The sequence below is a fragment of the Hemibagrus wyckioides genome, linkage group LG08 (assembly GCF_019097595.1).
Source record: "Hemibagrus wyckioides isolate EC202008001 linkage group LG08, SWU_Hwy_1.0, whole genome shotgun sequence".
In the NCBI taxonomy this organism is placed as follows: domain Eukaryota; kingdom Metazoa; phylum Chordata; class Actinopteri; order Siluriformes; family Bagridae; genus Hemibagrus; species Hemibagrus wyckioides.
In genome coordinates this window covers 9,736,699-9,869,835 of record NC_080717.1, presented here as the reverse complement: position 1 = coordinate 9,869,835, position 133,137 = coordinate 9,736,699, and the positions used below count along the sequence as shown (strand labels likewise).

At 40.6% G+C, this 133,137-nt stretch overlaps 7 protein-coding genes, 2 long non-coding RNA genes, 4 other non-coding genes and 2 pseudogenes across 15 annotated transcripts in view; 13 read left to right on the top strand and 2 right to left on the bottom strand.

The window, feature by feature from the left end:
• Positions 1 to 10,754, top strand: part of fhdc2 (FH2 domain containing 2) — a 15,546-nt gene extending 4,792 nt beyond the window's left edge. Inside the window, exons 4-12 of the mRNA XM_058396181.1 lie at positions 1,847 to 1,949; positions 2,563 to 2,648; positions 2,879 to 2,979; positions 3,396 to 3,466; positions 3,625 to 3,732; positions 5,805 to 5,875; positions 6,009 to 6,126; positions 6,237 to 6,401; positions 8,181 to 10,754. Coding sequence (XP_058252164.1) covers positions 1,847 to 1,949; positions 2,563 to 2,648; positions 2,879 to 2,979; positions 3,396 to 3,466; positions 3,625 to 3,732; positions 5,805 to 5,875; positions 6,009 to 6,126; positions 6,237 to 6,401; positions 8,181 to 9,656 — 2,299 coding nt within the window. The 3' untranslated portion in view covers positions 9,657 to 10,754. The remainder of the gene's footprint in view (positions 1 to 1,846; positions 1,950 to 2,562; positions 2,649 to 2,878; positions 2,980 to 3,395; positions 3,467 to 3,624; positions 3,733 to 5,804; positions 5,876 to 6,008; positions 6,127 to 6,236; positions 6,402 to 8,180) is intronic.
• Positions 10,755 to 14,538: 3,784 nt separating this feature from the next.
• On the top strand, positions 14,539 to 16,608 carry LOC131357393 (uncharacterized). Its single transcript, XR_009205260.1, has 6 exons — positions 14,539 to 14,685; positions 15,465 to 15,518; positions 15,823 to 15,871; positions 15,950 to 15,986; positions 16,164 to 16,190; positions 16,427 to 16,608. It is a non-coding gene; the product is annotated as an uncharacterized LOC131357393 (long non-coding RNA).
• Positions 15,558 to 15,760, top strand: LOC131358761 (small nucleolar RNA SNORA74). The gene has a single exon (XR_009205681.1). It is a non-coding gene; the product is annotated as a small nucleolar RNA SNORA74 (small nucleolar RNA).
• LOC131358762 (small nucleolar RNA SNORD63) lies at positions 16,023 to 16,099 on the top strand. The gene has a single exon (XR_009205682.1). It is a non-coding gene; the product is annotated as a small nucleolar RNA SNORD63 (small nucleolar RNA).
• A 2,351-nt stretch (positions 16,609 to 18,959) lies between the features above and the next one.
• LOC131358429 (5S ribosomal RNA) lies at positions 18,960 to 19,078 on the top strand. The gene has a single exon (XR_009205430.1). It is a non-coding gene; the product is annotated as a 5S ribosomal RNA (ribosomal RNA).
• A 42,065-nt stretch (positions 19,079 to 61,143) lies between these two features.
• Positions 61,144 to 62,882, top strand: LOC131358185 (serine/threonine-protein kinase pim-1-like). The gene is made up of 5 exons (XM_058397751.1): positions 61,144 to 61,461; positions 61,897 to 62,053; positions 62,141 to 62,317; positions 62,435 to 62,544; positions 62,745 to 62,882. The coding sequence occupies exons 1-5, from the start codon at positions 61,279 to 61,281 to the stop codon at positions 62,793 to 62,795; spliced, it is 678 nt and encodes a 225-aa protein (XP_058253734.1). The 5' UTR covers positions 61,144 to 61,278; the 3' UTR covers positions 62,796 to 62,882.
• Positions 62,883 to 74,536: 11,654 nt separating this feature from the next.
• Positions 74,537 to 75,864, top strand: LOC131357986 (serine/threonine-protein kinase pim-1-like). Its single transcript, XM_058397417.1, has 3 exons — positions 74,537 to 74,898; positions 74,990 to 75,166; positions 75,848 to 75,864. The coding sequence occupies exons 1-3, from the start codon at positions 74,559 to 74,561 to the stop codon at positions 75,862 to 75,864; spliced, it is 534 nt and encodes a 177-aa protein (XP_058253400.1). The 5' UTR covers positions 74,537 to 74,558.
• Positions 75,865 to 76,305: 441 nt separating this feature from the next.
• Positions 76,306 to 79,387, bottom strand: LOC131357984 (uncharacterized). Its single transcript, XM_058397416.1, has 3 exons — positions 79,331 to 79,387; positions 78,485 to 79,001; positions 76,306 to 76,411 (listed from the first exon to the last, which is right to left on the bottom strand). Exons 1-3 carry the CDS (start codon positions 79,332 to 79,334, stop codon positions 76,306 to 76,308), a joined length of 627 nt encoding a protein of 208 aa, XP_058253399.1. The 5' UTR covers positions 79,335 to 79,387.
• Positions 79,388 to 80,728: 1,341 nt separating this feature from the next.
• LOC131358224 (uncharacterized) lies at positions 80,729 to 84,408 on the top strand. The gene is made up of 5 exons (XR_009205361.1): positions 80,729 to 81,090; positions 81,468 to 81,518; positions 83,245 to 83,349; positions 83,431 to 83,512; positions 83,636 to 84,408. It is a non-coding gene; the product is annotated as an uncharacterized LOC131358224 (long non-coding RNA).
• Positions 84,409 to 84,726: 318 nt separating this feature from the next.
• LOC131357983 (condensin complex subunit 1-like) lies at positions 84,727 to 89,926 on the top strand. Its single transcript, XM_058397415.1, has 6 exons — positions 84,727 to 84,897; positions 84,983 to 85,077; positions 85,176 to 85,256; positions 85,451 to 85,634; positions 89,660 to 89,801; positions 89,874 to 89,926. Exons 1-6 carry the CDS (start codon positions 84,793 to 84,795, stop codon positions 89,924 to 89,926), a joined length of 660 nt encoding a protein of 219 aa, XP_058253398.1. The 5' UTR covers positions 84,727 to 84,792.
• Positions 89,927 to 96,073: 6,147 nt separating this feature from the next.
• Positions 96,074 to 96,192, top strand: LOC131358492 (5S ribosomal RNA; annotated as a pseudogene).
• A 14,862-nt stretch (positions 96,193 to 111,054) lies between these two features.
• On the bottom strand, positions 111,055 to 111,173 carry LOC131358506 (5S ribosomal RNA; annotated as a pseudogene).
• Positions 111,174 to 116,014: 4,841 nt separating this feature from the next.
• LOC131357484 (uncharacterized) lies at positions 116,015 to 126,552 on the top strand. 3 transcript variants are annotated; one of them, XM_058396464.1, is made up of 3 exons: positions 116,015 to 117,014; positions 123,759 to 123,809; positions 124,433 to 126,552. In XM_058396464.1, the coding sequence occupies exon 3, from the start codon at positions 124,498 to 124,500 to the stop codon at positions 125,149 to 125,151; it is 654 nt and encodes a 217-aa protein (XP_058252447.1). In that variant the 5' UTR covers positions 116,015 to 117,014; positions 123,759 to 123,809; positions 124,433 to 124,497; the 3' UTR covers positions 125,152 to 126,552. The 3 variants fall into 3 exon arrangements, with proteins under 3 accessions (XP_058252447.1, XP_058252448.1, XP_058252446.1); XM_058396465.1 differs by lacking the exon at positions 116,015 to 117,014 and adding an exon at positions 123,298 to 123,488; XM_058396463.1 differs by lacking the exon at positions 116,015 to 117,014 and adding an exon at positions 123,299 to 123,488.
• On the top strand, positions 122,393 to 122,511 carry LOC131358428 (5S ribosomal RNA). Its single transcript, XR_009205429.1, has one exon. It is a non-coding gene; the product is annotated as a 5S ribosomal RNA (ribosomal RNA).
• Positions 126,553 to 127,291: 739 nt separating the features above from the next.
• On the top strand, positions 127,292 to 131,108 carry LOC131357982 (serine/threonine-protein kinase pim-1-like). Its single transcript, XM_058397414.1, has 4 exons — positions 127,292 to 127,457; positions 127,545 to 127,721; positions 127,846 to 127,955; positions 131,022 to 131,108. The coding sequence occupies exons 1-4, from the start codon at positions 127,292 to 127,294 to the stop codon at positions 131,106 to 131,108; spliced, it is 540 nt and encodes a 179-aa protein (XP_058253397.1).
• The last annotated feature ends 2,029 nt before the right edge of the window (positions 131,109 to 133,137 follow it).

Below are 133,137 nucleotides of genomic sequence, written 5' to 3'. Positions count from 1 at the left end.
CTCTGCCTATTTATCTGCTCTGACCACACAAGCTTTTGGGTAGCGAGTCATTTTCTAAGGATTATGGATCATTATGAATTATGTTTCCCCACATGGCCAGTGAGAGGGTCTTTGTGTTAGACTCTTGTACCTTTTCATTATGTCATGTTCCCGACTCCTGGGGCTCACCAGTATTCTCTTACATAAACAATTACAGACTGGAAGGTACAAAAAGATGAGCTAATGCTTTTGCAAGGCTCTTGGGAGCAAAGTCAAAGAGCCACCTGCGTGCACTGTCGCACGCAAGAGAGCAAATTGTCTTTACTGAGTAAGTTGCAAATTGTTCAGTGTTTAGTGGTACTCCTTTTTGACTGATAAGATGAAAAGGTTGAACCTCAGACAACAGTTTTTATCATCCAAAGTCAAATCCAATGGTTATGCAACTGGCATGTCTTTCTTGCTTTTGCGTGTATATTGAATGTGTATGTATGTAGGGCAAATTCTTTTAGCAAACCTTTTTTGTTTGTTTGTTTGTTTTTTATTGTGACAAAGTGATGCCACCCAGTGGCCTTGACATGTCTAGTTCATGGTTTCAGCAACTTTTTGTTGCTTAAACTAAGCCAGTTTTAACAGGATTAAGCATTATCTGCTTCCAGATTAAGTTCAGATTCACATAGCACCAAACTTGTGAAAAGTATTGGGGGTTGCTTATATAACAGCTCACAAATTCATAACCATACTCCTTGCGCAAATGTGTTTCAGCTCACTGTATCAGAGTCTGAAGATAACAGCAATCACCGCTGACAAGGAGTGGTGAAAACACTGCCACTGTTCAGGAATTTTCCGGGGTTTTCATTGATCACTTCCCCTCACGATGGAGGCTGCAGTTGTAACTGCATCCCAGTGTTGTGAAAGAATCATATGGATATTACATAAACCACTTACTTTTTTACCATACTATGTTGTATGCTAGTATGTTGCTTGGGACATAGCATATACACTATATATGGCAAAATGTTTGCAGACTCCTTACTATCACAGCAATGCGGAGACATTCCCCAAACTGTTGCCACGTAGCTGTATAGGATATCTTGTAATATATCATTAGCATAAAATTTCCCTTCACTAGAACTAAGAGGCTAGTCCAAACATGTTCCAGTCTGACAATGTCCCTGTACACAAATTGAGGACTGTAAAGACGTTTGAGTGGAAGAAGCTACTGACCATGTCTGAATCATTTGGAACCTAGTACACCGAGGCCTCCTCACCCAACATCAGTGCCTGACCTCACTAATGTGCTTGTGGATGAATTGGCAAATCCACCACAAACTATTAACCGTATAGTGTATATTTACCTTTATTTAAAGGGTATAACGTCTTGAATAAATATAGGACGGATTAAATCAGAAATAATGAGGTTCCTTAAGCTGTTGTAATGTACCCAGATATGCTGACTAGCTTGTGCACGCATTTTTGGTGTTTGTCCTTTTCTTTGGAACTAAGGACATTGGGTTACATTGATGGAGCATTGTATGTTTGTATAGTCCCTTTATCTGTTTTTTCTGTCGCCATTGTGACGACCAAGAGGTTTATTTTCTATCTGCCACCCTGATAAGTTTGATAAGCCTGCCCAAGTTCAAAAGAGACTAAAACAGGTGAAATGTAAATGGAGTTCACGTCTTTGTGTTTTCCTCCTTGCCATACTTCCTGGCTTTTCTTGTTTAAAAAAAGCTGAGGTAGTGTTGTGTCCCCAGGGTAGAGTGTTTGTCTCCTGCTCTAGTACTTTAGCTACACACAAGATAATGTGTATCAGCGATGCTGTGAAAAGTGATGTCATTTTCACTCGAGCTGTTTTCTTTCTCTGCAGCGCAGCAAAGGAGATTGTGGAGGATGTGAGGCAGGGGGCCGGGGAGCGTTACGGGGCAGAGAAACTATCCGAGCTCTGCAAACTGCTGCCTGATGCTGAAGAGGTACTTGAAGAGATGCTTTCTGCCCTATGGCAAGATGTCTGTACATCCTCAGCTCTGTCTGGAATACACTAGATTGAGCGTAGATTTGCTGCTATTTCACTAAAATCTCACATGCAGCTATCCCACTTTCTTCCACACGTTATTATTAATGCTGACTAGCCTGGTAGTGGCTGATGAATGCACTGTTGATGTATTTGTACATTTAGGTATAAGAATGGTTTGCAGATTCATAACAAAGTAACTCCCCAGTATCATATTTTTTGGTATATCACAGGATCTACTTACAAACTTCATCAGCATTAACAATATTACCTTTGGTTCAACTGTTTTCTTATGACAAAATCACACTGGATATTTACATGCTGCATATTTTAAGTATTGTGCACATGAAAATACTTTCTAGATTTTAGTACAAAATACATTATGCAGTCATAGTGCCACTGGCATTAATGTAGTTAAAAGTACTGAATTATTTTACATATGTTTCGTTTCCCTTAGAGGTAATGGTAATTATTTCTTCATTTAGATGTAAATTAGTGGAATGTTACTTGACCTTATGGGTACAGTATTGCTAGCTGTTGATTGTTTTCATTATCTGTTCTGTCTTTTACAGGAAGCACGGCTGAAAATATTTAACCAAGACCATAGTTTGCTAAGAGAGCCAGATCTCTTCATGCTCTTACTCATTGAAGTACGAAAGTAAGTAGTTACTCATCCAACCATTTCATTACCACTTCTTTACTAAACTGGAAAGCGTTAACACATTTTCAATTTCCTTAGTAACAGTTTACCCCTCCCAGTAAATACAGTGCACCCTATCAGCACTTAGTGTCTTATCACCACCCCCACCTACGTAAAGACAAAGCAGAGGCAGTGTTTAATTGCTGTTGATTGATCAGTCATGTTTTCCTCCCATTCTTCCTGGCCAGTGTTCGCCTGCGCCTGGATGCCATGATCCTCCAGCAGGAGTTCGACCCCGCAGTGACCTCTCTGTGTGTGGCGGCCAGATGTCTGAGGGAGGCAGCTCGAGGTAAGGCATCAGCAGGGGGGCTTTGGCTCTTTCCTTTCAGCACACTTCATCCACATTCATTTCGAGTCACTTTACTCAGCCTTGTAAATCACCTTCATGTGTTGCTCCCCCAGTACAAAACATTCTCCTTTGCAGCTCTGGTGTTTCAAGATGGAATGATTAATAGACTATGTAAAACCTTATGAAGGAACAATGAACAAAATGTGCACTGATTTATATCAAACCAAACCAAGCACACAAAAAGAGCAGTGCTGAACATCATGTTATGTAAGGCATAGATGATCAGTGCTTCTATTACCCAACACCTTCCAAAAACTATCTAAGGCATGCTTGTACTCTAATATAATTTAAAAAGAAGCATGAGAGAGGATTTTAATGTGACCTGCATGGTACTAAATCAACTTCTGTTGTTGCAGAGCTGCTGAGTTGCCACAAACTTCACTCCATCCTGCGTCTGGTGCTGAGGGCAGGGAACTACATGAATGCTGTAAGTGTTCACTTCAAAGGTGCTTAAAAGCCTCTGGTGTGACTATGTCTTTGTTGGGGGTGTCCTTGCTGTGAGCCCACTGGCTCTGATATGCTCTGTTTGTTTAAGAAGTCACGCAACATGGAACACAATCACACTGACCTCACTTTTGCCCACAGGGAGGTTACGCAGGGAACGCTGCCGGCTTTAGGATCGCCTCACTGCTCAAACTGGCCGACACCAAAGCCAACAAACCAGGCGTGGACCTCCTACATTTTGTTGCCATGGTGTGTATTAAGTCAATTTCTATTGTCATCTTATCCATTGACATGTATACAGTGGGATAAAAGAGAAACAGCTTTCGAAAAGAACCGTTTTGCATAATTCCGTCACATAAGAGCCTGGGGCTTGGAGATGACCATTTGAGTTGTCAAAGTTCATGAGTAGCTTAAAAACATGACAGGGAAAAAAATATATATCACAACCATTCACCAATAATTTGAGGAGGAATCATCCCTTTTACTGGTGATTGTGAATAACTAATTGCAGCTATTACTAATACTAATATTACCAAATGGCTATCACTAATAACATTTTTTACAATTTTAAAGAATTAAAACCAGTATCTCTTATCTTATCGTAATCATGACCATGTCTTTGTGGTTCAAATGCTGAGGGACTTGATCTTCTTGCTGCTATTTTCACACCAATAAATTGTAAAATCCAACATTGGAGCACATAAAGATACAGACGTTACGCTGGTAAAACTGCGGCTTGCTTGTGAATGGAATTTTTGCTGTTACTGAGAGGTGTGTGTCAGAATTGGAAACCCACTGGAACCATCAAAAGTGCGGACATTTTGACTTTGAGAGTTCAGATCTGAAGCTTGCTGGATGGAGAAAGGCTGTGTTGATTAACTTAGGAGGACACTGGATGTTGTGCAGTGCTTGTAAGACAACAGTTGGTACATACCGTGTCTGGTGTAAATTGTGCTGTACACCATTTATTCATACGTCTTCAGTAATACAGCTTTATCTTGGTCAGAGTCACTGTGGTTTAAATGTCCACCTAGGGTCAAAGGAGAATATCACTGGAAAAAGAAAAAATAACTGCGGGAAGAAATAGTGTTCTAAGGAATTCCCTCAGAAAGAGAGATTTGTCTGAGATTTCATCTGTCATGCACAACTCTGATGCAGCCCTGACTCCAGCGGGAGCAAGGAATTACATCACTGCTAGAATTGTCTGCACTCAGCTCAGACACTGTGTTGTGATTGAGACTGTAGAGGATGATTTCATTGTGTTTCTCTCTTTGCACTTTGTTTCTGAATGAGGCTGAGGGGTTCGTGTTACAGTGGTGACGTAAGAGCCGAGATAGTCGTGTGAATAGCGTGCCATTGTCTAGCATATGTTTGTAAGTGTCCTGGATACTCTTAGCTAGGTAACACAAAAGAAAAGTAAAAACAATTCCTGTCCTGATTCTTGGTTCGTGCTGCATCGTTGAAACGTTTCATAAGTAGAGATGAATCTATCTGATCCTGAATATTGGAACTGGAGCTGATGCAGCCATGAAATATGAGAATCAGATCAGATTTGTTTTCAGTACTTTCCAAGCTGCAAATGAGTGTAATGTTTACTGATTGAGCACAAAGGCTCAAAACACACCACTGTTGCAACTCTGTGTTTCGACTTGGATGTTGGAATTAGATCAATGTAGTGTAGTGTAAATATACATGTTATTATGAAACATCCTCATATTAGGCCTTAACTGTTTTTGTATTGACAATAAAGGCAGCAATTTATCTTTGCAATATCAGTCAGTCAATACCAATATCAATACTCTATATGGCAGGTTAATCTTGCTAACACATGTAAGGACATGCAGTTTTTTGCCTTGGTTTTTGATTGATGTGTTATGGGATATGCCCACATTTATGAACATTTATACTCGAAGTGTAACTGAACACATTATTTAGAATGAACAGATAATGTGTTCTAGTTGTGTGCCGATACAATCAGGAGACGCCTTTTTTTTATCCATATGTTTTTTAAGAAAGATTCACACAGCATCATAAATGTTAACTTGGCATCTACTTAAGAATAACCTGTGTTTAATGGGACAGGATTGAAAATTGCACAAGTTTTTTTTTTTTTTTCTCAGTGTTTGGTTATAACCTTTTCTTTCCTGTTTAGGTCATGCACACTTTACAGATCTGAATATTTGGAGCATTAAGAGCAGGGACTGATGGTGTCATTGCATTATAACCCAAATTTACACCATTTTGGATTTTTGCACTCAACACCGATTGAGTAATTAGACGCTTGTATGTAATGGATCATTGTGATTTGTTTTCTGCTGCAGGAGGCTGTGAAGAAAGACGAGGATCTACTGACGTTTCCCACCCAGCTGAGTCATGTCAGTACAGCATCAAGGTAAGTTATTTAAGCAACCTGTAAACCTGTTGCAGGTTTACTATTCATATTTATGGGAGTGCTGAGGTAAAGTGAGGAAATTTTAGTAGAAATATTTTGCATTCAAATTAAAATGTGACCCGTTCTGCGTTAGGCTGTCAGAGGAGACCGTGCTGGAGGATCTGTCCCGCTTACACAGTAGAGTAGAGACGCTGCAAATCAGTGTGCAGACAGATTCAGAGATCGAACAGCAAATGAGACCGTTCCTCAAGGTACAGTCATACTGCGATTTGAATTATCTTAATTCTGCACAGTGTGTGTGAATGTTCAGTTGTATCCAGGTAGCAACTCACTGTCTTTTTTATTTGTTTGTTTTTTTAAGACTGCAAAGGTGAAGCTGATGGAAGCTGAGGACCAGGTGGAAAGCTTGCGTAAGACCAGCCAGGCCTTGGTGGAATTCTTCTGTGAAGATGAGAGCTCCTTCAAACTGGAGGAGGCCTGTCATGTCTTTCACTGCTTTAGCCTTCGCTTCCAAAGAGCTGTGCGGGTAAATACACCACCTGTGCTAGATACATGCATGACATTGTACTGCGTTTGTGGAATATGTGAGATTATCTAATATTTATTCACACCGACCAGGCATAACCGTATGACCACCTGCCTAATATTGTGTTGGTTCCCCTTTTGCTGCCAAAACAGCCCTGACCCGTCCTGCATTGTTTATTCTGACATCTTTCTATCAGAACCAGCAACTTTTTCAGCGGTGTGAACAACAGTAGCTTGTCTGTTGGATCAGACCACACGGGCCAGCCTTCACTCCCCATGTGAATCAATACCACCCACTAACAAGTGCCATGAGGAGGAGATAATCAGTGTTAATCACGTCGCCTGTCAGTGGTCATAATGTTATGGCTGATCAGTCTATTTTCATTTTATGTGTGTGTGTGTGTGTGTGTGTGTGTGTATATATATATATATATATATATATATATATATATATATATATATATATATATATATATATATATATATATATATATATATATATATATATATATATATATATATATATATATATATATAAAAAAATACACATATATGTATGTGTGTGTATTCCACAACACAAGAATAAAAATGAGCCTTACTCACTGCAGACACTGTAACCATAACAACACTCTTCTACACTCTTGGCAAGTATTAGCTTGCTGTTAGTCAGCTTGATGACTAGATTAGATTCATTAAAAGTAATAAGATTTAATACAAGATTGGTTTGCCCTTGTTTGCCTTCACTGTGGTTTTGGAGGGAAGCCGTGTATTTATAACAAGGGATGAATATTTATTAGCTGTCCATCAAACAAAGATATGATCTGTGAAAGGGCATTACAGTGAAATTCAATGGCTGCACATAAATGTGAACATGACTGTTTGCTGTGGCCTCATGTTAGAAGGATCATGCATCACTGCATTGTCTAATGGAAAATGTTTACCTTAATTTTTGGATTTTATTTCCCAGCTTCTTTAAAGCTCTTCTTTAGAGCTCCTTTGTTTTGTTTGCTAATTTTTTTTTTGCATTAGTTCAAAAACATGTCTGATATGTTGAGCAAATAGTGTTTGTCTCCGCTGCTTGGTTTGTTCAAATATTCTCAGTATTTACGATTTTATTTTTCGGTTTTGGGGGCAAATGTATTGTTGCACTACACCGTATTCAGAACATTTTTGGAAGGAAGTGTAAATCAGACTTGTGGGATGAGAGACATGAAAATGTTTGACTAAAGCTGGTTTTGTTTAATGTCATACACTGTAGTAATAATTCAGTTTACTTTTACTTTAGATAAGCTAGCTATCCATGGTTATATGCGCCATTAGACCACTATTATTTAAAAAATTGGATATAATACTTCACTTTCAAACTCTGTTGACTGATGAATTCATAAACTTGTTTTTATGGAATACAACAATTGCTCCTAGGTGTCTGTTCTAAGGGAGTTTTGTGTGAATTAACAGGTTTTTCCTCTGTATAGAAAAACATGAATTCTTGTCAGCAAAATTTGCATGGGCTCTTCCAATGCAATGGACAACAATTAGTCTCAATATTTTGTGCTGGAATTAAAAATGCTTGGCGGTCTGTTTGGGCTAGCTAATGCCTCATTCAATAATTACTTTAAATTATTGGTCTAAAACAACATACAGAGGGCTGAGGGTCTTGTTTACATTTATGTTCTATGGGAGAAGATATGTTTTAAAGATATGTATTTAGAAACCGAATTCAATTGTTTTTGTTCTTTTATACATTCTCTTATTTACTCTTTCACATGTTGTGTCTCAGGAAAACGCTGAGCGTGAGCTGCAGGAGCAGAGGCGTGCCGAACGGCAGCGGGAGAACCTGGAGAAAAGGCGTTCACTGGCAGTCTGTAGTGGCTCTGAGCTCGATGACCTGGAGCGCACTCTTGAGAGAAACCTGAGCTACACCTGGAGCCGCCGCAGCCTCCGCCGACAGCCGCAACGCTTTCATAGCTTTCAGGACAAGAGCTTGGACCACAGTACCCTTCAGAGTGAAGACCTCCAACAGCCATTAAAGTCAGAGGGCAACAGTAAAAATTCCCAGCTTAGGAGACATTCGTGGAAGGAATGTGTTAAAACACCAAATGGTTCGAATGGAATTAAAATGGACTCTGAATTGTTAGAGGAATGTGTGTTGCAAACAGACCTTGATGGAAATGCGGCAGCTACACCCGAAACAACTGTTACAATACAGCAAGAGAGGGAGATGAACACATCACCAGTTATGGGATTAAACTCTAACAAGGTAATGAAAGTTGAAACGCAGGTTAACAAAACCTCTGAAAGAGTAAAGCATGTAAAGACGGTCCCAGATTCAGAAACGGACTGTATTAAAGCTAGCACCCTGGAACTGCTATCTGACAGAGTGGCTGTACAGGCTAATGCCAAGATCTCGCAGGGATCCTGCCATCTAGAAATCTCGCCTCAGTTGGCGCAGGAAGCTGGGCCAGTCAGCCCAGAGAGAGAACGACTGTACACACGGGTGGGTGAGACCTTGGAATGCCACACTCTAGTGAAGGGTCTGCACTCATACGAAGCTCTTTCGCCCACTGGACAACGGGCAGCACCGAGCCACTGCTCAAAATGGAAAAAAGAGCTGGAGGCTGAAGAGAAAGATGGTGCAAGCTTGCCCCAATGCAGGGAAACTCCCAAAATGCCTAACAAAAGTCCCTCTAAAAGAGGACTGGCCTCACAAATTGGGCCTGGTAACAGCTCCGGCATTCCGAGAGCACGTCCCAAGCCAGAGCCAAGTTCGGCTGAGGGACCAGCAACCCCTCGTGGATCGCGTTCAACCCCTTTACGTTCCGTCTCCATGCGCTCGTCAGCAGTCACACGGCCCCGCATTATCCAGGTTGAGTTGAAGCGCAGCATCAGCACAAGGGATAAAGCAAGTGCCCAGTCTGACAGAGTGGTGAAGCAGAACTGCCAACCTACTGAAAAACCCAGCCCAGAGCAAAACAAGACACTTCCCAGCAGTCACCAGCAATTAGTTAGGGGTTCACCCTTGCGTGTTTCAAAGTGGTTCACGCCCCATTCAGAGTCCCAGAGCCCATGTCAGACTCGCACCCTCCATAGTCCAACTGCAGCTACAAACACAAAGGCCGTCCGGACTGCAGTTATCAATGCAGCCAAAGCCAGATCAGCCAAGAATGCAGACACAGCGTCCTCTAAGGCAACAGCAGGCTCACGGACTGCTGGCCCTAAAATCCCACGACCTGCCACTCAGCCCATGTGGCGATGAAGTTTGACCTCTGAATATTTTCAGTTAGTGCTGACTGATGGACCTCTGGACGTGTCTGTGTCTGTTTGTGTCTTTAAGGTGATTTTAAGGTCATTGTGTATGCAGGTATTTGTACTAAAAGCAAGAGGGATTGAATGAACCTGTGTTCTGGGTTGGACTGAAGTGACTCCAATGTTTTTTTTTTTTCCCTGCTAAACCGTCAATTCAGTCCTTTCCCCTAGCTCTGTCTGTCCAAAATGCCATTCAATAAAGGAACCATTCATTCTGTTTGCTCGGTAGGGCCTGAGACCAGGGCAGGGAAAAGGATCCTTACGAGGATAGTCACTCCTCTCAGAGTCTTCCACTGAATCAGGTGTCCCTATGTGATTTGTCCTCACTTTTCAGCAGGGTGACTGTTAATGATGGAGAAACAATCCACAGAGCTGGATGCAGAAGTGCCTTTAGCTCACCCACTACCTCTGAACACTAGCATGCTCTGTGCAGGCTACAGAGCACCTCTGGAGAGAAGTCAAAAAGGAGTTTCTGATGGAACATTGCTGTAAAGGCTATTATTTTTTGGACCAGGACATATTTGTTGTTCTTAGCTTTGTCTGTCTTCATGTTATACCTTAGATTTCAGTGCATCACGTGGCATTAAGTGTAAATGCTGAACAGGTAGAATGAGACATTTGCACTGTGGTATAAGGACCTTAATCTAATAATGCTATTTTTTTTTTTATACTAGTCTACCTAAATAGGTAGAGTCCACATTCTACCCAACAGTCCTTACACCAGGTCAGAGCAACTTTAGTTCAAATTAGGTACAAAGTCATTCATTGTAGGCTATGTGAAGGTAATTGGGTCTTAAGTCAGTCCAAAAAAGCTACATGAGAGATGGTGCCTTTTATGTTGTATTGCCTCTGTTGGATAGAGGTCTGTGCAATGCTGCCTATTGGTATGGGGCTTGTCCCCCCCTTTTTTTACCTTTTCTCAACCTGATGCACTTTATGAGACCTGAGAGATTAATAATGAAGTTTGTGTTTTGTGTTGAAGAAACATTTGAAAATATCTATTGTAATATTTGCATTTGTAAATAAAAACTATTAAATAAAGACGAAAATGTCCATTTTGACTTGGTATAAGAGAGAAGTGAAGCCATAACATGATTTTTCTGGTCACTAGGAATAAATCAGTCCATCATAATCATCTGCAGTTATTGTGGTGTGCTTCATGGTGCATCCAGAGCCTGTCTTCAACACTGTGATGCTAGTCCATCTCGTGGCACCATGCACACACTTTCCACTCACAATCACACCTAGGGGCAGTTTGGATTGTCTGATCGATTTACTGGCATGTTTTTAGCAGGTGGAAGGAAACCCATGTGGACATGTGAAAAAACATGCAGAACTCCACACACAGGGGACCCTGGATATTTGGTATGGGCTTGATACTGCAATAAAAACATTAGATCATATCTCCTGGCATATTTAAATACTTTTAATCCTGAAACACTGGTAATCCCCCCAAATCTTCTACATGAACACAGACCATGCTATTTTAAAATGTAACACAGTTTAGAGCATTTATATATGAGATGCATTATATCAATTTGGAATTGTTATATCCACAAAAACACCAGTAAGGAGTTTCCCCATTGATCCAGTAGATGGTCATGAAATCATCTTTATCAGATGTTGGCATTTAGTTGAAAGGGTGGGAACAAATGAACATACAGACTCATTTTCAAGGTCTCAATACTTCCCCTTCCATAGTTATGCTCTTTATCAGCCTTTGCGCCCTGCCCTTCAGCTCTGCTCAGTGTCTCTTTTTGCTCTCCCCCTCCATCTCTTGACACACTCACCCTCAAGCTTTTAAACGTTGCCATGGAGATGCCGGGGCTGTTCTGGAGAATTCCACCCCACCAAAAGAGGGGACAAGCATCCGTCTGGGGGTCTCGGTGGGAAAGTTCCTGTGATGAGACAGAATGACGCCAGCTCTCTGGGGGAAAAGCAATAAAACTTGGTGTCTCTTCGTGTGTAAAAGCCTGATCATCAGTCAGGATGTCTTCACAGGGTTGACTGGTCTGTATGACATCAGAAGCTGAAAGGATGAGGAGGTGAATGATGGGCTAGGAAACATTTGTATTGTTTTCAATTTATAGAACGTTAAAGCCTGGGCCTTGTCACTTGGAAAACAGTAATAAATTTAGCATAATAAAAGTCTTTAATTTTTTAGAATGTTATATGTTGTTAAGTGGATCACTCTAATTCATCAAATGCCCATAGAAATACAATTGTTTCTGATTTTTACATCAAGTATTTGTTGAAAATTTTGTAACATTTCAAAAGATGCGCTACATACACTATATTTGCAAAGGTTTTGGGACACCCCTCCAAATCATTGAATTCGGCTGTTGTTTTTCAGGGACTGGGCTTGACCCCTAAGTTCCAGTGAAAGGAACTCTTAATGCTTCAGCATACCAAGACATTTTGGACAATTTTATGCTCCCAACTTTGTGGGAACAGTTTGGAGATGACCGCTTCCTGTTCCAACATGACTGCGCACCAGTGCAAAAGCAAGGTTCATAAAGGCATGGATGAGCGAGTTTGGTGTGAAGGAACTTGACTGACCTGCACAGAGTCCAGACCGATAAAACACCTTTGGGATGAATTAGAGTGGAGACTCTGAGCCATTCTAAGACTGGGACGTCTGCCTTTACATGCACATTAATGTAATATGGAGTTGGCCCACACTCTGCAGCGATAACAGCTTCAACTTTCAGACTTTCCACAAGGTTTAGGAGTGTGTTTATGGGAATTTTTGACCATTTTATTAGAAGCACATTTGTGAGGTCAGACACTGATGTTGGATGAGAAGGCCTGGCTCACAGTCTCTGCTCTAATTCATTCCAAAGGTGTTCTATTGGGTTGATTTCCTAAAACATTAGGACATATTGCATTGTTAAAGTATAATACATTGTGGATCTCTTTTGCTAGCTGCTAAAATACAAGTCAAGCTCCTGAAGGTAAAAGAATGGTGAATCTTTGCCAACTGTTATTCCGAATCCATAATACTGCAAATTGTCCACAATGTAGACAAAGAATGGTATTTTAATACAGTAGTTCTCCCAGCTTCACCAGGAGATTTCAGCAGTGATTTTTATTTTTCCATTTATGTTTATTATTAAAAAAAAATAACTGATAAGCAAAACTGTTCGTTCAGTGCAAAATAATCTGAGCTTTTTGGGTTATTCATACCACTTTGTCAGGTTTATACTGCCATCTAGTGTACAGTTGGAGAATCGCTCTGAATTTGATCTTACTTTATTTTCTTGGAACAAGGTTTATGAACGAGGTTGAAAAGCCCAATTAGACTCATAGAAACATTGATATGTATGATTAGGTAAAGGCTGGGATTTAAAAGAAACAAAACAAAAAAAAAAACAGGAAGACTTGCATGAAATCACTCTTGTAAAATCTTTTTGGAAAGACCCTTATTAAGTTAAGTAGCCTTTATTTTTCACATGTACATTATGTATATTACTGCACAGTGAAATTCTTTCTTCACATATCCCATCCTTGGAGGGTTGGGGTCAGAGTGCAGGGTCAGCCATGATGCAAAGCCCTTACAGCACAGGGGTGGGGGTGGTTGAGGGCCTTGCTCAAGGGCCCAGCAGTGGCAGCTTGGCAGTACTGGGGCTTGAAGCCAGATCTTCCGATCACAATCCCAGAGCCTTAATAACTTGAGCCACCACTGCCACCTATTAGAGATTTACTGGCTAACATAGAAAAAGGAAAGTGGGCATGGTGGTTTACTGGTCAGCATGTTTGCCTCGTGCCTCTGCCCTGTGCTTCAGAAATTTCCTCCAGGTGCATCAGTTTCCTCTCCCAGTCCAAAAATATCTGTGGTATTGGCATCTCTGAATAGTTTGAGGTGTATGTGTTTGTGCCCTGTGATTGGCAGCCCATCCAGTGTAACCCTTGCCTTGTCCCCAGAGTCTCCTGGGATAGACTCTAGGGTCCCTGTGATGACACTGTTTAGGATAAACACTACAGAAAATGGAGAAATTTTTAAAAGATTACTTATTTATTTATTTATTTATTAACTGGAAGTTATGCTTAAAGTTTCAGAAAACCAAATGGAAAAAAAAAACCCATTATTTTTTATTATCATATTTATACTTTAACAGCTTTTTTTGTGTAAAAGCTGCAGTTTTGTTTAAGTCGTTTTTAGCTATGCATATTTATTTGTTTTATTTTTAAGTGCATTTGAAACAAATTTTAAAACCTAGCAGATTTAAAAAGAAAACTCTATCGGATTGGCTGGTTTTTGAATCAGAATCAGTATCAACATTTAAGAAGCATGGTGTTGTTCCATATCTAAGCCTTATATGAAATTATTCTTTCTTTCTGTCTTTCTTTCTTTCTTTCACATTCCAGCTAAATGGTATAAAAAAAGTAAATAAAGAGATCCAGCAAAATTAAAATATCCTGAAAGATTAATGAAATGACTAAATATGACAAACAGAATACAGTGATTTTCAATTGTAAGGCAATTCAAGAATTCAGTAATAACTGTTACGTTACTATTTAATTTACTTCAGTAATGAACATTTAACTGAATTTGGTCTTTGCTCTTTAATTGTTAGAGAATTTTAATACATGCCCAAAAAAATCTGTTATTTTTTCTGCGCATGTGCTGAAACTCAGGTTTCGTGCTGCGCATGCACGAAATTGCTACCAACAACACATTATAACATTACATTATTAATAGTATTATTACAACAGTATTATAAATACCTGACGTATAAATAAACTGACGTAATCGTTTCGTCATACTTCAGACAAGAAGTAGACGCATGCGCAGTAACACGGTTTAGCCTTCGCGAGGTTTCTATCCAAGCAAGCCACGCCCTTCTACGGTGTTGTATAAATCCGGTGCGCGAGGGCGCGCGTTCTTTCCGGTTCGCCATGGCGGTGTTGTATTCCTGTACATTGCACGAGAGCTTTGCTTTGCCTTTTAAGGATTTTTCTTGCTTGAGAGTGCCGTGGTGAGTTTATTAGCACATTATTCTTTATGATGTTTATGTTGCATCGTAATCATGTCCAATTTAGCACATAAGGCGCATTAAAAGCGGGTTTCTCCGGAGTACCCAAGTCATGTATTGTGTGAACTTTTTTCTGGGTTTCTCCTTTCCTGTTTGTTTCCATGTGTATTTCATTGCATTTGCAAAATGTGTAAAACTAGATCAGTGAGTTTTTATGGAAGTCTGGAGCAGGTTCCTGTTAACACCACGTGTTCGTGTCGGTGCATGTTCCTGATCATCAGGTCGCCGTTTCCCAGATCCTCCCGAATAAAAAATAAAGATGGCAAAAAAGAACGCAAACAAACCCTGCGATAAACCCAGAATTGTGCTTTTATTTTTGCCAGAATAACTAAGAATTTACGCCCAGACGAATCGAGTGATGTCATCACAAAGCGCGTTCTGCCCAGGCCTTTTTTTTGCCTCACGTGCGTTGGTCACGAGTACAACTATCACCCAAAAGTAATTACATGCATCTTTAAATAGTAGTACAAAAATTGTGCTTGCAGTTTCACCCAATCGAGTGGTTTTCCTGGGGGGAAGGCATCACAAATTTGAAAAAGCTGCTGCAAACTCGTGCATGTTTGCCTGCAATAAAGGCAAAACTCTCCAAAGTCATGGAGGGACTGTTCTTTCAGATAGTGACTATTTGAGACTTGAAACAGTATAAAATGTTTGTTCAGCTTTTTATACATTTTAATATTCGTCCTCCGGATTGGTCAAACACAATTTCTTTGTATTTACAGATGGCTCACTTGTCCAGCACTTCTCCAGGCTGACTTCGCTGCATCACTGTGCTGGTAAGCTGAACTTTCCATTAGCGATGAATAAACGTTTTATCCAGCGGCAGTCAGCTGTGCAGGCCTTTACCGTGCTTGATCTAGTGTTACTCTGCTGGAAAAGAAAGGCACTGCTGTTTAGGCTGTGCTCAGGGCTTGCTGTTTTAGCAGTCTTGTAGCAAGGCCATGGTGGTGTCTTGCCCACTTGAGAGTGGGCTGGTCACTAATCCCGTGTGGACAGCCCTAGTCTGTGAGCAAACATTGATGTATTGAAAAATGCTTGTTTTGGTGAATGAAATGGTTTTAATTGAGTTGTCTCTTGCAGATGTTTGACATTCGAAGACCCGTGCTGCCATGGCCTGTTGACTTGAGTGGTGAGGGGAATTTTGTTTAGATGAATGTTATGATGCACAACATCTACAAATTTTAATTCAATGACTGTTTTCTTATAGGCTGAAGGCATTCCTCAGGAACTGTGGCCTTAGTATGGTAAGTGTTAGTGCATTTGTTGTTGTGATACAAATAATGCTGTGATGTACTTAATTCAACACATCATTCTTACTGTGAAGTGAAGAAATTTTCCACTTATAATACTGAGCATAATTCATACTTCTGTGCTACTGGACATGTTGATGGGTTTCCTCCAACTCTTCTCTTCCTTCACAGGTGGTGTGCAGTAGGTGTAATAGCAAGGTCAGGCAATCCTTCCTGTTCGCTTGAAGCATAAACACCAAGTTGATACCATCATGACAAACTGTGTGTTTTCATGATGTCTTTTGTACCTTGGGAAAGCATATGCAGGGCTGGCACAGGTTTTGGCTATTTGTAGTCTAAAAGCACCTGACAAGAAGACCTGCTACAACTGTATACTTAATGCCATTTTAAATGTTCAGTTATATAAATGTCTGACTTGTATGTTTGTCTTGTAGGTTCATGTTTGAAAAGGGCTGACTAACCATACAAGACTGATCACTTGTGCAAGATCAAGGAAGTCTGGCTTGATGGTTTCCATATTTTTGTGAAATGTATGGATTCTTGTGTGGGTTTTTCTTTTATTTTTTTAATTGAGTCCTGAACACTGAAGAAATAAAGTGGAATTTGTGTCCATGAATTTTTCAAATTTCTTTAGTTAAAAAATATTCACCATTATGCTATGGTGTTTACCCAACCTGGGTTCTGCAGTATCCTTCCCTCCCTTGAGCATGTTGGAGCAGGGTAAATTACATCACTGTGGGCAATAAAGTATTAATGTTTCTCAGACACTTCAATACAATTTACCATGATTTATTTGGGTGTGGGAGGTGTAATTAAAGTGAAGTTTGATTTTCATTTAGAAACTTGAGTATAAACTGATTCTGATCAGCTGACTCCAGTCACTTTGTCTCGCTATAAAGGTATGGTATTTTGGATAATAATGGACTTTATTGAGGAATCGCATAAGCTTAAGATGTGGTGTAGGGGCGTTTCAGGACCAGGGCTGAGAAACACTTAGTTGTACTACTATATTGTTCCAAGTGATTAGAGAAAGTGTGAAGTACTATCTGCACCCAGAAAGTTGCAACATCACAAAATGGTAAAGCTTTACTTGAATAGTAAATGACCCATACATTTTATACTTGGACATAGGTCATTAAGGTATGTTTATTTGGAGCAGTTATGTTGATGATATGCTGCATTTAGATAGATGAACTTGTGTGCACAATTAAATTGCCATTAACAATCCTGGAGTGGCTGGACTAAAGCTGATAATGTTTGGGGGGTTTGTAAATATTTCATGGTTAAAAGTTCTTCAGTAATACATTTTTTTAATCTGATCAATATGTTCAACAACCTAGATTATAACACCTTTGGTGGCAGATCCAGGCCATCCTATTTTCAAGTGAGCAAAAGTATAGGAGAAAATGAAAATATCCCTGGCTCCCAATAACTGCATAAAACCAGTGACCCACTACCATCAGTAAAAGTAAAGTGGTACCAACAACAGCTTGATGGTTTATCTTCAAATTTGTTTTATCTCCTAAGAGATAAGGGTCTCAGAGATTTCTTGTCTTGCCCCATCAATAAGGATTGGGGATACATGGCCCCCTATGTTTTAAATTGTGTAGTGTGATGATTTGTATGGTGGTTTGTTCTATATGAGTTTGTAAGGCCGAGACCAAGAGACCAGACCAAGAGCGCACGCACTCACGCTCTCTCTCACTCGCTCGCGTTGGAAGCCGGCCCCACTTTCCAGAGATTTTTTTTTTTGTTTCCAGAATGGACGGACTTCACGTAGCAGATATCATAGTCACTTTTTTTTACATAAAGTTATTTATTTCGGAGGGTGTATGTTTCTAGAATGGACGGACTTCACGTAGCAGATATCATAGTCACTTTTTTTTACATAAAGTTATTTATTTCGGAGGGTGTATGTTTCTAGAATGGACGGACTTCACGTAGCAGATATCATAGTCACTTTTTTTTACATAAAGTTATTTATTTCGGAGGGTGTATGTTTCTAGAATGGACGGACTTCACGTAGCAGATATCATAGTCACATTTCTTGATGATACCAATCTCGTGATTATTCTTTTATTCGTGTATTTCGTTATTATTTTTAATTATTTTTCTTACTACTGCTACTTCTTCTACTATGATTCCTGTCCGTAACAGTCGTAGTAGTAGCATTTGCACTTATAACATGAGCGTCTTAGATGCTCCAACAAACAATTGGATGTTGCAGGTTTGTTCAGATTGTGTACAGTGTTCTTTATTTCTAGATATGTTCTGAAGTTTCCAATTCAAGCACTTGTGTAAAATCCCCTATGATAGACTCGTCTAGCAAATGCTGTAAACGCAGAGAGAGAGAGAGAGAGAGAGAGAGAGTGAGAGAGAAAAGAGAGCGCACGCACTCACGCGCTCTCTCACTCGCTCGCGTTGGAAGCCGGCCCCTCTCTCCAGTTCAGCTGGTGGCGGTAATGCGTCCAACTCCTGAAAAAAGAAGAAGAGAGCAGACATGTGGCTCTTGTAGTTGTTGCGGCATTTAAGTTGTTGCTCTGAATTGTTTTTAACGAAGTAATAATTGAAGCAAGAAAAGTATTTGTGGATGAAGTGGTAATAGCCTGTTCAAAAACACCTTACTTTCTCTCGCAGCAATCTGCTGTCTTATGTCAAGTGTTTTATTGATGTGGCATGAAAATAAAGCAAGAAGCTAAGATGCAGCGTGCAACGTGCCTGTTTAAATATTTTGTCAAATTAAGCAGAGTAAGATGTCATTAAGTGTTAGTAATCCCAAGAGGTGGAGAGGCGCGTGTGGGTTGCAGGTGGTGAGACAGAAAGTTTGATATGGATGAAGCGGTTGTTCTCTCCACCCAACAGCAAAGTGAGACGCGAATGAGTGACTTTAAAATAAATAAAAGAAAAAAAGAAAAGAAGTCATCTACATCGTACACTATAAAGAGCCCTTATTGAAACTGCTCTTTCGCTTACGGCCATACCACCCTGAGAACGCCCGATCTCGTCCGATCTCGGAAGCTAAGCAGGGTCGGGCCTGGTTAGTACTTGCATGGGAGACCGCCTGGGAATACCAGGTGCTGTAAGCTTTTTCACCGTCAAAAGTCTCTACTGCAACTTTTCAAACTCAAAAACACCTTCAACTTGCATTCATTTATTACTACACAGAGATCACACACAGAGACACATGTGACAAAATCAACAAGCAATCAATCACCTCGACACAAATTCATGCTCAAATCACAGAATTATCCTTACCTTATTTATTTTGCACTTCATTCATTCATTCATTCATTCAAACACTCACTCGCATATTCCTTTAAAATACAATTATTACTCTATTTTATTATTAAGAAACTTTTTTTTACATAAGGTTATTTATTTCGGAGGGTGTATGTTTCCAGAATGGACGGACTTGACGTAGCAGATACACTATTTTGCCAAAAGTATTCGCTCATCCATCCAAATAATCAGAATCAGGTGTTCCAATCACTTCCATGGCCACAGGTGTATAAAATCAAGCACCTAGGCATGCAGACTGTTTTTACAAACATTTGTGAAAGAATGGGTCGCTCTCAGGAGCAAAGTGAATTCCAGCGTGGAACTGTGATAGGATGCCACCTGTGCAACAAATCCAGTCATGAAATTTCCTCGCTCCTAAATATTCCACAGTCAACTGTCAGCTGTATTATAAGAACGTGGAAGTGTTTGGGAACGACAGCAACCCAGCCACGAAGTGGTAGGCCATGTAAACTGACGGAGCGGGGTCAGCGGATGCTGAGGCGCATAGTGCGAAGAGGTCGCCAACTTTCTGCAGAGTCAATCGCTACAGACCTCCAAACTTCATGTGGCCTTCAGATTAGCTCAAGAACAGTGCGCAGAGAGCTTCATGGAATGGGTTTCCATGGCCGAGCAGCTGCATCCAAGCCATACATCACCAAGTGCAATGCAAAGCGTCGGATGCAGTGGTGTAAAGCACGCCGCCACTGGACTCTAGAGCAGTGGAGACGCGTTCTCTGGAGTGACGAATTGCGCTTCTCCATCTGGCAATCTGATGGATGAGTCTGGGTTTGGCGGTTGGGTCTGACTGCATTGTGCCAAGTGTAAAGTTTGGTGGAGGGGGGATTATGGTGTGGGGTTGTTTTTCAGGAGCTGGGCTTGGCCCCTTAGTTCCAGTGAAAGGAACTCTGAATGCTTCAGCATACCAAGACATTTTGGACAATTCCATGCTCCCAACTTTGTGGGAACAGTTTGGAGCTGGCCCCTTCCTCTTCCAACATGACTGTGCACCAGTGCACAAAGCAAGGTCCATAAAGACATGGATGACAGAGTCTGGTGTGGATGAACTTCACTGGCCTGCACAGAGTCCTGACCTCAACCCGATAGAACACCTTTGGGATGAATTAGAGCGGAGACTGAGAGGCAGGCCTTCTCGTCCAACATCAGTGTGTGACCTCACAAATGCGCTTCTGGAAGAATGGTCAAAAATTCCCATAAACACACTCCTAAACCTTGTGGACAGCCTTCCCAGAAGAGTTGAAGCTGTTATAGCTGCAAAGGGTGGACCGACGTCATATTGAACCCTATGGATTAGGAATGGGATGTCACTTAAGTTCATATGCGACAATACTGCACTTGACAATACTGTTCTTGCAAGAAGTATTCCAGAACACCTGACCTTCGTGTCTTAAAATAACAACTGACTGTTTTTTGTTGTCATTACATATGGATTACTTAAGTCCATGTGTGTTATTTCATAGTTTTGAAATCTCCAGTATTGTTCTAGAATGTAGAAAATAAATCCCTAAACAAAAAACATTGAATTAAAAGGTGTGTCCAAACTTTTGACTGGTAGTGTATATACATATAATAATATATATATATATATATATATATATATATATATATATATATATATATATATATACACACACACACATATACACATGTGAATAATACAAAAAATTCTCAATTATCAGAAATACTGACAGAAATAATCCATCAACTCAATTATCATGAAGTCCAATTAAGCTGTTTTTTTTTTTTTTTTTATCAAAAATTGCTAATTTTTTCCCCCTTTCTCAAACCTTCAAAAAATTAGACACTTAATCAGGCGTTGTTTGACCACAAGAAACACCGGTCCCGTTGCCTTATGGGATAGTATTTCTGTCGTGCAGCATCACGGTGGCAGAGCAGTAGGTCATCCTCTACTGCTGTATTTCTCGTCTACTGATTTAATAATACTGATCAAATCCACACTACACTGCTATACAGGCTTTGGTCTACTTTATAGCAGGGGAGGAGAGATTTGCTTTCACATGAAATTTGAAAAGTCTTGCGAGAGTCTCGTGTCATTTATACACGATTTTGGATTCTCACTGAACCTCAGCACCTTAAAGGAGATAAATAAATAAACAAACAAGATAAAGTAAAGGGCATGGAAAAAGCTAAAAGCCACAACTGCTATCTATCTGAAAGCACTGTTAAACTAGCCGCACATAGATTGTAGGGGTGCAGCTTTTACATACAAAAGGCTTTTAGGCCAAATAATTAAAAATCTGATCATTTGTGTTTTCTAATACCAGACTGTTCAATATTCAGTAATTTTGCATGTTTAAAGCTTTTCACTTGATCACCTGCACAACAGGCAGGCAGGCCTCACTGGTGATGGAGGAATCCAAATATAAAGCTGGATGAACCTTCTGTGTTTGAAGCATGCTTATATATTAGCATTATAACAGACAATTTAAGAGTACGTAATGATAGGCTGATGTTCACTGCCTTTTAAATAGCTGATAGAATAGCTAAATATTTCTAAATTAGCTAAAGTTATAGTGTTTATTTTTTTAAGTGTGTGGAATGTTTAATTTCTGTTCACCCAAGTTGCATAAAAACCAAACCATTTCTGGTATTCTTCACAAGGTATTTTTATTAGTCATTATTCCAAATGATGTAATAATGATATAGTCTAGGACAGATATGTTACAAACTTGTTGTTTTAACCTGTTTAGAAACATTGTATAAAGGGATAAAATGTATAGTATTAGAAAAAAAATAAATAAGAAAAAGCATAAAAATAGTGCCTTCAGAATGGACAGAATAAACATACACATAGAAATATAAAAACAGGGGAAAGGGTAGCAGAGACCTGGGTGATGGAACCAAAAGAAAGGCTAGTGGTGTAGATGAGTGCGTCGGGTACGTGAGATGGGGGTGGTGACCTTTGGAGTCTCACTCTCTGCCATGACAGTGTCTTAAAAAAAAAGAAAAAAGAAAGAAGCACAATTATGAATTTAGCTGTATGTGTCACAGATCATACACCCAGTTAACACAATATAAAACATTATACAATTATCCCACAAACAGATATAGTGACAAAAAAATAAGTCAGAATATTTCATTTTGATATAGAAAGTCAGTTCTCCCTCTGTAGCAGCTCTCTGAGTAAGGTAATATCAGATGCATGCCACTGCTATGCTGAGGACACTCAACTCATCCTCTCCTTTGCTCTCTGCTGTTCATCCATGGAGATCCATACGTTAGGATTTTGTGATCTCCCTGGACAACTCTCAGATCACAATCTGTTCACCCACCCCTGGGGTAGACCCAGACAACTAAACAGTCTTCTCACGTCACATTCCTAAACCAGTCCCTTGTTGCTTTGAGATCCAATTACTTCAACTAAAACTGAGTCACTTTCTTCAGAACAAGATTGCAGGTCTTTCTCATCACAAACCACTTTTCATTATTCCGTTTTTATATTTTTAAACATCCAGGTCTTGTTTTATTTTCATATTCTATAAACCTCAACAAGAGAGTTTTCAGTTGACCGTACACTCAGCCTGTGATGGAGAACTAGCAATAGAATATGGTTGTGATAAAAACCATAGAACTAGACCAATTCTGGTGTACAGGTTTTCTCAAATTATTAAAGACTGGAGCTTTGCACTGCCATCTCACCTTCTTCCTCCTCTTCTTCGTCACTGCTAAAGGTGATGTTTTGGGGCGAGCATGGGAGGTTTTGGGGGTCACCAAGTCACTGTCATCCATCTGGGATTTCCCACGACCTGCAAGATGTTATTTTCAAGATGTTATGGTGGCATGCAGAATGTGTCACATTAATTATTTGCCCTGGATGCACATTAAAGAATGTAGATAATATAAAGAATATACATATTTAAAAGAAGGGATAACCCCTGCCTTGTGTAGAATGTTAGTCAGGCATTCAGACGGTACCAAGAGGTGCGAAAATAAGCTGCAGTTGATGTGTCTATAAATAAACCAGGCACACAGAAAGTGTGTGAGGGAAATCATTTTGAGAAACAGCAATGTGTCATCTTACCTCGTGTTGGTCTGCGAGCACTCTTGGGCACAGGAGTGTTTTTCTGCTTTTCCAGCTGCTGCTCTCGCTCTTCATTTTCCACATCTTCCAGACCTTTTGTATGCACTGCTATTAACTTCTTCTCAAACTCTTCTAACTGAGCCTCTGGCATTAGAGGACAGCAATAAGACATTCAATTAAATTGGAGCATAAACAGTTTAGCAAACATTTATAATCAAAATGACACTTTACATATAGTTTGAAAGGTAAAGATAATTGTAAATAGAGTGCTATGAAAATGTATTTTAAAGGTTTTTCATTATTTTGTGGTTTCCATTTTGCATTTAAACCTTTGTTTTTTAATATATGGTTTTAACAAAATCTATTCATTTTAATGGAATCACCAACATCTTGCAATCACCTCAATAACAGCATCAGCTGAAGATTATATCAGAGGTATTCAAATGTGGGTGTGTGCAGGGGAGTACAGTTAAAGACGTTAAAGAATAAATAGAATTTACCATCAGACTTATTTATTTTGCCAAAGAGCTCTAAATTTTAACTCTAGAGTACACTGGAACTCAAAAATATCCACCCCCACCGACGCAAAAACAAAATCCATCAATGTGTTCATCTTATCCTTCAATAAAAGCGTTTAGTTATTGTTAAACAAAATTAATTGGGGAAAACGAGTGTCAAATCTAACTTAAATAATTTTAATGGTAATGATTTTTGGATAGTGCTTTAAAATGTGCAGCCTATATGCGTTGATCTCCTTATCTAGCCATGGGGTCACAGTCCAGTGACTTCTGTGCCGGTGCCAAGCCCGGATAAATAGAGAGGGTTGCATCAGGAAGGGCATCCGGCGTAAAACATTGCCAAATTTAACCATGCGAATCGTCAGGACTCTAAATTTCATACCGGATCGGTCGAGGCCCGGCTTAACAACGACCGCCATCGGCACCGTTGACCTACAGGGCGCTCGTGGAAATTGGGCTACTGTTGGTAAAAGAAGTAGAGGAGGGAGGAGAGTGTGCAGACAGAGAAAGAAGAGGAAAGGTAAGAGTGTAGGACTGAGAATAGGAACTCTGAATGTTGGTGTTGTGACAGGGAAAGGTAGAGAGCTGGCTGATATGATGGAGAGAAGGAAGGTGGATATACTGTGTGTACAGGAGACCAGGTGGAAGGGTAGCAAGGCTCGTAGTATAGCAGCAGGATTCAAGCTGTTTTATTATGGTGTGGATAGTAAGAGAAATGGGGTAGGTGTGGTCCTGAAGGAGGAGTTTGTGAGGAATGTTCTGGAGGTGATGAGAGTGTCAGACAGGGTGATGAGTCTGAAGTTTGAGATTGAAGGGGTGATGCTGAATGTTGTTGGTGGTTATTTCCCACAGGTAGGTTGTGAGTTTGAGGAGAAAGAGAGATTCTGGAGTGAATTAGATGAGGTGATAGAGACTATTCCAACAGGTGAGAGAGTGGTGATAGGAGCAGATTTTAATGGACATGTTAGTGAGGGGAACACAGGTGATGAGGAGGTGATGCAAGTTTGGAGTTAAGGAAAGGAACCTTGAAGGACAGATGGTAGTGGACTTTGCTAGGAGGATGGACATGGCTGTGGTTAACACCTATTTTCAGAAGAGGGAGGAGCATAGAGTGACTTACAGGAGTGGAGGTAGGAGCACACAGGTAGACTACATCCTATGTAGAAGAAGCAATCTGAAAGAGATTAGTGACTGTAAAGTGGTAGTGGGAGAGAGTGTAGCCAGACAGCATAGGATGGTGGTGTGTAGGATGACTTTGATGGTCCGTAAGCAGTGGTCAAAGATAGAGATGGAGAAGAAAACCAAGTGGTGGAAGCTGAAAAAGGAGGAATGTTGTGAGGAATTTAGACAGAAGTTGAGGCAGGCTCTGGGTGGTCAGGTAGTGCTGCCAGATGACTGGGAAACTACAGCAGAAGTGATCAGGGAGGCAGGAAGAAAGGTGCTGGGTGTGTCATCTGGAAGGAGGAAAGAAGATAAGGAGACTTGGTGGTGGAATGAGGAAGTTCAGGATAGTATTCAAAGGAAGAGGTTAGCCAAGAAGAAGTGGGACATGGACAGGACTGAAGAGAATAGACAGGAATACAAGGAGTTACAGCACAGAGTGAAGAGGGAGGTGTCTAAGGCCAAGCAGAAGGCGTATGATGAGTTGTACACTAGGTTAGACACTAGGGATGGAGAGAAGGACTTGTATAGGTTAGCTAGGCTAAGGATGTGCGGCAAGTTAGAGTTATTAAGGATAGAGATGGAAAGGTGCTCACAAGTGAGGAGAGTGTACAGAGGAGATGGAAGGAGTAGCCTGCTTTGAAGAGCTGATGAATGAGGAAAATGAGAGGGAACAAAGAGTAGAAGGGGTGAACTCTGTGGAACAGAAAGTAGATAAGATTAGAAAGGATGAAGTCAGGAAGGCTTTGAAGAGGATGAAAAGTGGAAAGGCAGTTGGTCCTGACGACATCCCGGTGGAGGTCTGGAAGTGTCTAGGAGAGGCGGCAGTGGAATTTTTAACTAGTCTGTTTAACAGGGTTTTAGAGAGTGAGAAGATGCCTGAGGAATGGAGAAGAAGTGTATTAGTGCCGATCTTTAAGAATAAGGGTGACATGCAGAGTTGCAGCAACTATAGGGGGATAAAGTTGATGAGCCATACAATGAAGCTATGGGAAAGAGTAGTGGAAGCTAGGTTAAGGAAGGTAGTGGAAATTTGTGAGCAGCAGTATGGCTTCATGCCCAGAAAGAGCACAACAGATGCAATTTTTGCTCTGAGAATGCTGATGGAGAAGTATAGGGATGGTCAGAGAGAGTTGCACTGTGTGTTTGTAGACTTGGAGAAAGCGTATGACAGGGTGCCAAGAAAAGAGCTGTGGTACTGTATGAGGAAGTCAGGAGTAGCAGAGAAGTATGTCAGAGTGGTGCAGGACATGTAAGAGAGGAGCAGGACAGTGGTGAGGTGTGCTGTAGGGCAGACAGAGGAGTTCAGAGTGGAGGTGGGACTGCATCAGGGATCGGCTCTGAGCCCCTTCCTGTTTGCTATGGTGATGTCAGAGGAGGTGAGACAGGAGTTGTCAGAGGAGGTCAGACAGGAGTCTCCTTGGACAATGATGTTTGCAGATGACATTGTGATCTGTAGTGAGAGCAGGGAGCAGGTGGAGGAAAACCTGGAGAGGTGGAGGTTTGCGCTGGAGAGAAGAGGATTGAAAGTCAGTCGTAGTAAGACTGAGTACATGTGTGTGAATGACAGGGAGGGAAGTGGAACAGTAAGATTACAGGGTGAAGAGGTGAAGAAGGTACAGGAGTTTAAGTACTTGGGGTCAACAGTCCAGAGTAATGAAGAGTGTGGGAAAGAGGTAAAGAAGCGAGTGCAGGCAGGTTGGAATGGGTGGAGAAAGGTGTTGGGAGTTCTGTGTCTGTTTCAGCGAGAATCAAGGGGAAGGTGTACAGGACAGTGGTGAGACCGGCCATGCTGTATGGTTTAGAGACAGTATCACTGAGACATAGACAGGAGTCAGAGCTGGAGGTAGCAGAGCTGAAGATGTTGAGGTTCTCTTTGGGAGTGACACGGTTGGACAGGATTAGGAATGAGTACTTCAGAGGGACGGCTCATGTTGGACGTTTGGGGGACAAAGTTAGAGAGGCCAGGTTAAGATGGTTTGGACATGTCCAGAGGAGGGAGAGTGAGTATATTGGTAGGAGAATGTTGGACATGGAGCTGCCAGGCAGGAGGAAAAGAGGAAGGCCAAAGAGGAGGTATATGGATGTAATAAATGAGGATATGGAGCTAGTGGGTGTAAGTGTTGAGGATGCAGAAGATAGGGATAGGTAGAGAGAGATGATTCGCTGTGGCCACCCCTGAAGGGAAAAACTGAAAGCAGAAGGAGATATGCGTTGATCTCCTGTGGTCAGCTCAGATGCAAACAAATACAAAATACTGCAGGAGATAAACAGTAAAAGTGTCAGCAGTGTGGAACCATCTTAAAGTTTCTAACAAGCAATTAGCAATAAGACAAGCAATTTTTAAAAGCATATGTTGAAAATATACTGCATTATATTTTTAACTGTTCAGTGTTTCCACTTCTCACCCTGCAGTACTTGAGTACCAAAGTTAGGGATTTTTGGGAGGGCATGAGAAAAGTTATGAATATGCCTACATCCTTGTGTGGAGTGTAACGTACTTTAAACTGGGGCTCGGCTCTGTGGCGGAGTTTGGCCAAGATGGAGAGCAGAGGTTGGTAAACCGCATCCTCTGTAAGTTTATCACTGTAACACTCCCAGCACTCTTGTAGCTTCTTGAAGCCTCGCTCACACATGGAGAGCAGCGACAGAGATACAGCAATATCTGCCCACTGCCGCTCGGTCCTGAACAAAAACACAAACAGACAAGTGTTTATATTTTCTAACTTTAGTGAACCATTGCACCAAAGCATTATAGCTCCTGGATAAAACATTCACATCACTACTCTACTAAATGATAACAAACTATGTACATATATTCTTTGTAATAAAGTTTTTTAGTAGAAAGGGAAATGAAAACACTGATTTTTGCTACTCACTTTGCAGTTCTGAAACGCTGACAGAGCTTCTCCACCAAGCTCTCCGTCTGCCTCTCCTTAGTTATATAGGAAAACCGTTGCCTATGACAAAATGAGTACAATTAATCAATTACATATTTACAAATATATTAACCAACCAAATACCAAATTAATTTTTTACTTCATAACAGTGCTGAAGTCCTCCTCTTTCATTCCTCTCTCTGGATCGGACAGCCTACTTATAATGTCTGGCAGCAGATTATAGATGGCATTATCCTGAGAGAGGAAACCAACAATGACTAAACAAAGAAAGAGAAATAAAAAGTACATCAAGACGTACAACTCACAAATAAGTGCCTACCTTTGCAGCGAGTTCATTGAAAAAGTTGACTGCAAGGTTGTCAATATGTGGCTCAGGGTCAAGCAGGAGTGCAGCAACCTCGCTGACCTGACCTTTGACCTTCATCACATCCTTTAGCACCAACTGAGTCAGAACCGTGATGGCAGTCAGGCGCACCGACACGTTTTCGTCACACAACCTTCACAGACACATCCAATATAGAATGATAAACGACTCGTCACAAAACAACTTGCTGTGTAGTGTGCCAGAGTGCAGACTAGAATTTAAGTTCAATTTGTTTGTGTAGCGCTTTTAACAATGGATATTGTCTGTCTGTGGGAACAATAGTCTGTTTCGGGTGGGGAAGAAAGGGAAAAAATGGGGAAGAAGGGGAAGGAAGAAAAAAGCACACACCTAAATATGCAGTAACCTCCTAAAACTTATAAATAATGATTAAACAAAGAACACATTCAAATCAAGTCAAGTCCAGAAGCTTTTATTGTCCTTTGACCACATATGGCTGATGCAGTACACAGTGAAATGAGACAACGTTTCTCCAGGACCCTGGTGCTACATAAACAACACAACAACATATAATTACAAAACAACACAGAGAGCTAAGGACAGAAAGTAAGCTGTCCTAGCTACATAAAGTACATCGTGTGCAACTTGGTGCAAACAGTGCAAAACAAAAGACAGTGCAAAGAGACAATACAGTACGTATAGCAGCAGTTGAATAATGTGCAAATACAATTCAAATAATAGATGACATGTACCCTAACAAAAAATACAGGAACAAATTATAAAATAGCAATATATTAAACTATAAACAAAAGAGAAAAATAATATTTAAACATCAAATATTTCAATATAAAATATACATATAACTTTGTAAGAATACAAGCGCTATATGCAACATATCTATATTTTTTTAATATTTTTGAGCAACTGCTTTTGTCATCGTCTCTGTCAATGGACAATAAATTCTGGCCTTGTCCTGGCTATGTCCAGCTGCTGATGTCCACACTTTCTGCAAGTCTTGGCCTTCCACTCACCTAATGTATGCACGTAGTTGACGTGGCACAGGTGGTTGAATGCTGTTGGAGGAACACGTCTCGGCTGATGGACCATCACGTAGGGTGGAGTGTTGCTGGGCTGGGGAGTGCTGGTTGCCGAGGGTCCAGGGTCCATGTCCAGAGTCCGAATGTGGGTTCGGTGTGGGGACCGTGCTTGATAGAAGTGCTGGGCTCGATGGGAACAGCACCAGGTTGCGCCGGTATGCCTAAAACAACATGATGAAAAAAATATACATTAACAGTCTACATATATGGCAGTAAAATTTAAGCAATGGGTAAAGAGTTTAGGAGAGATATTTCAGATATAATATACTGAGATATTTACATACCAATTTCTCCTCCATAACTTGAGTGGGAGAATCTGAAAAAAGTGATGAGTGTCCACAGGCCTGCACTGGACATTTACTTATCTGTAACATTAAAAAAACACTGTCAGTTGACACGCAACCTATAGATTACATGGTATGGCTTTATGTCTTTTCTATACATACCCTCTGTTGAGGAGCAGGTCTGTCCCCAGCTGCAGAGGGACACACACCTGTGCTGGAAAACTGCCATGGCCTTACAAGATTTTTGAGGCTTCAGTAGTCGAAAATCTGTGAAAGTTAAATTCAGCAAGCTAAACTGAATAATAATTAAATCATAATGTACAATAATTCAAAAAATTGAAATGAATTAAAATGAACAACATGCAATTCTGTACAATTACCAGCCCTCTTAGATTGTAAATCGTAAATAATAACACTATAATAACAGTGCACTGTGATGTATAATAACAGTAAACTATGATGTAAAAAAAGCAAATATTGGAATATTAAATTTTTATTTGGAGAAAAGGGATATAGTTCATTAACAAAAGCATTCCGGATTATAGTATTGGACAAATTTATGTTAGTAATAGAAACTCCATTCACCAATAGCCGAGGAAGATGAGGTGTTACATTATTTTGAGATAAACTCCAAGATATCTATATAACTATAGACTGTGGGATAGCTTTGATGATGTTATCATATTGTTTTCTGTCAAATAAATTAAATTTGGAACTAAAAGTTTCAAAAGACCTTTGCATGACAGACCATATTCCTTTCTCCCACCAGTTTTTGTAGAATATAGATTTGCTCCTAAACACAACATACTATATTGCCAAAAGTATTCGCTCACCCATCCAAATAATCAGAATCAGGTGTTCCAATCACTTCCATGGCCACAGGTATATAAAATCAAGCACCTAGGCATGCAGACTGTTTTTACAAACATTTGTGAAAGAACGGGTCGCTCTCAGGAGCTCAGTGAATTCCAGCGTGGAACTGTGATAGGATGCCACCTGTGCAACAAATCCAGTCGTGAAATTTCCTTGCTCCTAAATATTCCACAGTCAACTGTCAGCTGTATTATAAGAACGTGGAAGTGTTTGGGAACGACAGCAACTCAGCCATCGAAGTGGTAGGCCACGTAAACTGACGGAGCAGGGTCAGCGGATGCTGAGGCGCATAGTGCGAAGAGGTCGCCAACTTTCTGCAGAGTCAATCGCTACAGACCTCCAAACTTCATGTGGCCTTCAGATTAGCTCAAGAACAGTGCGCAGAGAGCTTCATGGAATGGGTTTCCATGGCCGAGCAGCTGCATCCAAGCCATACATCACCAAGTGCAATGCAAAGCGCCGGATGCAGTGGTGTAAAGCACACCGCCACTGGACTCTAGAGCACTGGAGACGCGTTCTCTGGAGTGACGAATCGCGCTTCTCCATCTGGCAATCTGATGGACGAGTCTGGGTTTGGCGGTTGCCAGGAGAACGGTACTTGTCTGACTGCATTGTGCCAAGTGTAAAGTTTGGTGGAGGGGGGATTATGGTGTGGGGTTGTTTTTCAGGAGCTGGGCTTGGCCCCTTAGTTCCAGTGAAAGGAACTCTGAATGCTTCAGCATACCAAGACATTTTGGACAATTCCATGCTCCCAACTTTGTGGGAACAGTTTGGAGCTGGCCCCTTCCTCTTCCAACATGACTGTGCACCAGTGCACAAAGCAAGGTCCATAAAGACATGGATGACAGAGTCTGGTGTGGATGAACTTGACTGGCCTGCACAGAGTCCTGACCTCAACCCGATAGAACACCTTTGGGATGAATTAGAGTGGAGACTGAGAGCCAGGCCTTCTCGTCCAACATCAGTGTGTGACCTCACAAATGCGCTTCTGGAAGAACGGTCAAAAATTCCCATAAACACACTCCTAAACCTTGTGGACAGCTTCCCAGAAGAGTTGAAGCTATTATAGCTGCAAAGGGTGGACCGACGTCATATTGAACCCTATGGATTAGGAATGGGATGTCACTTAAGTTCATATGCGAGTCAAGGCAGGTGAGCGAATACTTTTGGCAATATAGTGTATCTACTGTTCCATAGAGGGACATTATGGGGACTGAAATTATGCTTATAGATCATTTTCCAATAAAGTAAGACCTGTTGATGAAACCCTGATAACTTAACAGGGAGTTTTTTAAGGTCATAATCACATCTAAGGAAAAAATGGATACCTCCAACTTTCATAAATATTTTGGCTAGGGATATGAAACCAAAAACTATTTTCATTTTTCAAAAAGGATTTTTGCCAGTTTGTCTTAATCATACCATTAATACACTCAATGTCAAGGGCTTTTAGTCCTCCTAACCGTGCTATTTGTGTCTTTATAAATTAATTTAACTAGATTAATAAAGTTTTCTCCAAAACCAAATAATTCTAAAGTACGAAACATACATTTGTGGTCAATCATGTCAAAAGCCTTAAAAAATCTAGAAATAAAATGAAACAATCTTCAATTAAATAATTATAATCCAGTAAGTCAAGCACAAGTCGTATATTATTGTGAATTGAGTGGCCTTTCAAAAAACCTGACTGTGTCTCTGAAATAATCTGTGAAACTCCAATTTTTAATATGTTAGCATAAATATGAGTTAAAACTTTTATAGTCATTATTAAGCAGAGTTATGGGCCTTGTTTGAGATTGTCTATTAATTTTGGATTTTTTCCAGGTTTAGGGATGAGAGTGATAATCCCTTGGTTCATAGTAGTTGGAAGAATATGGGATTCAGATATTTCTTTCAACATATGAAAAACAAGGTCTTTAATAAATATCCAAAAATGCCTATAGAAGTTACTCGTCAATCCATCTGAACCAGGCGATTTGTGTAATGATAAATAATTCATTGCTTTTTCAAGAAGCGTTTCTTCATCTCAATCTCAGTTCTTCACTGATGTATGTGATATTCCGGAGGTCATGTGATGTCCAGTAAGATGTGTTACCATGGTGAAATTATGTTACTTGATCAATTTATAATGAATATGTTGTTGCTTATATGTGATTTGATGTAATCTAGTTATTGACCCTAACTATCTGATTGGGGTGGGGGTGTTGACTTATGAAAGTAGTCAGGAACAGTAACTAATGCAGCACCTAGGATTCTTATACTGGAAAATGACAGCAAGGTGTATTAGTTTTGCATAGTTTTGGTCTTTAAATCAATTGTAAACAGGACTTTATTGCTACTATCACAGCAGTCAAGTAAGGTTACTTACAACGGTGATGTACAGGTCCGAGCCGTCCTTACGGAGGTGTTTAATGGCAACCTACAAACAAAACAAAAACAAAACACCCCTGTGAAGTGTAGCAGTGGACAGATGGAAAACTTTCAAAAAGGTGAGGGCGTAAGGTGCGAACAGAACAGTGAAAAAGGTGGGACAAATAACACGTGGGGAAAACAGAAACGAGATCACGTGACCCAGAAATCATAAACACAAGCTTAAAACTAGTGCCGGGATTAATGAAGTTTTATCTAATCTTATTTTAGGGATGCCCTACAATGAAATGACAACCAGAGAAAGTTTTTGGAGAAAGTGCACATGCAAAAATCTGGACAATGCTCATGTCATTAACCTCATTACGCTCTACAGTTCATGTATTGTGTTGACCAGTGCAATCTGCAGGATTTGCACAGGCATTTACCTGCTGTCCATCTTTCCTACGAACACCTTCGTACACTGATCCAAAGCCTCCACTCCCCAGCAGATTTCTGATGGTGTACAGATTGAGATATCTCTGTGCTAAAGAAAACAAATAAAAAAAGACAAAATGAGCCTCGTGTTTGTTGTCCTCTTCTGTGTGTATGTAACGCGCTGAGTTAGCATTAACGTAAGGGATCGCTCGCCTAACTCAAGTTGCAGCAGAAATCACACGAAGCTCACACAGGTCGCATTTCACATCTCGAGGGGTTTTTATTTTTTACTAGCAATAGTGTTATTTATTTAAAGAAGACAAATTAAATGAGCAACAGGAATGAAAATAAAAACATCGGAGCCGCACACATGCTGTACTCGCGGCTCACGTGACTGCAGACTGACCACAACACAAAAAAACAAAATGGCGCCCTGCTCTTAAAGGAGCCACAGCTTATTTCACTCGTTACAGGTGAAATGGTCAGTAATAAATCAGTGGTTTATTTCGTGTATGTGTTTTTTATTTCTTTTTATACAACAGCACAATCTTATCACAGCATTCTGATCATAGGTAGAAAAGCCAGTTGTTACTTATATAAAAAACAGCTTTCGTATCTATCTCAGATATACACTGCGGTCAAAAGAATTGCCCGCAACATTAACATCCCAGAGTTTCCATCATTTTCTTTTTTATTTTTCTTTTCAAGCAAAAGCCATTTGCTGTTACTGCTTAACTAGCCTGAAATAGTGAATACTTAAGCATCGGCTAGTCACGTGACTGTCACATGATCGTACTGCACTGAGAGAGTTGTTGTGGTCAGTCAGTATCGTCAGAATTGCCTGAAATCTCCGCTGTTTCTTGGGCAGTTTGCCAGAGCTGTGCTCCAATTTTGTGGCGTTATGTTTGTTTTGTATTCCTTTGCATTTTGATTCAAGTTACCTACTGATGTCCTGATTATGTTTTGCTTAATTTTTGTTATAATAAATATTATGTTTAAAGTTATTCCGCCGTGTCATCTCCCTTAATGCTGCATCTTTGCATCTTGGTGTAACAAATAAATATATATAACAAAAGCAACAAAAGTGAGTACACCCTAAGTGATAACAGCTGTACATCATTTAAGCATGCAAAGTCACATGTCCTATTCATCATGTTCATGTGTTTGTCAGCTTGATAGGACCATACAAATTTGTGTATCTTATATTACAGCATTTAGAATTTAATGCTTTGAGTACAATTCACTCACCTGTTAGTGGGTGGGATATATTAGGCAGTAAGTGAACATTTTGTCCTCAAAGTTGATGTGTTACAAGCAGGAAAAATGGACCTGTGTAAGGATTTGAGGCAGTGTCATGCTTTGGGCAATGTTCTGCTGGGAAACCTTGGGTCCTGCCATCCATGTGGATGTTGACACGTTCCACCTACCTAAGCATTGTTGCAGATCATGTACACCCTTTCATGGAAACGGTATTCCCTGATGACCGTGGCCTCTTTCAGCAGGGTAATTGTCGGAACTCAAAGCCCCCTCCGAGTGGACATATCACCGGGTGGAATTTTTAGATTGTGTCTATTTCTCTTAGCTTTCCATAATCTTACCCAATGAACTCAATAAACTATAAAAACTTAGCCAAAATAAAGGAGATCTCAGTCAGCAGATGAGAAGAAGCAGGTTTCTTTATTCAGCCATGCAGTCAACAACATGCATTTATGAAGAGAGCAGCTGGTTTTTAAAATCCCTGAGAAATTCCCCTCTACTTATACCCCAGGCGCCCCTATGGTGCCTCCGTTTCTCTAATTTAAATATTTCCAGCAATTTCCCATTATATTCAATGTATGGCTACTTTAGTCCCGCCTTCCTTAATTTACATACTTTTGCCATTTCCTATTATTTTCCTACTTGAACCGATACCGCCCCTAAATTCTCCCCTTGATGACGTCAATTTTTCCTCCTCTCAAGTTTCCCTTGTTTTCAGGCTAAGTCAGCAGTTTTCAAGAAAAAATAGCGCTTACTTATAAGCGTTGCTTCCTTATCAACTTCATTTGACCACAGCCTCCCAAGCTGCTTCCTCGGATCATCCCGACCTCACACGCTGCCTTCCACAACTATGTGTAAGTACCCTGACCTCTTCCTCTGTGTCATATTGACATTTCTTTATCTGCTTGATCTAAGTTAGATGCGTTTCTATTTTTTAAGTAAGCCTTGCCATTATGCTGTCTCATTTCCTTCCCGCCAATGCTCTTCACTACCATAGACCAAGTCACACTGCCCTAACAGCCTACCACTGCCCTGTCACAGTAACCTGGCTCACTGCACACACTGTTTCCTCTTGCCTTAGTGCATATCCTGGGCCTTGAGCTTTTAAGCGTTTCACTCTTATTGTCTGCTAAGCTTTATTTAAGATTACATAGTCACACGATATGCACCTCACTCATCCCTATTTTTCCTTCTAGCTCAGTCAGCCCGCCGTGCTATCTTCCGAAGAAGTCCCAGGGGTGCTCTGCGACGCTGTCGCCAGTATCAGCTGTCTTGCCTGGCTATTGAGCTTACTGGTTTCCTGGAACACCTATCTGACACCTCCATCCCCGAGTCCCCTCACCTTACTCACCATATCGTGAGAGATGCCGTCTGTCTCGATCAGAGCACCCAATTTCACCCCAAAACCTGTGATCAGTCTACTCAGACCCTCTACTGGCATTGGACACGCACTACCTCTCAAGGCGTCCAGACTGAGGACTTTCCTATTGAGATCTCTTCTGATGATTCTTCCTCTGACTCTTCTTCACCTCCTAACTCTCCTGACGTTCCCCAACGTTCTCCTGGCTTTGTGCCTTTGCCTTACAGTATTCACAATATTCCCCAATCTTCTCCTGTCTATTCGCCTCCAGTTTCTCCCACTGATTACTCTCCCACTTCTCCTCAGGAACCTGAGGTCCCTTCTTCTACAGCTGACCCTCCGGTCCCACTGATCCCACTGGATAGGCTGACTGACTGAGCTGTAACTCCTAATGTTTCAATAAATTTCTCTTTCCTTCTTCCTGTCTCAGTGTGGCTATTACACCAGTATACTAATATTAATGGTTTTGCATGATTATTATAAAGGTTATACATGATTATTATAAATTTGCATTAATCAAAGCCAGCTACTAGTCAATAGCTAAATATTTTGGATAGGTAAACACTACTGATAAGCAGGGTATTGCTATCTTAAAGCTAGGCATATAATTTTCTCCGACATAATGCACCATGCCACAAAGCCCAAATGGTTCAGGAATGGTTTGATGAGCACAACAATGAGTTTGAGGTGTTGACCTGGCCTCCAAATTCCCCAGATCTCAATCCAATCCAGCATCTGTGGGAAGTGCTGCACAAACAAGTCCCATCCATGGAGGCCTGACCTTGCAACTTACAGGACTTTAAGGATCTGCTGCTAACATCTTGGTGCCAGATACCACAGCATACCTTCAGGGATCTAGTGGAGTCCATGCCTCGATAGGTCAGGGCTGTTTTGGTAGCAAAAGGGGGACCAACACAACATTAAGCAGGTGGTCATAATGTTATGCCTGATCAGTGTATATGATATATAATGAAACGTATACAATTGTATAATATAAACAGTTCTACGTATATTTAAAAGGATTTGCAGTATGAGTATATTGTGAATAAGAATCTCAGGATGAGCTCAGTTTTCATGATTACAACAGAAGGTTTTAAATTCAAGTCTACATTATATTCATATAAGATCATCGACTGAAGCAACGGTGAGATTTGGGCATGAACTGTTGATGGTGTGGGAGATAATTTTGTAAATGAGAATATATGTATGAGGTGTGGGTTTGATTTAGTGTGAAATAATCAGGGGACAGCAGGAGTGAGTTCTCAGGTAAGGTTTATTCGTTAGGTCGTTTGAGCTTAAGAACAATATAAGGTTTAACACGGCATGTTTGCCTGTCACGGGCCTTGCACACAGGCTGCAAGGGCTTTGAAGAACAAATAGTTGTATCGATGATGTCAGTCTGGCAGGCTTTCTCTGCGGTACCAGGCTTTCCAAACTTGGACCAATCAATGGCAGAGACGCACCCTAGATTGTTATGGCCAATCTTCGCTCCACTGGTACCTTGAGCGGTAGTGATCTCATCATGAAGTAAACGCAGCGCGTGCTGGATGGCAATGGTGGTACCAGGCGAAATATCTAGAGTACATACGTAGAAGACAGCGGATAAATCAGAAAATCTGTGAGGTGTAGAGGTTAATAAAAGAAAGGGTGTTGGCCCCTGAAGGACTGAGAACTTACCCATGCTGTCTCCTGAAGAAGAATGAGGTATTGGCGAGAGTGAGGCCGAAGACAATCCCACTGGTGGGGGCGGAAACGCCCAATTTTTAATATAATGATTCAGGAAAGTTTAATTATAAGGGTATTCGAAAAGTTGTAAATTCAAAGATAATGGTGTAAAAAAGAATCTAAAAAGGTCTAAAAAAGAAAGATGGGTGGGATTGTCTAGGCAAAGAACCAGTGACGTGTTGCATTGGGAAGATAAGGGAAATGTATATAAAGGCTGTAGTTGGAGTTCCCCGGGTAGAGGTTGTTGGGACGTTCATGCGTGAGCATCTCAATTCTTGTGTCAGCGCTGATTACAAAATAAAATCTCTTATCTGCATTCATCTAGTCTGCTTGATTGGCTTATTTAGTTTTGAGGCCTTACTAACTATGAGTCTCACTTAGACTGAGCTGTCGGGTCAGTGTGGAGCTGGAGTCAGATTTTAGTAGTGAGTACAGTAGATTTTTTACTCCACATTGTTTTGGTGACCCCGACGCGATTTCAAAGAAAACGAGATTGGCACAGAGAGAACAGCAGAGCCCCAGACCCGGGACCTGAGGCTGCGGCCGCCGCCCACGGACCAGACACGGGATCCAACTAGGACAGAGGTAAGGCAGAAGCCTGTTTAACCGAATTTCTGCATTAGTTGTGTGTGGTCTGGGGAGGCGGAGGCGCTCGGCCCAGGGTCGGATCAGCTCTGCTCCAACCTATTGAGGCAGAGAAGCAGAGTGAGTGTAAGTTAAAACCACATAGAGTGACATGATAAACTGCATGTTTTGTATTGAAAAGACTAGATGATGTCAGATGTATGAATGTGTAAAGGCCTGTATGATCGAAAGTCCTGGTGGGTTCCAGGTGGTATGAGAGAAATTCCTGTGAAAAAGACCTTATTTGGACGCAAACGGAGCGTTTAGTAGCAGAATAGTAAGTTCTGTGAACGTGAACACCGTCACTGGAAAAAGAAAAATAAGTGTCAAGTAGCAGGTGATAAAAGAGAAGAGTAAAATTCCTGGATCCGGGTGGTAGTGAAAGGAAAATAAGAGAAGAAAAGAGAAATATAGTGAAAAATCCCGGATCTAGGTGTAAGAGAAATAAGAGATAAAGAGAATATAAAGAGAAAAAGCGCTGAATAGAAAAGTCCTGGATCCAGGTGGTAGAAAATAAAGAAAAGATTAAGAAATAAGGAGAGGCCTGCTGTCGGCCTTTGTCTGTTGTCTGTCCTGATTGTATTGCATGCAGTGTGTGGGTGTGTTGAGTGCGAGGGGCTGTGTGAGTGTGAGTGCATGAGGAAAATAAATGGTGATTGGATGTGCGCACTGTAAATAGCACTGTATTAACCTTTTGTTTATTAACACTATTACTGTGAGAGTATAGGAAAACCAGTGGGTACATGCATGCACATTGATATGGAGTGTGATATATGAAACAGGTGGGGATGATAGGGCTGAAGTTGAAAAGGAATAGCAACAGAGTGAGAAAGTATAGCAGAGATAGCAGAAGTCCTAGTGAGAGTAAAGGAATCACCGTGCATGGATGTAATCATACTAAGGTTTGATATATGCACTATATTGCCAAAAGTATTCGCTCACCTGCCTTGACTCGCATATGAACTTAAGTGACATCCCATTCCTAATCCATAGGGTTCAATATGACGTCGGTCCACCCTTTGAAGCTATAATAGCTTCAACTCTTCTGGGAAGGCTGTCCACAAGGTTTAGGAGTGTGTTTATGGGAATTTTTGACCATTCTTCCAGAAGCGCATTTGTGAGGTCACACACTGATGTTGGACGAGAAGGCCTGGCTCTCAGTCTCCGCTCTAATTCATCCCAAAGGTGTTCTATCGGGTTGAGGTCAGGACTCTGTGCAGGCCAGTCAAGTTCATCCACACCAGACTCTGTCATCCATGTCTTTATGGACCTTGCTTTGTGCACTGGTGCACAGTCATGTTGGAAGAGGAAGGGGCCAGCTCCAAACTGTTCCCACAAAGTTGGGAGCATGGAATTGTCCAAAATGTCTTGGTATGCTGAAGCATTCAGAGTTCTTTTCACTGGAACTAAGGGGCCAAGCCCAGCTCCTGAAAAACAACCCCACACCATAATCCCCCCTCCACCAAACTTTACACTTGGCACAATGCAGTCAGACAAGTACCGTTCTCCTGGCAACCGCCAAACCCAGACTCGTCCATCAGATTGCCAGATGGAGAAGCGCGATTCGTCACTCCAGAGAACGCGTCTCCACTGCTCTAGAGTCCAGTGGCGGCGTGCTTTACACCACTGCATCCGACGCTTTGCATTGCACTTGGTGATGTATGGCTTGGATGCAGCTGCTCGGCCATGGAAACCCATTCCATGAAGCTCTCTGCGCACTGTTCTTGAGCTAATCTGAAGGCCACATGAAGTTTGGAGGTCTGTAGCGATTGACTCTGCAGAAAGTTGGCGACCTCTTCGCACTATGCACCTCAGCATCCGCTGACCCCGCTCCGTCAGTTTACGTGGCCTACCACTTCGTGGCTGAGTTGCTGTCGTTCCCAAACACTTCCACGTTCTTATAATACAGCTGACAGTTGACTGTGGAATATTTAGGAGCGAGGAAATTTCACGACTGGATTTGTTGCACAGGTGGCATCCTATCACAGTTCCATGCTGGAATTCACTGAGCTCCTGAGAGTGACCCATTCTTTCACAAATGTTTGTAAAAACAGTCTGCATGCCTAGGTGCTTGATTTTATACACCTGTGGCCATGGAAGTGATTGGAACACCTGATTCTGATTATTTGGATGGGTGAGCGAATACTTTTGGCAATATAGTGTACGTTTTAGAGGTGCACTACGTGAGAAATGAAGGGAAAGTAAGGGTAGTAATGGTGTGGACCAGAATAGCCTTTAGAATAAATCTTATAGAAAAAGCGGGCGTCCACATACCGTAAGTGAGGACCTAGTGCCAAGGGTGAGCTAATGTTTCATCACAATTTGTTGTGCACTTATTGAATTGGATGAATACGTGTATCTGTCGCGCGTATAATTGTTCCACCCTCTACTGACGTGAAAGTGTGGTTTGACATCCATGGGGTCCATGTGAAGATGTAGCACATCGAAGGACACTAGTAATCCTGAATGGTGGAAGTGTTTGTATCCGCCTACACGGGGCGACACCGTGTGAGTGCTTACTTTACCGTTCCGGAGGAACTAAGTGAGGAAGTTCCCAATATTATCACAGAAAGAGCAAAAACTCGCGGATTAGAGCTAAGTCTTAGCAGTCCACTACCATTCAAGCGAATTGGCTATAGGTTTCCAAATAGGTTTGAAAGGGAGTTCGCGGAGGCAGCACTAGAGTTGTTGAGAAATGAAGCTGGGAAACTCCTGGTTAGGGTCAATTTAATGTGGCCTATGACCTCAAGAGGTCCTCAATACACGGAAGTTTGGATTAGCATGTGGAAGTTGGGGCAGGATCGTAGGTTGTGGAAGTGTTTCATTGCAGGAAGTTTAACAGTAGACCCTCAGGTGATGATGAAGAATTAAAAAGAACAAGGGTGTGTGTGTGTGGAAAAAGATTGAGTGCTTTCTGGAGTGGTGGAGAGGTGTGTGTGTGTGTGTGTGCGGGGGCATTGTGCCAAGAAAGAGTGAGTAAGAGCGGAGACATCCCCCTAGAAGGAGGAATTTCATACAGAATAAGTGAGGGAAAAGAGTTGTACATATGAATAGGCTGAGGAGTTCAACGGCTAGAGACACGGTTTGTGGACTTGGAACGAAATCAAAAGCGGCTGAAAGCAGGCTTAGCGAGGGAGGGATATTGTGCAATCAGCAAAAGAGAATACTTAGGAAAAATCCACCTAAAACTTGGGTCTGCATTCTATTGGGCCACTCAGTGAATTGTAAAAGTGTGACCCAGATAATACAACATTACCCTTATTGAAGTATTGAGCTATTATATTGATACCATATACTGCATGCGCACTACTGTTTTCTTCAGCTGTATGGCCTTTCGCCAAGACTTGGAGATAGAAACAAGGGGAATACGCACACACTTTTGGGATGAGCGGACATATAAAGATAGAGAAGGAGTAGAGCACTGGCAGCCAGAAGATTTGATTAGAGATAAATTGTGGGCCCTGACAAAGTTTGACGGACTGTACACCTTACAAAGAACGTTCCCTGACGTAGACTGGTACGAAGCCTTGAGGAAGATTTGAAGATCCCAAGTTGTTGAGTCCTATATTGAGAGCACTAGTTGACGTTCCTGAGCCCAGCAGTGTAGCCATCCCAATATTTGATTTCATCAGTGACCCATATAAGGAAGACGACGAACCCCTGGCAGAGTTATTCCAGCCCAGACCAGGCCAGTACAATTATTGTTCGGGATTGACAGCAACTGTGACAGTAGAACCGCGACTCGTACACTGGGAAAGAGGTTTTGCAACGTCAGTGCTGATTGATAAGATCAATGCGCTCGGTGAGAAGATAAGAAAGAATCCAGTAAGGCCGAGCTTGACAGTGAAACGAATCAGCGTCGCACTGACGTGGTCAGAAGGCAACAGGAATCCAGGAGAGAGAAGTAGCGCATACAGGGCACAACAGGGGTGCATCATGAGTGAAGGGAGAAGACAGCCTACACCAGTTGACATTATAATAGCGCAACACAAACCTGACGAGAAGTATGTCAGGAAGTGTATGAGAAAATGGCATGACAGGACTCAGGGGACATGGCAGTGGCCGGTGGAAGGAACATTTGATGAAAAGGCCTGCTCAGAGGTGAGAGAAATGCTGAGACACTGGAAGCCAAGCAAAGATGATGATAAATCCAGAGGAAAGAAGTATAGGCGATTAGAGATTCTGGAATGGTTCATGAGAGAAGGAAAGAAGGTCAGAGAAGTGGAAGAAGTGGTGAAGCGAGCGATAAAGAAGGAAGAAGAGCGGAGTAGAGAGGAGAAAGAAATAGAAAGACCACCGCCAATCTACTGTCCACCGCCCAACTACAACGAGCCAGTGGTGGGCAGGGAACAAGTGGGAGTGTATCCAACCTTAACGGACTGCTATGCCGACTGGACAGGATGGGAAGACGTGGAGATATCAGTTGAAAACCCAATTAAAGGAAAAATTAGAAGGAGCAAAGAGACAGGGGGAAATCACAGTGAAAATGAGGAAGAAGGGGAGGCAGAGGAGATACTGCAAAGAGCAAAGAAAGAGAGTGAAGAGTATTTGCAAAAGGGAAAGGAGTTCACACACTCAACACCAGTGGGGGACAGTGCCGAGAGATATATCTCAACGTGTGCGAGTGGGCCTACAGCGCCCCCTACGCTCCCGGAAGAATGGGAAAGAGATGAACCAATGAGTGAGGAACAGGGTGCGTATAATCAATCCCGAACAGAAAAGACAACAGGGCCACCGGAAAAACAACCATGTGCTGAATACTGGCGAGAAGATCCAGAAAGACAGGTTAGAGGAGTGCTGTACATAGAGCCAAGGGAAGATGCAATAAAGAGACAGAGGGACACCAAAGAGCAGAAGGTGAGGGATAGTGTTCGTGATTTCGCGCAGCAGCTGGAAGATTTAGAAGAGCGCTTACACAATTCAGTTACAGCGTTGGAGGAGCAGCTGGAACGGGAGCGCACGCGACCAAGGACCTTAAGGGACAAGAAGTCACTAAAAGCACCGCAGACATATGGGTTTGATGGTGAGGAAGAGGTTCGAATGAATCCCCTGGTGACAAAAGGAAGAGATGTGCAATATGTTCCATGGACATTTATGGATATGGTAGGATTAAGCTCACAGCTACCGGAGATGTGTAATGGAGGGCAGAGGTGGATTACAAAGTTTGAAGAAAAGACAGCAGGACATACCTTGTCGATAGGAGATGTGAAAGCCATATTAGCCCAAACAATAGGGAAAGCAAAGACAGCTGAAATACTGGATGAAGCTGGACTAAAAGGAGCAATGGATCTACCAGGCTGGGATGCTATAGCACTGGGGACATGGAGAAACAGATTGTGGAATGAAATAAGGAAAACCTACCCCACGAAAATGGACCCAGGACAACTGGAACACATGATTCTGAAGGAAGAAGAAAATGTAGTAAAATTCATTCATGATTTTCAGAATAAATGGAAGGAAGAGACAGGTGGAACATGGGACGAGACAGACACAAGTAAAGGACTGTTTAAATTAATGCTGAAGAAATGTCTACCAGAACCAGTCCAAACCTCGTTGGATGAGGTGGTCGGTCTAAACTCCATGCCTTGGAATACCTACAAAGCACATGTAATACATTATGTGGAACAATACAGAAAGAAACAAAAGGACGAGAAAACAGCCTCAGAGGCCCTACTGACACAGCTATATAAAACACAGCTTGGCGAGTTGACAAGAGCTAGACAGAAAGAAAAGGAGAGAGAAAAAGCAGGAAAAACACAAGCCGCAGTGGTTATCCCAGCAGGCCAAGAGCCTGTACAGAATAACCAAATGCTGCCGCAACAGGGGCAAACACCACAGCAACCGCAAATGATACCACAACCGCAGGTGGCAGCACCGAACTCACAGCCTCCACAAAATAGCCAGGTGTACCCAATGACTCAACCCATTAATGTCCACATTGGCGGTGCACAAGGAAGATTTAGAGGACGCCCAATGAGAGGTCGGTGGCAAGGGAGAAGGCAGCCGTGGGAACGATTTGGATCACCACCGCAGGGATATGCGCCGCAGAGCCCCGGAGGGCCCCAAGGATTGAGTTACATGCAGCACTAGAGTGCTGGGGCTGCGGAGGGAGTGGACACATGAGAAGAGACTGCCCACATATGTATCAGCCCCAGATAGGCCCGGGACTGGGGCCCGCACCAAATTGGAGTTGAAGCGGCCCTGAGAAGCCAGAGGGGGAGAATATGCAGTATGCAACTACACTGCATCCGCAACAGGAACCAACTGTCATGGTAACACTCAATAATGAGCGTCCTTTTCCATTCATGATCGACACAGGTGCCACATATTCATGTATAGGGCACGAAAGCTCGAATCTCCCTCTCGCTCGGAAGACCATCAAAACAACAGGCTTCTCAGGGATCTCACAGATCTTGCATTTCACAGAGCCTCAGATACTAACATTAGAAGACACCACCATTGTGGCACCACTTTTGTATTCACCCTCTACACCAGTCAATTTATTGGGACGAGATCTTTTGTGTAAATTTAAGGCTAGAATTCAGTGCAGCCCTACAGGCCTCTGGGTAACATTCCCAGACAGAACCACAGCAGAACAATATCTCATGGCTGGGACGCAGGCAGACACAGAGTGTAGCACAGTGTATTGGCTACAGAACGACAATCCCTCATTATCAGAGTTGCAGGCCAGCTATTTACAGTGGAAGCCATGGATACAGGCTATGCGGCCGGATTACACCGAACCTAAGAGCCCGCTGCACTGTACCATGTGTTTTGACCCTGACAGCACCAATGAAGAATATGCAACACTATGGTCAGACATGTTGGAAGGAAAACTGTTTGACATGGGGACAACGGACATCTTCGTGGGCCCTCAGGGAGTGGCAGCGGCAGTTCAGTTACCCAATAACTTAGAGAGCTGGTACCAGATTACAAACTCAATACCACACATCACACTGATGGTAGCAGGAGGATATGAATCGAAAGACCTGGGACCAATGCTCAAAGAAGCTAGCCAGGTGCTGGAATGGAAGCCAACCATCAATCAGTACATGCACACTTCACCGGATGGAAAATTTATGCGCATTTCTCAAAAAGGCACAGACACTTTAAGAGCCACACAAACCTTGATAGAAAAGAAAATGTCACCTATCTATCAGTTACCACTTTCAGACGACAAAGACATCGCACCAGATAAACAATCGAATACAGAAACTGAAGGGCTGTTAGCCACAATCCCAAGTGTGCTCTGGACTCAGCACTCTACAGACATAGGACTCATAAAGTCAGCAGGACAGGTTTTGATAAAACTTAAACCTAATGTCAGGTACCCGTATCAGAAACAATATCCACTAACACCACAGGCTCAGGCAGGGATAGGGCCTACACTCGAGGGGTTATTGGAGGCAGGGGTTTTAATACCAACACATAGCCGCTGCAACACTCCAATATTCCCAGTTAGAAAACCAAACTCAGATAAGTGGCGACTTGTGCATGATTTACGTGCTATTAACCATATAGTTGAGGCAGAAGCGCCCATAGTCCCAGATCCACATACGTTACTCTCCAACATCCCAGGCAATACTAAGTGGTACACGGTTATTGATTTGTGTTCAGCATTTTTCAGTATTCCACTGCATCCAGATTCACAACATTTGTTTGCGTTCACGTATAACGGCCAACAGTACACATACACAAGATTGCCCCAGGGCTATTGTGAAAGCCCATCAATTTTCAATCGAATTGTGGCTAGGGATCTAGCTTCATTGGATATTGATAGTCTTCTCCTGACATATGTTGATGACATCTTGATTTGTAGCCCAACTAAAGAACAGTGCCAGGCAGACTCCCTAAAGGTATTGAGACTCTTAGCAGAAAACGGACACAAGGTGAGCAAGGAAAAGTTACAGTTCTGCAAACAGGAAGTAGAGTATCTAGGAAGAGTTTTGCATGGCACAAGTCGTAAGCTGTTGCCTACGCATCTAGAGGCGGTCCGTAAAGCCCCGAAACCGCAAACGGTTGGACAGATGTTGTCTTTCTTGGGTATGGTGGGTTATAGCAGACAGTGGATAGTAGATTTTGCATTAAAGGTAGCTCCACTACGTGCGTTGATAAAAGCAGCTGATCAGAAGAAAGCTGCATTGGTTTGGACGACGGAGGCCGTTGCAGCTTTCGAAATGCTGAAGGAGGATCTTTGTACAGCACCAGCGCTAGCGAGTCCGGATTATGGTAAGCCATTCTTCCTGTATGTATCAGAGAAACGAGGCTTCGCTAATGCCGTGTTAACTCAGCAACAGGGACCAGGCAAGCAGCCTGTTGCTTACTTTAGCTGCAGGCTAGACAACATTGAGAGTGGTATGCCGCCGTGTTACCGTGGATTAGCAGCAGCAGCCTTTGCGTATCAAAAGGCGTCAACCATTACAATGGGCCATCCTACTATATTGTACACTACACATGCGTTACACGCCCTGCTTACCAGTCCGACATTTGTGATAACTCATGCGCGGAAGACAGGTTACGACGTAATTCTCTCTTCACCAGAATTGACTATTCAAAGATGCCAGACAGTTAATCCAGCTGATAGAATGATGACCCCATTGGATGGTGAACCGCACGATTGTCAGCAAGTTTCAACCACATACTCTAAAGCGCGTCAAGACCTTGAAAATCAACCTTTGCCACATTCGGATGTAACCTTTTTTGTTGATGGTTCGTGCTTTAGAGGCCCAGACGGGAACTTGGCGGGTTACGCCATAGTAGCGCCCAGTAAAGATTTGACTAGCTTTGTTACTGTTCAGTCTACGGCTGTTTCTCAACCATGTTCCGCACAATTGGCTGAGTTAAAAGCACTCGCCGCAGCTTGTAAGCTAGCTGCAGGGAAATCTTGTACTATTTTCACGGATTCGCAGTATGCTTATGGTGTGTGTCATTACTTCGGCCCTACATGGGCCCAGGGAGGGTTATTGAGAGCAGATGGCTCTCCTGTGACGCATGGAATGGCCATAACTGATTTGTTACATGCTATTACTCTGCCAGCTAAACTAGCTATCGTCAAATGTTTAGCGCATAAAACAGATGGCTCTTTTGTTACCAGTGGAAACACTGCAGCAGATGAGGCAGCAAAATCAGCAGCTTTAGGACATACCAACGTTATGCTTGTGACCGACTCTGAAGGCGATGACTACCCAGAAACGGACTTAACCTCTTTAGGCACAGCGCAAAACTCGGCCTCAGTGTATGAGATATCTAAGTGGATAAAAAGGGGGGCGGTTAAGAATGCACGGACAGGCGTATGGCGGGGTCCTCAGGGACATTTTGTGGCTCCTCTCTCAGTTCTCACATCGTTGATTAATGATGCGCATGGCTTGAGCCATTGCGCAAGGGGGGAAGTGATCAAACGGATTCAAAGAGCATGGTGGTCTCCGTATTTAGCTCAGATGGTTGATCACAGGTTAGCACATTGTGAAATATGCGCAGAATACAACAACAGGAAAAGTTTTACTGCCCCAATAGGTCACATACCAGAGCCAGACGGACCATTCAGGCATCTGATCATTGACTTAATGGATATGGCTGAGGTGAAGGAGAAGAAAAGGTATGTTTTGGTGGTGGAGGATAGGTTTAGTAGATGGGTGGAGGCGCACCCAACAGCTAAAGCAGATGCAGATTCAGTGGCTAAATTTTTGTGTCGTGAGGTGATTCCAAGGTTTGGTATTCCTGATAAGATCAGCTCAGACAGTGGTACTCACTTTGTGAACAATGTGATTCGAAGAGTGTTCCAGTACTTAAGAATACGACACAGATTGGGCTGTGTCTATCACCCACAGTCGCAGGGAATGGTGGAAAGGGCCAATGGAACATTAAAAGCGAAGCTGGCAAAAATTTGTGAAGCGGGAAAAATGAATTGGGTGCAAGCTTTGCCATTAGCACTGATGAGCATGAGAATGCAAACTAACCGAATGACGCATCTAACCCCGCATGAAATGCTTACAGGACGACCTATGCCTGTGCCTTATCTACGAGGGCCCTATAAGGGCCCTTCGCTGGAGCAGCTTGAAAGTGAGCTTGGCAATTATGTGAAGCACTTGACTGAAATACATCGAGCTATATTCCAACAGGTGAAAGGTGCTACGGAGGGAAGGACGAGCGAAATTGACGAGGAGCTGAGGACTGTGAAACCAGGAGACTGGGTGTATGTCAAGGTCTTCAAGAGAAGATGGAATGAGCCCAGACGAGTTGGACCACTAAAAGTTGTCTTAGCTACTCCAACAGCCGTAAAGGTCAAAGGTAAGACTGCTTGGTTTCATCTAAATCACTGTTGCAGAGCACCAGATCCAGGGGCTGGAGCGAGACGTGAAAGAGCGCAGGAGCAGGATCCACTGATAAGGGAATTCGAGGCGCGAAGGCGTGATCCAGCTGTTCCCGCCTCACAACCCCCTTCGGTACAAGCGCCCCACCCGCAGAGCCAGGAGTTTCAACCGTGGGAGAGTCCAGCAGAACAAGAAGAAGACGACCCAAGGGAAGGGCCTTCACAACACGATGTGGGAGATACAGGACCTGCCTATAGAACTAGAGCCCGTGCACGGCGAGAACACTGAAAGAGAAGGGAGAGAGAGGAACGATGAGCAAGAAATAAATGAAGAGGAGGGAAACGGTGATCGAATCAACAGAACGGACTGGGGCTTATTGGTACTTGTAATAATAGCACTGCTGTGTATAGGACTATGGACATACACACTTATACGAGTCTTTGGTGATGATGAACACATGAATGATGAAACTAGGGGAATACATTATATTGAGCAATCACCAACAATGCTGCCCAGAATACGCAGAGACACTGCACAGTCAATGAGCCTCATGAGTAGATTAGACCAGGAGTTGTGGACAAACAACTTGTTTTACCAATGGCTAAGTTACACAGCACACGAAGCAGGAAACACCTCGTGCATAGTGTGCCATGACAGGACATCGCGAGCTCCCAGAGTTTTTCCAACGAGAGGACCAGAAGGTTGTAACAGCACCAAGCACAACCTACGCCACCTATGCCCATTCGTTTGTCTTATGCATTCTATCTCATGTGCCTACGGCCCAACCAGGTTGAAGAAGTTGAATAGCACCTGTGAGTATGAGGAGATCGGGACTGAGGGACATCCGCCCATCAGAGTGAGTGAGCGTCAGGGACAGAGGTACCCATTCTGTGTATGTTCAAACGGATCACAGGTGTTTGTCGGCAACATTTCTAAAGACTGTGACATGACGGCAGATACAAAAGGATTAAAGATTACCGTGTGGAGACAGTGGAAAAAGGACTATATTAATCTGAACCAGCCTGACCTATCTAATGGGACTAGGCCACTGGCTGATGTATTCTGGTATTGTGGATATAGTGTTGCTAGGCAGACCCTGCCACCCGGATGGGGAGGATGCTGTGCAACAGTGGTGCTGACAGGAAAACTAACTGTGCTGCAAGAAAAGGAGATTAATACATCAGGTCGACGAATTAAGCGCGACTTGGGACGATTCGACAGGAGCAAGGGGGTTTACGTGGATTGGAGAGGGGTTCCGGTGGGAGTCCCTGATGAACATGCTGCCATTGGTCGACCAGGAGCAGGAGCACTGACCTTTTTCTTGCCATGGGCACAGATTGGTAAAAACGTGAGATGGATTAACTACATTTGGTACAATCAACAAAGGTTCATGAACTACACAATACAAGCATTGGATTTGATACAAGAACAACTACATGCAACATCTACCATGGCCTTACAGAACAGGTTTATCCTGGACACCATGAGGGCCCCGGAAGAAGGAGTGTGTACTATGTTTGGAGACCAATGTTGTACTTACATTCCAATACACACTGGTCCAGAGGGTAACCTGAGTAAAATATTGCGGCAGATGAAAGATCTTAGAGACGAGCACGTAGAGAACACATATAAACCAACAAATGATTGGCTGGCATGGTTGTTCTCCTCAAATTGGAGAGCCGTCATACTTAGGATAGGGACAGTTGTAGGTGTGGTTTTGCTGATACTTGCAGTTCTGTTGTATTGTGTAATTCCACTACTGCGTTCCATGATTACACAGATGACGCACACATTGTTTGGCCAATATGTTCAGATGACACATGAGATTGAGTCTCCGTTTAAACCCAGCAATGGCGGTGATGAATTGGACTTAATAAAGATGATTGCATAATGGAGGGGGATTGGAGGCATATATGGAGGTATTTATGGGGTAGGTTGTTGAAAAACGATTTGGGGGAGTGGGAGCCAAATTTAGGATTGCTAGAGTACCCTTTTATAGATAGGCGTACATCAGTAAGGGAGATTTACGCAGACAGGATGTATATTACAGAGATACAAACATTTGCATACACTCCGAGACAGACAGCACAGTTACCCATCGTGGTAGAACATGCACATTATAGTGTAGAACGGTTACTTAATCTTGCGTACAGAAGGAAGAGAAGGTTTGGAATATGGATAGGTGTACCACTTAAGAAGAGGGTAGAGGTCATTACAGTCAAGTTAGGAGAAGATGTATTGTGGACCAATGTTCCTAGACAAATGATGGAGCTGCTGAGATCCTTGCCGTTCCAATCATCGGGAGGGGGCTAAGTGATGTGCTAGTAACCTCTCCTTAGCCCCCCAACGGCCCCTCTACGTGGCGCAAAGTCACATGGGCAGAAGAACAACAGGGTACGTCATAAAAGGATGTGGGATATGTTATGTCGGCGTGTCGTATTATATTGTGTTTTAAATCACTAATGTTTATGCATGCAACACTATTATCATTTACGTGTGTTTTGAAATACTACTGATGAAAAAGCGTAATCAGATTTTATATGAATCTATCCGTATGCCGAGTGTCAAATGTGCCGGGATCACTGGAGAAGTCTTATAATGACTACTGAATGATTGAATGTTACTCATTTATGCATCTTAATGACAACTGCTGATTTGTGGTTAAAGGGAACATAATAATAATGATTCAGGCTTATTGGTCGTGTGGGAACGAGTGGTAGACATTACTGAATGTGTTATAAACCTAGAGTTAGTTGATACTTAATGTTTGCACACTTGAAGCTCTCTGCAGGTACAGTGGCTGGGTAGGTAAGGAGATGAGATCTCGAGAGTGACTGAGGACAGAGTGACTGAGGTTCCAATCTGGCTCATGGTATAGATCCCAATAATGCCCTACTGAAGAATCAAGAGAAGACAGACCAGCAACACAAAAAGCCACACCAGAGTCAGAGGTGTTGTGCAACGGGAAAGCTGCTACCCAAAAGGGGGCAGCCGGTGACCAGAGAAGAAGGCCGGTTAGCCAAAGACGGGTAAGATCTCACTGGGTGGGACAACCTAAGGCAGGCACGGTCGTGCTGCTGGTCACCGGGCATGAAATGGAAACAACGTGGATTGCGTGTAACCAGGGGAATACCTGATGAGTAGGGTTGGGATCCAGGTAGGTATGAAATTGACTGGCAAATGTGAGAGAATGAGTGAGGTGGGCGATAGCAAGACTGAGAAGAACTATATGCAGTGGTACCTGCACAGAGCTTGGAGTACTTATTACATTCCTTAACGAGTATATAATTGTTTACTAGCACCATGATAGTAGTGAAACACTGAAAACGAAACGAGTATATAATCCTTGTGCTGACTTATGTACATATATAAGGCATGTATGCATAGCGTCTGAACAAGTTGAGTGTGTTGTGACTTGAGTCACAAAAGGGGGGAATGTGGGAGATAATTTTGTAAATGAGAATATATGTATGAGGTGTGTGTTTGATTTAGTGTGAAATAATCAGGGGACAGCAGGAGTGAGTTCTCAGGTAAGGTTTATTCGTTAGGTCGTTTGAGCTTAAGAACAATATAAGGTTTAACACGGCATGTTTGCCTGTCACGGGCCTTGCACACAGGCTGCAAGGGCTTTGAAGAACAAATAGTTGTATCGATGATGTCAGTCTGGCAGGCTTTCTCTGCGGTACCAGGCTTTCCAAACTTGGACCAATCAATGGCAGAGACGCACCCTAGATTGTTATGGCCAATCTTCGCTCCACTGGTACCTTGAGCGGTAGTGATCTCATCATGAAGTAAACGCAGCGCGTGCTGGATGGCAATGGTGGTACCAGGCGAAATATCTAGAGTACATACGTAGAAGACAGCGGATAAATCAGAAAATCCGTGAGGTGTAGAGGTTAATAAAAGAAAGGGTGTTGGCCCCTGAAGGACTGAGAACTTACCCATGCTGTCTCCTGAAGAAGAATGAGGTATTGGCGAGAGTGAGGCCGAAGACAATCCCACTGGTGGGGGCGGAAACGCCCAATTTTTAATATAATGATTCAGGAAAGTTTAATTATAAGGGTATTCGAAAAGTTGTAAATTCAAAGATAATGGTGTAAAAAAGAATCTAAAAAGGTCTAAAAAAGAAAGATGGGTGGGATTGTCTAGGCAAAGAACCAGTGACGTGTTGCATTGGGAAGATAAGGGAAATGTATATAAAGGCTGTAGTTGGAGTTCCCCGGAAAGAGGTTGTTGGGACGTTCATGCGTGAGCATCTCAATTCTTGTGTCAGCGCTGATTACAAAATAAAATCTCTTATCTGCATTCATCTAGTCTGCTTGATTGGCTTATTTAGTTTTGAGGCCTTACTAACTATGAGTCTCACTTAGACTGAGCTGTCAGGTCAGTGTGGAGCTGGAGTCAGATTTTAGTAGTGAGTACAGTAGATTTTTTACTCCACAATGGGAAATGCAGATTTTTAAGCTATCCATGTGTGTTCATCCACAGCAGCAGACGTTGAGTCATAAATGCAGACGGCTCCAAGCAGAAGATCATAAATATGATGATATTGAATGAAAGCAAACAGCAGCCACTCAGGTATAAGGTTCCTAATTTATTTACAGGAATTTATTTACAGATATTCAAATTCATTTACAGGAATATATTTACAGGAATTCAAATTTATTTACAGGAATATATTTACAGGAATTATAATTTATTTGTAATTATAATTAGTAATTAGAATTTGTTGGGTGCTGATGGTCTGATCCAACACGGCCAATTCATCATCTGTGGAATAAAAACTTGTTTAAATTAATATAGAGTTTTGTAGAAGATAATGTTTCCTTATCTGATTTCTTGTTCAATTGTCATGAAAATAAAATTACATAATACTTTATTGTGGAAGAATGCAGTAGGGTTCTAGTACAATCCATGTGATCTGGATCATATTCTGTGTTAGTTCATTTTAATTAGATCTGATGTTTTACCTGGCTAACCTGAAGGGCTTCTGTGAACCACCCATGTTTACTGATCTGCTTCAGGCTTGGTCTTTTGGTGGGATCTTGCTCCAAGCGCCAGTTGATCAGATGGCGGCAGGCTGTGTGGGCAGTGATGTAAACAGAGACAGAAATTTAGTCACTAATTTTTAATCTTCACTATCATTTTTCTCAGATTTGTTGTAATATCTCAAAATGCTGTTTTTATATTCTCTCACCTTCAGACAGGCCAGGTATGAAATTGAGGGACCCAGCAACAATTTCCTCCTCATTACTGAAGGGCATTTCTCCACAGACTAAGCTGTATAGGAGAATGCCCAGACTCCAGATGGTAGCATGGTCGGCGTAGTACTGTTGTTGCTGGATCCATTCTAGAGGCCAAAAATCTGGGGTTCCTGAGCAGAAGAGCAAGAACAACATGAGCAAGATCACAACTTATATTTTATAATTTTAAGATATTCCATTAATTATGTGCAATTACCTGCATATTCCACGTAGGGCGTGTCCTGCAACAAATCACCACAGCCAAAATCGTTCAATTTTATTTCCAGGGTGTCGGAGTTGAACAGAACGTTTTCCACCTTGATGTCACGGTGGAAAACCTTGTGATTTTGGCAGTAGCGGGCAGCCTCGACCACGTGCAGCATGAAGTAATAATAATAATAATAATAATAATAATAATAATAATAATAATAATAATAATAATAAATACCATCAATCATTGAACACTAAAGAAAACTCTCAGGATCAAAATCAAAAGAGCTAAACTAAATTTCATTTAAACACAACTATATACACTGTAATTATGTACTATACTCTAGAAAGAACAACCAGTCTCAGCAAGACTGGACCCTTACAGCCACATCACATAGTCACAGCCGTACCATACATCAGTAACCCTAAATAAACAGTTCAATCACACACGTATCTAAATTACACACACAAACAAAAAACAAATGATGCCTTTGTGGATTGTTTTTCTTAGTATTACTAACTTCACCATTATTATTTGAATTTGTGCATCACTTTATGTTCTCCATTTTTATGGGATTTTTACTTTGTGAAGCATCTGATAAAGCTAGCAAACACGTTATCAAGAACAAACAAATTCTTTGGTTATCCAAAGAGGGGCCATAGTGAAAGATGAATCACCTGCAGCATGATCATTTTGGCCAGTAGCTCACTGAGTGTGCCTCCTTCACTTAAGCATAACTCGTACACGTCCATGCAGGGGATTGGTCTTTCCAGGACTAACAGGAGGCAGTTGTCCATTTCAAACCAATCCACAAGCTGCGGGACGTACTGGCAGTGAGGTGGCCTTGTTAGCATTTGCATTAAAGCCACCTCTAGATGGAGCTTGCAGGTCTCGCCAGGCTAGCAATTAAAAAACAAACACACATAAAAATTAGCATAGTTTGTGAAATCTGAATCTATAGATGCAGTATATGAAACCTAGATGCTGTTGTGAGCTAAGACTAATGTGACTGAACTGAGGAGAATTAGACTTTCAAAGAAAGATTTTTGCAGCATATGGATGGAAGAATCACAAAGAACAAGTATAAAAAAGACGACATTACTTTTTATAGGAATTACTTTGCTGTTTAGTGTTTCTTCATCTCAATCTCAGTTCTTCACTGATGTATGCGATATTCTGGAGGTCATGTGATGTCCACTAAGATGTGTTACCATGGTGAAAGTATGCCAGTTTGAAGGATAAGTTACCTTTAGCTCACATCATATTACTTGATCAATTTATAATGAATATGTTGTTGCTTATATGTGATTTGATGTAATCTAGTTATTGACCCTAACTATCTGATTGGGGTGGGGGTGTTGACTTATGAAAGTAGTCAGGAACAGTAACTAATGCTGCATCTAGGATTCTTATACTGGAAAATGACAGCAAGGTGCATTAGTTTTGCATAGTTTTGGTCTTTAAATCAATTGTAAACAGGACTTTATTGCTACTATCACAGCAGTCAAGTAAGGTTACTTACAACGGTGATGTACAGGTCCGAGCCGTCCTTACGGAGGTGTTTAATGGCAACCTACAAACAAAACAAAAACAAAACACCCCTGTGAAGTGTAGCAGTGGACAGATGGAAAACTTTCAAAAAGGTGAGGGCGGAAGCTGCGAACAGAACAGTGAAAAAGGTGGGACAAATAACACGTGGGGAAAATAGAAACAAGATCACGTGACCCAGAAATCATAAACACAAGCTTAAAACTAGTGCCGGGATTAATGAAGTTTTATCTAATCTTATCTTAGGTATCTTAGGATGTGGTAAGAATAAAAATTCTGCACCTGTGCTTTTAACGAGTTGCTCTCTGTGTGTGCCTTCTGTGCGCTGTACGGAAAACCTGTCCGTTATTAAAAGAAATTGTTCTGAAATTAAACAAAGGGTATGCACCATTCATTTTGGAAGGGTTTATTTCTCTTTTAGAGGGACGTGAGAGTGTACCGGTGAGGGTTTTGAGAGATACAGGGTTAACAGAGTCCTTCATTTTGGATTCCATTAGGGGTGCTCCGATCAGGATTTTTGTGGCCGAACACCGATCTCCGATCACTAGAAGCTGTATCGACCGATACTGATTACAGGGTCTATTTGAAGCCTTATCATATAGGATTATTTAGTAAACTATATTTATTATTTTAATATCATGAATTGATAACTATTTATTGGCAAGCAACATGGGCAACATGTCAACTTAAAACATAGCAACCTGTGATTGGTCTGTGATTGGGAACAGCTTAGAGCTGGACAAATACAACTTTCCTGTAGATTATATAAAAATAAATAAAATAACAGACAGAACAAACATAGTCTAACTAGAAATGAACTGATGTTATGTTGTCCTTCATAAGGCTGTGGACATGTGTAAACACTGTGGTATAACTCAGGGGCATTTCTAGGATTTGAAAACATCAGGGGCTGTCTGTTCTGGTCCATTGTTCACCTAAGTCATGTCTGTATTTTAACTTAAATACTGCAATAGGTGAATAATAGAAAGTCATGATGTTCAGACTGTAATGTCTTAGTGCTTAGTTTAGATTTCACAGTTTAGATTTCATTTAGATTTTTCTTTAGGCTTATTTAATTTAAGGCTTTTGTACATATTGGGTATGGAATAATATTCTAAAGGGTCTTCTATGTCAGGGGTTTTCAGAATCAAAGACAGTGGGCCTCCTTTTTGACACAACATACATTTGTTAGCCGACTTTAATCAACTGTGTTAGATAAAATATTAAATATTAAAAGTTCGACTTTTATCTGAATAATAAGATTGTTGTGTTTTCTGACCGTTTTTTAACTTGGTGTCGCGCTCAAGGGCTGTAAGGGATTTTAGTCACGTGGTGTGAAAGCGGCACTGTGCAGACCGATAGGTGTGCGACATTACAGTATCGCGAGAGCGGCTCTAGAGCATATTCCAGAGCACACTCTCGCGGTATTTTGGCCTGTGTGTGTGTGTGTGTGTGTGTGTGTGTGAGAGAGAGAGAGAGAGAGAGAGAGAGTGGCGCTTGAGTTGCTGAACTCTCCCGCTCTCTCTTAGCGCTAGCCAACTTCACACACTATGTAAAATTGCCAGATCGGTGAAGCCATTTTAGCAGTGCGTAAAAAAATTTGCGTCATCTGATCGGCTTTTCTAGATCGGCCATTATAGAGACCGCCAATCAAACTTCCCAAAGCAATTATCGGCCGATTATGATCAGGGACCGATCAATCGGAGCACCCCTAGATTCCATACTTCCGTTTTCATCCAGCTCATATGTCGGTAAGAATGTTTTAATTCGAGGGATTACACTCCAAACATCGTCTGTTCCTTTGCACAAGTTTATTTTACAGTCCCAGTTAGTTAACGGGGAAGTGACTATGGGAGTGCGCCCTTCCTTGCCGGTGGAGGGAGTGGAGGTCGTTTTGGGTAATAACTTGGCTGGTGAGTGTGTGTGGCCGGTAATGGCCCCTTCACCGATTGTCATACCGTCTTCCTTTCCTGATCAGGGGTGTTGTGCGTTGTCGGAGGACGCATCTTGTGTTGTGACGCGTTCTAAGATGAAAATGTTAAATGATGAGGATGTTAACTTGTGCACACCAGTTAAGTCGGTCGCTCCTGGATTGTCTCTCTTGTCTAAACTTTCTCGTGCAGAACTCATTGTCGCCCAGAGGGATGATCCTGGGTTGAAAAGTTTGTTTGCTGCTGTTCTCCCACCGGAGGATGTAGAGAGTGCCCCGACTGGATACTTCATAGATGAGGGGGTGCTGTTGGGCAAGTGGCCCAAAAAGAAGATTGTGGTGGTCAGTCACTTGTTCAAGAAATTTAGAGATGTAGTACTCCGATTGGCTCACGGCGATATAGCTGGTCACTTGGGTATAAAAAGACGTATGACAAAGTTTTGCACCATTTTTATTGTCCGCTGTTGAAAAAAGATATCTCGTGGTTTATTAAGACCTGTCATACGTGCCAAGTGACCGGAAAACCTAATCAGCCACTGAAACAGGCTCCGTTGTGTCCAGTCCCTCCCGTAGAGCAGCCCTTTGGACATCTGTTAGTAGACTGCGTTGTTCCGCTACCTCCCTCTAAGTCGGGAAGTAAATTTCTTTTGACGGTCATGTGTCAAAGTACTCGATACCCAGCGGCTTATGCGTTACGTAACATCACTACTCGGTCCGTAGTAAAAGCCCTGTCTCAATTTTCAAGGGAGGTCACGCAGTCCAGCTTGGGTTTTAGTCCCAACCAATTAGTTTTTGGTCATAAGGTCCAGGGTCCGCTAGCCGTTGTGGGCGATCAGTTAAAAGGTAAATGTTAAGTCTTTATACGTTTTATAGGTGAATCACGAGACGACACAAACTCCCGGTTCAGACCTCTTTATTCAAGTCTCCTGCTGATGATGTCACACAGGTACGGGTAGCACACTCATACAAAATACATGACATCCCTTCTCTTAAATTTAGAACTCGACAGTTTTTTTTCATATAAAGTCTTTTATCACATAATACTTTAATTAAACAATTTCCAAAACTAAATAGAACCTTCTGTCTTGCTTACAGAACTTACCCAAACAAAAACACAATTTACATTAACCTTGCACAGTGACAATCAATTGTAGCGACAATCACTGTTCAGTCTTTGTACCTTAAAGGCATATTCACGTGTCTACCTGACCTGGTTATATATCAATGAGACTGAGACTCAGTCGATTCAGTGTTTTGTGCTTCGTGGTCCATTGTAGACAATTTAGTGTCAGTGACCTGTGAATCCATCACACTATCAGTGTCACTGACTGTGTTGTCTGTTGCTGTTGTGAAACCTTTCTCTCCAGTCTTGAGAAGATGTTTTCTGTTTCTCCTGTATGTTCTTCCATCTGGAGTTTGTACAATGAAGGATGTTTTTTGATGATTACTGCAGGTTGCCAGACATCTCCTTGTTGTACTCTCACACTTTCTCCTATGTGAACATCTGGAAGCAGCCTTGTTTGTCTGTCAAAGTAAACCTTTTGTTTGTCCTGTCTTTGTTTCAGGTTGTCTTGAATCTGTATGTTGTTTTCAGGTGACAGTAAGGCGACTGAGGTAGGTATCTTGGATTTCAGCCTACGTCCCATTAATAACTTTACTGGTCAATACCCAATACTGTCCAATGGTGTGTTTCGATGTTCCAATAAAGTGATGTAAGGGTCACTTTTGCCACCCTGAGCTTTCTTTAGCAGGTTTTTAATGGTTTGAACTGCTCATTCAGCTTGTCCGTTTGACTGTGCGTGTCCTGGGCTGGATGTCACATGTTCAAATTCCCATGCTTTTGCAAAGTTACTGAACTCTGTGCTGGCATACTGTGGACCATTGTCTGAGACTACAGTATCTGGTATTCCATGCCTCGCGAACATAGAGTTCATGGCTACAATTGCACTCTGAGCAGTTGTGTCAGACAGTTTGCTGATTTCTGGGAATTTGGAGTGATAATCAACAGACAGTAAGTAATTTGAACCATTGAAATGGAACAGATCTGTGCCAATTTTTGACCAAGGTCTTCCTGGTATTAGATGTTATATCATTGGCTCTTTTGGATTACTATTCTTGTGTGTGTTGCTGACCTGGAACAATGAGCTTTGCCGATTTGAAAAGAAGCCCTGATGTGAAGCTTATTTCTTCTTTGAATGTCCAGTATGCCTGAATTTGTTTTGTAACCTCACGTCTTTCTTTAGACCATCCATCCATAGTCGTTTTGTGAAGTAGTTGTATTTATTGATCAGTAGCTGTTGCTCTCAACTTTTCTTCAGATATAGGTATATATGTTGTTGTCCAACACAGCTCAAGCTCTTGACCAAACAAGTCTTCTGTATGTTCATTCAGGTATGCACGACTCAGTGCATCAGCGATGTGCATTTCTTTACCTGGTTTGTAAATTACCTTTAGATTGTATCTTTGACTCTGAACACTGGAGATCCTCAGGGCTGTGTGCTCAGTCCACTGCTGTTCACTCTGCTGACTCATGACTGTGCAGCAATGCACAGCTCTAATCATATCAAGTTCGCCGATGACACGACCGTGGTGGGTCTCATCAGCAAGAACGATGAGTCAGCATATAGAGAGGAGGTGCAACAACTAGCAGCCTGGTGTAAAGTCAATAACCTGTCTCTGAACATTGACAAGACTAAAGAGATGGTTGTTGACTTCAGGAGAACAAAGAGTGACCATTCTCCACTGAACATCGATGGGTCCATTGTGGAGATCGTCAAGAGCACCAAATTCCTTGGTGTTCACCTGGCGGATGACCTCACCTGGTCACTCAACACCAGCTCTATCACCAGGAAAGCCCAGCACTAGTCCAGCTCTATTTCCTGCGAAGGCTGAGGAAGGCTCATCTTCCACCTCCCATCCTGACCACCTTCTACAGAGGGACCATTGAGAGCATCCCGAGCAGCTGCATCACTGCCTGGTTTGGGAATTGCACCGTCTCGGACCGCAAGACCCTTGAGTGGATAGTGAGGACAGCTGAAAAGATCATCTGAGTCTCTCTTCCCTATTACAGACATTTACTCCACTCGCTGCCACAAAGCTAACAGCATTGTGGATGATCCCATACACCCCTCACATACACTCTTCACCCTTCTGCCATCTGGAAAGAGGTACCGAAGCATTCGGACCCGCACAACCAAACTGTTGAACAGTTTCTTCCTTCAGGCTTTCAGGTATCTCAACAGAGAACTGAGCTAAGCTGGACACACACACACACACACACACAATAAAGATCTGACCTCAACAGAGAACTGAACTGTGCTGGACATGTACTCGCACACACAAACATAACGCACATGCACAAAAGCTGAGAACTGTGTTCCAAGAGGAACTGAACTGTGCTGGACACAGACACACACATACTAAATTGTCCTGTTTGCATGCACATTCACTTTACATTTCACTTTATATTAATCCTGTTTACATGTCAATTTCATATTTATATTCACTGTATACACTGTTCTTTGCACAAAGTGTCAGTTTCATATCTGCACTCACTGTATACACTGCTATCTGCACAAAAGTCAGTCTATATGTTGTTTGTCTGCACTGTCTTGTCTTGTCGTCCTGTGCACTTCTGTTGTATGTCTAGTTTAGTTTATTTCTTGCACCTTAAGTATAGTTTAGTTTTTATTGCACCTTAAGTATAGTTTAGTTTTATCTCTATGTTTAGCTTTATGTTTGTCCGCGTCACTGTACTGGTTGAAGTGACAATAAAGCTTCTTTGACTTTGACTTTGACTAATGCAAATGCTATCAAAGCCACCTCACTGCCAGTATGTTCTGCAGCTTGTGGATTGGTTTGAAATGGACAACTGCCTCCTGTTAGTCCTGGAAAGACCAATCCCCTGCATGGACGTGTACGAGTTATGCTTAAGTGAAGGAGGCACACTCAGTGAGCTACTGGACAAAATGATCATGCTGCAGGTGATTCATCTTTCACTATGGCCCCTCTTTGGATAACCAAAGAATTTGTTTGTTCTTGATAACGTGTTTGCTAGCTTTATCAGATGCTTCACAAAGTAAAAATCCCATAAAAATGGAGAACACAAAGTGATGCACAAATTCAAATAATAATGGTGAAGTTAGTAATACTAAGACAAACAATCCACAAAGGCATCATTTGTTTTTTGTTTGTGTGTGTAATTTAGATACGTGTGTGATTGAACTGTTTATTTAGGGTTACTGATGTATGGTACGGCTGTGACTATGTGATGTGGCTGTAAGGGTCCAGTCTTGCTGAGACTGGTTGTTCTTTCTAGAGTATAGTACATAATTACATGAGATGAGAGTTTTCTTTAGTGTTCAGTGATTGATGGTATTATTTATTATTATTGTTATTATTATTACTTCATGCTGCAGGTGGTTGAGGCTGCCCGCTACTGCCAAAATCACAAGGTTTTCCACCGTGACATCAAGGCAGAAAACCTTCTGTTTAACTCCGACACCCTGGAAATAAAATTGATCGATTTTGGCTGTGGTGATTTGTGGCAGGACACGCCCTACGTGGAATATGCAGGTAATTGCACATCAACAGATATTGCACATAATTAATGGAATATCTAAGTTGTGATCTTGCTGATGTTGTTCTTGCTCTTCTGCTCAGGAACCCCAGATTTTTGGCCTCCAGAATGGATCCAGCAACAACAGTACTACGCCGACCATGCTACCATCTGGAGTCTGGGCATTCTCCTATACAGCTTAGTCTGTGGAGAAATGCCCTTCAGTAATGAGGAGGAAATTGTTGCTGGGTCCCTCAATTTCATACCTGGCCTGTCTGAAGGTGAGAGAATATAAAAACAGCATTTTGAGATATTACAAGAAATCTGAGAAAAATGATAGTAAAGATTAAAAATTAGTGACTAAATTTCTGTCTCTGTTTACATCACTGCCCACACAGCCTGCCGCCATCTGATCAACTGGCGCTTGGAGCAAGATCCCACCAAAAGACCAAGCCTGAAGCAGATCAGTAAACATGGGTGGTTCACAGAAGCCCTTCAGGTTAGCCAGGTAAAACATCAGATCTAATTAAAATGAACTAACACAGAATATGATCCAGATCACATGGATTGTACTAGAACCCTACTGCATTCTTCCACAATAAAGTATTATGTAATTTTATTTTCAAGACAATTGAACAAGAAATCAAATAAGGAAACATAATGTTCTACAAAACTCTATATTAATTTAAACATGTTTTTATTCCACAGATGATGAATAGGCCATGTTGGATCAGACCATCAGCACCCAACAAATTATAATTACAAATAAACTATAATTCCTGTAAATATATTCCTGTAAATAAATTTGAATTCCTGTAAATATATTCCTGTAAATAAATTAGAAATACTGTAAATAAATTATGAACCTTATACCTGAGTGGCTGCTGTTTGCTTTCATTCAATATCATCATATTTATGATCTTCTGCTTGGAGCCGTCTGCATTTATGACTCAACGTCTGCTGCTGTGGATGAACACACATGGATAGCTTAAAAATCTGCACTTCCCATCAACAGTTCATGCCCAAATCTCACCGTTGCTTCAGTCGATGATCTTATATGAATATAATGTAGACTTGAATTTAAAACCTTCTGCTGTAATCATGAAAACTGAGCTCATCCTGAGATTCTTATTCACAATATACTCATACTGCAAATCCTTTTAAATATACATAGAACTGTTTATATTATACAATTGTATTCGTTTCATTATATATCATATACACTGATCAGGCATAACATTATGACCACCTGTTTAATATTGTGTTGGTCCCCCTTTTGCTGCCAAAACAGCCCTGACCCACTGAGGCATGGACTCCACTAGATCCCTGAAGGTATGCTGTGGTATCTGGCACCAAGATGTTAGCAGCAGATCCTTTTAGTCCTGTAAGTTGCAAGGTGAGGCCTCCATGGATCGGACTTGTTTGTCCAGCACTTCCCACAGATGCTGGATTGGATTGAGATCTGGGGAATTTGGAGGCCAGGTCAACACCTCAAACTCATTTTTGTGCTCATCAAACCATTCCTGAACCATTTGGGCTTTGTGACACGGTGCATTACCCTGCTGAACAAGGCCACAGTCATCAGGGAATACTGTTTACATGAAAGGGTGTGCATGGTCTGCAACATTGCTTAGGTAGGTGGAACGTCCACATGGATGGCAGGACCCATTTTTCCTGCTTCTAACACATCAACTTTGAGGACAAAATGTTCACTTACTGCCTAATATATCCCACCCACTAACAGGTGAGTGAATTGTACTCAAAGCACTAAATTTTGAATGCTCTAATATAAGATACACAAATTTGTATGGTCCTATCAAGCTGACAAACACATGAACATGATGAATAGGACATGTGACTTTGCATGCTTAAATGATGTACAGCTGTTATCACTTAGGGTGTACTCACTTTTGTCGCTTTTGTTATATATATTTATTTGTTACACCAGGCTCAAAGATGCAACATTAAGGGAGATGACCTGCAACAGAAACAAGAAACCAAAACACCCAAACCAACACAACTCACCCCTTAAAAAAAAATCCCACATCAAAATAACAAAATAATGATACTAAATTATAACATGCATACATAGAGGTGGGTCAGTTCACATCAGTTGAAGACAGAAACACCATTTCCTCTCTCCACCATGGGGGCACAGGACAGGGTGTCTGCTAACACATTCTCAACTCCCTTAATGTGTTTTATTGTCAAATTATAAGGCTGTAAGTAAAGTATCCATCGCATTAAGCGTGGACTCTGACTCTTTAATGAATGAAGGAATGTCAAAGGATTATGATCTGAATAGATGACAACTGGGGACCCTCCCCCCACATACACATCAAAATGTTGAAGTGCCCAGATCAGTGCCAACGTTTCCTTCTCAGTAACAGAGTAATTCAATAGATAGGAATTAAACTTGAGTGAAAAGTAACTAATTGGGTGACCCAGGGACGATTCTAGGATTTTCATGAATGATGAATGAATTAATCGATCACCAATTTGTGTACAGTTTATGGATAATCACATAATTTTTGGGGGTGCTGAGTAGTTATGCTAAAACCCCCCTAAAAATGGTCTAGCGACGCCCATGAGTTACACCATCTACATAGGCAAACCAAAGTCCCTGCACTTAAGCACATCTACAGCACCCAGTGGCCACAAGCTTCATCAGAGACACGTCACACCCGGGTCACCACCTCCTTCATTCCACTCACATACATAAATGTTCATGCATTATTTGTAAGATTATCACCTTGAGAAAATATTGTCCTTACTCTGGACATTTTTAAGTGATAAAATTAGATAGATATCATTTATTAAGGATCAGATATATTAATTATATATAGATAGTTATCGATACCGTGAAACCCTTATATATATATATATATATATCTTCTTTATGCATATGGGGTGTTTTAAAGAAAACTAACAAATTAGAGACACATCCACCAAAGTGCAGGGGTTTAGCATAAGCCAAAAAAAAAGCAAAAAGCAAAAGGCTTTTATGAACTGTTTTATGAACCATTGCAGGTATAACAGCTTCAACTCTTCTTTAGGAGTTTTAGGAGTTTAGGAGTGTTTTTATGGGAATTTTGACCATTCCACTGGAAGAGCATTTGTGAGGTCAGGCACTGATGTGTGTCTCCGCTCTAATTCATCCCAAAGATGTTCTATCAGGTTGAGGTCAGGACTCTGTGAAGTTCCTCCACACCAAACTCACTCACCCATGTCTTTATGGACCTTGCTTTGTGCACTGGTTTGCAGTCATGTTGGAACAGGAAGGGGTCATCCCCAAACTGTTCCCACAAAGCATAAAATTGTCCAAAATGTCTTGGTATACTGAAGCATTAAGAGTTCCTTTCACTGGAACTAAGGGGCCCAGCCCTGTCCCCTGAATTCAGTGATTTGGAGGGGTGTCCTCAAATGTTTGGCAACATAGTGTATATATATGTATTACTTATTACCCTTGTAGCCCTTTTATTATGTACCCTTGTAAGACTACAGTATAATATAATATCAGATGAAACGTTAACACAATATTAGTGTGAAACGTGATAATTCACATCATACACTTGAACACCAGTCATTAAAAACATCAAGTCTTTATTGAAATCTAATTTGCATTCTTCTCTGTTTTCAGCTCATGGCAGGGTACAAAAGATTAGGCACAAGAGACTAACAGCAACACCACTAAGTCAGGAAAAGGGAGCCCTAGAAATACAGAGCAGGAAAATAAAAGGTTGACAAAACCAGAATTATTATAAAAATATACCAAAATAATATAAACCAAGTTATTATTCATAGCTACTAAAAATCTTTAAGCGGTTCTCATGAGAAAACCATATGATTGATTAGAGACAGCAGAGAATGTGTTCACTTATCACTACAGTGTATTCGTATATGGAAATCATTTCGACGTCCATTTTCATCTGCGAGACAGAGGCTGCAAAACCATGATGGTTAGCTTCTTCCTTATACACTAGAATGGGATCATGGACTAAAACATAACTCCTATCTCTCTCATTTCATTTCATCAGTTTCTCCTGATGTCCTACAGGCTGTAGAATTTGAGGCTTCTGTCCATGTCAGTAGAGGACAGGAACTGAGCATGCTCGCCAGTTACCCAAACCTGAGTGATCTATAGAAAGCAAAGAGGAAAAGAGAGGAGAAAGACCCAATCAACATTTTCAATCAGTTATTCATTTTAAAAGCTGAAAACAATTGTTTATGGGAAGCATGGACACTTAACACATGATATAAATGTATAACAGTAAAGCTGCCGCACTCACCAGTGAAGTTGAGAACCTCAGTCCACTGTTTGCAAATGTACACTCGAATATCAGACCCTCCAACAGACAGATACGTTCTGCTCTGGTCAAACACCAGAGACTTCACCTGCAGGTCAACAGGAGGAAGAGGAGAAGGAGGAAATGAAAAGGCTGATACTGGTTCATTGCACTTAATGATCTGATTATTTCAATTTGTTTGTGATTTAGTAAAAACAATTGCAGTACACATGGCAACATATCAGCAAACCAACACTTGTATAATAATAACAAACCTCATAGTTATTATCCAAAGTAATTGTCTTAAAGTTCATCAGCTTCCTCAGATCCCAGAGCTTCAGAGAGCTATCCTGAGCACCTACAAAAACACGATGGATGGATGGATGGATGGATGGATATGTATGTTTTTTTTTGTTCCTTTGTTTGATATCACTTTTACATTTATGTCTGAGCAACTCCTACTGCAATATTAAATGACAAAATGCCCTTTTATAAAGCTATTCCACATCAAACTGTGTTTGTGTGTCAAATTGTACATGGTTAATGTTTTATTGTTCCAAATGTTTGGAGGTTTTATTGAACACACCTTTAATACTGTACCAGATGCTAGAAGCTAGAGAATCATTACTGCTTCATATTAACAAAATAAACAGTTTAATTGTAGTGTGTGTGTGTGTGTGTCATTTGTAATAAAAGTATATTAAGTTCAGAGAGAAAACTCATCCTAGGCCAAAAATGAAAAGTAGAATATGAAATAAAATTGTGCAAATGTGACTATTGTTATTCACCAGCTCTTCTGTGAGCTACTTGAAACTATTTAAATGAAAGGGGGGAAAAATATGAAGTTACATTATCTTTCTTTTTCGGGAAGCTGATCTCACTCTTGTTGTTTGAAATATATTTCTATTAAATCTTGTTGATTCAGGTCAGGTCTGATGTAGACTGGTGATCTAGACCAGATTAGGTGTGTGCATTAATACTGTATAAGTTTTGCACAGGACACTGGGATATTTAAGAACTGACCCCCAACCAACCCCGCCCCCAACACACACCCCGCCCCGCCCCCTCCTTTTTTTTTTTTTTTTTTATAAATCTTGTCGTCCAGGTGACAGAATTTGATGCAGAATATCGTGTGTGACGTAACAGCCTTGATCAGAACTATAGAGCGTCATAAGCCTGCAAACGTTGCTGTTGTCATAACGACCAGTACTTTATATCAGGACTGCTGAAAGAAAGTTGTCTCAGTGTCTACTTAACGTGAGTGAGCTACTTTGCAGTGACTACATCGCGACTAAAATCTTGCTATAAAAAGTAGGAGAAGTAGGAGAGGTGGAAGCTACGTCTGCTGAGGTATGAAGAGTGTTAGTGTGTTAAGTAGGGAAGAGAAATTGTGATCGAATAGAGGAAATATATTGTGTGAAACATGGAAAAATATGCTGGGACTGTCTACACTGATTTGCTCTGTTTCTTGAGCCTAAAGTATAAAACCTTCAGGAAAGTGAGTTAAAAAATAATATTACATATTGTATAGCATGTCTTACACTTTTTTCTTATGCTAAATGGTTTAATCTTGAGTAAAATCCGCTAAGCTACTCGTTTCCCCGTGTTCAGCCTCATGGATTTATTATGGACACAGGTGAACATCCTGTGCAGAGGAGAGAGGGAAGAAAGCTGAGAAAGTCTCAGCTTTAAAGTAATATAAGCTCTATAAGATATACGATAATAATATAAGTAATATAAGATAATATAGATCTACACAAAGCAGAAAGAGGCAAGCAGCTGTTTATCAAACTTGCTACAACCCAAAGTAGAATAGTTTGTATTCGACCTGTAATGAGCTGTAGACGTTTTCAGGCATAACATTATGACCACCTGCCTAACATTGGTAGTGTTGGTCCCCCTTTTGGCATGAACTCCACTAGATCCCTGAAGGTGTGCTGTTGGATCTGGCACAAAAGATGTTAGCAGCAGATCCTTTAAGTCCTCTAAGTTGTGAGGTGAGGCCTCCATGGATCGGACTTGTTTGTCCAGCACATCCCACAAAAGCTTGATTGGACTGAGATCTGGGGAATTTGGAGGCCAAGTCAACACCTCAAACCCAAACTATTCCTGAACCATTTTTGCTTTGTGGCATTGTGTCACGTTATCCTGCTGAAAGAGGCCACAGGCGTCAGGAAATAACGTTTCCATGAAAGGGTGTACATGGTCTGTGACGATGCTTAGGTGGGTGGTACGGGTCAAAGTAACATCCACGTGGATCTCAGGACACAAGGTTTCCCAGCAGGACATTGTCCAAATCATGACATTGTCTCCGCCGGCTTGCCTTCTTCCCATAGTGCATCTTGGTGCCATGTGTTCAACAGGTAAGTGATGCACACGCACCCGGCCATCCACGTGATGTAAAAGAAAACGTGATTCATCAGACCAGGCCATCTTCTTTCATTGCTCCCTGGTCCAGTTCTGATGCTCATATGCCCATCGTTGGCACTTTTGGCTGTATACCGGGGTCAGCATGGGCACCCTGACTGGTCTGTGGCTATGCAGCCCCGTACACAACAAACTGTGATGCACTGTGTATTCTGACACCTTTCTATCAGAACCAGCATTAACTTCTTCAGCAAATTGAGCAACAGTAGCTCGTCTGTTGGATCGGATCACACGGGCCAGCCTTCGCTCCCCACGTGCATCAGTGAGCCTTGGCCGCCCATGACCCTGTCGCCGGTTCACCACTGTTCCTTCCTTGGACTACTTTTGATAGATACTGACCACTGCAGACCGGGAATACCTCACAAGAGCTACAGTTTTGGAGATGCTCTGATCCAGTCGTCTAGCCATAACAATTTGTCCCTTGTCAAACTCGCTCAAATCCTTACGCTTGCCCATTTTTCCTGCTTCTAACACATCAACTTTGAGGACAGAATGTTCACGTGCTGCCTAATATATCCCACCCACTAACAGGTGCCATGATGAGGAGATAATCACTTCACCTGTCAGTGGTCATAATGTTATGCCTGATCAGTGTATATCCCCTAACTGCTATTCAGTTCAATTGTTTTGTATTGAAATTACATATCAGAAAGTCTTTTTATGTCCTCACTCACATCTGACTATAAAAAATTGATGAATCAGCACATCATTTTTTTTTTCAATTACTTTAAGCAAATATCGTCTGCGAGTCTGATGAATTTGTCCAGAGGTGGACAAAATAATTTAAACACAAGTTGAATTATATAAAAAACAAAAAGCAAATAAATAAATAACCAAATGTATTTATGGTGTTCCACAGTCAATAACAAAATTAACAAAAATGACAGTGGACAAGAAAATGCAGAGCAACCCTGCTGTTCAAATTCCTCATCATGAGAGAGAAAGCAACCTCTTACAAGGTGATGACAACTACCTGTCTGATGGGGAGAACATCTCTTTTCCGGGTCCTCTGATGAGGTGAGTGCTTATTTCTCCTCTGAGATAACACACACACACACACACACAAACTGAACATTCAGCAGGAATGTTTGGAAACATATCATCAGCTGGTCAAGGTGTATGTTCAATAATCTGTATCCATCCATTACAGCAGTAAGATCCAGATGGAGGACGTGATGCGTTTTATCCAGAGGAAATCCCAGGAGTGCCTACAAAAGGTGGAGGAACCTGACCAGAAGGAGACCTATTTCTTCTGGAAGATGATGGAGCTGCGTTGCAGCAAAAATGGAGTAAGCGTTTTAGTTGACTTTCACAGCAAAATTACTCACAATAAAAGCAGCAAGAGATTTAATAAGCTAAATTTGTCAGCATGAATAAATATACTGTGTCTAGAGTAGTGATGGAAGTTAAGCATGTTTCTTTTACAGAAAGCAGAGCTGGCAGATGCTGCAACTGTCCTTTTCAAGAACTACAGGCTTCTGAAGAAAAGGGTATAAACTTGTCATTTTATGTTGTAATATGTTATATTAGCTATACCTTTGTTTATTAATGCATCAGCATCACCATCTGTCTACTTTTTGTGTTGTTTTTGCTTTATTTTTTGCTGTCTAATGTGCCAATTCCATCTACAGAGAGCGGTTAAGAACCAAGATAGCTGGTGTCTTTCGCTGGCGAAACTTTTGTGCTCTGCCGACCCAGAAGACGAGATATTGGATGCTCTGATTCAAATGGGACAGGACCTTGGTATGGATAACATAAACAATATTCTAGGAACTCCACATGTTGTGATCGGATCATGAACTCTGGACTGTTGCACTGACCCAAATCCTTATATGCATGTTTGGTCTTTCATCTGCAGACTCCAGAGGACTGACCTATGCTGCACAGCTGTGCTACGTAGCTGCAACGGAGGAGTTGCAGATTTTACAGAGCCCCAGCTTTGAGCTCATTGGCTGTAACAGGTATTGTGTGTGTGTGTTTGTGTGTGAGAGCGCTTGGGTATGATTATTCTTCTGACTTGCTACTAAGACACTTTTCTCTTTGTACAGTCTGCCAATCAGGCAATCAGCCATAAGGGAAGCAATTGAACGAACGGAGGTGTATGAATACATATGCTCGCTGACCACAGGGCTTCCCCAGCCAAATTTCCAAGTTAGAATTTCTCTTTTTATTCCTTTTTAATATTCTTTTTACCAAATTTAAGGATGAACTTTTTTGCTAAGATGGAATGATTCCGTCTGTCTTAGATCTTCAAGTGCTATCACGCCAGCAGGCTAGCCGAGCTCGGCCTTTTCGACCAAGCCCTCGAGTACTGCAAGGCCATCGCTACAGCAATTGCTACTTTACCACGGCAAATCACCAAGACCACGATGAAAATGACCATTGCGGTAAATATGATTATTGATGCTTGTAAAATGATTCCAAGGTTTTATATACAAAATATTTAGTCGGTTTATTTTCCCTGTCTGTCTCGTAGCTGTCTGAGAAGCTACACCAAGGGAAGGAAGAAGAACCGGAGTGGCTGGTAAACCTTCGTCAGCTGTACGCGGACGGAGTGTATAAGCTGAAGAACTCCGAACGTGGCCTCATGACTAGTGAGATGTTCAGTCTCCAGCGTCCACGTCAGGAAGGCCACATTACACCATGGGGTATGTTCATCCACCATTTGGACATAAAACTGTACCTAAAGAATCACACAGCAAAGAATTTACAGTAATGATTTAAAGTCCGGTAAAGATTTTTAGCACACGTCTGTCAGATCTTTAACACATTACACTGGGCCAAAACAGTCTAATCAGCTTCATATATTTTGCCTGAAAAGGTTTATTAAAAGGTTTGAATTTAATATGGTCATATTTATATAAAGTGTACGTTAGTCTTTGGGTAAGAGACAGAAGGGATCAGAGCTTAGGTAGCTGAAAAGATGATTTCAGATTGATTTTTCAAGACGACACACTTCTTATTTGTTACTGAATGATTGTATATTTGTTTAACAGAGGTGTTTGAGTCCCTGTACACTCCGGGAGAGCTGCTGGGTGAAGGAGGCTTCGGGAGCGTCTGTGCAGGAGTCCGTAATGCTGACGGAAAACAGGTAAGCGGACTGCACATCTACAGTTCATTTGCACTAATCGACACAATTCATCACAACTTATATGTCTTAGTGAGGTTTTCTATAAGAATGTAATTGTGTTGTATATGCGAACAGGTTGCCATTAAATACGTGGGGAAGGAAATGAATGAAGCTTTCATCACCATTGTAAGTAAACTTCCTTTACTTCTGAGGTTATGTGTGGAATTATGTGTCAATTACTAATCCAAGCCTTTTATACTGTAACATTTCTGTTTACCATAATTTAGACCTAATCACGCCGCACCCATGCTAAGTGTGTCTGTTTATATTTCAGCCTGGAGAGACAAACAGCCTTCCTCTGGAAGTTGCTTTAATGCAAATGGTGTCCAAGCCATATTGCCATGAAAATGTCTTGGAGCTGATCGAGTGGTTCGAGATGTCGGACTGCTTCATCTTGATCCTGGAGAGACCAATCCCCTGCACAGACCTCCGAAAATTCCTAAAAGGTCACAAAGGGCGACTGTCTGAATCACTGGCAAAACACATCATGCGTCAGGTGGTTCAGGCCGCTCGCCACTGCTCTGAATGTGGTGTCCTGCACCGTGACATCAAGCCGGAGAATATTCTCATCAACACCGACACACACCAGCTGAAGCTGATAGACTTTGGCTGTGGTGATTTGCTGCAGGACACCCCCTACAGATATTATGCAGGTAAGCACATCATAGGTCTTGGAAAGAATAAAAACATGCAGTGGAGAACCATTTTTGTGACGTTGCTCCTTCTCTCTTTTTCACTCAGGAACTAGAGTTTACTTCCCACCTGAGTGGATATGTGAGGGCGAGTATATGGGTGATCATGCTACCGTCTGGAGTCTGGGAGTTCTACTGTTTGACATGGTATGTGGAGAACTGCCCTTCTGGTGCGAGAAGGACATCGTTGCCCGGGACTTGCACTTTGCTAACGACCTGTCCGAAGGTGAGAAAGTCCAAACACATCAAGTTTAGATATGTATAGTAATGTTGGAAAACTTGCCTTTCACAATAAATGAATCATATTAATTGATTTTCCAAAATCTAGAATGTCTGACTAAATGTCTCTCTCATCACTACACACAGGTTGCCGTGACCTGATCCAGTGGTGTCTGGAGCTATATCCTCACTCGCGCCCAACGTACGAGCAAATCCTCAGCCACCAGTGGTTTGAGGAACCTAAGAAGAATGTCAAGGTGAGTCAGTGAGAAGAGATTAGACCGTAATATATCGAGCAGAAACATGCTATACTAGTCCAGATTACATGGCTTGTACTGCTCAGTAACAGAGATTGGTGTGCTTACCTGATTATATGAGATTACACAAATCTAATCACATAGAGGTTCAAAATAAAAGAGATTATCCTTGATAAAATAGTTTTCAATGAGATCATCTAGAAGTAAAGCTAACAACCCATTAACACACAAAGTAATCTGTGGCTATAGAAATGTTCAGCTCAAAAATAACGCTAAGAAATATGTAGAACACGTTCATTTCACTCTTCTATTCTAGGAAAGTGAAGGCTGTTTCTGTTTAATTCATTTCTGAAGATGTGTTTGCATTACATGCAGTCAAATATTAGGCATATCCAGTATGATTTATGACGTGTGAATTAAGTATGTACAATACTTTTTTCTGGTACAGAACCTGTGTCCTCTTCCTGAGAACATCATCACGCCATGGGGTATGTTAGAATCCACCATTTCCAAAAATGTTGCTGTAATGTGTTGCTAGTGAATGTATAACTTTTCTGCAGATTTTCTTATTTCAGCTTGATTTGAATGATGGTCTGTTTGTTTAACAGAGGTGTTTGAGTCGTTGTACACCCCGGGAGAGATGCTGGGTGAAGGAGGCTTCGGGACAGTCCGTGCGGGAATCCGTAATGCTGATGGCAAGCAGGTCATTAGACTGTGCATGACATCTACAGTCCATTTGCACTTAGTAACCATTGTTAAGCGTTTGAAAAATGATCGATGTCCCTGAGGGACAATCCCAGGGTTAAACAATAACACTTGCCTGATTGTCTGGGGCAAAAATAAAACACACTATGTCAGAACAGCCGAGTTAAAAAATCATAATTTTTGCAGGGAACTGTTTAGTAACTGAACTATGTATGTATGTCAACGTAAAGAAACCGCATTATTTAGTGTCAATCATCTGCAAAGTGAGAATTGCAGCAAACTGTTGGCAAAATGGGAGTATGAGGCTAAGCCAGTCTGAAGCCTATTGGAATAGATTCATTTTAATTCTGATCACAACTCTGTAGAAATTATGAATTGTATATGTTCTGTTCATGTTTTACAATAAGAATGTGCATGTTTCTTTATGTCTGAACAGGTTGCACTGAAATATGTGGAGAAAAAAGCAGACGATAAGTTCATCACCATTGTAAGTAAACTACTTCTGAGATTCTTCTGCATAGACGACATAGAGTCCAAATAACACCCACCTGATAGACCAAATGATGTGTCCTTTACTCAGTCCTACTAAAATAATCCTAAACTATTTACCTTCAACTTAGAGTTCACATTCAGATTGTATTCCCTATCATCCATAATAGATATCTGAATCATTACCAGTTCATACCTTCGTATTGTATCATCTCTGATTCAGTAGATTAGAAGAATTCGCTCCAGTCCAGGACTAACTGTATCTGTTCGTATTTCAGCCTGGAGAAACAAGCAGCCTTCCCCTGGAAGTTGCACTAATGAAAAAGGTCTCCAAGCCGCTTCCTTGTGACAATGTGCTGGAGTTGATTGAATGGTTCGAGATGTCCGATTGCTACATCTTGGTCCTGGAGCGACCCAGCCCATGCATGGACCTCCAGCAGTTCCTTAAACATCACGACGGCAGATTGTCAGAAGCACTGGCTCAGAAAATCATGAGCCAGGTGGTTAAAGCCGCTCGCCACTGCTGTCAAGCCGGTGTTTTCCATGGTGACATCAAGGCGGAGAACCTTCTCATCAACCCTGACACGCTGGATGTGAAGTTAATCGACTTTGGCTGTGGAGCTCTGCTCTCTGACACGCCCTACACAGAATATGAAGGTAAGTGCATAATAGGTAGGAGACAGAATCAAAGAGAACGAAGTGAAGTTTCAACAGTGCTGACGGTGCTCCTTCTCTCTTTTTTGCTCAGGAACTTGGAGTATCTCTCCACCTGAGTGGGTGTGCGATGGAGAGTATTTCGGATATCCTGCCACCATTTGGAGTCTGGGAGTTCTCCTTTTTTACCTGGTCTGCGGACACATGCCCTTCCATAATGAGGACGACATCTTTTACAGGAAGATGTACTTCGCTCCCGGCGTGTCTGAAGGTGAGGAAATGTAGAAGCATCACCATTTAGAACTGCTGAAGTTTGTGAAACTGGCATTACAAGATGAATTGATTTTTGAATAATATTAATATCTATCTAAATGTCAAAGCACTAGCTATAATATCTCATCACTGCACACAGGTTGCCACAATCTGATAAATCGGTGCCTGGACTTGGAACCTGAATGTCGGCCCGCATTTGAAGACATCCTAAGCCATGAATGGTTTAAATCTGGTGAAGGATCTGAGTGAAGGCGGAGCTGTTGAAGACCCTCGAAAGAAAGAAACAACCAAACATGAATGTATATATAAATGTATATACTGTATACACAAATAAATGTGTATATATAAATAAATTCCATTGTAGCACCAATTATTTTCTTATTTAGCCATGGATCATTGTCCTGTTGCATGTTCCACTTTCACTCCAGCCTAAGCTGGGTTAGCGTTAGCGTTAGGGTTAGAGTTATCTGCCTCTTCAATTTGTCATAAATTTTCTTCTTGTGGTCACATCCAGGAAGGTTGGACACAGTCCAGTGGACCTTAAGCTTCTGAGTAATGTGCAACTGTAGTCAGAGGAATATCAAGCTGTTTGGAGATGGCCTTTAACATGCTTGTCTATAATTTTCCTTCTAATCTCCTGAGACAACTCTCTCCTTAGCTTTCTGTGCTCCGTGTTCAGTGTGGTGCGCACCATGATACCAAACAGCACAGTGACTACTTTTCACCCTTTAAACAGGCAGACTGACTGACTACAAGTGTGAAGACACCTGTGATGCTAATTATAGGACACACTTTAGTTGAACGTGTCAATCTTTTCGAGTTCAAAAGCATTGTCTGATTTTCATTTGTCAATTTTCAGTACAATTTTATTCATCATTACTTTTCAAGTTATTTCACTGTCCATTGTGGGTTTTTCTTTCTTTAACGGAAGGGTACCAACAATTTTGTCCATGTGTGCACATGAGCTTCGAATGAAAGACGAAAGAGTCAGTAATCACACCGAGGTCTTTTTCTGCTGAACATAAGAAAGCTTACTTGCACAAGGCAATGTGATCAGGCTTCAATTCAGTTTCCTTATAAACATCGCATGTGAAACCTCACACATACATAATGCTAATGTGCTTATTAGCAACAGGATTACTTCAGATATTCTTCAAGGATCTGTTCTTCAGTTACGGTGACCAATACCACCAGAATGAGTCTGGAGAAGAACAGCTCATGCTCCCACCTGACCGGCGTCAACCTGAATCTCAAACACAAGACCACTTTGGGGAGCTGCTAACAGGAGCAGCAGTCAACAACAGCTTCATTTTCTCAAACGCCTTTTAACAACGTGGGGTCCACTCAAACTTAGCAGAGTTCTTTAAAATATTAGTCAATGAACAGATGACCGATGAAAAATTGGGACAAAAACTGTGATAGTAACTGGCCATCCCAATAAACCTCATGAGCTCTTTTTTATCACAAGGGGTAGGGAAATTATCTATCACGCTTATTTTAGCATGCAAAGGGCACACCACACCTTGGCCCACCTCGTTTCCCAAGTAAGAACCCGTTGCCTGTGCAAAATCACATTTAGCCAAGTTCACCGTCAAATTAGCCTCCACTAAACGCCGAAATAAATCTCGTACCCGTGTGAAGTGCTGATCCCAGCTATCGCTATAAACTATAACGTCGTCCAAATAGACCACGCAGCCTTCCAAACCAGAGACTACACGATTCATTAATCTCTGAAATGTAGCTGGAGCGTTGCGTAAACCAAAGCTCATGACAGAATAGGAGTACAACCCTGAGGAAGTTATAAAAGCAGTAATTTCCTGTGCCCGAGGTTTCGAAGGCACCTGCCAATATCCTTTAAGTAAATCAAATTTACTAACATACATTGCCGAGCCCACTTGGTCAACGCAATCCTCCATTCTCGGGAGGGAAAAGCGTCAGGTTTGGTGATTTATTAATTTTTCGATAGTCCGTACAAAACCTGAACGTTCCATCTGGTTTACTAACCAATAAACACGCGAGGCCCAACTCAAACAAGATGGTTTTGCAATGTTATTCTTCAGCATATACTGAATCTCTGACTCCAACTTTAGACGTTTTTCAAAAGGGACGTGATAAAAGTGCTGATGTAGAGGTGAAGCATCACCCACATCCACGTCGTGCTCTATTAAATGAGTTTTTGATGGAAGATCCCCAAACAATGACGTAAACTCGCGTATCAGCTGTGACAACTCTGCTTGCTGCAAAACGGATAAATGAGACAAGAAATCTTTCAAGGTCTCAGAATTTTTCAGTCGAGGTTGTATTACAGCATCGTCTACAACCTTAATCTCTCCTATACCAAAGACTGACCCATCCCATCTGTCACACGACTAACCGGAGCGGATGATTTAACATCAGTTGGTTGACAATCGCGGGAGAAAAAAGGTTTCAGTAAATTTACATGACAGACTTGGGTTATTTTCTTTCTGTCTGGAGTTGCGATTTCATAATTAAGATCAGACAGTGCACGCACAACAGTATAGGGTCCCACAAATTTCACACAGAACGGAGAATACACGAACGGAAGCAATGCCAGAACATGATCCCCAGGATTAAATACACGCTTTTCAGACTGGCGATCAAAAAGCTTTTTCATCTTAATCTGCGCCTTTTCCAGATTTTTCCGTGTTGTTTGACCAGCTAAAAACAAACGTCTTCTAAAACCGTTTACATACAGTATCATATACACTGATCAGGCATAACATTATGACCACCTGCTTAATATTGTGTTGGTCCCCCTTTTGCTGCCAAAACAGCCCTGACCTATCGAGGCATGGACTCCACTTGATCCTTGAAGGTATGCTGTGGTATCTGGCACCAAGATGTTAGCAGCAGATCTTTAAAGTCCTGTAAGTTGCAAGGTCAGGCCTCCATGGATCGGACTTGTTTGTCCAGCACATCCCACAGATGCTGGATTGGATTGAGATCTGGGGAATTTGGAGGCCAAGTCAACACCTCAAACTCATTGTTGTGCTCATCAAACCATTCCTGAACCATTTGGGCTTTGTGGCACGGTGCATTATGTTGGAGAAAATTATATGCCTAGCTTTAAGATAGCAATACCCTGCTTATCAGTAGTGTTTACCTATCCAAAATATTTAGCTATTGACTAGTAGCTGGCTTTGATTAATGCAAATTTATAATAATCATGTATAACCTTTATAATAAACATGCAAAACCATTAATATTAGTATACTGTTGTAATAAGCACACTGAGACAGGAAGAAGGAAAGAGAAATTTATTGAAACATTAGGAGTTACAGCTCAGTCAGTCAGCCTATCCAGTGGGATCAGTGGGACCGGAGGGTCAGCTGTAGAAGAAGGGACCTCCGGTTCCTGAGGAAAAGTGGGAGAGTAATCAGTGGGAGAAACTGGAGGCGAATAGACAGGAGAAGATTGGGGAATATTGTGAATACTGTAAAGCAAAGGCACAAAGCCAGGAGAACGTTGGGGAACATCAGGAGAGTTAGGAGGTGAAGAAGAGTCAGAAGAAGAATCATCAGAAGAGATCTCAATAGTCTGGATGCCTTGAGAGGTAGTGCGTGTCCAATGCCAGTAGAGGGTCTGAGTAGACTGATCACAGGTTTTGGGGTGAAATTGGGTGCTCTGATCGAGACAGACGGCATCTCTCACGATATGGTGAGTAAGGTGAGGGGACTCGGGGATGGAGGTGTCAGATAGGTGTTCCAGGAAACCAGTAAGCTCAGTAGCCAGGCAAGACAGCTGATACTGGCGACAGCGTCGCAGAGCACCCCTGGGACTTCTTCGGAAGATAGCACGGCAGGCTGACTGAGCTAGAAGGGAAAATAGGGATGAGTGAGGTGCATATTGTGTGACTATGTAATCTTAAATAAAGCTTAGCAGACAATACGAGTGAAACGCTTAAAAGCTCAAGGCCCAGAATATGCACTAAGGCAAGAGGAAACTCTTGCCTTGGGTTGACAGGGCAGTGGTAGACTGTTAGGGCAGTGTGACTTGGTCTATGGTAGTGAAGAGCATTGGCGGGAAGGATATGAGACAGCATAATGGGAAGGCTTATTTAAAAATTAGAAACGCATCTAACTTAGATCAAGCAGATAAAGAAATGTCAATATGACACAGAGGAAGAGGTCAGGGTACTTACACATAGTTGTGGAAGGCAGCGTATGAGGTCGGGATGATCCGAGGAAGCAGCTTGGGAGGCTGCGGTCAAATGAAGTTGATAAGGAAGCAGCGTTTATAAGTAAGCGCTATTTTTTCATGAAAACTGCTGACATAGCCTGAAAACAAGGGAAACTTGAGAGGAGGAAAAATTGACGTCATCAAGGGGAGGATGATATTAATTTAGGGGCGGTATCGGTACAAGTAGGAAAATAATGGGAAATGGCAAAAGTATGTAAATTATGTAGCCATACATTGAATATAATGGGAAATTGCTGGAAATATTTAAATATTGGGGTATAAGTAGTATAAGTAGAGGGGAATTTCTCAGGGATTTTATAAACCAGCTGCTCTCTTCATAAATGCATGTTGTTGACTGCATGGCTGAATAAAGAAACCTGCATCTTCTCATCTGCTGACTGAGATCTCCTTTATTTTGGCTAAGTTTTTATAGTTTATTGAGTTCATTGGGTAAGATTATGGAAAGCTAAGAGAAATAGACACAATCTAAAAATTCCACCCGGTGATATGTCCACTCGGAGGGGGCTCTGAGTTCCGACAATTACCCTGCTGAAAGAGGCCACAGTCATCAGGGAATACCGTTTCCATGAAAGGGTGTACATGGTCTGCAACAATGCTTAGGTAGGTGGAACGTGTCAACATCCACATGGATGGCAGGACCCAAGGTTTCCCAGCAGAACATTGCCCAAAGCATGACACTGCCTCAAATCCTTACACAGGTCCATTTGTCCTGCTTCTAACACATCAACTTTGAGGACAAAATGTTCACTTACTGCCTAATATATCCCACCCACTAACAGGTGAGTGAATTGTACTCAAAGCACTAAATTTTAAATGCTCTAATATAAGATACACAAATTTGTATGGTCCTATCAAGCTGACAAACACATGAACATGATGAACAGGACAATACTGACTGACCACAACTCTCTCAGTGCAGTACGATCATGTGACAGTCACGTGACTAGCCGATGCTTAAGTATTCACTATTTCAGGCTAGTTAAGCAATAACAGCAAATGGCTTTTGCTTGAAAAGAAAAAGAAAAAAGAAAATGATGGAAACTCTGGGATGTTAATGTTGTGGTCAATTCTTTTGACCGCAGTGTATATCTGAGGTAGATACGAAAGCTGTTTTTTATATAAGTAACAACTGGCTTTTCTACCCATGATCAGAATGCTGTGATAAGATTGTGCTGTTGTATAAAAAGAAACAAAAACACATACACGAAATAAACCACTGATTTATTACTGACCATTTCACCTGTAACGAGTGAAATAAGCTGTGGCTCCTTTAAGAGCAGGACGCCATTTTGTTTTTTTGTGTTGTGGTCAGCCTGCAGTCACGTGAGCCGCGAGCATGAGTGCGGCTCCGATGTTTTTATTTTCATTTCTGTTGCTCATTTAATTTGTCTTCTTTAAATAAATAACGCTGTCGCTGATAAAAAATAAAAACCCCTCGAGATGTGAAATGCGACCTGTGTGAGCTTCGTGTGATTTCTGCTGCAACTTGAGTTAGGCGAGCGATCCCTTACGTTAATGCTAACTCAGCGCGTTACATACACACAGAAGAGGACAACAAACACGAGGCTCATTTTGTGTCTTTTTTTTAATTTGTTTTCTTTAGCACAGAGATATCTCGATCTGTACACCATCAGAAATCTGCTGGGGAGTGGAGGCTTTGGATCAGTGTACGAAGGTGTTCGTAGGAAAGATGGACAGCAGGTAAATGCCTGTGCAAATCCTGCAGATTGCACTGGTCAACACAATACATGAACTGTAGAGGGTTAATGAGGTTAATGACATGAGCATTGTCCAGATTTTTGCATGTGCACTTTCTCCAAAAACTTTCTCTGGTTGTCATTTCATTGTAGGGCATCCCTAAGATAAGATTAGATAAAACTTCATTAATCCCGGCACTAGTTTTAAGCTTGTGTTTATGATTTCTGGGTCACGTGATCTCGTTTCTGTTTTCCCCACGTGTTATTTGTCCCACCTTTTTCACTGTTCTGTTCGCACCTTCCTCCCTCACCTTTTTGAAAGTTTTCCATCTGTCCACTGCTACACTTCACAGGGGTGTTTTGTTTTTGTTTTGTTTGTAGGTTGCCATTAAACACCTCCGTAAGGACGGCTCGGACTTGTACATCACCGTTGTAAGTAACCTTACTTGACTGCTGTGATAGTAGCAATAAAGTCCTGTTTACAATTGATTTAAAGACCAAAACTATGCAAAACTAATGCACCTTGCTGTCATTTTCTGGTATAAGAATCCTAGATGCTGCATTAGTTACTGTTCCTGACTACTTTCATAAGTCAACACCCCCACCCCAATCAGACAGTTAGGGTCAATAACTAGATTACATCAAATCACATATAAGCAACAACATATTCATTATAAATCGATCAAGTAACATAATGTGAGCTAAAGGTAACTGATCCTTCAAACTGGTGTACTTTCACCATGGTAACACATCTTACTGGACATCACATGACCTCCGGGATATCACATACATCAGTGAAGAACTGAGATTGAGATGAAACGCTTCTTGAAAAAGCAATGAATTATTTATCATTACACAAATCGCCTGGTTCAGATGGATTGACGAGTAACTTCTATAGGCATTTTTGGATATTTATTAAAGACCTTGTTTTTCATATGTTGAAAGAAATATCTGAATCCCATATTCTTCCAACTACTATGAACCAAGGGATTATCACTCTCATCCCTAAACCTGGAAAAAATCCAAAATGAATAGACAATCTCAAACACGGCCCATAACTCTGCTTAATAATGACTATTAAAGTTTTAACTCATATTTATTCAAACAGATTAAAAATTGGAGTTTCACAGATTATTTCAGAGACACAGTCAGGTTTTTTGAAAGGCCGCTCAATTCACAATAATATACGACTTGTGCTTGACTTACTGGATTATAATTATTTAATCGAAGATTGTTTCATTTTATTTCTAGATTTTTTAAGGCTTTTGACATGATTGAACACAAATTTATTTTCGTACTTTAGAATTACTTGGTTTTGGAGAAAACTTTATTAATCTAGTTAAATTAATTTATAAAGACACAAATAGCACAGTTAGGGGGACTAAAAGCCCTTGACATTGAGTGTATTAATGGTATGATTAAGACAAACTGGCAAAAATCCTTTTTGAAAAATGAAAATAGTTTTTGGTTTCATATCCCTAGCCAAATATTTATGAAAGTTGGAGGTATCCATTTTTTTCCTTAGATGTGATTATGACCCTGTTAAGTTATCAGTGTTTCATCAACAGGTCTTACTTTATTGGAAAATGATCTATAAGCATAATTTGAGTCCTCATAATGTCCCTCTATGGAACTGTAGATATGTTGTGTTTAGGAACAAATCTATATTCTACAAAAACTGGTGGGAGAAAGGAATATGGTCTGTCATGCAAATGTCTTTTGAAACTTTTAGTTCCAAATTTAATTTATTTGACAGAAAACAATATGATAACATCATCAAAGCTATCCCACAGTCTATAGTTCAGATATCTTGGAGTTTATCTGAAAATAATGTAACACCTCATCTTCCTCGGCTATTGGTGAATGGAGTTTCTATTACTAACATAAATTTGTCCAATACTATAATCCGGAATGCTTTTGTTAATGAACTATATCCCTTTTTACCAATATTTGCTTTTTTTTACATCATAGTTTACTGTTATTATACATCACAGTGCACTATTATTATAGTGTTATTATTTACGATTTACAATCTAAGAGGGCTGGTAATTGTACAGAATTGCATGTTGTTCATTTTAATTCGTTTCGATTTTTTGAATTATTGTACATTATGATTTAATTATTATTCAGTTTAGCTTGCTGAATTTAACTTTCACAGATTTTCGACTACTGAAGCCTCAAAAATCTCGTAAGGCCATGGCAGTTTTCCAGCACAGGTGTGTGTCCCTCTGCAGCTGGGGACAGACCTGCTCCTCAACAGAGGGTATGTATAGAAAAGACATAAAGCCATACCATGTAATCTATAGGTTGCGTGTCAACTGACAGTGTTTTTTTAATGTTACAGATAAGTAAATGTCCAGTGCAGGCCTGTGGACACTCATCACTTTTCTTCAGATTCTCCCACTCAAGTTATGGAGGAGAATTTGGTATGTAAATATCTCAGTATATTATATCTGAAATATCTCTCCTAAACTGTTTACCCATTGCTTAAATTTTACTGCCATATATGTAGACTGTTAATGTATATTTTTTCCATCATGTTGTTTTAGGCATACCGGCGCAAGCTGGTGCTGTTCCCATCGAGCCCAGCACTTCTATCAAGCACGGTCCCCACGCCGAACCCACATTCGGACTCTGGACATGGACCCTGGACCCTCGGCAACCAGCACTCCCCAGCCCAGCAGCACTCCACCCTACGTGATGGTCCATCAGCCGAGACGTGTTCCTCCAACAGCATTCAACCACCTGTGCCACGTCAACTACGTGCATACATTAGGTGAGTGGAAGGCCAACACTTGCAGAAAGTGTGGACATCAGCAACTGGACATAGCCAGGACAAGGCCAGAATTTATTGTCCATTGACAGAGACGATGACAAAAGCAGTTGCTCAATAAAATTAAGAAAATATAGATATGTTGCATATAGCGCTTGTATTCTTACAAAGTTATATGTATATTTTATATTGAAATATTTGATGTTTAAATATTATTTTTCTCTTTTGTTTATAGTTTAATATATTGCTATTTTATAATTTGTTCCTGTATTTATTGTTAGGCTACATGTCATCTATTATTTGAATTGTATTTGCACATTATTCAACTGCTGCTATACGTACTGTATTGTCTCTTTGCACTGTCTTTTGTCTTGCACTGTTTGCACCAAGTTGCACACGATGTACTTTATGTAGCTAGGACAGCTTACTTTCTGTCCTTAGCTCTCTGTGTTGTTTTGTAATTATATGTTGTTGTGTTGTTTATGTAGCACCAGGGTCCTGGAGAAACGTTGTCTCATTTCACTGTGTACTGCATCAGCTATATGTGGTCAAAAGGACAATAAAAGCTTCTGGACTTGACTTGATTTGAATGTGTTCTTTGTTTAATCATTATTTATAAGTTTTAGGAGGTTACTGCATATTTAGGTGTGTGCTTTTTTCTTCCTTCCCCTTCTTCCCCATTTTTTCCCTTTCTTCCCCACCCGAAACAGACTATTGTTCCCACAGACAGACGATATCCATTGTTAAAAGCGCTACACAAATAAATTGAAATTAAATTCTAGTCTGCACTCTGGCACACTACACAGCAAGTTGTTTTGTGACGAGTCGTTTATCATTCTATATTGGATGTGTCTGTGAAGGTTGTGTGACGAAAACGTGTCGGTGCGCCTGACTGCCATCACGGTTCTGACTCAGTTGGTGCTAAAGGATGTGATGAAGGTCAAAGGTCAGGTCAGCGAGGTTGCTGCACTCCTGCTTGACCCTGAGCCACATATTGACAACCTTGCAGTCAACTTTTTCAATGAACTCGCTGCAAAGGTAGGCACTTATTTGTGAGTTGTACGTCTTGATGTACTTTTTATTTCTCTTTCTTTGTTTAGTCGTTGTTGGTTTCCTCTCTCAGGATAATGCCATCTATAATCTGCTGCCAGACATTATAAGTAGGCTGTCCGATCCAGAGAGAGGAATGAAAGAGGAGGACTTCAGCACTGTTATGAAGTAAAAAATTAATTTGGTATTTGGTTTGGTATTGCTTGGATTTTTGGTTAATATATTTGTAAATATGTAATTGATTAATTGTACTCATTTTGTCATAGGCAACTGTTTTCCTATATAACTAAGGAGAGGCAGATGGAGAGCTTGGTGGAGAAGCTCTGTCAGCGTTTCAGAACTGCAAAGTGAGTAGCAAAAATCAGTGTTTTCATTTCCCTTTCTACTAAAAAACTTTATTACAAAGAATATATGTACATAGTTTGTTATCATTTAGTAGAGTAGTGATGTGAATGTTTTAGCCAGGAGCTATAATGCTTTGGTGCAATGGTTCACTAAAGTTAGAAAATATAAACACTTGTCTGTTTGTGTTTTTGTTCAGGACCGAGCGGCAGTGGGCAGATATTGCTGTATCTCTGTCGCTGCTCTCCATGTGTGAGCGAGGCTTCAAGAAGCTACAGGAGTGCTGGGAGTGTTACAGTGATAAACTTACAGAGGATGCGGTTTACCAACCTCTGCTCTCCATCTTGGCCAAACTCCGCCGCAGAGCCGAGCCCCAGTTTAAAGTACGTCACACTCCACACAAGGATGTAGGCATATTCATCACTTTTCTCATGCCCTCCCAAAAATCCCTAACTTTGGTACTCAAGTACTGCAGGGTGAGAAGTGGAAACACTGAACAGTTAAAAATATAATGCAGTATATTTTCAACATATGCTTTTAAAAATTGCTTGTCTTATTGCTAATTGCTTGTTAGAAACTTTAAGATGGTTCCACACTGCTGACACTTTTACTGTTTATCTCCTGCAGTATTTTGTATTTGTTTGCATCTGAGCTGACCACAGGAGATCAACGCATATCTTCTTCTGCTTTCAGTTTTTCCCTTCAGGGGTGGCCACAGCGAATCATCTCTCTCCACCTATCCCTATCTTCTGCATCCTCAACACTTATACCCACTCGCTTCATATCCTCATTTATTACATCCATATACCTCCTCTTTGGCCTTCCTCTTTTCCTCCTGCCTGGCAGCTCCATGTCCAACATTCTCCTACCAATATACTCACTCTCCCTCCTCTGGACATGTCCAAACCATCTTAACCTGGCCTCTCTAACTTTGTCCCCCAAACGTCCAACATGAGCTGTCCCTCTGAAGTACTCATTCCTAATCCTGTCCAACCGTGTCACTCCCAAAGAGAACCTCAACATCTTCAGCTCTGCTACCTCCAGCTCTGACTCCTGTCTCTGTCTCAGTGATACTGTCTCTAAACCGTACAGCATGGCCGGTCTCACCACTGTCCTGTACACCTTCCCCTTGAAATTTTTCTATCACACAGAACTCCCGACACCTCTCTCCACCCATTCCAACCTGCCTGCACTCGCTTCTTTGCCTCTTTCCTACACTCTCCATTACTCTGGACTGTTGACCCCAAGTACTTAAACTCCTGTACCTTCTTCACCTCTTCACCCTGTAATCTTACTGTTCCACTTCCCTCCCTGTCATTCACACACATGTACTCAGTCTTACTACGACTGACTTTCATTCCTCTTCTCTCCAGCACAAACCTCCACCTCTCCAGGTTTTCCTCCACCTGCTCCCTGCTCTCACTACAGATCACAATGTCATCTGCAAACATCATTGTCCAAGGAGACTCCTGTCTCACCTCCTCTGACAACTCCTGTCTCACCTCCTCTGACATCACCATAGCAAACAGGAAGGGGCTCAGAGCCGATCCCTGATGCAGTCCCACCTCCACTCTGGACTCCTCTGTCTGGCCTACAGCACACCTCACCACTGTCCTGCTCCTCTCATACAGCACCACTCTGACATACTTCTCTGCTACTCCTGACTTCCTCATACAGTACCACAGCTCTTTTCTTGGCACCCTGTCATACGCTTTCTCCAAGTCTACAAACACACAGTGCAACTCTCTCTGACCATCCCTATACTTCTCCATCAGCATTCTCAGAGCAAAAATTGCATCTGTTGTGCTCTTTCTGGGCATGAAGCCATACTGCTGCTCACAAATTTCCACAACCTTCCTTAACCTAGCTTCCACTACTCTTTCCCATAGCTTCATTGTATGGCTCATCAACTTTATCCCCCTATAGTTGCTGCAACTCTGCATGTCACCCTTATTCTTAAAGATCGGCACTAATACACTTCTTCTCCATTCCTCAGGCATCTTCTCACTCTCTAAAACCCTGTTAAACAGACTAGTTAAAAATTCCACTGCCGCCTCTCCTAGACACTTCCAGACCTCCACCGGGATGTCGTCAGGACCAACTGCCTTTCCACTTTTCATCCTCTTCAAAGCCTTCCTGACTTCATCCTTTCTAATCTTATCTACTTTCTGTTCCACAGAGTTCACCCCTTCTACTCTTTGTTCCCTCTCATTTTCCTCATTCATCAGCTCTTCAAAGCAGGCTACTCCTTCCATCTCCTCTGTACACTCTCCTCACTTGTGAGCACCTTTCCATCTCTATCCTTAATAACTCTAACTTGCCACACATCCTTAGCCTAGCTAACCTATACAAGTCCTTCTCTCCATCTCTAGTGTCTAACCTAGTGTACAACTCATCATACGCCTTCTGCTTGGCCTTAGACACCTCCCTCTTCACTCTGTGCTGTAACTCCTTGTATTCCTGTCTATTCTCTTCGGTCCTGTCCATGTCCCACTTCTTCTTGGCTAACCTCTTCCTTTGAATACTATCCTGAACTTCCTCATTCCACCACCAAGTCTCCTTATCTTCTTTCCTCCTTCCAGATGACACACCCAGCACCTTTCTTCCTGCCTCCCTGATCACTTCTGCTGTAGTTTCCCAGTCATCTGGCAGCACTACCTGACCACCCAGAGCCTGCCTCAACTTCTGTCTAAATTCCTCACAACATTCCTCCTTTTTCAGCTTCCACCACTTGGTTTTCTTCTCCATCTCTATCTTTGACCTCTGCTTACAGACCATCAAAGTCATCCTACACACCACCATCCTATGCTGTCTGGCTACACTCTCTCCCACTACCACTTTACAGTCACTAATCTCTTTCAGATTGCCTCTTCTACATAGGATGTAGTCTACCTGTGTGCTCCTACCTCCACTCCTGTAAGTCACTCTATGCTCCTCCCTCTTCTGAAAATAAGTGTTAACCATGTCCATCCTCCTAGCAAAGTCCACTACCATCTGTCCTTCAAGGTTCCTTTCCTTAACTCCAAACTTGCCCATCACCACCTAATCACCTGTGTTCCCCTCACCAACATGTCCATTAAAATCTGCTCCTATCACCACTCTCTCACCTGTTGGAATAGTCTCTATCACCTCATCTAATTCACTCCAGAATCTCTCTTTCTCCTCTAACTCACAACCTACCTGTGGGGCATAACCACTAACAACATTCAACATCACCCCTTCAATCTCAAACTTCAGACTCATCACCCTGTCTGACACTCTCATCACCTCCAGAACATTCCTCACAAACTCCTCCTTCAGGACCACACCTACCCCATTTCTCTTACTATCCACACCATAATAAAACAGCTTGAATCCTGCTCCTATACTATGAGCCTTGCTACCCTTCCACCTGGTCTCCTGTACACACAGTATATCCACCTTCCTTCTCTCCATCATATCAGCCAGCTCTCTACCTTTCCCTGTCACAGCACCAACATTCAGAGTTCCTATTCTCAGTCCTACACTCTTACCTTTCCTCTTCTTTCTCTGTCTGCACACTCTCCTTCCTCCTCTACTTCTTTGACCAACAGTAGCCCAATTTCCACGAGTGCCCTGTAGGTCAACGACGCCGATGGCGGTCGTTGTTAACCCGGGCCTCGACCGATCCGGTATGAAATTTAGAGTCCTGACGATTCGCATGGTTAAATTTGGCAATGTTTTACGCCGGATGCCCTTCCTGATGCAACCCTCTCTATTTATCCGGGCTTGGCACCGGCACAGAAGTCACTGGACTGTGACCCCATGGCTAGATAAGGAGATCAACGCATATAGGCTGCACATTTTAAAGCACTATCCAAAAATCATTACCATTAAAATTATTTAAGTTAGATTTGACACTCGTTTTCCCCAATTAATTTTGTTTAACAATAACTAAACGCTTTTAATGAAAGATAAGATGAACACATTGATGGATTTTGTTTTTGCGTCGGTGGGGGTGGATATTTTTGAGTTCCAGTGTACTCTAGAGTTAAAATTTAGAGCTCTTTGGCAAAATCAATAAGTCTGATGGTAAATTCTATTTATTCTTTAACGTCTTTAACTGTACTCCCCTGCACACACCCACATTTGAATACCTCTGATATAATCTTCAGCTGATGCTGTTATTGAGGTGATTGCAAGATGTTGGTGATTCCATTAAAATGAATAGATTTTGTTAAAACCATATATTTAAAAACAAAGGTTTAAATGCAAAATGGAAACCACAAAATAATGAAAAACCTTTAAAATACATTTTCATAGCACTCTATTTACAATTATCCTTACCTTTCAAACTATATGTAAAGTGTCATTTTGATTATAAATGTTTGCTAAACTGTTTATGCTCCAATTTAATTGAATGTCTTATTGCTGTCCTCTAATGCCACAGGCTCAGGTAGAGGAGTTTGAGAAGAAGTTAACAGCAGTGCATACAAAAGGTCTGGAAGATGTGGAAAATGAAGAGCGAGAGCAGCAGCTGGAAAAGCAGAAAAACACTCCTGTGCCCAAGAGTGCTCGCAGACCAACACGAGGTAAGATGACACATTGCTGTTTCTCAAAATGATTTCCCTCACACACTTTCTGTGTGCCTGGTTTATTTATAGACACATCAACTTCAGCTTATTTTCGCACCTCTTGGTACCGTCTGAATGACTAACATTCTACACAAGGCAGGGGTTATCCCTTCTTTTAAATATGTGTATTCTTTATATTCTTATCTATATTCTTTAATGCTCATCCAGGGCAAGTAATTAATGTGACACATTCTGCATGTCACCATAACATCTTGAAAATAACATCTTGCAGGTTGTGGGAAATCCCAGATGGATGACAGTGACTTGGTGACCCCCAAAACCTCCCATGCTCGCCCCAAAACAGTCATCACCTTTAGCAGTGACGAAGAAGAGGAGGAAGAAGGTGAGATGGCAGTGCAAAGCTCCAGTCTTTAATAATTTGAGAAAACCTGTACACCAGAATGGACCAGAATAGCAACAAGCACCTGAGTTACCTGTATGGAAATGTAGAAATGGTCAAATCCTCCTGATATTAGGGAGAAACCGGTGTGACTCAGTTTAGGAATGTGAGGTGAGAAGGCTGTTTAGTTGTCTGGGTCTACCCCAGGGGTGGGTGAACAGATTGTGATCTGAGAGTTGTCCAGGGAGATCACAAAATCCTAACGTATGGATCTCCATGGATGAACAGCAGAGAGCAAAGGAGAGAATGAGTTGAGTGTCCTCAGCATAGCAGTGGCATGCATCTGATATTACCTTACTGAGAGAGCTGCTACAGAGGGAGAACTGACTTTCTATATCAAAATGAAATATTCTGACTTATTTTTTTGTCACTATATCTGTTTGTGGGATAATTGTATAATGTTTTATATTGTGTTAACTGGGTGTATGATCTGTGACACATACAGCTAAATTCATAATTGTGCTTCTTTCTTTTTTCTTTTTTTTAAGATGCTGTCATGGCAGAGAGTGAGACTCCAAAGGTCACCACCCCCATCTCACGTACCCGACGCACTCATCTACACCACTAGCCTTTCTTTTGGTTCCATCACCCAGGTTTCTGCTACCCTTTCCCCTGTTTTTATATTTCTATGTGTATGTTTATTCTGTCCATTCTGAAGGCACTATTTTTATGCTTTTTCTTATTTTTTTTTCTAATACTATACATTTTATCTCTTTATACAATGTTTCTAAACAGGTTAAAACAACAAGTTTGTAACATATCTGTCCTAGACTATATCATTATTACATCATTTGGAATAATGACTAATAAAAATAGCACACACACACACACACTCTCACTCAGGACTGAACTGTATACAACTCTCTGTCTCTCTCACACACATATACACACACACTCTCTCTCTTGACTGTGTGGATGCGCACACACACGCACACATAATTTATATTGTTCATTACTTATTGCACTACCTCCACCTGTCATCTGCTGCTATAGTTGTATTTGTTTATTTCTATTTGCACTACCTCAACCGCTGCTGCACAATATTTTTTTTTACATCATTTCATTTTATCTTATTTTATTTCACTTACATTCCATTACACATGTTCTTTTCTTTCTTTTTCGGCGCTAAGTGTCCTGTGTTCTTTTTGTGTTGTCTTTCTTGTATTTATTGTCTTTTGCACTGTCTTGTCTATGCTCTGTTTGCACCTAGCTGCACACTGTGCACTTTACGTGGCTAAGACTAACTTCTGTCCTAGCTCTGTGGTGTTGTTTTTTTGTGTTGAACTCTTTGTTGTTGTATGTTTATGTAGCACCAAGTCCAGGAGAAACGTTATTTCAATTCACTATGTACTGCGTCAGCTTTATGTGGTTGAAATGACAATAAAGCTTCTTGAATCTTGAATTGAATTGAATCTTGAATTGAATTGAATGAGACTCTCACAAGACTTTTCAAATTTCATGTGAAAGCAAATCTCTCCTCCCCTGCTATAAAGTAGACCAAAGCCTGTATAGCAGTGTAGTGTGGATTTGATCAGTATTATTAAATCAGTAGACTAGAAATACAGCAGTAGAGGATGACCTACTGCTCTGCCACCGTGATGCTGCACGACAGAAATACTATCCCATAAGGCAACGGGACCGGTGTTTCTTGTGGTCAAACAACGCCTGATTAAGTGGCTAATTTTTTGAAGGTTTAAGAAAGGGGGAAAAAATTAGCAATTTTTGATTTAAAAAAAATCTGCTTAATTGGACTTCATGATGTAATCCACTCAAATAATTGAGTTGATGGATTATTTCTGTCAATATTTCTGATAATTGAGAATTTTTTGTATTATTCACATATGTGTATATATGTTTATAGATATATATATATATAATGTATATGTATGTATATACACTTCCAGTCAAAAGTTTGGACACACCTTTTAATTCAGTGTTTTTTGTTTAGGGATTTATTTTCTATATTCTAGAACAATACTGGAGATTTTTGCCCCCATTTTTCATGAGCTGAACTCAAAGATCTAAGTATCTTTTTCTATGTACACAAAAGGCCTATTTCTCTCAAATATTGTTCACAAATCTGTCTAAATCTGTGTTAGTGAGCACTTCTCCTTTGCCGAGATAATTCGTCCACCTCACAGGTGTGGCATATCAAGGTGCTGATTAGACAGCATGATTATTGCACAGGTGTGCCTTCGGCTGGACACAATAAAAGGCCACTCTAAAATGTGCAGTTTTATCACACAGCACAATGCCACAGATGTTGCAAGTTTTGAGGGAGCGTGCAATTGGCATGATGACTGCAGGAATGTCCACCAGAGCTGTTGACCACCCGTGAATTGAATGTTCATTTCTCTACCATAAGCTGTCTCCAAAGGCGTTTCTGAGAATTTGGCAGTACATCCAACCGGCCTCACAACCGCAGACCCGCAACCGCAGTTGAGTAATTGTAAACATTTTTAATAATGTGTCTGTAAATAAATAGCTTTGATACAGCATTTCTGTAAACATGTAAATATAAAAAACTTTGATACAGCGTTTCTGTAAACATGTAAATATAAATGACTTTACATGTTTACAGAAACACTATTAAAGTTATATATATTTACATGGTTACTGAAACACTATTAAATATATATAACTTTAATACAGTGTTTCTGTAAACATATAAATATAAATAACTTTACAACATTGTGGCTTCTCTGTCTTCCTCATAGATCTGACACAAGTCACCCTCACGCTGATCTCTCCGGTCACCTGATGCTTTTCAGAAACAGAAAAATGTGACATTTATAGCTTTAAAGTGTCATACAGATCGTATTAACATAACATTAGTGAAACTAAAAACAGAAGATTTTAAAAAGGTTCATTAAGGTACATTAGCTCGTTAGCTTGAGAACACATACCTTCAAAGTGGTCGATATAACTGGAAACATACAATCTGAAGGCCTTCTCCTTTTTACTTGAAGGAGTGACCGATGCTAATCTTAAAATTCGATGGACATCGTTCACTGTAATATCTGTGGAAGTTCTTGCATGCAGCGAGTGTAAAATGCCGTGTTGGTAGCTCTCATTGAAACGATGGGTAAAAAACACTTCTGGCACAGCACTGGAAGTTGTGGAGCAACTGAGACAAAACGCGGAGGTAGTCGTGCATAGAGTCAATTAATATGCTTAAAGCTTCTTGTGTGTGTCTATTGTAGTATGGTGTCAAACCTCCTGTTGTTATGCTAAAGAATATTTAAATAAACTGGACAAGTGTATCATTATACCATCATTAGCATCATTAGCATAGCGTTATTGTTACTGTATTAACCCAGACTCATAATCAGAGTCCTGTATCACCGTGTCCACAGGCTCAGGTCAGTCAGATACAGGATCAAGGGGCACCAGGATCAGAGACGGACATTCACTGATCAGAACATGGCCAAGTGCATGCTGGTGCTGTACTGAAGCATAGATTCCCCGTGCAATATTTTCAAGATGACCGTTAATAATAGCTAGATTTGCAGTTTTATATGAGTATATGAAAGTCTGCTGTATTACTTTTTATGACACTTATAGCTCTTTACCTGATAGTTTCAGGATGCAGACTGTCTGTGGAAAAAGAAGAATAAACACTGCATCCAGAAACCAGGAAAGATAAAAGCTTTAGTCTGAATGTTCAGGACTGCCATTACAGTAGCGTTCTTGTTGATAAAAGATGTACGTTTGATTTGTTTGATTTGGTTTTGAAGTATTTGACTCTGCACTTCTGTTTCTGCCCATTGCAGTAGTGTCTTGCTGCAGTTTTTATAATTCTGTGTCCAGGGCTGTTACTGCTAGTTCTGGTCTATATTGAAAAAAAGAAAGAAAGAAAATGAAGTTTATTAAAGTAGTGACTGTTAATGTTGTATATTAATGCCAGAGAGAGGGAGAGATGTTTATTCATATTATAACAATGGCCTCTTGTCAGAGTCAAAAATCTGTCAACTGAAAATAAGTCTTTAAATTAGAAATTATTTCTAGACTCTTTATTTCTGTCTGTGTGCTAGAGATAGATCAACATCATTATGGAGTTGCATGCCACCATAAAAGCTGCAGAAGGATTTAGGGTTATTAGATGTAAGCATTGTAGAGTGATACTATAAATGTAATTAAAACAGATTTATTCCACAATTTGCCTCACACAGTTTAAAACTAATTCGGGGTGGGGAGTCTGGTTCAATGTCTGTCCTAAACTGTGACCACAGCATCCACTCAGTCTTTGTAAGCACGACCCCAACACTCTGCTCCTCTAGGAAGAAAGCACCATGTCCTCCACACCTGCACAAAACAACTGGAACATTTAAGGACCATTTTAGACATATTACAACTAATTCCTTGGGCAATTAAGGCATCTAACTAACGTATACATTGATATGGATTACATGTAGCTGTGTGTAATCGCCCATCTTCTCACTTACTCAAGACAGGTTCAAACACTAACCGGCAGAGTCAGTGACGTCACTTTACTGATTGGCTAGAGAAGGGCAGTAGGTTGAGAAGCAGTGGACCAATGCAGACTTTTATCCCGCCACTTAATCTGCATAAAACTCAGAAAAGTGAAGCGTGAATAAACAGAAAATTTAATGACGAGCAAAAAGTAGCAGAAAGAACAAACATCCAAGCAAAATTAGTAAGTAAAAATGTCTGTTTTTTGTTTTGTCCTTTTTTTGTTTGTTTTATTTTTTAAATTGTGTTTTCAATTCTGTGATTTGTGTTTTATTTTTTTTTTACATGCATTTTTTTTTTCACGAGGTATGGAAGTATAATAGTGCCAAAATTCCTGAAAGCAAAATAGCATATTGAATCACATGAACTGAATAAAAACTTGTCAATTTGCAATTTGATCTGAATGAAAAAAATCCTTACAGCATTTACAAAAAAAAAATACAATCTTCATTGTTTTTCAACCTCACAAATTCAGGCAGAAAAAAATCAGGTATTAAAATTCAGGTTGAAAAAAATTCAGGTCTTAACATCCGGGCTATTACAGGAAGAGCAATGGATTGCCGATTTCTCGGCCCGTGTCGCAGTGCACTTTAAAGTGTACATCCTGCTCCCTGTGTAGTTCACTTCGCGGGGAATCACTTTGCCGATAATTAACCTGCAGCTTTTTAAAGTGTTTTTAAGTAAGCTAAACTAACAATAAATAAGTAAAGCCAAAAAGTAACTGAGGTCCAATCATTTATTTTATAGTAACAGTGTACCAAAACATTTGGAACATTAACAAGTAGTTTCTTTAAGGATGATGGGAAAACTAGAGAAAACTGCTGTCAGCAGAGCTGTGACATCCATGATGTCCTGACAAATATTAACAACATAGTGTGCTTTCTGTGCCTTTGTGTGCAGTGCAAAGAAAAAAAGGCATGCGGCTCTCGTAGTTTTAGCGGCTTTTAAATTGTTGATCTGAATTGTTTTTAACGCAAAAAATTGAAGCAAGCAAAGTATTTGTGGATGAAGTGGTAATAGTCTGTTCTCAGTCACCTTTCTTTCTCTTTCTTTATCTTATGTGTTATTTAAAGTGATTAAGAAGTCGTATATGTGGCATTAAAATAAAGCAAGAAGCTGAGATACAACGTGCCCGTTTAAATATTTGGAGAAATTAAGCGGAGTAACATGACATTAAGTGGTAGGAATCCCAAGAGGTGAAGAGCCATGTGTTTGTGTGTGTGTTGCAGGAGGTGAGACAGAAATGTTAGTTTAGATGAAGAGGTTGTTCTCTCTGTACAACAGCAAATTAGGAAGTGAGAGAAAGGTGTTGTCTACGTCATACACTATAAAGAGCCGGTAGTGCGGGTCATCTCTCGCTTACAGCCACACCACCCTGAGAACGCCTGATCTCGTCTGATCTCAGAAGCTATGCAGGGTTGGACCTGGTTAGAAGTTGGAGGGTAGACCTCCTGGGAATACCAGGTGCTGTAAGCTTTTTCACCCCCACCTTTACAAGTAATATGAAGCAGGTAATAGCATGACACCAGGTGGATGTATTAACAGCTATAGATAATTGATCAGGTTTAACTGTATAAGGACATTTTTATTTCCACTTTAGGGAAACACTTTTCAGTGCACTTTTTGCACTGATGAGCACAATAATGAGTTTGAGGTGTTGACCCCCAAATTCCTCAGATCTCAGTCCAATCCAGCATCTGTGGGATGTGCTGGACAAACAAGTCCAATTAATGGAGGTCCCACCTTGCAACTTACAGGACTTTAAGGATCTGCTGCTAACATCTTAGGGCCAGATACCACAGCACACCTTCAGAGATCTAGTGGAGTCCATGCCTCGTTGGGTCAGGGCTGTTTTAGCAGCAAAAGGGGGATCAACCCAATATTAGGCAGGTGGTCATAATGTTATGTCTGATTGGTGCCAGAATAAATGAAGTAGCTACCAGAATAAATTAAGATTATTGGAAGTGTAAGGATCTGAGCAAATTGACATGGGCCAGATTGTAATGGTTAGATGACTTGGTCAGAGCATCTCCAGAAGGTGCTGATTTGGCCTTCAAATTCCCCAGATCTCAATCCAACAGACCATCTGTGGGCTGTGCTAGACAAACAAGTCTGATTCATTGAGGTCCCACCTCCCAGCTTACAAGACTTGAAGGATCTGCTGCTAATGTCTTGGTGCCAGATGCCACAGCACACCTTCAGAGGTGTTGTGGAGTCCATGGCTCGAGGGGTCAGAGCTGTTTTTGGTGGAGGATCTACAGGAGAATTACGCCTGTGTTTTTTATGTTGAAGCTGATCGCTGTATGCATGATAAATATGTGTATAAATAATATGTCATGACAAATTTATAACCTCATGAAAAAGCTAAATAAACCATATGTAATTTCCTGCTTGCTGTTGACCACATTCACAAAAGATGCCTTGGTGAAAATATTATAATTATGAGGTGAAAACACATGTAATTATAACATGAACTCTTTAGAAGGTAGGAGAGATTTCCAAATAATAATAATAATAATAATAATAATAATAATAATAATAATAATAATAATAATAATAATAATAATAATAATAATAATAATTCCCCTACTATGAATGTGCCACCTACAGCAGACAGTAAGGTTTAAGCAGTAATTTTGCATCAGTAAAAACTTCAGCTCTATACACAGAAAATCACAGATTGTTGGTTTCTACAATTACAATCTATAATCAGACTTTTCTACAGGCTGGCTCTCTTAAATTTGTGTAGGCTATAAAAATCTGAATTTTGTTATTTTTCATTTTTCACATTTTAGTGAATAACTCACAGTTTCAGTCATTCTTTAAAAAGGATTATTATATATTTACATTAATGAGAAATTCATTTTGTGTGTTTGAGTTGCTTTTTAAAGGAACACTGTATATTAATGAATAGAAATGATCAGAATGAGGCTTCAATAGATGCTAATAAAATATTTTTATTGACTTCATCTATATAGACACTACACTAAAAGAAAAAACTATTTACAGATATAGAACTATTTACAGATGATATATAAGATAAGAGGGATATCTACAAAGAGGGATGAGGGGGTAATTGGGGTGGTGGGATTGATATGGGAAAAGATACAAATTCTATACAGGCTAAAGATGATGTCCTTAAGTCCTGCAGACCTGTTAAAAAAGAAAAGACAGATTTAAATACAGTGTTAGCTAAAATATAACAAAATTTATTTATACCTACCTGTGGAGAAAATATCTAAAAAGTTGAAATGGAGCTGCAGAAAGAAAAAAAATCACATTACATATATATTACTTTACATGTGGCAGATCTTTGATATTTAAACTAATATATATACAGTAATAGGTTTAATATGTGTAAGTATATGTATATGTATGCATGATTTCATGCAATGTGCCAGCTTGGTTTCTGTTCCTCAGAGACGGACGCGAGTACGGTGTTTGACGCTGTCTGCGGGAAGAGTAACAGAAAGTAATGCGCTGCTGTCGGTGGCAATAAACACTTGGTGCAGGAGCACATGGTGCATATGCAAATTGTCCATGAGTGCTTGGTGCATAAGCACTTGGTGCATAAAGAAATGGTCCAGAAGCAAATGGTCCATAAGCATTTGGTGGAAAAGCAAATGGTCCATAAGCGCTTGGTCCAGAAGCATTTGGTCCATAAGCAAATGGTCCATAAGCAAATGGTCCATAAGCATTTGGTCCAGAAGCAAATGGTCCATAAGCATTTGGTCCATAAGCATTTGGTCCATAAGCAAATGGTCCAGAAGCAAATGGTCCAGAAGCAAATGGTCCATAAGTGCTTGGTGGAAAAGCAAATGGTCCATAAGCATTTGGTCCATAAGCAAATGGTCCATAAGCATTTGGTCCATTAGCGCTTGGTGCATAAGCACTTGGTGGACTGGCATTTGGCTCATATGCACTTGGTGGACTGGCATTTGGCTCATAAGCACTTGGTGGACTGGCATTTGGCTCATATGCACTTGGTGGACTGGCATTTGGCTCATATGCACTTGGTGGACTGGCATTTGGCTCATATGCACTTGGTGGACTGGCATTTGGCTCATATGCACTTGGTGGACTGGCATTTGGCTCATATGCACTTGGTGGACTGGCATTTGGCTCATATGCACTTGGTGGACTGGCATTTGGCTCATATGCACTTGGTGGAAAAACACCAAGCTTGTACAGCAGGCTCCTCTCCCATGGTGGAACATCAGGCCAGAAGTGGGTAGCAGGCGATTCCGTCGTGTCACAGCTGTCCTCTTCACAGTGCTGCTTCTCCGGAAACTGTTTGCAGAGCTGAACAATGTCGCTCACGGACAGGTATTCAGCTGCCGCCAACAGATCCTTCACGTTTCTCCGCGTGATGTTTATCTTCTTGGAGTAAGCATACTGGATGATGGACCTCATGATGTTCACAGACACATTATGGACGGTGTACACCGAGAATTCAGTGGGGCCCTTTGCGAACAGATCACTGAAATATATAGAAAAAAAAGACAAAAACTATGAGTTACTCCAATATGTATGTATTAAAATAAACAAAGTTCAGGCTCTCAGGTCGAGTCTTTTTGTTGGGACAAACGCGTAGTGAGTAAACGGGAATCGGCGATTTAGCCGTATTGATCTCCAGCATTATTAAAGTTGAAAAAGTTCATCATTATAATTATGACAGCGACAAGCACAAAAAATGACACTCCTAACATTAGTATAAGCTCAAAATCAGCGATAAAACACGAGCTAAGAAACAGTTAGCGAGGGTAATCTGTAGATAGCACTTTTTCTCTGTGGTGATTTTTTAACCTTACCTGAAAAATGTTGGGCTCAAGTCCAACATCGCCTGCTGGTGCACCGGGAAATAAACGCCTCCAGCCTCGATGATCGCGTCGCAAGGCTCCTCGCTGTAGTGGTGGTAGTTCATCCTCGTCTTCGTTGGTGATCCTCGGGAGAAATTCAGTCCACGATCTCTTCTTCTTCTTCTTCTTCTTTGCTGTAGTTGTAGTAGTCCTCAGGAGAAAGTCAATCCACGATCTCTTCTCTTGAAAGTCTCTGAATGCCGTTGATTTGAAAGTCGCTGAATGACGTTGTTACTGTTTCAATTTGTATTGGTTTAAATCTCAAAGCGTTTTTTTCTCGTGACGCTGGGGCCTGATGACGCTGTCACCCTGATGACGTCAACGTTAAGCAAACAACCTGAAAGACACTCACATACTGAAAGTATTAAGCACTGACCATTGATTTATTGTTGTATTTCTTGCCTATCATGATCTATATCGGACGTTCGAGCAAACAGAGACATATTAACGCTCCTGTTAGTGTGATGGGGAGAGAGTTGGTTGTGTTGCATGGTGTTTTGTTTTGTGTTTGTGTATATGTGCTTTTTTTGTGCATGCGTTTGCTTTGGGTTGTTTTGCTTTTGTGTGGGTTGCTGTGTATTTTCTTTTTCTGTTTGTAGGCAGTATTCCAAGACACATGCTTATTTAAATTAATTGGACTAACGATGGGATTGGACGACGGAGTTAGAGTGCTTTTCTATAAAAGAGCAGTTGTGATTGGGGACAGGTGTGAAGTGGCAGCACCGTGTGAGCGGAAATGGAACTGGCTTAACGAGAGGAGGAGGAGGAGGAGGAGGAGGAGGAGGAGATGGAGATGGAGATGGAGATGATTCTGCGCCAGCGTTTCCAATAAGGAGTGCTCTGTATACAGCGTGGCAGTAATGCCGGAAGGGTTATCGGTTCGTGGAGCACCGTGGGCGAGCAGCACGCGTGATGGGTGGATGGATGTTTGCGGGAGTCTACTGCGCGTGCTGCGAGACGAGAGCGAACACTGACGGGATTCTTCTGCGCATGACTACACCAGACTGGATAGCGGGGTTGGATGATTTTATTAAATAAATGATTAGATCGGCCGATTTGATTTTTTAGGGTATACTAGTGTTATTGAGTAGACTGAAAGATCTGTGTGGATATTAAGTGCTGTCTCCAGCATCAGCATCACCATTCCCATGGCCTTTATTGGGGAACTGAGGGTAAAAGGACGGTGCCTGTGATTTCTGATGCCAGGCTGAGACTGTTTTAACTCCGGACTGCTACTGAGCATGGACTTTGGACCCTGGTTATTTTTTTATTCTTTCCTGTATCCCTTGATTGTAATAAAGAATTGTATTTTTGAGTTTCTGTCGGGTGATGTTTTCTACTGTTCCATACCTTGATCATGAACCTATTGTGGTAGGGAGTTCCTGGGGTCTCATGGACACCCTGACTGGTCTGTGGCTATGCAGCCCCATACACAACAAACTGATGCACTGTGTATTGACACCTTTCTATCAGAACCAGCATTAACTTCAGCAAATTGAGCAACAGTAGCTCGTCTGTTGGATCGGATCACACAGGCCAGCCTTCGCTCCCCACGTGCATCAGTGAACCTTGTCCAATCATGACCCTGTCACCGGTTCACCACTGCTCCTTCCATAGACCACTTTTAATAGATACTGACCACTGCAGACCGGGAACACCCCACAAGAGCTACAGTTTTGGAGATGCTCTGATCCAGTCGTCTAGCCATCACAGTTTGTCCCTTGTCAGACTCACTCAAATCCTTACGCTTGCCCATTTTTCCTGCTTCTAACATCAACTTTGAGGACAGAATGTTCACGTGCTGCCTAATATATCCCACCCATGAAGAGGTACCATGATGAGGAGATAATCACTTCACCTGTCAGTGGTCATAATGTTATGCCTGATCAGTGTATATCCCCTAACTGCTATTCAGTGAAATTGTTTTGTATTGAAATTACATATCAGAAAGTCTTTTTATGTCCTCACTCACATCTGACTATAAAAAATTGATGAATCGGCATTTTTTTTTTTTCAATGGTAGAACGTATATTACTTTAAGCAAATATCATCTGCGAGTCTGATGAATTCGTCCAGAGGTGGACAAAATAATTTAAACACAAGTTGAATTATATAAAAAGCAAATAAATAAATAACCAAATGTATTTATGGTGTTCCACAGTTAATAACAAAATTAACAAAAATGACAGTGGACAAGAAAATGCAGAGCAACCCTGCTGTTCAAATTCCTCATCATGAGAGAGAAAGCAACCTCTTACAGGGTGATGACAACTACCTGTCTGATGGGGAGAACATCTCTTTTCCGGGTCCTCTGATGAGGTGAGTGCTTATTTCTCCTCTGAGATAACACACACACACACACACACACACACACACACACACACACACAAACTGAACATTCAGCAGGAATGTTTGGAAACATATCATCAGCTGGTCAAGGTGTATGTTCAATAATCGGTATCCATCTATTACAGCAGTAAGATCCAGATGGAGCAGTAAGCAGTAAGATCCAGCAGTAAGATCCAGCAGTAAGATCCTGATGCTGGACATCAAGCTGGAGAATATTCTCATCAACATGTGGTGATTTGCTGCAGGACACCCCCTACAGATATTATGCAGGTAAGCACATCATAGGTCTTGGAAAGAATAAAAACATGCAGTGGAGAACCATTTTTGTGACGTTGCTCCTTCTGTCTTTTTCACTCAGGAACTAGAGCTTACTTCCCACCTGAGTGGATATGTGAGGGTGAGTATATGGGTGATCATGCTACCGTCTGGAGTCTGGGAGTTCTACTGTTTGACATGGTATGTGGAGAACTGCCCTTCTGGTGCGAGAAGGACATCGTTGCCCGGGACTTGCACTTTGCTAACGACCTGTCCGAAGGTGAGAAAGTCCAAACACATCAAGTTTAGATATGTATAGTAATGTTGGAAAACTTGCCTTTCACAATAAATGAATCATATTAATTAATATATCGAGCAGAAACATGCTATACTAGTCCAGATTACATGGCTTGTAACAGAAATCTCAGTAACAGAGATTGGTGTGCTTACCTGATTATATGAGATTACACAAATCTAATCACATAGAGGTTCAAAATAAAAGAGATTATCCTTGATAAAATAGTTTTCAATGAGATCATCTAGAAGTAAAGCTAACAACCCATTAACACACAAAGTAATCTGTGGCTATAGAAATGTTCAGCTCAAAAATAACGCTAAGAAATATGTAGAACACGTTCATTTCACTCTTCTATTCTAGGAAAGTGAAGGCTGTTTCTGTTTAATTCATTTCTGAAGATGTGTTTGCATTACATGCAATCAAATATTAGGCATATCCAGTATGATTTATGACGTGTGAATTAAGTATGTACAATATTTTTTTCAGGTACAGAACCTGTGTCCTCTTCCTGAGAACATCATCACGCCATGGGGTATGTTAGAATCCACCATTTCCAAAAATGTTGCTGTAATGTGTTGCTAGTGAATGTATAACTTTTCTGCAGATTTTCTTATTTCAGCTTGATTTGAATGATGGTCTGTTTGTTTAACAGAGGTGTTTGAGTCGTTGTACACCCCGGGAGAGATGCTGGGTGAAGGAGGCTTCGGGACAGTCCGTGCGGGAATCCGTAATGCTGATGGCAAGCAGGTCATTAGACTGTGCATGACATCTACAGTCCATTTGCACTTAGTAACCATTGTTAAGCGTTTGAAAAATGATCGATGTCCCTGAGGGACAATCCCAGGGTTAAACAATAACACTTGCCTGATTGTCTGGGGCAAAAATAAAACACACTATGTCAAAACAGCTGAGTTAAAAAATCATAGATTTTGCAGGGAACTGTTTAGTAACTGAACTATGTAACTGGTACCACTGTGACGTATTTAAATGTTTAATCTTCAGCAAATGCTGAAAATTGGTCTGATTCAGTTGTGTGTTCAGTCAACGTAAAGAAACCGCATTATTTAGTGTCAATCATCTGCAAAGTGAGAATTGCAGCAAACTGTTGGCAAAATGGGAGTATGAGGCTAAGCCAGTCTGAAGCCTATTGGAATAGATTCATTTTATTTCTGATCACAACTCTGTAGAAATTATGAATTGTATATGTTCTGTTCATGTTTTACAATAAGAATGTGCATGTTTCTTTATGTCTGAACAGGTTGCACTGAAATATGTGGAGAAAAAACCAGAAGATAAATTCATCACCATTGTAAGTAAACTTCTACTTCTGAGATTCTTCTGCAGAGACGACATAGAGTCCAAATAACACCCACCTGATAGACCAAATGATGTGTCCGTTTACTCAGTCCTACTAAAATAATCCTAAACTACTTACCTTCAACTTAGAGTTCACATTCAGATTGTATTCCCTATCATCCATAATAGATATCTGAATCATTACCAGTTCATACCTTCGTATTGTATCATCTCTGATTCAGTAGTTTAGAAGAATTCGCTCCAGTCCAGGACTAACTGTATCTGTTCGTATTTCAGCCTGGAGAAACAAGCAGCCTTCCCCTGGAAGTTGCACTAATGAAAAAGGTCTCCAAGCCGCTTCCTTGTGACAATGTGCTGGAGTTGATTGAATGGTTCGAGATGTCCGATTGCTACATCTTGGTCCTGGAGCGACCCAGCCCATGCATGGACCTCCAGCAGTTCCTTAAACATCACGACGGCAGATTGTCAGACGCACTGGCTCAGAAAATCATGAGCCAGGTGGTTAAAGCCGCTCGTCACTGTTGTCAACCCTGACACGCTGGATGTGAAGTTAATCGACTTTGGCTGTGGAGCTCTGCTCTCTGACACGCCCTACACAGAATATGAAGGTAAGTGCATAATAGGTAGGAGACAGAATCAAAGAGAACGAAGTGAAGTTTCAACAGTGCTGACGGTGCTCCTTCTCTCTTTTTTGCTCAGGAACTTGGAGTATCTCTCCACCTGAGTGGGTGTGCGATGGAGAGTATTTCGGATATCCTGCCACCATTTGGAGTCTGGGAGTTCTCCTTTTTTACCTGGTCTGCAGACACATGCCCTTCCATAATGAGGACGACATCTTTTACAGGAAGATGTACTTCGCTCCCGGCGTGTCTGAAGGTGAGGAAATGTAGAAGCATCACCATTTAGAACTGCTGAAGTTTGTGAAACTGGCATTACAAGATGAATTGATTTTTGAATAATATTAATATCTATCTAAATGTCAAAGCGCTAGCTATAATATCTCATCACTGCACACAGGTTGCCACAATCTGATAAATTGGTGCCTGGACTTGGAACCTGAATGTCGGCCCGCATTTGAAGACATCCTAAGCCATGAATGGTTTAAATCTGGTGAAGGTTCTTTTTTCTTTTTCTTTTCAAGCAAAAGCCATTTGCTGTCATTGCTTAACTAGCCTGAAATAGTGAATACTTAAGCATCGGCTAGTCACGTGACTGTCACATGATCGTACTGCACTGAGAGAGTTCTTGTGGTCAGTCAGTATTGTCAGAATTGCCTGAAATCTCCGCTGTTTCTTGGGCAGTTTGCCAGAGCTGCGCTCCAATTTTGTGGCGTTATGTTATGTTTTGTATTCCTTTGCATTTTGATTCAAGTTACCTACTGATGTCCTGATTATGTTTTGCTTAATTTTTGTTATAATAAATATTATGTTTAAATTATGTTTCCGCCGTGTCATCTCCCTTAATGCTGCATCTTTGCATCTTGGTGTAACAAATAAATATATATAACAAAAGCAACAAAAGTGAGTACACCCTAAGTGATAACAGCTGTACATCATTTAAGCATGCAAAGTCACATGTCCTGTTCATCATGTTCATGTGTTTGTCAGCTTGATAGGACCATACAAATTTGTGTATCTTATATTAGAACATTTAAAATTTAATGCTTTGAGTACAATTCACTCAACTGTTAGTGGGTGGGATATATTAGGCAGTAAGTGAACATTTTGTCCTCAAAGCTGATGTGTTAGAAGCAGGAAAAATGGACGTGTGTAAGGATTTGAGGCAGTGTCATGCTTTGGGCAATGTTCTGCTGGGAAACCTTGGGTCCTGCCATCCATGTGGATGTTGACACGTTCCACCTACCTAAGCATTGTTGCAGACCATGTACACCCTTTCATGGAAACGGTATTCCCTGATGACTGTGGCCTCTTTCAGCAGGGTAATTGTCGGAACTCAGAGCCCCCTCCGAGTGGACATATCACCGGGTGGAATTTTTAGATTGTGTCTATTTCTCTTAGCTTTCCATAATCTTACCCAATGAACTCAATAAACTATAAAAACTTAGCCAAAATAAAGGAGATCTCAGTCAGCAGATGAGAAGAAGCAGGTTTCTTTATTCAGCCATGCAGTCAACAACATGCATTTATGAAGAGAGCAGCTGGTTTTTAAAATCCCTGAGAAATTCCCCTCTACTTATACTACTTATACCCCAATATTTAAATATTTCCAGCAATTTCCCATTATTTTCAATGTATGGCTACTTTAGTCCCTCCTTCCTTAATTTACATACTTTTGCCATTTCCCATTATTTTCCTACTTGTACCGATACCGCCCCTAAATTAATATCATCCTCCCCTTGATGATGTCAATTTTTCCTCCTCTCAAGTTTCCCTTGTTTTCAGGCTAAGTCAGCAATTTTCAAGAAAAAATTGCACTTACTTATAAGCGCTGCTTCCTTATCAACTTCATTTGACCACAACCTCCCAAGCTGCTTCCTCGGATCATCCCGACCTCACACGCTGCCTTCCACAACTATGTGTAAGTACCCTGACCTCTCCTCTGTGTCATATTGACATTTCTTTATCTGCTTGATCTAAGTTAGATGCGTTTCTATTTTTTAAGTAAGCCTTGCCATTATGCTGTCTCATATCCTTCCCGCCAATGCTCTTCACTACCATAGACCAAGTCACACTGCCCTAACAGCCTACCACTGTCCTGTCACAGTAACCTGGCTCACCGCACACACTGTTTCCTCTTGCCTTAGTGCATATCCTGGGCCTTGAGCTTTTAAGCGTTTCACTCTTATTGTCTGCTAAGCTTTATTTAAGATTACATAGTCACACGATATGCACCTCACTCATCCCTATTTTTCCTTCTAGCTCAGTCAGCCTGCCGTGCTATCTTCCGAAGAAGTCCCAGGGGTGCTCTGTGACGCTGTCGCCAGTATCGGCTGTCTTGCCTGGCTATTGAGCTTACTGGTTTCCTGGAACACCTATCTGACACCTCCATCCCCGAGTCCTCTCACCTTACTCACTATATCGTGAGAGATGCCCTCTGTCTCGATCAGAGCACCCAATTTCACCCCAAAACCTGTGATCAGTCTACTCAGACCCTCTACTGGCATTGGACACGCGCTACCTCTCAAGGCATCCAGACTATTGAGATCTCTTCTGATGATTCTTCCTCTGACTCTTCTTCACCTCCTAACTCTCCTGATGTTCCCCAACGTTCTCCTGGCTTTGTGCCTTTGCTTTACAGTATTCACAATATTCCCCAATCTTCTCCTGTCTATTCGCCTCCAGTTTCTCCCACTGATTACTCTCCCACTTCTCCTCAGGAACCTGACGTCCCTTCTTCTACAGCTGACCCTCCGGTCCCACTGATCCCACTGGATAGGCTGACTGACTGAGCTGTAACTCCTAATGTTTCAATAAATTTCTCTTTCCTTCTTCCTGTCTCAGTGTGGTTATTACACCAGTATACTAATATTAATGGTTTTGCATGATTATTATAAAGGTTATACATGATTATTATAAATTTGCATTAATCAAAGCCAGCTACTAGTCAATAGCTAAATATTTTGGATAGGTAAACACTACTGATAAGCAGGGTATTGCTATTTTAAAGCTAAGCATATAATTTTCTCCGACATAATGCACCGTGCGACAAAGCCCAAATGGTTCAGGAATGGTTTGATGAGCACAAAAATGAGTTTGAGGTGTTGACCTGGCCTCCAAATTCCCCAGATCTCAATCCAGTCCAGCATCTGTGGGATGTGCTGGACAAACAAGTCCGATCCATGGAGGCCTCACCTTGCAACTTACAGGACTTTAAGGATCTGCTGCTAACATCTTGGTGCCAGATACCACAGCATACCTTCAGGGATCTAGTGGAGTCCATGCCTCGATAGGTCAGGGCTGTTTTGGCAGCAAAAGGGGGACCAACACAATATTAAGCAGGTGGTCATAATGTTATGCCTGATCAATGTATATGATACAGTATATAATGAAACATATACAATTGAATAATATAAACAGTTCTATGTATATTTAAAAGGATTTGCAGTATGAGTATATTGTGAATAAGAATCTCAGGATGAGCTCAGTTTTCATGATTACAGCAGAAGGTTTTAAATTCAAGTCTACATTATATTCATATAAGATCATCGACTGAAGCAACGGTGAGATTTGGGCATGAACTGTTGATGGGAAGTGCAGATTTTTAAGCTATCCATGTGTGTTCATCCACAGCAGCAGACGTTGAGTCATAAATGCAGACGGCTCCAAGCAGAAGATCATAAATATGATGATATTGAATGAAAGCAAACAGCAGCCACTCAGGTATAAGGTTCCTAATTTATTTACAGGAATTTATTTACAGATATTCAAATTCATTTACAGGAATATATTTACAGGAATTCAAATTTATTTACAAGAATATATTTACAGGAATTATAATTTATTTGTAATTATAATTAGTAATTAGAATTTGTTGGGTGCTGATGGTCTGATCCAACACGGCCAATTCATCATCTGTGGAATAAAAACATGTTTAAATTAATATAGAGTATTGTAGAAGATAATGTTTCCTTATCTGATTTCTTGTTCAATTGTCATGAAAATAAAATTACATAATACTTTATTGTGGAAGAATGCAGTAGGGTTCTAGTACAATCCATGTGATCTGGATCATATTCTGTGTTAGTTCATTTTAATTAGATCTGATGTTTTACCTGGCTAACCTGAATGGCTTCTGTGAACCACCCATGTTTACTGATCTGCTTCAGGCTTGGTCTTTTGGTGGGATCTTGCTCCAAGCGCCAGTTGATCAGATGGCGGCAGGCTGTGTGGGCAGTGATGTAAACAGAGACAGAAATTTAGTCACTAATTTTTAATCTTCACTATCATTTTTCTCAGATTTGTTGTAATATCTCAAAATGCTGAGATGCAAAATGCAAATTCATACACCTCCGTTCATTCAATTGCTTCCCTTATGGCTGATTGCCTGATTGGCAGACTGTACAAAGAGAAAAGTGTCTTTTAGAAAAGTGTCTTTCATATCCACCAAGTGCATATGAGCCACATGTTATTCCACCAAGTGCTTATGCACCAAGCGCTAATCCACCAAGCGCTTATGGACCATTTGCTTTTCCACCAAATGCTTATGGACCATTTGCTTCTGGACCACTTGTTTATGCACCAAGTGCTTATCCACCAAGTGCTTATGGACAATTTGCATATGCACCATGTGCTCCTGCACCAAGTGTTTATTGCCACCGACAGCAGCGCATTGTTTTCTGTTACTCTTCCCGCAGACAGCGTCAAACACCGTACTCGCGTCCGTCTCTGAGGAACAGAAACCAAGTCCGGGACATTGCATAAAATCATGCATACATATTATACATACATATATTAAACATATTACTGTATATATATATTAGTTAAAATATCAAAGATCTGCCACATGTAAAGTAATATATATGTAATGTAATTTTTTTTCTTTCTGCAGCTCCATTTCAACTTTTTAGATATTTTCTCCACAGGTAGGTATAAATAAATTTTGTTATATTTTAGCTAACACTGTATTTAAATCTGTCTTTTCTTTTTTAACAGGTCTGCAGGACTTAAGGACATCATCTTTAGCCTGTATAGAATTTGTATCTTTTCCCATATCAATCCCACCACCCCAATTACCCCCTCATCCCTCTTTGTAGATATCCCTCTTATCTTATATATCATCTGTAAATAGTTCTATATCTGTAAATAGTTTTTTCTTTTAGTGTAGTGTCTATATAGATGAAGTCAATAAAAATATTTTATTAGCATCTATTGAAGCCTCATTCTGATCATTTCTATTCATTAATATACAGTGTTCCTTTAAAAAGCAACCCAAACACACAAAATGAATTTCTCATTAATGTAAATATATAATAATCCTTTTTAAAGAATGACTGAAACTGTGAGTTATTCACTAAAATGTGAAAAATGAAAAATAACAAAATTCAGATTTTTATAGCCTACACAAATTTAAGAGAGCCAGCCTGTAGAAAAGTCTGATTATAGATTGTAATTGTAGAAACCAACAATCTGTGATTTTCTGTGTATAGAGCTGAAGTTTTTACTGATGCAAAATTACTCCTTAAACCTTACTGTCTGCTGTAGGTGGCACATTCATAGTAGGGGAATTATTATTATTATTATTATTATTATTATTATTATTATTATTATTATTATTATTATTATTATTTGGAAATCTCTCCTAGCTTCTAAAGAGTTCATGTTATAATTACATGTGTTTTCACCTCATAATTATAATATTTTCACCAAGGCATCTTTTGTGAATGTGGTCAACAGCAAGCAGGAAATTACCTATGGTTTATTTAGCTTTTTCATGAGGTTATAAATTTGTCATGACATATTATTTATACACATATTTATCATGCATACAGCGATCAGCTTCAACATAAAAAACACAGGCGTAATACTCTGTAGATCCTCCACCAAAAACAGCTCTGACCCCTCGAGCCATGGACTCCACAACACCTCTGAAGGTGTGCTGTGGCATCTGGCACCAAGATATTAGCAGCAGATCCTTCAAGTCTTGTAAGCTGGGAGGTGGGACCTCAATGAATCAGACTTGTTTGTCTAGCACAGCCCACAGATGGTCTGTTGGATTGAGATCTGGGGAATTTGAAGGCCAAATCAACACCTTCTGGAGATGCTCTGACCAAGTCATCTAACCATTACAATCTGGCCCATGTCAATTTGCTCAGATCCTTACACTTCCAATAATCCAAAAATTTATTCTGGTAGCTACTTCATTTATTCTGGCACCAATCAGACATAACATTATGACCACCTGCCTAATATTGGGTTGATCCCCCTTTTGCTGCTAAAACAGCCCTGACCCAACGAGGCAGGGACTCCACTAGATCTCTGAAGGTGTGCTGTGGTATCTGGCCCTAAGATGTTAGCAGCAGATCCTTAAAGTCCTGTAAGTTGCAAGGTGGGACCTCCATTAATTGGACTTGTTTGTCCAGCACATCCCACAGATGCAGGATTGGACTGAGATCTGAGGAATTTGGGGGCCAAGTCAACACCTCAAACTCATTATTGTGCTCATCAGTGCAAAGAACCCTAAAGTGGAAATAAAAATGTCCTTATACAGTTAAACCTGATCAATTATCTATAGCTGTTAATACATCCACCTGGTGTCATGCTATTACCTGCTTCATATTACTTGTAAAGGTGGGGGTGAAAAAGCTTACAGCACCTGGTATTCCCAGGAGGTCTACCCTCCAACTTCTAACCAGGTCAAACCCTGCATAGCTTCTGAGATCAGACGAGATCAGGCGTTCTCAGGGTGGTGTGGCTGTAAGCGAGAGATGACCCGCACTACCGGCTCTTTATAGTGTATGACGTAGACAACACCTTTCTCTCACTTCCTAATTTGCTGTTGTACAGAGAGAACAACCTCTTCATCTAAACTAACATTTCTGTCTCACCTCCTGCAACACACACACAAACACATGGCTCTTCACCTCTTGGGATTCCTACCACTTAATGTCATGTTACTCCGCTTAATTTCTCCAAATATTTAAACAGGCACGTTGTATCTCAGCTTCTTGCTTTATTTTAATGCCACATATACGACTTCTTAATCACTTTAAATAACACATAAGATAAAGAAAGAGAAAGAAAGGTGACTGAGAACAGACTATTACCACTTCATCCACAAATACTTTGCTTGCTTCAATTTTTTGCGTTAAAAACAATTCAGATCAACAGTTTAAAAGCCGCTAAAACTACGAGAGCCGCATGCCTTTTTTTTCTTTGCACTGCACACAAAGGCACAGAAAGCACACTATGTTGTTAATATTTGTCAGGACATCATGGATGTCACAGCTCTGCTGACAGCAGTTTTCTCTAGTTTTCCCATCATCCTTAAAGAAACTACTTGTTAATGTTCCAAATGTTTTGGTACACTGTTACTATAAAATAAATGATTGGACCTCAGTTACTTTTTGGCTTTACTTATTTTTTGTTAGTTTAGCTTACTTAAAAACACTTTAAAAAGCTGCAGGTTAATTATGAGCAAAGTGATTCCCCGCGAAGTGAACTACACAGGGAGCAGGATGTACACTTTAAAGTGCACTGCGACACGGGCCGAGAAATCGGCAATCCATTGCTCTTCCTGTAATAGCCCGGATGTTAAGACCTGAATTTTTTTCAACCTGAATTTTAATACCTGAATTTCCTGTAAATCCTGTAAGGATTTTTTTCATTCAGATCAAATTGCAAATTGACAAGTTTTTATTCAGTTCATGTGATTCAATATGCTATTTTGCTTTCAGGAATTTTGGCACTATTATACTTCCATACCTCGTGAAAAAAAATACACATAAAAAAATAAAACACGCAAATCACAGAATTGAAAACAGAATTTAAAAAATAAAACAAACAAAAAAAGAAGAAAAAATATTAAAAACAGACATTTTTTTTGCTTACTTTACACGGATGTTTGTTCTTTCTGCTACTTTTTGCTTGTCATTAAATTTTCTGTTTATTCACGCTTCACTTTTCTGAGTTTTATGCAGATTAAGTGGCGGGATAAAAGTCTGCATTGGTCCACTGCTTCTCAACCTACTGCCCTTCTCTAGCCAATCAGTAAAGTGACGTCACTGACTCTGCCGGTTAGTGTTTGAACCTGTCTTGAGTAAGTGAGAAGATGGGCGACTACACACAGCTACATGTAATCCATATCAATGTATACGTTAGTTAGATGCCTTAATTGCCCAAGGAATTAGTTGTAATATGTCTAAAATGGTCCTTAAATGTTCCAGTTGTTTTGTGCAGGTGTGGAGGACATGGTGCTTTCTTCCTAGAGGAGCAGAGTGTTGGGGTTGTGCTTACAAAGACTGAGTGGATGCTGTGGTCACAGTTTAGGACAGACATTGAACCAGACTCCCCATCCCGAATTAGTTTTAAACTGTGTGAGGCAAATTGTGGAATAAATCTGTTTTAATTACATTTATAGTATCACTCTACAATGCTTACGTCTAATAACCCTAAATCCTTCTGCAGCTTTTAAGGTGGCATGCAACTCCATAATGATGTTGATCTATCTCTAGCACACAGACAGAAATAAAGAGTCTAGAAATAATTTCTAATTTAAAGACTTATTTTCAGTTGACAGATTTTTGACTCTGACAAGAAGCCATTGTTATAATATGAATAAACATCTCTCCCTCTCTCTGGCATTAATATACAACATTAACAGTCACTACTTTAATAAAACTTTCTTTCTTTCTTTTTTTCAATATAGGCCAGAACTAGCAGTAACAGCCCTGGACACAGAATTATAAAAACTGCAGCAAGACACTACTGCAATGGGCAGAAACAGAAGTGCAGAGTCAAATACTTTAAAACCAAATCAAACAAATCAAACGTACATCTTTTATCAACAAGAACGCTACTGTAATGGCAGTCCTGAACATTCAGACTAAAGCTTTTATCTTTCCTGGTTTCTGGATGCAGTGTTTATTCTTCTTTTTCCACAGACAGTCTGCATCCTGAAACTATCAGGTAAAGAGCTATAAGTGTCATAAAAAGTAATACAGCAGACTTTCATATACTCATATAAAACTGCAAATCTAGCTATTATTAACGGTCATCTTGAAAATATTGCACGGGGAATCTATGCTTCAGTACAGCACCAGCATGCACTTGGCCATGTTCTGATCAGTGAATGTCCGTCTCTGATCCTGCTGCCCCTGACCCTGTATATGACTGACCTGAGCCTGTGGACACGGTGATACAGGACTCTGATTATGAGTCTGGGTTAATACAGAGATAAGAGTAAACACAAAGTGAATTATATTACTAATAGTGTTTCTGTAACCATGTAAATATATATAACTTTAATTGTGTTTCTGTAAACATGTAAAGTCATTTATATTTACATGTTGACAGAAACGCTGTATCAAAGTTATTTATTTACAGACACATTAATAAAATTGTTTACAATTACTCAACATATTTACATTATCTACAAATAAATTGAAATGAATCCATCCCCTACAGAAAGTGTCTTGTCTAGTCCTTAATGCTTTGATTAAAGGGCACAGAATTAAAGCTTGAGGATGTGTCACATAACGGAACACAGCAATATATAGACGCTGCACCTTCACGCCGAAGGCACTTAAAGCTTCTTGAACTCATTAATAAAATGTTATATTTTAATGTAATATATTAAAATGTTATGTTACTGGTTGGAACGAATACATCAGAAGGACAGCACATGTTGGACGTTTGGGGGACAAAGTTAGGGAGGGCAGATTAAGATGGTTTGGACATGTTCAGAGGAGGGAGAGTGAGTGTATATATATATATATATATATATATATATATATATATATATATATATATATATATATATACACACACTATATTGCCAAAAGTATTCGCTCATCCATCCAAATAATCAGAATCAGGTGTTCCAATCACTTCCATGGCCACAGGTGTATAAAATCAAGCACCATTTACATTATTAATGGCATTTGGCAGATGCTCTTATCCAGATCGACTTACATTTATACATTTATCTCTTTATTTATATATATATATATACACTATATTGCCAAAAGTATTTGCTCACCCATTCAAATAATCAGAATCAGGTGTTCCAATCACTTCCATGGCCACAGGTGTATAAAATCAAGCACCTAGGCATGCAGACTGTTTTTACAAACATTTGTGAAAGAATGGGTCGCTCTCAGGAGCTCAGTGAATTCCAGCGTGGAACTGTGATAGGATGCCACCTGTGCAACAAATCCAGTCGTGAAATTTCCTCGCTCCTAAAAATTCCACAGTCAACTGTCAGCTGTATTATAAGAACGTGGAAGTGTTTGGGAACGACAGCAACTCAGCCACGAAGTGGTAGGCCACGTAAACTGACGGAGCGGGGTCAGCGGATGCTGAGGCGCATAGTGCGAAGAGGTCGCCAACTTTCTGCAGAGTCAATCGCTACAGACCTCCAAACTTCATGTGGCCTTCAGATTAGCTCAAGAACAGTGCGCAGAGAGCTTCATGGAATGGGTTTCCATGGCCGAGCAGCTGCATCCAAGCCATACATCACCAAGTGCAATGCAAAGCGTCGGATGCAGTGGTGTAAAGCACGCCGCCACTGGACTCTAGAGCAGTGGAGACGCGTTCTCTGGAGTGACGAATCGCGCATATTCCATTAAAAAACAATTATTACTCTATTTTCTTATTAAGAAACTTTTTTTTTTCAACGTTATTTTTTCGGAGGGTGTATGTTTCTAGAATGGACGGACTTCACGTAGCAGATATCATAGTCACATTTCTTGATGATACCAATCTCGTGATTATTCTTTTATTCGTGTATTTCGTTATTATTTTTAATTATTTTTCTTACTACTGCTACTACTACTACTATGATTCCCGTCCGTAAGTCCTGAACAAGGAAGAACAGAGCAGACATGTGGCTCTTGTAGTTGTTGCGGCATTTAAATTGTTGCTCTGAATTGTTTTTAACGAAGTAATAATTGAAGCAAGAAAAGTATTTGTGGATGAAGTGGTAATAGCCTGTTCAAAGACACCTTACTTTCTCTCGCAGCAATCTGCTGTCTTATGTCAAGTGTTTTATTGATGTGGCATGAAAATAAAGCAAGAAGCAAAGATGCAGCGTGCAACGTGCCTGTTTAAATATTTTGTCAAATTAAGCAGAGTAAGATGTCATTAAGTGTTAGTAATCCCAAGAGGTGGAGAGGCGCGTGTGGGTTGCAGGTGGTGAGACAGAAAGTTTGATATGGATGAAGCGGTTGTTCTCTCCACCCAACAGCAAACTGAGACGCGAATGAGTGACTTTAAAATAAATAAATGAAAAAAAGAAAAGAATAGAAACGGAGTCATCTACATCGTACACTATAAAGAGCCCTTATTGAAACTGCTCTCCCGCTTACGGCCATACCACCCTGAGAACGCCCTCTAGTGCGCAGAGGAAGTTGGTTTGGCTACAGTGAGGAGAGACATGCTCTCCCCTAGTGTTTGCTTTATTTCTTTTATTTTTTGTTCTAATTCATTTTTTACTAAATTTGGTTATAGTGTATTTTTTTCTTTCTTGCTCCCCAGCAGTTTGACTACCTGGGGAGGCGGTTTTTTTTTGTTATTATTTTGGTAGTTTGTTGGATCGTCTTTGCTACAATAACAAAGACAATGGCTGAATACGATAGATAATTCAAAGAATACACAATAATACTTGAAACTGAGAAAATTAAAGGACTGAAAGCAACTGATATTTTGAAGACGGTCGTTGAAATAGTTGGACATGTAAAATTACTTGCTTTAAGACCACGACAACAGGCGGAATACGTGTTAACATTTGCCGATAATGAGTCAATGAAACTAGTAGAAGATGGAATTTTAATCAGTGGAACGCATTGTGAAACCAGACTGCTTGAAAATAATGACATCGTCGTGTCATTTCTGTATCTGCCTGTTTATTTATCAGACAGCATTATAACAGAAAAACTCAGACTGTGGGGTGTCACACCCCTACATCCAATTAGAAGGAGATATTACCCAGGAACAGATATAACCGACGGGACAAGATATGTAAAGGTGCGATTCCCAAAGGAAATCGTGTCCTTGCCATACAGCACTAAATTCATCACAGCAGAGGGTCCACAATATGTCAGAATCATACATGATCGGCAGGTGAAGACTTGATACTGAGATATACTGAAGATACTGAAGATACTGAGTCGGAACATCTGCAAAGCCGGGTGACGGACACAGGGAAAGGCAATGACCGAGTGGCAGAGCAACAGGTCGGAGCAGCGAGAAAGACAGTATCTACAGAAACGAAAGATGACGACATAGAAAAGGAATCGGCAATGGACGAGGATACAGATCTGGAATTAAAAATGGTAAAAGTAAGAGGAACACTGGATAACAATGGACGGACGACGAGTACAGAACGACGCGGAACTAATTGGGGAAGAAAACTTGGAGACGGATGTGCGGAAGACGACAGACTGGAGAGTAGAAGGAGAAAAAGAATAACGACACTCAATATACAAAAAGTTATAGAAAAACAGAGAGAAAGAAGGGAACTAATGAAAGGACTAAAAAAGAATCTAAGGACTGGCACGTTTGATGGGCTAACGGAAGAAATGTTGGAATAATGACTACTGCATTGTAAGTTAAAGACTACTGATGGAACGCTTTTTTTGTATACCGTAATACAAATAATGACATTTAAAATAGTATCTATCAATGTAAGAGGTTTAAATAATATACAGAAATTTCACACAATAATAACAAATGCTGGAACAGCTGAAATAGTGTGCTTACAGGAGACATATTGGGATGAAGAAAGTGTTAAAAAATGTAGAAACATATGGGATGGAAATATACATTGCAATAACGGGAAGGAAAAACAAGGAAGAGGGGTGGCGGTGTTAATTAAAAGGAACATATGCGAAAAAGAAAGAGTAATTTTTAATGACGATGTGGGGAAAGGTATAGCAATAGACCTAACACAAAATGATAATAAAATAATTCTGTACAACATACATGCACCTAATGAAGAAAAAGAAAAGGTCAGTTTCTTTAGGAAAATAATGACAACAATTGATGGGTGGAAGAATGTTATTTTAATCGGCGATTTCAATATAGCGCTATCTAAATTAGATATTGGAAACGCTATGGTTTTTAAAACAGATAAAGGGCGAGATGAGTTGAAGACATTAATGGAACAGTTTAAATTTGTTGATGTATGGAGGGAACGAAATAGAACGAAAAGGGAATACTCGAGAAGACAAAAAGTGCAAGGTTTAATTAAACAATGTCGGATAGACCTAGTCCTCTGTACAAAGAAGGTAGAAAACATAACAAGGAATGTATTTTATAAAGAAGCAGGATTCAGTGATCATAATTATTTATTCATGGAATTGGATTTTGATGAAGTAGAGAGAGGCCCAGGAATGTGGGTTCTCAACACAAGTATTTTAAATGACAGAGTATATTGTGAGAGAATAAAAGACTTAATTAAATGGAATTTGAAAAATAAATTGTTCTTGGAAGACAAAAGAATATGGTGGGATAACGTAAAATATGAAATTAAAAAATATTCTATAGAACATAGTACACGTACACAAAAAATTAAAAGACGAGAGGAAAAAGAAGTAAGGAAAGAGCTAGAGAAGGAACTAAAAGAATTAGAGGAAACTGGAAATGAGGGAACAATGGGGAAAATAATAGTACTAGAAGACAAGATAAAGCAAATAGAAGAAGAAAAGTGTAGAGGATTAATACTGAGAAGTAAAGTAAGATATGCGGTAGAAGGGGAAAAGAGTACAACTTTTTTTTTTAACCTGGAGAAAAACAGACAAAAAGCAAATGTGATCAAAGAGGTGCTAAACAAAAAAGGTGAAGAAGAGAGAGGGAAAGAAAATGTTCTGAAAATGGTGAAAGAATACTATGAGGATATGTTTACAAGTAGAGGAATAAATCAAGAAGATGAAGAATTTTTATTGAGACACATTAAAACAAAAGTAACAGAAGAGAACAAAGAAATGTGTGATCAAGAAATAAGTGAAGAGGAAATAGATATAGCTATAAGTCAACTGAATACAGGGAAACGTCCAGGGACAGATGGACTAACAAATGAATTTTATAAAAAATTCAAGCAACAGTTGGTACCAATATTAAAATTAATTTATGAAGAAGTATATAACAAGAAAGAATTAAGTGAAACAATGAAAACTGGCATGATCAAATTAATATATAAGAAAAAAGGAAAGACAGCTGATCTTAAAAATTATAGACCAATATCAATGCTAAACAATGATTTTAAAATTCTAACAAAGATTTTAGCAAACAGACTGAAATATGTATTACCCCAAATTATAACCACTACACAAGCATATGCAGTACAAGGAAGGGACATAGCTGACACACTTTGCAGTATAATAGATACAATAACATATATGAAAGAAAAAGGGAGCGGGGGATACCTAATAAGCCTTGATCTAGAAAAGGCCTTTGACAGGGTTGAACATACTAATATATGCATAACATACTGAGAGAATTTGGTTTTGGAAATAATTTTAGAAGATGGATAAAAATCCTTTATTTTGATGTTTTAACATGTGTGAAATGTAATGGATTTTTAACAGAGTATTTTAAACCCACAAGATCAATTAGACAAGGATGTCCACTGTCGGCTCTATTGTACACTTTGGTAGCCGAACCACGTGGTCTAGCAATGAAAGCTGATGAGGAGATCAAAGGTATATCAATAGAACACAGTGAAAGAACTGAATCAATATACCAGTATGCTGATGATACCACGATTATGGTCGAAGACCTAAAAAGCATTGAAAGGGTATTATTAAATATGTACTGTAGAGGATCAGGAGCAAAAATAAATTTTGAAAAAAGCAAAGGCCTGACAATTGGAATAGCAGATTCCCTACCAGAACAAATCGATTTTAAGCAGGAAGAAGAGATAAAAATCCTAGGGATAGTAATTGGACCAGATGCAAACAGGGCAAATGAAATAACCTGGGAGAGCACTGTAGGAGGAATAGAAAAACGACTAAAATTCTGGGAGAGTCGAAATTTAACAATAAATGGTAAAGTTCTAGTAACAAATGTGTTAATGTTATCCAAAATCTGGTATGTATCGAATGTGACACCATTGCCCTTGAAAGTTTACACAAGAATTAAACAGATTGTTTTAAATTTTTTATGGGGCAAAGGAAGAGTCAAAATAGCATATGACACGCTTATTGGAAGGAGAGAAGAGGGGGGATTAGGGCTTTTAGATCCTTTTATCAGAATGAAAAGTTTGAGAGTGAAAACGGTAAAGAGGTTTTTAGACAAAGAAAATACAGCAATGTGGAAGGAAGTGATGAGGTTTTATCTAAGAAAGAGTGGGGATTTTAATATGGGAGAAAACATTTTATGGATGAAAGCCAAAGGCCACATGGTAAACATGTTACCCTGTTTTTATAGGGAAGTATTAAATGCTTGGGGAGAGTTCCAGAGTAACATTAAAATAGAGCCCATAGGGAGAAAACAATTGTTAGACCAACCACTATTTTTAAATCAGAATATACGGAATGAAAACAACACGATATATTACAAGAAATGGTGGGATGGAGGATTAAGGCAAGTGAAAGACGTTCTATACGAAATAATAGAGGGGTTTTTACCGGTACAGGTGGAAGGGGATGCTATGGTAGAAATCGGTGAAATTGTTAAAAAAGACACAATAAAAAAGCAATATGAACAACTGTTGAATGCTATACCGAAAGACTGGATTAAAAGAATAAATGAACAAGAGCAGATAGAAGGGAAAATAGAATATCCAAAGGTTTTCTTAAAGAAAGAAAAGGGAGAAATGGTGTGCTTTAATGAAGGGAAACTCATTGAATTTTATGGATATTTTAGAGAAATTGCTTTTGTAAAGTCAACTGCGAATAGCTACTGGAAACAAAGATACCAAGCTTTGAATGAGAAGCATATATGGAGAAATGTAAGACTAAAATATATGGAACCTGTTTTAGAGAATTTTAATTACATGCAAAGACATAACTGCTTACTAACAGAAATGAGATTGTGTAAAATTGGATTAGAGGATGATGCGATATGCAGTGTGTGTAACATAACAGTTGAAGAGTGGTTGCATTTATTTTTTTACTTTGAAAAATTAACAAATTTTATGAGTAAAATTGGTAAAGGATAATGGTAAAGGATATGTTAAAAGAGAAATGGAAAGAACAAATGACACAGAAAGATTGGGAAATGTTGTTTCTATTTGGATCATGCACCAGGATCTGTACCACATATTTTTTAAACCTTATAATAGCTGTGGCTAAGTATTCAATATGGATTAGAAGAAATGTTGTAAAACACAAAAGGGTAGAAGTAAACGTCTGGACAATTTTTATGGCAAAGATGCAACAAACAATTGATGCGATGTATCAATATTTTAAAATGAATAACAAATTAGATGATTTTCAGAAAATGGTTGTGAAAGACAATCCTTTTATAAAATGTACATCAAAAGGTTATTAAATACTTATGTAAATTGTAATCAAGCTATGTGCTGTAAATGGATAATATGAAAAGTTTTCAATTAATAAAAAAAAAAAACAAACAAAAAAAAAGAACGCCCGATCTCGTCCGATCTCGGAAGCTAAGCAGGGTCGGGCCTGGTTAGTACTTGGATGGGAGACCGCCTGGGAATACCAGGTGCTGTAAGCTTTTTCACCGTCAAAAGTCTCTACTGCAACTTTTCAAACTCAATAACACCTTCAACTTGCATTCATTTATCACTACACAGAGATCACACACAGAGACACATCTGACAAAATCAACAAGCAATCAATCACCTCGACACAAATTCATGCTCAAATCACAGAATTATCCCTACCTTATTTATTTTCCACTTCATTCATTCATTCATTCATTCATTCATTCATTCATTCAATCATTCATTCATTCAAACAATCACTCGCATATTCCTTTAAAATACAATTATTTTTCTATTTTCTTATAAAGAAACTTTTTTTTACATAAAGTTATTTATTTCGGAGGCTGTATGTTTCTAGAATGGACGGACTTCACGTAGCAGATATCATAGTCACATTTCTTGATGATACCAATCTCGTGATTATTCTTTTATTCGTGTATTTCGTTATTATTTTTAATTATTTTTCTTACTACTGCTACTACTACTACTATGATTCCTGTCCGTAACAGTCGTAGTAGTAGCATTTGCACTTATAACATGAGCGTCTTAGATGCTCCAACAAACAATTGGATGTTGCAGGTTTGTTCAGATTGTGTACAGTGTCCTTTATTTCTAGATATGTTCTGAAGTTTCCAATTCAAGCACTTGTGTAAAATCCCCGTTGAAAGACTCGTCTAGCAAATGCTTTAAACGCAGAGAGAGAGAGAGAGAGAGAGAGAGAGAGAGAGAGAGAGAGAGAGCGCACGCACTCACGCGCTCTCTCACTCGCTCGCGTTGGAACCCGGCCCCTCTCTCCAGTTCAGCTGGTGGCGGTAATGCGTCCAACTCCTGAACAAAGAAGAAGAGAGCAGACATGTGGCTCTTGTAGTTGTTGCGGCATTTAAATTGTTTCTAACGAAGTAATAATTGAAGCAAGAAAAGTATTTGTGGATGAAGTGGTAATAGCCTGTTCAAAGACACCTTACTTTCTCTCGCAGCAATCTGCTGTCTTATGTCAAGTGTTTTATTGATGTGGCATGAAAATAAAGCAAGAAGCTAAGATGCAGCGTGCAACGTGCCTGTTTAAATATTTTGTCAAATTAAGCAGAGTAAGATGTCATTAAGTGTTAGTAATCCCAAGAGGTGGAGAGGCGCGTGTGGGTTGCAGGTGGTGAGACAGAAAGTTTGATATGGATGAAGCGGTTGTTCTCTCCACCCAACAGCAAACTGAGACGCGAATGAGTGACTTTAAAATAAATAAAAGAAAAAAAGAAAAGAAACGGAGTCATCTACATCGTACACTATAAAGAGCCCTTATTGAAAAGGCTCTCTCGCTTACGGCCATACCACCCTGAGAACGCCCGATCTCGTTCGATCTCGGAAGCTAAGCAGGGTCGGGCCTGGTTAGTACTTAGATGGGAGACCGCCTGGGAATACCAGGTGCTGTAAGCTTTTTCACCGTCAAAAGTCTCTACTGCAACTTTTCAAACTCAAAAACACCTTCAACTTGCATTCATTTATTACAACACAGAGATCACACACAGAGACACATCTGACAAAATCAACAAGCAATCAATCACCTCGACACAAATTCATGCTCAAATCACAGAATTATCCCTACCTTATTTATTTTCCACTTCATTCATTCATTCATTCATTCATTCATTCATTCATTCATTCAAACAATCACTCGCATATTCCTTTAAAATACAATTATTATTCTATTTTCTTATAAAGAAACTTTTTTTTACATAAAGTTATTTATTTCGGAGGGTGTATGTTTCTAGAATGGACGGACTTCACGTAGCAGATATCATAGTCACATTTCTTGATGATACCAATCTCGTGATTATTCTTTTATTCGTGTATTTCGTTATTATTGTTAATTATTTTTCTTACTACTGCTACTACTACTACTATGATTCCTGTCCGTAACAGTCGTAGTAGTAGCATTTGCACTTATAACATGAGCGTCTTAGATGCTCCAACAAACAATTGGATGTTGCAGGTTTGTTCAGATTGTGTACAGTGTTCTTTATTTCTAGATATGTTCTGAAGTTTCCAATTCAAGCACTTGTGTAAAATCCCCTTTGATAGACTCGTCTAGCAAATGCTGTAAACGCAGAGAGAGAGAGAGAGAGAGAGAGAGAGAGCGCACGCACTCACGCGCTCTCTCACTCGCTCGCGTTGGAAGCCGGCCCCACTCTCCAGTTCAGCTGGTGGCGGTAATGCGTCCAACTCCTGAACAAAGAAGAAGAGAGCAGACATGTGGCTCTTGTAGTTGTTGCGGCATTTAAATTGTTGCTCTGAATTGTTTTTATCGAAGTAATAATTGAAGCAAGAAAAGTATTTGTGAATGAAGTGGTAATAGCCTGTTCAAAGACACCTTACTTTCTCTCGCAGCAATCTGTTCTGAAATTAAACAAAGGGTATGCACCATTCATTTTGGAAGGGTTTATTTCTCTTTTAGAGGGACGTGAGAGTGTACCGGTGAGGGTTTTGAGAGATACAGGGTCAACAGAGTCCTTCATTTTGGATTCCATTAGGGGTGCTCCGATCAGGATTTTTGTGGCCGATTACCGATCTCCGATCACTAGAAGCTGTATCGACCGATACCGATTACAGGGTCTATTTTGAAAGTTTTCCATCTGTCCACTGCTACACTTCACAGGGGTGTTTTGTTTTTGTTTTGTTTGTAGGTTGCCATTAAACACCTCCGTAAGGATGGCTCGGACCTGTACATCACCGTTGTAAGTAACCTTACTTGACTGCTGTGATAGTAGCAATAAAGTCCTGTTTACAATTGATTTAAAGACCAAAACTATGCAAAACTAATGCACCTTGCTGTCATTTTCCAGTATAAGAATCCTAGATGCAGCATTAGTTACTGTTCCTGACTACTTTCATAAGTCAACACCCCCACCCCAATCAGACAGTTAGGGTCAATAACTAGATTACATCAAATCACATATAAGCAACAACATATTCATTATAAATTGATCAAGTAACATGATGTGAGCTAAAGGTAACTGATCCTTCAAACTGGCGTACTTTCACCATGGTAATACATCTTACTGGACATCACATGACCTCCAGGATATCACATACATTAGTGAAGAACTGAGATTGAGATGAAGAAACACTAAACAGCAAAGTAATTCCTATAAAACGTAATGTCGTCTTTTTTTATACTTGTTCTTTGTGATTCTTCCATCCATATGCTGCAAAAATCTTTCTTTGAAAGTCTAATTCTCCTCAGTTCAGTCACATTAGTCTTAGCTCACAGCAGCATCTAGGTTTCATATACTGCATCTATAGATTCAGATTTCACAAACTATGCTAATTTTATGTGTGTTTGTTTTTTAATTGCTAGCCTGGCGAGACCTGCAAGCTCCATCTAGAGGTGGCTTTAATGCCAGCAGCGGCGACACTCGGCACATGTGGCAAGGCATCCAGTCCATCACCAACTACAGGCCAGCTCCACCTGCCTGTGACAGTGATGCCTCCCTTCCAGATGTGCTGAACAGCTTCTACGCTCGGTTCGAGGCACAAAATGACGTGACAGCGAGGAAGACCAGCCCTTCTTCAGAGGACCAGGTGCTCTGTCTCACCACGGCTGATGTGAGGAAAACTCTACACAGAGTTAACCCACGGAAAGCTGCTGGACCAGACAACAATTCTGGCAGAGTGCTCAGGGAATGTGCAGAACAGCTAGTAGACGTCTTCACGGACATCTTCAACATCTCCCCGAGCAGCGCCGTCGTCCCAACGTGCCTAAAGTCAACCACTATCATCCCCGTGCCGAAAAAGTCTCCAGTGTCCTGTCTCAATGACTACCGTCCCGTTGCACTCACACCCATCAACATGAAGTGCTTCGAGAGGCTCGTCATGAGACACATTAAGAACCTGCTGCCCCCGTCACTTGACCCCATGCAGTTTGCGTATCGTCCAAATCGATCCACAGACGATGCCATCACCACAACCCTCCATCTGGCCCTCACACACCTGGACAATAAATACACTTACCTACGAATGCTGTTCATTGACTTCAGTTCAGCATTCAATACGATCATTCCTCAGCACCTGATCTAGAAGCTGAGTCTGCTGGGTATCAACACCTCCCTCTGCAATTGGATCCTGGATTTCCTGACTGGAAGACCTCGGTCAGTCCGGATCGGGAACAGCATCTCCAGCACCACCACACTGAGGGCTGTGTGCTCAGTCCACTGCTGTTCACTCTGCTGACTCACGACTGTGCAGCAATGCACAGCTCTAATCATATCATCAAGTTCGCCGATGACACGACCGTGGTGGGTCTCATCAGCAAGAACGACGAGTCAGCATATAGAGAGGAGGTGCAACATCTAACAGCCTGGTGTAAAGTCAATAACCTGTCTCTGAACGTCGACAAGACTAAAGAGATGGTTGTTGACTTCAGGAGAGCAAAGAGTGAACATTCTCCACTGAACATTGATGGGTCCATCGTGGAGATCGTCAAGAGCACCAAATTCCTTGGTGTCCACCTGGCAGAGGACCTCACCTGGTCACTCAACACCAGCTCCATCACCAGGAAAGCCCAGCAGCGTCTCTATTTCCTGCGAAGGCTGAGGAAGGCTCATCTCCTACCTCCCATCCTGACCACCTTCTACAGAGGGACCATCGAGAGCATCCTTAACAGCTGCATCCGCAGACATTTACTCCACTCGCTGCATCCGCAAAGCTAACAGCATTGTGGATGATCCCACACACCCCTCACATGCACTCTTCACCCTTCTACCATCTGGAAAGAGGTACCGAAGCATTCGGACCCGCACAACCAAACTGTTGAACAGATACTTCCCTGAGGCTTTCAGATATCTCAACAGAGAACTGAGCTGAGCTGGACACACACACACACACACAACCAAGATCTGATCTCAACATAGAACTGAGCTGAGCTGGACACACACACACACACGTACAACCAAGATCTGATCTCAACAGAGAACTGAGCTGAGCTGGACACACACACACACACGTACAACCAAGATCTGATCTCAACAGAGAACTGAACTGTGCTGGACATGTACTCGCACACACATACATAACGCACATGCACAAAAGCTGAGAACTGTGTTCCAAGAGGAACTGAACTGTGCTGGACACACACACACACATACTAAATTGTCCTGTTTGCATGCACATTCACTTTACATTTCACTTTATATTAATCCTGTTTACATGTCAATTTCATATTTATATTCACTGTATACACTGTTCTTTGCGCAAAGTGTCAGTTTTATATCTGCATGTCTATATGTTGTTTGTCTGCACTGTCTTGTCTTGTCGTCCTGTGCACTTCTGTTGTATGTCTAGTTTATTTCTTGCACCTTAAGTATAGTTTAGTTTTATCTCTATGTTTAGCTTTATGTTTGTCCGCGTCACTGTACTTTGTCTGTGTTATGTGTAGCACCTCTGGTCTAGGAGGAACGTTGTTTCAATTCACTGTGTACTGCATCAGCTATATATGGTTGAAGTGACAATAAAGCTTCTTTGACTTTGACTTTGACTAATGCAAATGCTATCAAAGCCACCTCACTGCCAGTACGTTCTGCAGCTTGTGGATTGGTTTGAAATGGACAACTGCCTCCTGTTAGTCCTGGAAAGACCAATCCCCTGCATGGACGTGTACGAGTTATGCTTAAGTGAAGGAGGCACACTCACTGAGCTACTGGCCAAAATGATCATGCTGCAGGTGATTCATCTTTCACTATGGCCCCTCTTTGGATAACCAAAGAATTTGTTTGTTCTTGATAACGTGTTTGCTAGCTTTATCAGATGCTTCACAAAGTAAAAATCCCATAAAAATGGAGAACACAAAGTGATGCACAAATTCAAATAATAATGGTGAAACAATCCACAAAGGCATCATTTGTTTTTTGTTTGTGTGTGTAATTTAGATACGTGTGTGATTGAACTGTTTATTTAGGGTTACTGATGTATGGTACGGCTGTGACTATGTGATGTGGCTGTAAGGGTCCAGTCTTGCTGAGACTGGTTGTTCTTTATAGACTATATTACATAATTACAGTGTATATAGTTGTGTTTAGATGAAATTTAGTTTAGCTCTTTTGATTTTGATCCTGAGAGTTTTCTTTAGTGTTCAATGATTGATGGTTATTATTATTATTATTATTATTATTATTATTATTATTATTATTATCATTATTATTATTATTATTATTATTACTTCATGCTGCAGGTGGGCGAGGCTGCCGGCTACTGCCAAAGTCACAAGGTTTTCCACCGTGACATCAAGGCGGAAAACCTTCTGTTCAACTCCGACACCCTGGACATAAAATTGATCGATTTTGGCTGTGGTGATTTGTGGCAGGACACGCCCTACGTGGAATATGCAGGTAATTGCACGTCAACAGATATTGCACATAATTAATGGAATATCTAAGTTGTGATCTTGCTGATGTTGTTCTTGCTCTTCTGCTCAGGAACCCCAGATTTTTGGCCTCCAGAATGGATCCAGCAACAACAGTACTACGCCGACCATGCTACCATCTGGAGTCTGGGCATTCTCCTATACAGCTTAGTCTGTGGAGAAATGCCCTTCAGTAATGAGGAGGAAATTGTTGCTGGGTCCCTCAATTTCATACCTGGCCTGTCTGAAGGTGAGAGAATATAAAAACAGCATTTTGAGATATTACAAGATGTTACAAATCTGAGAAAAATGATAGTGAAGATTAAAAATTAGTGACTAAATTTCTGTCCCTGTTTACATCACTGCCCACACAGCCTGCCGCCATCTGATCAACTGGTGCTTAGAGCAAGATCCCACCAAAAGACCAAGCCTTAAGCAGATCAGTAAACATGGGTGGTTCACAGAAGCCCTTCAGGTTAGCCAGGTAAAACATCAGATCTAATTAAAATGAACTAACACAGAATATGATCCAGATCACATGGATTGCACTAGAACCCTACTGCATTCTTCCACAATAAAGTATTATGTAATTTTATTTTCATGACAATTGAACAAGAAATCAAATAAGGAAACATTATGTTCTACAAAACTCTATATTAATTTAAACATGTTTTTATTCCACAGATGATGAATAGGCCATGTTGGATCAGACCATCAGCACCCAACAAATTATAATTACAAATAAATTATAATTCCTGTAAATAAATTAGAAATACGTTAAATAAATCATGAACCTTATACCTGAGTGGCTGCTGTTTGCTTTCATTCAATATCATCATATTTATGATCTTCTGCTTGGAGCCGTCTGCATTTATGACTCAATGTCTGCTGCTGTGGATGAACACACATGGATAGCTTAAAAATCTGCACTTCCCATCAACAGTTCATGCCCAAATCTCACCGTGGGTTCAGTCGATGATCTTATATGAATATAATGTAGACTTGAATTTAAAACCTGCTGTAATCAAGAAAACTGAGCTCATCCTGAGATTCTTATTCACAATATACTCATACTGTAAATCCTTTTAAATATACGTAGAACTGTTTATATTATACAATTGTATTCGTTTCATTATATATCATATACACTGATCAGGCATAACATTATGACCACCTGCTTAATATTGGGTTGGTCCCCCTTTTGCTGCCAAAACAGCCCTGACCTATCGAGGCATGGACTCCACTAGATCCCTGAAGGTATGCTGTGGTATCTGGCACCAAGATGTTAGCAGCAGATCCTTAAAGTCCTGTAAGTTGCAAGGTGAGGCCTCCATGGATTGGACTTGTTTGTCCAGCACATCCCACAGATGCTGGATTGGATTGAGATCTGGGGAATTTGGAGGCCAAGTCAACATCTCAAAAACTCATTGTTGTGCTCATCAAACCATTCCTGAACCATTCGGGCTTTGTGGCACGGTGCATTACCCTGCTGAACAAGGCCACAGTCATCAGGGAATACTGTTTCCCACATCAAAATAACAAAATAATGATACTAAATTATAACATGCATACATAGAGGTGGGTCAGCTCACATCAGTTGAAGACAGAAACACCATTTCCTCTCTCCACCATGGGGGCACAGGACAGGGTGTCTGCTAACACATTCTCAACTTCCTTAATGTGTTTTATTGTCAAATTATAAGGCTGTAAGTAAAGTATCCATCGCATTAAGCGTGGACTCTGACTCTGTAATGAATGATGGAATGTCAAAGGATTATGATCTGAATAGATGACAACTGGGGACCCTCCCCCCACATACACATCAAAATGTTGAAGTGCCCAGATCAGTGCCAACGTTTCCTTCTCAGTAACAGAGTAATTCAATTGATAGGAATTAAACTTGAGTGAAAAGTAACTAATTGGGTGACCCAGGGACGATTCTAGGATTTTCATTTAAGGGGGGGCTCAGTCCCCAATGTGGGTATAATAGTAAAAAAATTAATGAATGAATGAATTAATTAATTAATCAATCACCAATTTGTGTACAGTTTATGGATAATCACATAATTTTTTGGGGTGCTGAGTAGTTATGCTACAGCCCCCCTAAAAATGGCCTAGCGACGCCCATGAGTTACACTATCTACATAGGCAAACCAAAATCCCTGCACTTAAGCACATCTACAGCACCCAGTGGCCACAAGCTTCATCAGAGACACGTCACACCCGGGTCACCACCTCCTTCATTCCACTCACATACCTAAATGTTCATGCATTATTTGTAAGATTATCACCTTGAGAAAATATTGTCCTTACTCTGGATATTTTTAAGTGATAAAATTAGATAGATATCATTTATTAAGGATCAGATATATTAATTATATATAGATAGTTATCGATACCGTGAAACCCTTATATATATATATATATATCCTCTTTATATATATGGGGTGTTTTAAAGACAACTAACAAATTAGAGACATATCCACCAAAGTGCAGGGGTTTAGCATAGAAAAAGTAAAAGGCTTTTTATGAACCATTGCAGCTATAACAGCTTCAACTCTTCTTTAGGAGTTTTAGGAGTTTAGGAGTGTTTTTATGGGAATTTTGACCATTCCACTGGAAGAGCATTTGTGAGGTCTCCGCTCTAATTCATCCCAAAGATGTTGATCAGGTTGAGGTCAGGACTCTGTGAAGTTCCTCCACACCAAACTCACTCACCCATGTCTTTATGGACCTTGCTTTGTGCACTGGTTTGCAGTCATGTTGGAACAGGAAGGGGTCATCCCCAAAGTGTTCCCACAAAGCATAAAATTGTCCAAAATGTCTTGGTATACTGAAGCATTAAGAGTTCCTTTCACTGGAACTAAAGGGCCAAGCCCAGTCCCCTGAATTCAGTGATTTGGAGGGGTGTCCTCAAATGTTTGGCAACATAGTGTATATATATGTATTACTTATTACCCTTGTAGCCCTTTTATTATGTGCCCTTGTAAGACTACAGTATAATATAATATCAGATGAAACATTAACACAATATTAATGTGAAACGTGATAATTCACATCATACACTTGAACACCAGACATTAAAAACATCAAGTCTTTATTGAAATCTAATTTGATTCTTTTCTGTTTTCAGCTCATGGCAGGGTACAAAAGATTAGGCACAAGAGACTAACAGCAACACCACTAAGTCAGGAAAAGGGAGCCCTAGAAATACAGAGCAGGAAAATAAAAGGTTGACAAAACCAGAATTATTATAAAAATATACCAAAATTATATAAACCAAGTTATTATTCATAGCTACTAAAAATCTTTAAGCGGTTCTCATGAGAAAACCATATGATTGATTAGAGACGGCAGAGAATGTGTTCACTTATCACTACAGTGTATTCATATATGGAAATCATTTCGACGTCCATTTTCATCTGCGAGACAGAGGCTGCAAAACCATGATGGTTAGCTTCATCCTTATACACTAGAATGGGATCATGGACTAAAACATAACTCCTATCACTCTCATTTCATTTCATCAGTTTCTCCTGATGTCCTACAGGCTGTAGAATTTGAGGCTTCTGTCCATGTCAGTAGAGGACAGGAACTGAGCATGCTCGCCAGTTACCCAAACCTGAGTGATCTATAGAAAGCAAAGAGGAAAAGAGAGGAGAAAGACCCAATCATCATTTTCAATCAGTTATTCATTTTAAAAGCTGAAAACAATTGTTTATGGGAAGCATGGACACTTAACACACGATATAAATGTATAACAGTAAAGCTGCTGCACTCACCAGTGAAGTTGAGAACCTCAGTCCACTGTTTGCAAATGTACACTCGAATATCAGACCCTCTAACAGCCAGATACGTTCCGCTCTGGTCAAACACCAGAGACTTCATCTGCAGGTCAACAGGAGGAAGAGGAGAAGGAGGAAATGAAAAGGCTGATACTGGTTCATTGCACTTAATGATCTGATTATTTCAATTTGTTTGTGATTTAGTAAAAACAATTGCAGTACACATGGCAACATATCAGCAAACCAACACTTGTATAATAATAACAAACCTCATAGTTATTATCCAAAGTAATTGTCTAAAAGTTCATCAGCTTCCTCAGATCCCACAGCTTCAGAGAGCTATCCTGAGCACCTACAAAAACACGATGGATGGATGGATGGATATGTACGTTTTTTTTTTTCCTTTGTTTGATATCACTTTTACATTTATGTCTGAGCAACTCCTACTGCAATATTAAAGGACAAAATGCCCTTTTATAAAGCTATTCCACATCAAACTGTGTTTGTGTGTCAAATTGTACATGGTTAATGGTTAATTGTTCCAAATGTTTGGAGGTTTTATTGAACACACCTTTAATACTGTACCAGATGCTAGAAGCTAGAGAATCATTACTGCTTCATATTAACAAAATAAACAGTTTAATTGTAGTGTGTGTGTGTGTGTGTGTGTGTGTGTCATTTGTAATAAAAGTATATTAAGTTCAGAGAGAAAACTCATCCTAGGCCAAAAATGAAAAGTAGAATATGAAATAAAATTGTGCAAATGTGACTATTGTTATTCACCAGCTCTTCTGTGAGCTACTTGAAACTATTTAAATGAAAGGGGGGAAAAATATGAAGTTACATTATCTTTCTTTTTCGGGAAGCTGATCTCACTCTTGTTGTTTGAAATATATTTCTATTAAATCTTGTTGATTCAGGTCAGGTCTGATGTAGACTGGTGATCTAGACCAGATTAGGTGTGTGCATTAATACTGTATAAGTTTTGCACAGGACCCTGGGATATTTAAGAACTGACCCCCAACCAACTGAGGTATGAAGAGTGTTAGTGTGTTAAGTAGGGAAGAGAAATTGTGATCGAATAGAGGAAATATATTGTGTGAAACATGGAAAAATATGCTGGGACTGTCTACACTGATTTGCTCTGTTTCTTGAGCCTAAAGTATAAAACCTTCAGGAAAGTGAGTTAAAAAAATAATATTACATTAGTCCTACACTTTTTTCTTATGCTAAATGGTTTAATCTTGAGTAAAATCCGCTAAGCTACTCGTTTCCCCGTGTTCAGCCTCATGGATTTATTATGGACACAGGTGAACATCCTGTGCAGAGGAGAGAGGGAAGAAAGCTGAGAAAGTCTCAGCTTTAAAGTAATATAAGATCTATAAGATATATGATAGTAATATAACTAATATAAGATAATACAGATCTACACAAAGCAGAAAGAGGCAAGCAGCTGTTTATCAAACTTGCTACAACCCAAAGTAGAATAGTTTGTATTCGACCTGTAATGAGCTGTAGACGTCTTCAGGCATAACATTATGACCACCTGCCTAACATTGGTAGTGTTGGTCCACCTTTTGGCATGAACTCCACTAGATCCCTGAAGGTGTGCTGCTGGATCTGGCACAAAAGATGTTAGCAGCAGATCCTTTAAGTCCTCTAAGTTGTGAGGTGAGGCCTCCATGGATCGGACTTGTTTGTCCAGCACATCCCACAAAAGCTTGATTGGACTGAGATCTGGGGAATTTGGAGGCCAAGTCAACACCTCAAACCCAAACTATTCCTGAACCATTTTTGCTTTGTGGCATTGTGTCACGTTATCCTGCTGAAAGAGGCCACAGGCGTCAGGAAATAACGTTTCCATGAAAGGGTGTACATGGT

What these genes read in the sequence shown, in the direction of transcription:
- LOC131358185 (XM_058397751.1), top strand. Translation starts at nt 61,279, where the DNA reads ATGCAAATGCTATCAAAGCCACCTCACTGCCAGTATGTTCTGCAGCTT. An exon ending in ACAAAATGATCATGCTGCAG is followed by an intron (nt 61,462 to 61,896) that starts GTGATTCATCTT and finishes TTCATGCTGCAG; the next exon opens with GTGGTTGAGGCTGCCCGCTA. An exon ending in CATACCTGGCCTGTCTGAAG is followed by an intron (nt 62,318 to 62,434) that starts GTGAGAGAATAT and finishes CTGCCCACACAG; the next exon opens with CCTGCCGCCATCTGATCAAC.
- LOC131357986 (XM_058397417.1), top strand. Translation starts at nt 74,559, where the DNA reads ATGAAAAAGGTCTCCAAGCCGCTTCCTTGTGACAATGTGCTGGAGTTG. An exon ending in GCCCTACACAGAATATGAAG is followed by an intron (nt 74,899 to 74,989) that starts GTAAGTGCATAA and finishes TTTTTTGCTCAG; the next exon opens with GAACTTGGAGTATCTCTCCA.
- LOC131357984 (XM_058397416.1), bottom strand. An exon ending in CCACTGATCCCACTGGATAG is followed by an intron (nt 76,412 to 78,484) that starts GCTGACTGACTG and finishes TTTGAGATTCAG; the next exon opens with GTTGACGCCGGTCAGGTGGG.
- LOC131357983 (XM_058397415.1), top strand. Translation starts at nt 84,793, where the DNA reads ATGAAGGTCAAAGGTCAGGTCAGCGAGGTTGCTGCACTCCTGCTTGAC. An exon ending in TCAATGAACTCGCTGCAAAG is followed by an intron (nt 84,898 to 84,982) that starts GTAGGCACTTAT and finishes TTCCTCTCTCAG; the next exon opens with GATAATGCCATCTATAATCT. An exon ending in TGCTCGCAGACCAACACGAG is followed by an intron (nt 89,802 to 89,873) that starts GTAAGATGACAC and finishes GTTTATTTATAG; the next exon opens with ACACATCAACTTCAGCTTAT.
- LOC131357484 (XM_058396464.1), top strand. Translation starts at nt 124,498, where the DNA reads ATGTGGCAAGGCATCCAGTCCATCACCAACTACAGGCCAGCTCCACCT.
- LOC131357982 (XM_058397414.1), top strand. Translation starts at nt 127,292, where the DNA reads ATGCTGCAGGTGGGCGAGGCTGCCGGCTACTGCCAAAGTCACAAGGTT. An exon ending in GCCCTACGTGGAATATGCAG is followed by an intron (nt 127,458 to 127,544) that starts GTAATTGCACGT and finishes TCTTCTGCTCAG; the next exon opens with GAACCCCAGATTTTTGGCCT. An exon ending in AAGCCCTTCAGGTTAGCCAG is followed by an intron (nt 127,956 to 131,021) that starts GTAAAACATCAG and finishes GATGTCCTACAG; the next exon opens with GCTGTAGAATTTGAGGCTTC.